A 136436-nucleotide genomic window follows, 5' to 3' on the forward strand; every position below is an offset into this window, starting at 1 on the left:
TACTTTTTATTGAGTTCCTTATATATTTTGCATATCAACCCCTTATCAGATAGTGATGAGGTTAAATAACTCATCACTAGATATATCATTTGCAAATATATTCTGAAAGAGAATATTTTTAATAGCTGGTAGAAAACAAATGGGGTGGCCTCATTGGTTAGAGACAGACTAGCCTACAGCAGAAAAATAAATGCAGCCAGAATGTGCAACTGTCTTGCCTGAAGCAGGCCCAGGAAGAGCTCTCCCAAACCCATCTGAGTGGACTTGGGGAACCACTGACCTTGACCTCATCTCCTTGTTCTCCCAAACAAGATATTTGGACAGTGTAAAACCCACCCACCCGGGAGCCAGCATCAGCCTCATCCTTTGTCAGGCAATCAAAGGCTCTTCTTCCTGTGGAAACGAAAAGAGCTGGACAAGGGTGACCTTGTCTCCAAGCTTGGAAGTCACATGACCATCTCCTCTCCCCCCTGGGCTGTGCGTGCCTGAAACTGCAGACAGTCTCTGGGACTCTGAGAACTGGAGAGCTTTTGTTCCTTTGTGGCGGGGTCAGGTCCCTGTGGGGGATTGTTTTTGCTTGGCTGAAAGGGACACTTTGGGGATAGAATATTTCAACCTCAAGAAGCAGCAACATTTGCTTGTAGCTGGAAGTCTTCGTTTCTGGTCTCCAGCTGTTGTCTGGAGCCACTAGGCCCCTGCTGAATGGGACTACACCCGGCAACTGGGAGCAGGCCGCACTGGCTGGGCTGGCCGTACACCAGCTTGTGTGCATGAGGCCTGTCTCCAGGACAGCCTGGCAGCAAAGACGCCCCCCAACCTTCCTTATGGTGGTCACTGCGCTCCGGAATGAACCTGCTCGCTGTGGATAACTGGGCTGGGGAACCGGGCTCCACAGAGAAGGACTTTAGAGGGAAAATAGATCCAAGTTTGAGGTCCAGGCTCACTCCTCAGGGGAAAAACAGAAAGGTCTGAAACAGCCAAGGCTTTTGCAACGGAGAAGTTTCAGATTTCACTTCTTTCACTCTTAGGAACGTTTACCATGGTCCCTGTTCAAATGAGGCAGCTGAACTTTTCAAAGCTTAATTGGGGGCTTGCTGTTTTGCACATTGATCGTGTGAATGAATATGTTTAATGAACTTGCCTTCGTTGCCAGTACCAAAGATAAATCAGATGAAGAGCACTCAAAGGGCATTCAATCCTCATATTTAGTTGAAGATGGGGCAGCTTTTCATGGGCCCCGGGGTGAGTGAGGAAAGAGCTTCCCAATGTTCAAGGAAGGTAATGATAGTACTAATAGTAACAATAATAACAGCAGCGACCATTTCTGCCTCATTACAAGGGGTTTGGCTGTGGGAGGGGCACACAAGGGCCCTATATGTACCAGACACTGTGCTAAGCACTCAACAGACATGACTGAATTCATCCTTGGGACCCAGCTTGGGAGGCTCAGAGAAGGGGCCCAGCCAGTGGGGGGCAAGCCCTGGATTCAGCCCTTGTCGTCAGCTGGCTCCAGAAGCTAGGGCTCCTTATTCCACTTGCACTGCAGGCCCCTCCCACCTGGGCAGGTGGGTGGGCTCTGAGCAAGGCCTCGAGGCCCCCAAATATCTCACCATCACAAATGTTGCCTCCAGAGAGCCCAGGAAAGTACAGATCAATTTGCCTGGAGTAAAGAAGGCATCAAACCTACACTTCTTTATGTATTTGACAACACAAACCCCTTTGAGAATCAAAAGAAACTTATCAAGCCCCTCCCCCCAAAAGACTCCACCTACAAAAATCTGCATAGAAATTCTGGAGCTTTAGAGACCCCCCTAAAACCTTTCCATGAACTTCCAGGTTTAAAATCTCTCCACTAAGCCAAGGATCGGTGTCTGAAAGTTAAAAATAAACCAAACGTGGACAATGACAAGCGTATTAATAATAATAATAACTGTGGATACATTTTCCTAATCACTTATTAAGTGTCAGGCATTTATTCCAGAGGTTGGCAAACCTTTTCTTCATAGGGCTAAATAGTAACAGTTTTACCCTTTGTGGATCATACAGTCTCTGATCTCTGTCATAACGACCCAACTCTGTCCACAGTGGTTGGCGATGCCAGCCACTGGAACCACCGCACATCCACTGGGACCCTCAAGGATCCCATCCCTGCAAGTTCTGGAGCCATCCGGGTGACTCCATGAGGGGAGGGGTGTGGGGACAGAGTCCCAGAGAGCAGTTTCCAGGCTCTCGGCTTCACGTGGAAAGGTGCTGGCTCAGGTAGTAGATGGCTGTCAGCTGTAACTAGTTGACCATCATCTGTAACCAGTGAGCCATTGGCCACTGATATAACTACCGTGGCTGAGCTAGCAAGCGCGGATTGCAGCTAGCAAATAGGGTTGTTGGTTGGCAGAGAAGCGGACGGTGGATTGCAGCTAGGAAGTGCGGTTAGCAAGTGGATTGCGGCTAGCGAGTGGGGTTAGCAAGCGTGGATGGCGGATCGTGCGTCTGTGGCTCCTGCTTCCTGTGTCTCCAACCCAGCCGCCAGTGAGACTGGTGGTATGAACCCCTTATCCATGGCTCCGTGGGTGTTCCTTTTTGGCCTCGCCATGTCCTGCGTTCTTATGCAGGGAGCGGGACCGGAGACCCCGCATGACAAGGGGTTTGGCTGTGGGAGGGGGACACCAGGGCCCATAAGTAAGCAGCCACAGAGAATATGTAAACAACTGGCAGGTTGTGTTCTGATCACAATTTGTGGACACTGAAACTTGAATTTGATATCACTTCCATATGTCTCCAAATCCTCTTCTCTTGATTCCCACCCCCCCAACAATTAAGATCTGTACAAACCATTCGTAGCTCGTGGGCCATACAAAAAGAGGTGGCAGGCCACAGTTGGCCAGCCTTGCCCTGTGCCCACCACTTTCACGCCGTCTTACTTAACACTCACAACACCCGGATGGATTAAGCATTGTTATTATCTCCATTTGTCAGATGAGGCTGTGGAGACTTAAAGGGGTTAAATAACTGACCCAAGAAGCACAGGAATCAGGACTTGCACCACCCCCACGCCTGTTTGCTTTCCTGAGTGACAAGCCCTGTGAGATTAAATTGTGGAGAAAAGGAAGGGAAAGGTGCTGGTAGAGCAGAAAGGGGGACCCTAACACATGGCAGCCCACTGGGCCCTGGGAGCATAAGGGAAGGCTGGGGAGAGGCTCTTTGTTTGAAAGGACTGCACTGCAGGGGAGGGTGGCTGGTTTTCTGAGCTGTTCCTTCAGACCAGGGCGGAGATCCAGGACAGCTGGTGGCCCTGACATTGTTTTGCATCTCCCAGGTTCTCTTAATTATAACCAATTTGCCACCCTCAGCAATTCCTTGTTCTCCTTTGCTAATACCCATGAGTTGGAACCATGAGCCAGACTCCCAGCCAAACGTTCAGCTCAAATCACTTCCCTTTCCTGTGTAGGGAGTCCCAGTCTCTTAGAAACTTACCTTTCTTCTCAGTCCTGTGTGGGAGGTTAGGCCAGCCCTTTCGCACGCTGCCTTGCTTGGCTGAGATTTGCCATCCATCTCTTAGCAAAGGGGGAGACAGAATCTGCTCAACTTTCTCCAAGTCCTTGCCTTCCTGGCTGACTTCTCAGGCTCAGAGAGACGGCCAAGAATGATCTTTCTTCTTGGTGCACTCTGCCATTTCTCCATTCCTTCCTTAGTTATTTGCAACTTGGGCCCAAGGCTTTGGAACGAACTCTGTACGCAGGAAACACACTCCAGGCTGTACCTGTGTATTGTTTGGGGAGACAGGGCCTGGACGCTGGGGCTGAAAAAGGTGGCAGCACCTTGGAATTTGATAAATGGGGTTCTCAATCCCAAAGACAGGGCATATCCGAGGTCCCCCAGGCTCTTGGTGGCTCCTGTGAGGTCTGGTTTGAGAACCGTGTGATTCAGCTCCTATTTGCAGAGTCAGAATTATGGGGTGGGAAAAGGAGGTCTGGATGTCACACCCTGTGGACCGCCAACCCATCTGGCTTCACCTCAGCCATCTGATTCCTCATCAGAAGAGCATTGAGACTACGAGCTCTGGGCTCATAAGGATCTGGGTTCAGTGCGGGCTCTGCCATCTCTAGTCCCCAGACTTCAAGTCATTTATTTTACCTTTCTAACCTCAGCTTACTCATCTATAAAATAGGTATAACAGTTTCTCATAGGGTTGTTGTGAAGATTAAATAATATAATAAAGGTAAAGAGTTTAGCTCTGTCATTGGCATTTTAATGATTTTTATCAGTAAACCAAGGGTGGTGGTAATACTCCTAACTACAAAGGTCTGGAAAGGATTCAACGTATCATGGGCTTTGCCCATAGTCCTGTCTCTGCAAATGAAAGCTGAATCACACGGTTCTCAAACCAGACCTCACAGGAACCACCAAGAGTCTGAGGGACCTCGGATATGCCCTTTGGGATTAAGAACCCCATTTATCAAATTCTAAGCACACAGTGCACAAAATAAGGGCAGTTCCCTCCTTGGAAAATAATTCATGACTCGGTTCCTTTAAGTAGCTTAAATATTCAATACGTGGCCTTATTTCATAAAAGTATCTACTGACCTTCACCTTCTCAGGGACATATCGATTGGGTGAAAATACCGTTCTCTGCTGTCCTCCTGGCTGCAGCAGATTTCTTTATCTGTTGCTTCAGGTCAGGAACAAATAGAGAATTTGGATGTCCTCATATTTCCCTCCTAACCCCAAGTGGGCAAATAGGCAGGCTAAGCCCCCAGGGTGCAAAGGGAAGGCTCCAAGGGGCTGCCTGCCAGCCAGGCTTCCCCTCAGCACAACCCCACACCCAGCTTCCTGCACCCTGGGTTTCCCTGCAGGAGCCCTCCGGGTGCTGCCTTGCTCACCAGCGCCGCCCAGTGGTAAGAACAGAGAGCGGTGGAAGAAGGTTAGCCCGGAACCACTGATCCCACACCACCCTCCAAGCCCTGAGCCTGGTCATAACTCTCACTCTCCCCATGACACCTAGAAGCCCTCTGATTTGCTAACTCTCTGCCAGAAGGTCAGTCCTCTGGGTTCTAACCCCACAGGACCCAACAATAGGAAGATCTTTATTTCAGAGCATCCTGTTTTCTGCTTATAAAAGGAACTTAATCCATCAGGGAGGAGTGAAGCTGCCCCACCCCACCCTCAGTCACCCCCAGAGACACCTGTTGCTGCACGGAGTCCCCCAGAAGCTTCTCCCTTGGGCCAGCAGGACACTTAGTTCCCAACCAAAAGGTTCTTCTCTTTGTTAACTACAAAATAAACATCTCCGGGCCCCCTGGGCTACTTGCAGTACAAATGTTTGTGCCTTTGGAAAGAGAAAAAAGAAAGACTCTTGCAAATTCTCCCCCAGTAGTTGGGCACCAAGTCAGTAATTAATCCTCAGCAATCAGGGTGTCTGATCTTCCGCCAACAGGTCTGCAGTAGGTTGGTGGGGTGGCTTGTATGGGCTTATGCTCTAACTACGAGTTTGTTGGGACTTGGAGTGCTCTCTAGAAAAGATGCCTGCTACATCTTTAAAATTCTGACAGGCACTAGGGGCCCACCCCCAGAAAGACTCCTACTCCGTAACACCCACAACAGGTAAAGGGTTGTGAGCAGCCACAGCATTCAAACCACTCTGGGTGAGACCCCTGGTGATGGGTGTGCATACAGAGCGGGAGGAGCAAGCTCCTCCAGGGACTAACATTTGCTGAAGAGCAGGTACTTGGCCACATCAGTGGTGCACATATATTAAATGCCTAAGGACCAGGCTCCCTGCTAAACCCTACACACTGTGTATTATTTCATTCCATCCTCCAACAACCCCACGGGGTGGACGTGGTTATGTTCACATTTTACAGATGAGGAAATCGAGTCTCAGAGAAAAAAAGTCTGCTGCTGACATCTTTTAATCCCAGCTCAGTCGATTCTGTTCTTCATAGAGAATGTGTCCCTTGCCCGAGGTCATCAAGCTGGGGAGTGGTGGCAAAGCTAGCACTGAAACCCCAGGCTTTACACCTTCAAAGTCACATCCTCCCCTCCCTGTCCATTTGTGTTCACAAACACAGATGACAGTTATCACCTTTCAGACTTCCAGAGGCAATGGAAGCTGACCTGTGGGAGCTCAGTACAAAGATTATGATCAGTCTCCCCTTAGGTGCAGCCAGAGGGAGTGAGAGGGGCCAGTGTCTGCTGCTGCCGGGCTCAGAATCCCAACACGAGAGGCTGGGGGATCTGAAAGGATCAGCCTCCTCCATCTCTCTGATGGGGAAACTGAGGCCCAGAGAGCAGAATTTATGCCCAAGGTCCTACCATGATTTTTCCTCCACAGTCAGTATACTTTCAAAACAAATTTTTTGAAGCAGCTGGCAAGAACCAGGCTGGGAAAACAGGGAGAAAGCTGATCTTCCTGGAGTGTCCCCTGGGCCCTTTGTCTAGGAAGAGAGCATCTTGTAGTTTCTAAGGGTGTTTTGTTGCTTATGTAAAGATGGACTTCTTCCATTTTTTAGCTCCAACATCTTGTGGATTCAAGGCACCATTAGTGTCAAAAACAGGCAGGGCGCTTATGGAGTGTTGGCAGCGGTTCTCCAAGAGATATTAAGGGTGAGGCCTAAGAGTGTAGTCCTGCACCATGCTTCACTTTCTCCTACAGCCCATTGGCCATAACCAGTCACACGGGCTCACCTGGCTGCAAGGAAATGCAGTCTTCTTGTAGGCAAGGCAGTGTGGGCAGTGAAATTGGTGAATCTACAGCATTCTCTCTGCCACACTATTCAAAACCTCATAGTCAAGTCATGCCAGGGCCTGAAATGCCTCAAGATCAGAGGGAAGTCTAGCGTGTGTGTTTCTCAGCACGTGGGAGGAGCAACAGAGGGTGAGGCTGGAGAAGTGGGCTGGCCCAGTGTGAGAAACACCAGCGAAAAGGTAGGGGAAGAGGGTACTGATTTGCAGTCAACCCTCACATGGCCCAAGTCCCTGACCGATATCAACCCAGCCACGGCAGGAGAGAGACAAGATGGTGTCAAGGGGCAGAATCTTCCAGATGAATGTCAAAGGATACCCAACAGCCCTGCAGATGCCAAGGGCAGGCCACGCCAGCCAGGATTTCTAGCTGGCTGTCCAGAAAAGAGGATACAAAAGGTAGCTGGGAAATGAACATAAAGACCACAGGAGAGTGGTCTTAGACCACCCCAGTGTCTCGTTCTAAACACGAGACACGGGTATTCTAAAACCACAGGGTCTGGTGCCAGCAGGGCTTGCTTCACACATGTGCCACCTCTGCAGTCACACACGACTCCATGTTCAGGGCCCCATGCTCAGCTCTGCTGTCACCATCTTGAAATTCTTAATGATTTTTGAAGAAAGGGGCCCACATTTTCATTTTGCTTTGGGCCCCACAAATCGTGTAGCCAGCTCTATGTCCAGAGATAGCAGTGGTTCCAGATGACCCTGCCTCCAGGACTTGGGGTGCTGCGGACAGAAGCTACTTTCCTGCCTGATGGGACAGCAAGGCAACAGGAAATGGATCTAGAGGGGTGAATCGGGGTGGTCAGCTCAGGAGTGTCTTGCTCCTTTGTGTTCTCAGGTTTAAATATTTAGGAGGGACTGGTTTCAGATTCCACTCGCTCAGGGAGACAGATTGGGAGGAAACAGGTACTTAACTGGTGGGAGATTTTTAAACAATAGAGAATGATGAGCTGTGAAAGAAGTGTCATGTGGAGGATGACAGATGAGTAGGTGAAGCCCAGGAGCCTAGATTAGGAAACGGGGGCATCAGATTAAAGTGAGAAGGAGTGGGATTAGACTAGTCTCCTCCTAACCTTAAAGTCTCTACTTCCATATACAGAGACGTTCAAGGAGGCCTGTACATTCTGTAAAACAGTCCTGATGGAGACATCACACAAACAGGAAATAGGTTAACTAGCCCAAAAGGGAAATGGCTGTGGACGTGGTGGTGGGGATCGTCTTCAAGTCAAAGAGGGGACATCGTTATCACCCCTCCTCGGGCAGAAACGGTGGGCTCAGCACAGCCCATCACCACTGTCTGACTCACTTGAAGCAGGTCACAACTTTCATCCCTCATCTAGGACCCCCAGGGGTGAGTCCCACTTTGTTCTCTCATCAAAACAGCACACAGCAAGCCACAAACACCAGGGCAGCAACGGGGACTTGCCACAGGAATTCAGCCCTAGTTGCAATGTGTTTTCTCCTCTGGAAGAGCGCACAAAGCTTTGTGTGGCTTGCTCAGGATCAATGGTCAGTCATTTGATCCCATAGGGAGACTTGTTACCTGGTGATGTTAAAGGGCCCCAGACCCAGTACAAGCTTTTCTGAGTGTCTCAGAGCCAAGCTGCCTGTTGATTTCCTTGTGCACGTATCTCACCCGGGGACCTCACGGGAAGCAGGATGTGGGCATTTCCCCGAGCTCCCAGCTGAACAACAGCCCAGAGAGCGAGAGTCTCATGAAGACTTGAACCGTACGCCTTTAGCACTAGTGGGCGGCCTGGGCACCCAGAAGAACACAAGGATGGTGGGTGATGCCAGGTGGATAGGTACGTGGGCCCGCGTGTGCACGTGAGAGCGCCTCACGAACTGCCGACAGCACGTTGAGACTCTGAGGAATGCTGGCTACCCCATGTGTAGACCAGGCCGACCTAAGTTACCTCTGGTTACAGATGTCTTCCTAAGGGCCAGGGTCACGTAACTGAAAGCCACAATCCAGAGTCTGCCTGTCAGAGCTGGAAGGCCCCCTCCATCCCAGGGCAGGCACCCCTACAGCATCCTGGGCAGGAGGCCCTCTCCCCCTGCTTGCACCTTCCCATGTGAGGAAGCTCACCCCTCTGCAAGCCATTACTCCTGCACTCAACAGGTGTGACCTTTCTCCATCCAGTTCTTGGACTTTGTGGGCCAGACACGTAGGCCTCGTCCTGACCACTTTCTCAATCCCATCCTTTGCCCTTTATCTCCGTAGCGCCACTGAGGTCAAGCCACAGCCACCCTTTGGCAGCTTTGGATGACGATGGCAGCCGTGTCCTAAATGGTCTTCCCCCTCCTGTCCCTTCTCCACCCTCCCACGGGGGACTCTTCCTAACCTCGGGCTGACAAGCTCCTTTCTGACTAAACCCTTCCACGATCTGGCCTCAACTGACCTCTCCAACCTCATTAATAATAATAATAACAATAATAATAATAATGACTACGACGATGATGATTGCCAACACTTATATAGCACCTACCAAACTCCAGACACGGCTTAAATGCCCCAAATGCATTGACTCACTTCATCCTCTCAACAGCTACAAAGACAGGGGTCTTCCAGCATCCCCCATCCCCCACCTTACACCCAGCTTCAATCTTTGTACAGCCCACACTCTCTCCTCTGGACGCTCACACACACTCTTCCCTTGGCCCAGAACACACCTCCACCTCCTCTCTGCCAGGCTAAGGTCATGCCTCCCTCAGTTCCCAGTCCGGACATCCCATCTTCTGAGCAGCTTTTGAGGAACCGGCCTCCCAAGTCTGTGCAGGTGCTGTGCTGGCTCCAGTCCACTTGTCCCCACCTAGCTCTGCTTCCTCCTGTGCCACATAGAGCTAAACCCAACAGGAGGCTGACTGAGAGTGATCAGAGGCACCACCATGGGGCCAGCGGCTGAGCCCGCCACGGTGGGACAGGTCCTGTAGGGCTCCAACTCTGCCTGGGCTCCTGTGACACTTCTCCCTTCCAGGTCTGGGGACTCCAAGTCCCGGGATGCTTCTCCATCCCTATTGGGTCCCCAGGACTGGCTACATAATCGGATGAGAATGAGGGCCCCTTAAGTCAAAAATTATGAAGCATTTCAACACAGCGACAACAGAGCATTAAGCCAAGAACACAGCCCTTCTGGGCATAGGGCTCTGTGGCTGCAGGTTGCATGCCTGTGACACCCACTCTGTGGGCCCCTTCACCCTGCTATGCTTTGCTAATGGCCCTCTTTTGAGAGTCTGGTCCTGAATGATAAACATGTGTCCTATCTACCTACCAAGGTCTCCCGGCTCCTGGTCTGAGTGCAAATCCTGCCTCCCCAAGGTACCTGCTGAGATCCTTTCTAATCTGGTTGTGGGGGGGGCCTCCCTACGGATAAGCCTTGTCCCCTTGTACCTGGAGCTCTCATTTACTTGTTCACACACATTTCCTGACACTCCCTGTGGGCCAAACCTGGGATGGGGTGGGCGTCCCAGCAGGTAAAAGCCTAGGAAGTGTGACTGCAAGGCAGAGAGGGGACCTCCAACCAGTCCAGGGTAGGCTTCCCAAAAGAGCTAGTGTCCGAGGAGGTTCGGGAATTATCCCAAACGCAGGGGAGGGGAAAAGAGAGCCAGGGACAGAACATGCCGAAGTCCACAGGCCAGAGATGGAGACGAGTTTGAGGAGCTAAAGGATGTTCGTCTGATCAGAGGTTGGGGTGCGACTGGCGATATGGCAAGAAGTGGGGCTGGAGGGTTCTGTGGGGTCAGCGCATGCTGACTGGAAGCAACCCACAGGCCACGCTGGACATTTGCTCCAGGAGCAGGGGGGAGCTGTGATGTGGTCAGATTTTCATTGCATATATTCCTGGGGACTGTGGCCGAAGGAGGATTGGGTGGGATGAGGCTGAGGGCTAAGAGACCAGCAAGGAAGCTTTTCAACCATTGAGAAGAGAGGTGGTAGGAACTCGGAGCAAGGTGGAGTTGGGGGGAGAAGGGCTCAGTTCAAGAGGCGTTTTTGAAGGAACATTGATGAGATTTGCGATGGACTGGCTGGAGAGGCAGGTGGTATGTGAAGGGGAACAAGGGTTTGGGCAGCTGGATGGGATGGCTTGAATGGGGGTGGGAGGACATAGGGTGGGGTGGATAGAAGCTCACAAGTTTGTGTACATCTGGAGATCATGAGGCCTGCAATACAGAGAGACGGAGGCATGGTTTGCACTCAGCCCTCTCTGCTGCAGAGCCAAGGTCTTCCCACTACCATCCACTCTACCCTGGACAGCAGGTACACCGACCTGGTGTGGGGCCATGGCCTGCACTCCCCTTGTGCGATGACCTGGCCCAGCTTCCCTGGGTGTCAAACAGGGAAGTCTGCTGAAGAAGAACTCCCAGGCCCATTCCATGTCCACAGCCCAGAGCAGCCCTTCATGCTCAAAACCCCTTTATGCTCTTATGATTACTGAAGACTGCAAAGAGCTTTTGTGTGTTATAGCTATCGATTGGTGGCCCTACTTAATAGGCTAAATAATGCCCCTCAAGGGTGGCTGGTTAGCTCAGTTGGTTAGAGCGTGGTGCTAATAACACCAAGGTTGCCGGTTCAATCCGCACATGGGTCACTGTAAGCTGCGCCCTTCTTAAAAAATAAAAATAGATGGACACTTGTCTCATTAGGGAGACCGCTTCAGGGATGATGTAGATGCCTGATCATTGTGCTGTACACCTGAAGCTGAAGCTGAACAATAATGAATGTCAACTATAATTTTAAATATATATATATACATATACATATACATATATATATATATATATACATATATATGTATGGCTACAAGAAGTAGAGTACAGCATAAGGAATACAGTGGAAATGTAACAGCTGTATGTGATGTCAGAGGGGTAGTAGATTGGGGGAGGGGGTTATCACTTTGTGAGGGGTATAAATGTCTAACTACTACATTGGTTTGTACACCTGAAACTAATAATAATTTAAGAAAAGAAAAACATTAAGAAAAACAAAAATAAAATAATGTCCCTCAAAAGAGGGCCATCCTCATCCCTGGAATCTGTGAATATGTTACTTACATGGCAGAGGGATTTGCAGGTGTGATTAAGTTAAGGACCTGGAGATGGGGAGATGATCCTCGGGTATCCCTATGGGTCCAATGTCGTTTCTAGGGTCTCTATAAGAGGGAGGCAGGAGGTTCAGAGTGAGAGAGGTGATGTGATGATGGAAGCAGAGAGAGATGGGACAATAGAAGCTGAGGTCAGAGCAACGTGGTCACAAACTAAGGAATGCGGGCAGCCTCCAGGAGCTGGAAATAGCAAGGAACAGCTTCTCCTTTAGAGCACCCAGAAGGAACACAGCTCTCCGACACCTTGATATGAACCCCTGTGAATGTTCCCTTGTATAGCAGAGTGACTTGCAGGTGTGATCAAGGATCTTGACGTGGGGAGATTGTCCTGGATTATCCCAATGTCATCACAAGGGCCCTTAGAAGAGGGAGGCCAGAGGGTCAGAGTCAGAAGAAGGTGATGTGATGATGGAAGCAGGGGGAGAAAAGGCAATGGGGTGTGGGGCCGTGAGTCAAGAAATGGGCAGTTTTAGGAAGCTGGAAAAGACAAGACATGGATCATCCTCTCAAGATTCCAGAAAGAAACAGCCCTGTTGACACCTTGGTTTTGGTTCATTGAGACCATTTCAGACTCCTGACCCTCAGAACAGTAAGAGAATCAATTTTTGTTGTTTTAAGCCATTAAGTTTGTGGTAATTTGTTACAGCAGCAATGGGAAACTAATACATCACAGTAGAAATCAAAAACTTTTAAAAAAAATCTGTTTAAAAATAACAATAAGTGTATTTCTTGTTAACATAACAATATTTTGTATTTAAAATAACTATATATTTAAAAACATTAGTGGGGCTGGCCCAGTGGCTCAGGCGGTTAGAGCTCCATGCTCCTAACTCCGAAGGCTGCTGGTTCGATTCCCACATGGGCCAGTGGGCTCTCAACCACAAGGTTGCCAGTTCAATTCCTCTAGTCCCACAAGGGATGGTGGGCTCTGCCCCCTGCAACTAGCAACGGCAACTGGACCTGGAGCTGAGCTGCGCCCTCCACAACTAAGACTGAAAGGACAACAACTTGAAGCTGAACTGCACCCTCCACAACTAAGATTGAAAGGACAACAACTTGAATTGGAAAAAAGTCCTGGAAGTACACACTGTTCCCCAATAAAGTCCTGCTCTCCTTCTCCAATAAAAATCTTAAAAAAAAAAAAAATAGTGAAAAGAATGGTTTCCTTCCTTCCTTTTTAGATTTTTGTGAATCTTTTTATGTCTGACGTCACAGAACACAGCTCAATTTTCATATCTGTTTCTGCATTCTGATTTGTTGTTTTGGTTGAAGTATATAAAGAAAATTTGGCCTCACACAGCTATGTAGGTGGGAAAAGGAGGAGCATTTTAATAGCTTTTTCAGATAATAATGGATATTCTTCTGTGATATAAGTAGTGTCTCAAAGGTTAGTTGCAATTGGAACTTGAAACCATGTCAATGACCTTGTCAGACTCTTTGTTGCACTGAAATCCATCGGCCTTCACTTTGAATGGATCTTTCACCCACGTCTGATTCTAGCCTTCCTAACCCTTTGCTGCCCAGAGGACATGGCAGTCCATTTACTGGGGGCCCTGGAATGTGCTGAGGTAAACTTGGCCCTAGTGGGAGCTGGGCCAGGCAGAGGGCAGAGGTGACAATAGGATGGGGGTGGCAGAGCAGTTCAGGACAGCAGCTTTGGGCACAGCCAGCTGAGATCTTTAGATGGCTGTTGATGACAAGCTGGCATTGCCTCATCCCCTCCCCATAGCCAATTACAACATAATTAAAATAGCTTTTCCACCCCTGGCAACTGCCTGGCTTCCTGTGGGGACAGGAAATAGTTGGGGTTTGTGGTAGCCAGCTTCAAAGATGGCGCCCAATGATTCTCATCTCTTGGTATTCGCCTTGTGCATTCCCCTCCTACACTGAGCAGAGCTGACCTGTGTAACCAACAGGATGTTGTGGAAATGATAGAGCGTGGCTTCCAAGAAATGGCTATAAAAAACATTGCAGCATTTACTTTCCTCTCTCTTGGATCACTTGCTCTGGAGAAAGCTAGCCACCATACTGTGAGCATAGACACAGCTTCAAGGGGAGATCAATGTGATGAGGACCTGAGGCCTCCAGCCAATAGCCATGTGAACCAGCCATCTTGGAAGTGGACCTTTCAGCCCCAGTCAAGTCTTCGGATGACACTAGTCTCAGTCAACATCTTGACTTCAGTTTCACGAGAGACCCTGAGCCAGAACTGCCCAGCAAAGCGGTGCCTGAATTCCTGGCTCACAGGCACTGTGTGGATTAATCAGTATTTATTAATGTTTTGGGGTGATTTATTATGCAGCAATAGATAACTAATACAGAGTTTCTCAGAATTTAGAGGATCTAGGTATGGAAGAAACAGGTTCTGCCCCAAACTTTGCTGGTGATAGATTCTTCTGCCCCCAGATTCTTGGCCTGTAACCCCTTGGCCCAGCCAAGAGCAAAAAAGATCTGTTCCCAGCACTGCACACTGGCTGAGGTTACAGCTGGGCCATCTGCCTCAGTGGACAAAAAGGGCTTGTATGTATGTAGTGTGGCAAGGGGATGAAGGGTGGTATATTAATTTGCTAGAGCTACCGTAACCAAATACCACAAACTGAGTGGCTTAAACAGAAATTTATTTTCTCACAGTTCTGAAGGTTGGAAGTCCAGATCAGGGTACCAGTAGGTTTGGTTTCTCCTGAGGTGTTTTTCTTTGGCTTGCAGATGGTCACCCTCTTAACATGGTTGTCTTTGTGTTGACACATGTGCCTGGTGTCTCTTTGTGTGTCCAAATTTCCTGTTCTCATAAGGACACCAGCCATACCGGATTAGGCTCCACCCTAATGGCCTCATTTAACTCAATCACCTCTTTAAAGGTCTGATCTCCAAATATCGTCACCTTTGGAGGTACTTGGGGTTAGGATGTCAACATACGGATTTGGAAGCAGGCACAGTTCAGCCTGTAATAGGTCATGACAGCTTATTTGTGCCTGAGCCAAGGGGTTGCAGGTGGTGGGGAAGAGTATGAAGGAGACAGAACTGGGTGTGGGAACAGGACCCATGATCAGAGAAGGAGAGTAAGACTCAGGGTAGGCTGCCTGCCATCTTTCTGGGAATAGGAGAGCCAGGACGCAAACATACAGTGCCTGAACCCCCCTGAGTGGGCACATAATCCAGTGTGGGTCTCTCTGTAGCCAGAACTTCATTGGTCAGCCCAGTCACCATATCAAATCGTGGAGCCTTCAGGAGGGTGGAAATTGGACTTTGGGCACCAGCCCAGCCCAGCAGAGGGGACCTGTAATGGGGGCAACCAGAAAGGCCACAATGTAGACAGGCCCAGGGCCAAGATGACATTGAACCTGCACCTCCCTCCTGGACCTCTTCATGCCAGAGCCAGATGTTTGCCCATCCTACATGGCCTCAGCCTTCACTGTGGCTGAGAAATATTTCTGCAGCTTCTGTAACAGCCCCCAAACTTTTTTTCACTGACTGGACCAGTTTATGGTTTCTCAACATGCTTTTCAACCTAACTGATATTTATACATCTCCCTACCTAATGACAGCAGAATGCACGTTCTTTCCAAGTGCACATGGAACATTTACTAAGACCATTCTCAGGGCCACAAAAGAAACCTCAATTAATTTAAAAGGATTGAAGTGCGTTTCCACCTTAAGAAACTAGAAGAAGGAGGAGGAGGAGGAGGAGATTGGTGAGACCCAAAGTAAGACGAAGAAAGGCATAAAAATCAGAGTGGAACTCAAATAAATGAAAAGCAGAAAAACAATAGAGAGACTTCTAGTGTGAAAGGATCAGAGAACAGTCTCTTTTCAGTTCTTTGGAAGAAGGTGGATAAAAAGAAACTTCTTTAAAAATGGCAATGGTATCAGAATTCCTCAAGCAGGCCTGGTTTATTGACAATGAAGAGCAGGAATACATTAACACTGTGAAAGGATCCAAAGGTGGTCCCGGGTCAGCAGTGAGCCCCTATCCTGGCTTCAATCCATCCTCGGATGTTGCTGCCTTGCATAAGGCAATAATGGTTAAAGGTGTGGATGAAGCAACCATCATTGACATTCTCACCAAGAGAAACAATGCACAGCGTCAGCAGATCAAAGCAGCATATCTCCAGGAAAAAGGAAAGCCCCTGGATGAAACTCTGAGGAAAGCCCTTACAGGTCACCTTGAGGAAGTTGCTTTGGCTCTATTAAAAACTCCAGCCCAATTTGATGCTGATGAACTCCGTGCTGCCATGAAGGGCCTTGGAACTGATGAAGACACTCTGAATGAAATTTTGGCATCAAGAACTAACAGAGAAATCAGAGAAATTAACAGAGTCTATAGAGAAGAATTGAAGAGAGACCTGGCTAAAGACATCACCTCAGACACATCTGGAGATTACCAGAAGGCTTTGCTTTCTCTTATTAAGGGTGACCGATCTGAGGATTTTAGCCAAAGTGAAGATTTGGCTGACTCAGACGCCAGGGCATTATATGAAGCAGGGGAAAGGAGAAAAGGGACAGATGTGAATGTGTTCAATACCATTCTTACCACCAGAAGCTATTCCCATCTTCGCAGAGTGTTTCAGAAATACGCCAAGTACAGTAAGCACGACATGAACAAAGTTCTGGACCTGGAGATGAAAGGTGACATCGAGAAATGCTTCACAACAATTGTGAAGTGTGCCACAAACAAGCCAATGTTCTTTGCTGAGAAGCTTCATCAGGCCATGAAGGGTGCTGGAACTCGTCATAAGACATTGATCAGAATTATGGTTTCTCGTTCTGAAGTCGACATGAATGATATCAAAGCATGCTATCAGAAGTTGTATGGTATCTCTCTCTGCCAAGCTATCCTGGATGAAACCAAAGGAGATTATGAGAAAATCCTGGTGGCGCTCTGTGGAGGACAATAAACATTCCTTTGATGGTCTCAAGCTTTTTTTGATCAGAAAATTTTTTAATCATATCTTTTCATTCCATATTATAGACTTAAATAGGAAAGTTTCTTCAGTAGTATTAGTCCAGCTAACTGCCTTCTGAAACTGTAGCCTATAAATCATTTTTTGTATCACAACTCTGTATAATAGAAAAAAGTTTTTGAAAAATATATTTACCCCGACTATAAAACCCCATAAATAGGTTCTAGTAACATTACCTGAGAAAGATGTCTATGTAACAGAAAATAAAATGATTTTACAGGACAAAAAAAAAAAAAAAAGAAAAACAATAGAGAAAAATCACCCAATGAAATCAAAGCTGGTTCTTTGAGATCAATGAAACTGATTAACTTCTAGCCAGAGTGACCAGTAAAAAAGAAGACACTACAGAAGTGACTTCACTATAGAGTCTATGGATAGTTAAAGAATAAAAAGGGAATATTTTGAACAGCCTTATGCTAATAAAATTGACAATTTAGATGAAATGGACAAATTCCTTGAAAAACATGATTTACTAAAGCTCATTCAAGAACCAAGAGATAACAAGAATATCTATCTAGTAAAGACTTCGAATTTGTAGTTAAATACCTTCCTACAAACAAAATTTCAGGCCTAAATGGCTTCACTAGACCTGGGAATTCTAGCAAACATTTAAAGAAGAAATGATATACCAATTCTATGCAAACTTCCAGAAAATTGAACAAGAAGAAATATATCCCAATTCATTTTATGAAGCCATTATTTCACTGATACCAAAATTAGACAACAGTATTATAAGAGTTAAAAAGCTATAATCCAATATCATTTATGAACATAGAAACAAAAATTCTTAACAGAATTTTGGCAAATTGAATCCAATAACATATAAAAAACTGTCTCAATTTTTGTTTATCTGGGAATGTCTTTATTTCACTTTCAGTTTTTTTGTAAAGATTTTTATTAAAATATACCTAACATAAAATATTTTATTTGTTTCAGGTGTACACCATAGTTATTCAACAGTACCCACCTGGCACTATACATAGTTAATAACATATTTCTGATTGTATTCCTTATGCTAGAGAACTGATCACCATGATAAGTTCCAGGAACCATCAGACACTGTACCACACTATCACAGTATTATTGACTGTATTTCCTATACTGTACATTACATCCTCAAGACTTATTTGTTTTATACGTGGAACTTTGAATCTCTTATTCCCCTTCACCTTTCCCCCCTTTTTAATTTTTCAATGACAGTTGACATTCAATATTATTTTATATTAATTTCAGTTGTACAGCATAGTGGTTAGACATTTGTATAATTTATGAAGTGATTCCCCCTGACTAGTACCCACCTAGCACAATACATAGTTATTACCATATTATTGACTATTATCCTTATGCGATACCTTATAGCCCCATGACTACTGTAACAACCAATTGGTACTTCTTGATCCTTTCCCCTTTTTCACCCACCCCAAACCCTCTCCCACCTGGTAACCATCAAAATGTTCTCTGTATCTATGAGTTTGTTTCTATTCCATTTATTTGTTAATTTTGTTTTTTAGATTCCACTCATAAGTGAAATCATATGACATTTGTCTTTTGCTGTCTGACTTACTACACTCAGCACAGTATCCTCTAGATCTATCCATGGTGTCGCAGATGGCAAGATTTCATTCTTTTTCATGGCTGCGTAATATTCCATTGTATATATGCACCACCTCCTCTTTATCCATTCTTCCACCAATGGACACCCAGGTTGCCGCCACATCTTGTCCATTGTAAACAATGTTGCAATGAACACATGGTTGAGCATGTCCCCTTGAAGTAGCATTTTAGATTTCTTCAAATACCCTGAAGTGGGATTACTAGGTCCTTCTTTGTCTCTTGTTATATTCTTTGTTTTAAAGTCTATTTTGTCTGATCTAAGTTTTTCTACCCCAGCTGTTTGTTTGTTTGTTTGTTTGTTTGTTTTTGTTTTCCTTTTCATGAAATGTCTTTTTGCATCCCTTTCAGTCTGTGTGTGTCTTTCGATCTGAAGTGAGTCTCTTGTAGGTGGCATTTGTAAGGGTCTTGTTTTTTTAGCCATTCAGCCCCCCTATCTTTTGATAAGCGCATTTAATCCATTCAAATTGAAAGTAATTCTTGATAGGTATGAAGTTATTGCCATTTTATTCATATTTTTTATTTTATTTTTTGTCTTGAAGAAGTACCTCTAAGATTCCTGGTAATGCTTGTAATGTAAGTTTAGTGGTGATGAACTCCTATAACTTTTTCTTGTCTGGGAAGCTATTTATCTCTTCTACAATTCTAAATGATAGTATTGCTGGGTAGAATAATCTTTGTTGTAGGTCCTTGCTTTTCATAACTCTGAATATTTCCTGCCAATCCCTTCTGGCCTGCAAAGTTTCTGTTGAAAAATCAGCTGATAGTCTTATGGGAGCTCCCTTGTAGGTAACTGCTTTTCTCTTGCTGCTTTTAAGATTCTCTCTTTGTGTTTAACCTTTAGCATTTTAATTATGATGTGTCTTGGTGTGGGCTTCTTTGTGTTCATCTTGTTTGGGACTCTGTGCACTTCCTGGGCTTGTATATCTATTTCCTTCACCAGGTTGGGGAGGTTTTCCATCATTATTTCTTCAAATAGGTTTTCAATTCCTTGCTTTCGCTCTCCTCCTTCTGGTACCCAATAATGTAAATGTTGATACACTTGATGTTGTTCCAGAGGCCCCTGAAACTCTGCTCATTTTGGAGGGGATTCTTTTTTCTTTTTGCTATTCTGATTGGTTGTTTTCTGCTATCTTATCTTCTATGTCACTGGTTTGATTCTCTGCTTCATTTAATCTACTATTGATTCCTTGTAATATATTCTTCATTTTCATTATTGTATTCTTTATTTCTGACTGGTTCTTTTTCATGGTTTCTATCTCCATTTTTACGTTTCCTATCTCTTTATTGAAGTTCTCCCTGAGATCACTGAGCATCCTTATAACCAGTGTTTGAAACTCTGCATATGGTAGATTAATTGTCTCCATTTTGTTAAGATTTTTTTCTCGAACTTTGTTGTGTATTTTCATTTAGGAGATGTTTCTTTGTCTCCCCATTTTGGCTGCCTCTCTTTGTTTATTTCTATGTATTAGGTAGGGTTGCTATGTCTCCCAGTCTTAGTAGAGTGGACTTACATAGTAGGTGTGCTGTGGGGCTCAGTGGCTCAGTCTTCCTGGTCACCTGAGTCATGCACTCTAGGTGTCCCTTGTGTGAATTGTGTGTGCCCCCCCTGTTTTAGTTGAGCCTTGATTGCTATTTGCACATCAATAGAAGGGATTGACCCTCAGGCTCATGGGTTTTGAGGACTGGCTATGACAGTGGAGGAGTTGTGGTACAGGGGCTAACCCTACAAAGAAGGGCCTGCCTCAGCAGTGCCTTCCCAATCTGCGCCTTTGGTGTGTCATCCTTGGAGGCAGCTAGGTGATCCTGCAAATCATTTTGAAGCTGGCCACTGAGGGCACAAGCCCCAAGACCACCTGGGAGGGAACCTGCTGCAGGTCAAGTTCAGCTTCAGCCCATGCCCCCACCCAGAGTCACCGGGCAGGAGTCACAAAACAATCCACAGATGGCTGCCACCCATGCCATGATTGGAAGTGCCTTGAGAGGTCAAGCCATGAACCAAGGCTGGCTACTGCTAGAGCCCGGTTTAGGGCTGTTCAGCCAGAGATATGGAATACACTCAAGCTACATGCTGCTTCTCTGAGTTCTGTGAACCTTTGAGAGACCCTAGGAAAATCTGCAGCATGAACAAAGGCAGGCAATGTGTATGAAAAAGCCACTGGAAGTGACTTGGGTGTACCGGAAAGTTGGGCAAGGTGGGGTCTCAGATCACCATGGAATGTGAACAAATGGTGTCAGCCAGCTTGATGGATCTCAGATATGGCGGCTGCCTGCGTCAGCACGCAGGGAAAGGAAGATCTCAACAGAGAAACAATGGCTTCTGCCAGCTCCTACATCTGGGAGAAAGCTGCCCCTCCAGTTCTTGTCCTGAAGCCACAAAACTCAGTCCTCCCCTATGTCACTTCTCCAGCTGCTACCCTAGCACTGGAGCTCAGAGCCAGTAATTCCGTTGCCAAGTAAGTCCACACATGGTCCCTTTAAGAGGAGCACCTGGAACTCCAGCCATCTTCCATCTCACTCAACCACAATCTCCACTGGTTTTCACAACCAGAAATTATGGGGAAATCACTCCTCCAGGGAGGACCTCTGCAACTGAGCTATCTCTCCTAATTTTTAATGGTCACACATGGGTGTGGGACCAGCACTTTCCACGTCTCTGTCCCTCCTGACAGTCTCAATGTGGCTTCTTCTTCACGTCCTTAGTTGTAGGGCTTCAGTTCAGCAAGATTTCAGGTGATTCTCAATGATGGTTGTTTTATAGTTTAGTTGTAACTTTGATGTGGTCACGAGAGAAGGTAAGCACAGCGTTTACCTACTGCACCATCTTGACTGGAACTCTCACCTTCTGTTTTGAAAGAGATTTTGCGGAATATAAGATTCTTGGTTGACTTATTTTCCTTTTCAGTACTTTGCCTTCTAGCCTCCATTGTTTCTGATATAGTCTTACTGAGGTTCTCATATGTGATGGCTCACTTTTCTCTTGCTGCTTTCAATAATATCTCTTTGTCTTTGAACTGTTTTACTATGATGTGTGTGGGTGTAGATCTGTTCACTTTTTTCATACTTGGAGTCCCGTAAGCGTCTTAGATATATAGATTAACATTTTCATCAAATTTGGGAAGTTTTCCACCATTATTTCTTCAAATGGTTTTTCTTCTCCTTTCTCTCCTCTCCTCTGGTGCTCCTTTATGCAAGTGCTGGTGTGATTAATGGTGTCTCACATCTCTCTAAGGCTGTATTCACTTTTCTACATTCTTTTATCTCTCTGTTCTTCATATTGCATAATCTCCATCAGTCTCTCCTCAAGTTTGCTGATTCTTTCTGAGCTGAGGTGAGTGGGAGAGGGAGAGGATGGGCATGGCTCTAATGTCATTGACTTTTTTTTTTTTAAGTTTCAGGTGTACAAAACAATGTAATGTTAGACATTTCACCCCTCACAAAGTGATAACCTCCCTCCCCCAATTTATTGCCTCTCAGAAATTGTATATATCTATTACACTTCCATTGACTCTATTCCCTATGCTGTACTCCATATCCTGTGAATATATATATATATATATATATATATATATATATATATAATTATAGTTGACATACAATATTATTCAGCTTCAGGTGTACAGTGCAGTGGTCAGGCATCTACACCGTCCATAAAGTGGTCTCCCTAATAAGACATGTGCCCATCTGACATCCTACAAAATCTTTACATTATGGATTGTATTCCCCAAACTGTCTTTCATATCCTGTGGCAAAATTGTTACTAATTTGTGCTTTCTAATTCCCTCCTTTTCTCCCTTATCCACACCCCACTCCCATCTAGTAACCATCAAGTTTTCCTCTAAATCTATGAGACTATTTCTAATTACTTTGCTCATATATTCAGTTCTTTAGATTCCACATATAACTGAGATCATATGGTATTTGTCTTTCTCCGATTATTTCACTTAGCATAATGTGCCATTGACTCTTGATGTTCTGAGATATAGTAGATTTTCTTGAATGTTTCTTTGCGATATGCCCTTAGGGAAATTTCCAGAGACTTTAAGTTCTTTTTTTTTCCAAATAATTTTTACCAATTATAGTTTTTTTCTCTGGGGAGAAGGGCCATAGAGTTCCTCACACCACTTTCCAGAAGCCATCTCTGAATATATAATATATAAAAAGAGTAATACATCACAATCAAGTGCGATTTCTCTGAAGAATACGAAGTTGCTATAACATTGGAAAATCAATCAGTGTGATTCACCATATTAACAGACTTAAAAACCATAAGATTATCTCAATAAATGCAGAAAAACATTCATTCCAAAAAAAAAAAAAACATCTTTAAGCAAAATAGGAATAGAAGGGAATTACCTTGCCTAATAAAGGACATTTACCCCCAAAAAACTTTTAAGGTTATACAGCTAACATCATCTTTAATGGGAAAAGACTGAATTCTCATGAACAAGACAGGCCTATCTAGTAGTGGTTCTAGTAGAACCACTTCTACTCAGCATTGTACTTGCAGTTCTAGCTAATATGATCAGACAAGAAAAAGAAATAAAAGGCATTCATATTTGAGAAGGAAAAAAACCACCTTTATTTGCAAATAACATTTATATCTATGCTGAAAATCTGAATAAATTTACAAAAAGCTACTAGAACTAATAAATAAGTATAATAAGAATGTAAAATACAAGATCACTATAAAAAATCAATAGTACTACTAGCAACAAAAATTGAAAATTAAAAAATTTTAAATACTACTTACAATAGCATAAAATATGAAATACTTAGGGATAGATACAATAGAAAGCATGAAACACTGTATATAACATTGCTGTGAGAAATTTTAAGTCTAATTAAGTGGATCATGATACCATGACCATGGATTGAAAGACTCAATGTTGTCAAGATGTCAATTCTCCCTTAATCAAGCAATAGATTCAATATAATCCTACTCAAAATTCCAGCAGGCATTGTTTTATAGAAATTGACAAGTTGATTCTAAAATTTGTATGTAAATGTATATGGTCAATTGATTTTCAACAAAAGTGCAAGGGCAATTTCATAGAAAGAGGATAATATTTTCAACAAATGTGCTGAATGGCGCCCACTCCCCACCCCCAAAAAAGATATATCCACATCCTAATTCCTGGAACCTGGGGATGTTACCTTATTTGTAAGAATGGTCTTTTCAGGTGTTATTAACGATCTTGAAAGAAGGTCATCCTGGATTACCTGGGTGGCCCCTAAATTCAATGACAAGTAAAAGAGACACACAGAGGAGAGACACACAAGGAGAAGGTGTTATGAAATCAGAGGCAGAGATGAGAGTGATGTGATCACAAACCAAGAAATGCTACGTAAGCTGCTCAGAGCTAGAAGACATGAGGAATAGATTTTGCCATAGAGCCCCCAGAGGGAGCAAGGCCCTGCCAACACCTTGACTTCAGATTCCCTACCTCCAGAACTGTGACAGAATTAATTTCTGTTGTTTTAAGCCCCCAAGTATGTGGTAATTTGTTATGGCATCCTCAGGAAACTAATAGAAACATCTACATGAAATATTTTTTAAAAAAGATTTTTGACCCACACCTTACACTATATACAAAAATTAACTTAAAAATAGATTATAAACCTAAATGCAAAACATAAAACTATAAAACTTCTAGACAAAAACAGAGAGAGAAAAATCTTTATAGTCTTGGGTTAGCAAAGATTTTTTAGATATGACACCAAAAGCACGATCCACAAACCAAATATCAGTACACTGGACTTCACCAAAATTAAGAACATCTGCTCTTTGCAAAACAATGTTAAGAGCATGAAAAGACAAGTCACAGGTTAAAAGAAAATATTTATAAATCACATATGTAATGAAAGACTTGTATCCACAATATACGAGTATAAAGAACACTCAAAACTCAACAATACAAAACAACTCAATTTTCAAAACAACATGTATGGATGGCAAGTAAGTACTTGAAAAGAAGTTCAGTATCATCAGTCTTTAGGGAAATGCAAATTAAAACCACAGTGTGACCACTGCACACATATTAGAATGGCTAAAACTAATGACTGGTAATACCAAGTGATGGTGAGGATGAGGACCAATTGGAGCTCTCATAAACTGTTTTACAGCCACTTTGGAAAACAGTTTAACAGTTTCTTTCTTTTTTTAATTTTTTTTGGGGGGAACGGTGTGTTTCTCTAGGGCCCATCAGCTCCAAGTCGTTGTCCTTCAATCTAGTTGTGGAGGGCACAGCTCACTGGCCAATGTGGGAATTGAACCGGCAACCCTGTTGTTCAGAGCTCGAGCTCTAGCCAACTGAGCCATCCGGCCACCCTAGCAGTTTCTTTAAAAGTTCACATGCACCTACCTTATGACTCAGAAATTCCACTCCTTGGTCTCTACCCAGGAGAAATGAAAACGTATATCCACATAAAAACTTGTATCCAAATTTTCATAGCAGCTTTATTTATATAGCCCCAAACTGGAAACCACCACCTGTATCATCAACAGGTGAATGGATAAACGACTGGTAGAACATACTTATCAATAAAAGGGAATGAACTTTAACACCAAAAATACAAGCAATCCAATTGAAAAAACAGGCAGATGACCTGAATAGATATTTCTCCAAGAGTATATACAGATGGCCAATAGGCATATAAAAAAATGCTCAACATCACTAATCATCAGGGAAATGCAAATCAAAACCACAATGAGATATCCCCTCACACCTGTCAGAATGACTTTCACTAAAAAAATCAATAAATGAGTTCTGGCACGGATGTGGCGAAAAGGGAACCCTCATGCACTGTTGTTAGGACTGCAAATTGGTGCAACCACTATGGAAAACAGTTTGGAGATTTCTCAAAAACTTAAAAATAGAGCTGCCATACAACCCAGCAATTCCACTTCTTGGTATTTGTTCAAAGAAAACAAAAACACTAATTAAAAAAAACTATGTTCACTGAAGCATTATTTACAATAGCCAAGATATGGAAGCCACCTAGGTGTCCAATGAGAGATAAATGGATAAAGAAGATGTGAGACACACACAAACACAGACACGTATACAAGGGTGCCAAAAAAATGTACACACATTTTAAGAAAGGAAAACTGTATTAAAATTGTCATACTCAATATATACCGATAACAAAGATGAATACAAGTCACGTTTGACTTCTGCAATGACAAGAGGTACTCACAGTGGTTCCCATCAGCGTCCAGACACTTCTGATTATGGCAAAGTACTGCTTGAGCAGCGCTGACCAAAGTGTCCACTTATATACATTTTTTTCGATATATAAATATATTATATATATAATGGAATATTGATCAGCAATAAAAACGAATGAAATCTTGCCATCTGTGACAACATGGATGGACTTAGAGGGTATTATGCTAAGTGAAGTCAGTGAAAGACAAATACCATATGATTTCACTTATATGTGGAATCTAAAAAAAAACAAAACAAATGAATAAACAAAACAAAACAGAAACAGACCCACAGATACAAAGAACAAGCTGATAGTTGCCAACGGGGAAGAGAGTGAGGGGATGAGTAAAATTTTTAAATTAATTAATTCATTCATTCAGTAATTCATTATTTTTTGAAAAGAAAGATCTGGGCTCTCATAAATATATAACAAATAAAATTGAATATTGGTATACACAACAATGGATGAATCTTAAAATAATTATGTACAGTAAAAGAAGCCAGGCCAAAAAAGAGTACAGATGGTTTGATTCCACTTACATAAAATTCTAGAAACTGCAAATAATCTACAGTGACAGGAAACAGATCAGTTGTTGCCTGGGGAGGGAGGGACAGGAAGAAGGTATTATGAAGGGCACATGGAAACTTTGGGGCAGGGGGAGGTGGATAGGTTTATTATCTTAATTATGGAGATGATTTCCCAGGTGTAGACATATGTCAAATCTGATCAAATTGAACACTCGAAGTGTGTACAGTTTATTGTATGTCAATTATACCTCATTAAAACTAGTAAAATAATGTCATATGATATATTGCATAATATAAATTTTAAAATAAAAAAGCTGCTATGCTGGGAATTGGAGGCCTTCTCTCCTGTCTTTAAAGGGAAATCAGGGGGCAAAACCAGGTCATCTGACCCAGAGCCTATGCCTGTAACTGTCTCCCACCTCCCAGTTTAAACCAAGGATGGTCTTCTTTGGGGTCTTAATTAAGTTCATATTCCCCTGGGCATAACACAGCATCCAGAGCACATAAGCCCATATGAAGCATTTACGATGCTTCACTGTCATCTGACTATTATGATAATGATCATTTTTCTTTTCTTGTTCCATGTGTCTCAGTCACTGTATGCTCCTTAAAAACAACTCCTACCGTGTTTCCCCAAAAATAAGACCTAGCCAGACAATCAGCTCTAATGCGTCTTTTGGAGCAAAAATTAATATAAGACCCGGTCTTATTTTACTATAATATAAGATCGGGTATTTAATATAATCTAATGTAATGTAATATAATATAATATAATATAATACAATATAAGACCGGGTCTTATATTAGTTTTTGCTCCAAAAGACACATTAGAGCTGATTATCCGGCTAGGTTTTATTTTCGGGGAAACACAGTAGCTCCTATAACAGTATATTCTTACCTCAGGGCCTTTGCACAGGGTGCTTTTCTCACCCAGAACCACCAGTCTCTTTACTCTTCACCAGTTAATTCCCCTCATCTTTCAGCTTTCAGCTTACAAAGATTTTCTTTGACCTGCAGCACCCCTGTCCCCACCAAGCCCTGCCATCTAAATTAGGTCCTTGTTATTCTCTTTCATATACCCTGCCTATTCCGTCCCATCATTTCCTTATTACGATATGCAATTACGGTTATATCTGACTGTGGATTTATCTGTGGTCTGTCTTCACAGCTGCCCGAGCCTGCTCCTGCATTTCCAACACTAAACCTGAGCTCAATGGATGCTCAGCAAACTTGTGTGGGACCAGTGAAGACGTGCTCTGTACAGTGTCTGGTATGCTAGGGCCACAGAGCCGGCATTGAATCTCCTGGGGATTCAAGTTCACCACGTTCCACCCAGCAGGCAAAATTCAGAGCTGACATTAATTCAGACCCCACATACATGATTCTTTCTGAATAAGGCATAAGACAATCTCGCCCTTTGTCAGAACTGTGGGAGTCTTACTTACGCGTAGAGAGAAGCCAGTCTAAAATCAGTTGCTTTTTGAAACCATCAACTCAAGAAATTAAGGATTCTGTCAGCGTGCCCTGAATTTCTTGGCCTAGCAATTAATTCCTTCTAGATTAAAGGATTGTTGTGTTTCTGATACATTATTATGCGAAGTGGGCTTGCTGTGAATTTTAAAACTTTAACCAGGATCCTCATTAACTGGGACCTTTTATCTGTGTGCAACTTCTAGAAGAGGCCAGCGGCTAGAAAGTGAGCTGACACATCCAAAAAACAAAAAAACAAAGCAAAACAAAACAAAACATTCCAGGGGGTGTCCTGATGTACTTTCAGTCCAGGCAGCTGTCCTTCCTGCTAAGGGTAACAGGGCCATTTACTCATAATCCACCAGACACAGGCTAAACGTTGCAGATCACTGAATCCTCGCCCGCCCTATTAGGCAGCCACAGTTACTATTATCTCTAGTTTACAGGTGAGAAAACTATGGCTGGTGAAGGGAGGAGAAGACTGCTCAGGCCATTGGGTGGCCCACACCTACCTGACCTCCAAGCCCCATGTTTTGCCTCACCTTCTCCCTAGACAAAAGAATATCCCCATGAGAACGATGATCCCAAGGCCTTCTGAGTCCACCATCCGTCTAAGAATCATTCCACCTCGGAGTTGTGTCTAGTCCATGTGCATGCTGGGACTGAGGTTCTGCTGGGCCCTGAGAAGTCAGGAGGCCAGAAGGAGCAGTGGAAGCCCAGCCACATGTGATGCACGAGCCAGGGCTCCATCCTACATGTTGGAACCTCAGGGTTCTTCCAGGCAGGTTCCAGCCTGGGAGGCTGCACTTCTGGCAGAACCTGAACTCAAATGTAATCCTGGAGGAGAGATTTCCAGGATCCCTGTCAGACATTGGCTGAGCCACCCCAAATTAGCCTGGGTCCCCCCAGCATTTTAGTCACTCCCCCTTTTTAGTTCACACAGGTTTATGCACACAGCCATTTCCTCACCCCTCCCAGCCCTGGGCAGGCTGGAACCAGAGCCCCCCAGCTCAGATCCCTAGAATGCTGGGATCTCCTGAAAATTTTAGAAACTCATAAGGAAATCGGCTAGGAGCTTCAGCACCTCTAAGAAAATGTCCCCTCCAACTCCCCAGACAGGGAGGCAGGTGGCCCTGACAGCAGACACGGTGCAGGGCTTCCTTCCCCCAGGGTCACCACGGCCACCTGTCCCTCAGCCTCATAAGCAGAAGGGCTGCTCAGTACCTCCACCCAAGGTGTCTGGGAGCTCTCCACAGCACAAGCAGCTAATACATTTTTCATTTAAAAAAAAAAAACAAACTCTAAGGGAAATTCTCTGGTACATGCTTCAACATGGATGACCCTCGAGGACATTATGCTAAGTGAAACAAGCCAGTCACAAAAGGACAAATATTGCATGATTCCACTCGTATGAGGTAACTAGAGTGGTCATATTCATGACAGAACATTCATGACAGAAAGTGGAATGGTGGTTGCCAGGTGGTGGGAGGAGGGGGGAAGGGGAGTTAGTGTTAAATGGGGACAAAGTTTCCGTTTTGCAAGAAAAAAAGAGTCCTGGAGATGGATGGCGGTGATGGTTCACAACAATATGAATGTGATTAATTGCCACTGAACAGCACACTTAAAAATGGTTAAAATGGTAAATTTAATGTTACGTATATTTTACCACAATTTTTTTAAAAGAGTGAAGAAAAGATGTACAGTTTCCCTTCATCAAGCTTCGTGCTATTGGCGTTATCCCATTGAATCCTGGTAGCAGCAACATTTGGAGGTAAACTGGACTATTGTCCTCACTTTATGGGTGAGAAAAGCAAGACAAGGGAGGTGACATGAGCAGCCTGAGGTCACGCAGCACTAAGTGACCAGGCCAGGAACTGACTTCAGGACCTGCTCTCTCCCTACTCTGGGCCCTGGTCACAAAGCGAGCCAACCTCTCCCTGACCACTTTCCACAATTCTGCTCAGATTTCCCTGCCAGGGGACAGCAAACAGGATCCAGATGGCTCCCCCACTGACCAGGATGGGACCCAACTTGAAACCCCTCTGCCAGGATTTCCAAATGCATCCCAGACTTCTGTCCTGGAAGTGTCTGGTGCCCTCCTGCTGGGGCAGTGGGGGGTGGGGTAGGGGTGGGGGACACAGGCAGAGAGGAGGCCAAGCCAGGCCACAGGCCTGGCCAGTGACTGTTGGGGGGCAGGAGGTTGGTACCAGCCCCCCGGTATTCCCTCAGGCCCTGCAATGCTCAGTTTCCTCACACATCGAGACTCATCTGATTCCTGCCCATATGAGTGCCATAACAAAGTACCAGAAACCGGGCAGCTTAAACAACAGAAATTTACTGTCTCACAGTTCTGGAGGCTGGAGGTCTGAAATCAAGGTGTCGGCTGAGCCGGTTGCTTCTGAAGGTGGTGAGGGAGAATCGGTTGCATTGCTCTCTCCTAGGGCCCCAGCTGTCCCTTCTCCCTGTGTCTTCACATCGTCTTCCCTCTCTGTGTCACATGCATCTCTCTGTGTCCAAACTTCCCCTTTTATAAGAACACAGTCGTATTGGATTAGAGCCCACCCTCACGAGCTCATTTTCACTTGATCGTCTGCAAAGACTATTTCAGGTTAGGTCATACTCACAGGTACCCAGGATTAAGACTTCAACACCTTTTGGGGGGGACATAATTCCACCCGTAACCCCATCCCATGGTGCTGTTTTTCCTTTCAGCCTCCCAGGAGGCCAGGGAGGAAGGTTCTGAGGGTCAGGGAAGCATTTGCAAAGTGAAATGGATTACACGTACAATCTGTTTATGAATTTATAGCCATTGTTGTCATGTATGAATGCTGGCTGTGTGCCAGGCACTGGGCATGCATACTCCCCAATCCTTAGTGCAGGGTAGCTGTTATCACCCCATTTTGTAGGTGACTGACACAGCTCTCAGTTGGAGGAATGAGGCTCAAATTACTGCAGTTGGAGTAAAAACCAATGCCTGGGAATTCAGGCAAGATAGGAGGTATGTGGGAGGAGGTTTATTTCTACCTCCTAAAAATTTCTAGACTCTAGTGACTTATCTCCATCCCCACGGTGACCCCCTGTATTAGTGTCCTGGGGCTGCCGTAACAACGTACCACCAGCTGGCGGCTTAAAACAACAGAAATTGATTCTCCCACCCTTCTGGAGGCCAGAAATCTGAAGTCAAGACGCTGCTCCCTCTGAAGGCTTTAGAGGAGGATCAAGCCTTCCTTACCTCTTGTAGCTGCTGGTGGCTGCAGGTATTCCCTGCCTGTGGCTGCATCACTCCAATCTCTGCCTCTGTCTTCACGTGACCTTCTCTTCTCTGTCTCCCCAACAGGTGTCTTTTATAGAGACATCTGTTGTTGGATTTAGGCCCACCCAGGGATGATCTCATTTCAAGATCCTTAATTTAATTACATCTATAAAGACTCTTTCTCCAAATAAGGACACGTTTATAGATTCTAGGACATGGGCACGTCTTTTGAGGGGTTACCGTTTGACTCCTCCTTACAGTCTCAGTCACCATTGTCCAAGCTGGGCCACTGCAATGATCCGTGTCTCCTGGCCTGCAGCCGTTGCTGCCAGAGGGATCTTTCAAAAGCAGAGACCAGACCCATGTCCCCCCTTACTTAAAATCTCGCAGTGGCTCCTACAGTCTCGGGAAGCACCTCAGACTTGGCCCCCAGAGGCTCTGCTGACCTCTCAGGCATGGGGTCTCCATGCTCCCCTCTCCTCACCCTGGTCCCACACACTGACCTATGCCCTGATTGCTGCGGGGTCCAAGCCTGCTCTTACCTTCAGGCGTCCCCCACACTGTTCCTGCTGTTCCCTCTACCTGGGACTCTTCCCCTGGGTTTCACCTGGATGACCTTTGCTCATCTGCCAAGTCACAGTTAGAGGCCCCTTTCCTCCCCTTCTCTTGGCAACCCGAGCTGAAGTAGGGACCTGGGCCCCCACAGTGGATTATAACGTAGGCTCACCTGTCCTTGCTCTGTGGACTGGGAGCTCTGCCAAGACAGGGCCCACGTGCATCTTGTTCACCACAGAACAGCCACCACCCACTGCAGGGCACAGCTGGTGTCTTGCAGTGTGTCTGGGATGGGAGGGCAGGGGGGCATGAAAGTCAGACAGATGTGGCTGAATCTTTCTGTCTATCTTCCACTCCTACCCATCTTCCTTCCGCAGAGTCTTAGAGAACACTTTTCTCATGTATAAAATCTTAATTTCTGCTTGAATGTGTGTGCATTTTATATATAGGACTTTTATTGAGATATAATTTGCATACTGTACAATTCACCCATTTAAATTGTACAAGTCAGTGGTTTTTAGTATATTTAGAGTTGTGCGATCATCACTGCAATCAACTTTAGAACATTTGCATCATTCCAAAAGAAATCCTATACATAATAGTAGTCATTTCCAATTTCCCTCCAACTTTGTCTTCTCCCAGCCCTAGGCAACCAATAATGTTTGTGTCTTTATAGAGCTCCCTATTCTGGACATTTCATATCAATGGATTCATACAATATGTGGGCTTTTGTGATTGGCTTCTTTCACTTACCGTGTTTCCCCAAAAATAATACCGGGTCTTATATTAATTTTTGCTCCAAAAGACTCATGAGGGCTTATGTTCAGGGGATGTTATCCTGAAAAATCATGCTAGGGCTTATTTTCCGGTTAGGTCTTATTTTCAGGGAAACACGGTAACATAATGTTTTTAAAGTTCATCCCCATAGTAATATCTGTGAGTACTTCATTCCTTTTTATGGATAAATAACATTCCATTGTATGGATAGAGTTCATTTTATTTATCCATTCATCTGTTAATGATCATTTGGGTGTTTCTACTTTTTGGTTACAATGAATAGTACTGCGGTGAACACTTACCTGCAAGGTTTTGTGTCAATATATGTTTTCACTTCTCCTGGGTATATGTCTTGGAGTGGTGAATGTGTTGTTTTAATTAAAGATAAGTTAGATTTTAAGTTACAAACGTGATACATTAGAGATCACCAAAGTGACAAATTAAAAACAAAAAAATATAGACTCACCCATAATCCCCACAGAGATATCTAGTATCTGGCCCTGCAGACGCCCCTTTGCTCACGTTTACTTATATGGAGCGTGAACGGGCAGCAGTGTGTGTGGAAACTGTGACAACTGCCTACCCTTGCAGAAGACAGCCTGTGTCTGCCTCCCTCTGATCCCTTGTGTGACTATCCATAAAGAACCATTCAGTGAAGATTAGAAATGAAACTGTCTTTGACTTCAAAGGACAAACAGCTAAGAGTAAGAGAAAGAAGGAGGATTTTCAGCTGCCTGGAGGTGGGGAAAGATTTTCAAGGGGCTGGAGCCTCTCTTTTTTGGAAAACAAACCAAAACAAACAATCACTAAAAAGAAAGGAGTCAAAAACCTGGGGAATCATATCAAGGTTAATGGATTACAAGCAATTTCTTTCCTTAAGAAAAAATGTACGGGCAGCCAGATGGCTCAGGTGGTTAGAGTGTGAGCTCTCAACAACAAGGTTGCTGGTTCAATTCCCACATGGGATGATGGGCTGCGCCCTCTGCAACTAAAGATTGGAAACGGTGACCGACCAGACTTGGAGCTGGGCTACGCCCTCTACAACTAGATTGAGGAAAACGACTTGGAGCTGATGGGCCCTGGAGAAACACAGTGTTCCCCAATACTCCCCAATAAAATTTATTTTTTTTTAAATGTAGCTATAAGATTAAAATTTTTAAAAAATTTAATGATATTATAATATTATTATAATGTCTTGCCACTAAAAAGATTCTAAGAGGCCTTTGAGGGATTACTGATGAAAAAGAATGATTTTATAAAACTCAGCAATTTCTTAAGAAGACTACTGCCAAAAAGGCTTTCTTGCTCCTTTATAGTTTCTTCCAAGAACTGGCTCACTGAGACAGAGGCCAAGCAAGAAGACAGTTACAGACCTGAGCAAAGCTGCGAACATCTCAACTCCGAGAACAAGAGTTGTTTATGAGCACACAGGAAAAAGCAGGTAAGAAAAGGTATTAACGGTTTCTCTTTTTAAAACTATTGTGGAAAAAAATAAAAATTCTTAACCAGTCATGACTCGAAGTAAGAAAGGCTGAACTTTGTGTTTGCTTTCTTAAGTATCTTGGGCCTCTCCATTCCCAAAGTATATGTTTTTTATTACAAAAATAATTCTTGGGTGGCTGATGGCTCAGTTGGTTAGAGCAGGAGCCCTCAAGAACAAGGTTGCAGGTTCAGTTCCCACATGGGATGGAGGGCTGTTCTCCTGCAACTAAAGATTGAAAACAGAGAGTAGACTTGGAGCTGAGCTGCGCCCTCCACAACTAGATTGAAGGACAACAACTTGGAGCTGATGGGCCCTGGAGAAACACACTGTTACCCAATATTCCCCAATAATAATAATAATAATAATAATAATAATAATAACAATAATGATTCTTATAAGCATTCCTTCTTAAACAGTAATTAGTAATTCTAATCTTTATGCTCAAGTGTTTTTAAAACAGTCCCACTTATTCTAAAAAGTACTATTGAATAGAAACACATACTTGTCTACTCAGAAGCGCAGTCTCGAGATGGCTGGATGATTGGCTCAGAAGCTGCTACTTTCTACTCATTCACCCTGGGCAGACACTGCTAACTGATCACAGCACTCGTTTCCACCAATCTAAGGACTGTCTCTGTAACCCTGTCTATTCTTCTCAAAAGACAGGTTCTAGGTGTGGAACAAAGCGTACCAAAAAAAACCCAAAAAAACAAAAACCTCATTTCTTTGCCGGTGCAAACCCAAGACGCCACCTAGTGGCAAAGCTTCCTAATTGCAGGCAGAGTACTTAGAAAGAGGACCGGTTCCCTGAGCCAGCAAAGCCAGACAAAATGACAGTAGGTGAACGATTCTGCCTAGTCTTGCATAAATACAATAGCACTGTTAGGAAAGAGCTTTGAATTATAACGTGGGTTTTTCTTGCTTTATCGCAAGAGATTGGCCAACAGAAGCATTTCAGGGAAAAATTAGTAGTAGCAAAGGGCCTTTAGGAACCCCCAGAGCCTTCCCCAATTTTCTATTTACCAAAGACCAAGCCTTTGGTCTGTCCCAAGCCTCAGATCCCCAGGCTGCCCAGATCTCCCATTCTGCCAACTACATGTAACATGCTTTGGAATCACCATGGTTTTTTTCCTGAGCGGTATGTGCCAGGCACTGAGCAATGATCCTCATAGCAACCTGCCCTGAGACAAGTGCTGCTATCCCCATTTTCCAGGTGAGAACACTGAGGCTCAGAGAGGGGAAGCAATTTGGCGAAGGGCACACAGTGAGGAAGACATAGGCAAGATTGAAACCTCTCCTAGCTAAGTGGGGGCTACAGACCCCACAGTATTAACCCCATGTTGGGTCCCTTTCTTCTTGCCGGAGGAGTCCAAGGCAGGTCAGTTGTGCTCCTGGGACCGTCCCACTGGGCCGGGGCACAAGCAGCCCAGATGGGTCAATGGGCTCCTCTCAGGAGGGAGATGGACATAGTTCAGCGTCCCAGGTCCGATTCTGGATGTGGACTATCCTGGCCACCTGCTCCAGGGTTCTGCAGCCAGACTTTGAGTCCCATTCTGCTATTGCTAGCTGTGCGGTTTATCGATTTCCCTGGCCTCTCTTTCCTGGACAGAATACCTCTGCATGGGTGGCTGTGATAATGCATGCAGTCTGCAGTCACATAGATAAAGGCTCAGGGCTGACCCAATAGGAAGCAGGTCACTGCTGGCCCCTGGCCCCTGCCCCCACCCCATCCCTCTCCATGTTCCTGTCCTCCACCGGTCTCTTCTCTCAGCATCTCTGTCTCTGCCTTTGTGACTCTACTCTGAGCAGCTTTCTCTGTCTCAGGCCCAAGCTTCTCTGTGCTGATTTTAGGGCTCAGTTTCTCTCTTTCTGCCTCTGTTATTATCTCTGTCTTTGACATTCAATCCCCGCCCTCCAACTCTCCCTCTCTCTCTCTCTCTCTCTCTCTCTCTCTCTCTCCCTCTCCCTCTCCCTCTCTTTCTCTCTTTCTGCCCCTCCTCTTCTCTGTGTCTCTTCCCTCCCTCTCTCTTCCTCTTCCTCCCTCCCTGGGATAAGGGAGGGCAAAGCCAACTTCACCTTCTTGTGGCTTCCGCCTGCAGGCATGAGGGGCAGCCCTAGCTGTCTGCCAGCCCAACTCCTGGGGTAGGCCCTTCCCTCTGGCCAGAGCCCCCACCTCCTCATCACCTCCCTGAACAGCCTCCACTCAGGTGTACTGTGAGCAACCTGGTACCCTGGGCTAGGCCTGCTGAGGACAAGGGCACAGGTTCCTTCCTGGGAGAGCAAGGAGGGGGCTGCCTCCTAGGCTACAAGCTGGTTCAGAGGTACAGCTCCTGACCCAACCCTGACACGTGGATTCTCTGCCTGGCCAGAGGTGGAAATCTGTGGGGAAACCTCACGGCAGCACCCTCCCAGGCTGCCGGCATAGCTACCAGAGCTGGAATAGTAAGAGTTGCCATTTTATACATGCACATACACACACTTCATTCTTAAGGCTAAGGATGGCAATGGTATGTATTCTTCTTGGTATAAATTTTTTACAAACCATGCAAAATGATTCACAATGAAAACTAACACCCTCAGCCCCACAGTTCACCTTCCCAAAGGCAACCATTACTAGTTTCTTGAGAAATCTTCTAGAGACAGTGCCTGATTCAAGTATTTATGGATGTATATTCCTGCAATTTCCCCACAAAGAGCAGCACCCTTTACACACAGCAGCACTTATTTTTTTCACTTAACAACTGATGTTGGAAATTGTGCCATAACAAAACACTTAGATCTATCTCATCTTCACATATATTCCACATATCACAAAATTCATCCTTTAACACATACAGTTCGGTGGTTTTTAGTATATTCAGAGTTGTGCAACCATCACCAGTAGTTTTAGAACATTTTTATCACCCTAAGAAGAAATCCCATACCCAGTCACTCCCTATTCCTTTCCCTCAGCCCCTGGCCACCACTAATCTACACTGTGTCCCTGTGGATTTGCCTATTCTGTGCATTTCATATAAATACAACATGTGGCCTTTTATGTCCGGCTTCTTTCACTCAGCATAATATTTTCAAGGTTCATCAATGCTGTAGCATGTATCAGTACTTTGTTCTTTTTCAGGGCTGACTAATACTCCACTTTATGGGCTTGCCACCTTTTGTTTATCCCCTTGTTCTTTTTAATGACAATATAGCATTCCATTGGTGGATGTACCTTAATTTCCCAGTCTCCTGCAATGGGCATTTCGTTTTTTTCCAGTCTTTTGCTACCACAAATAGTGTTGCAGTTAATTTCCTTTCACTCTTTGCAAATATATGGGTAAAAAACTTCCTCAATGTGGAATTCCTAAGTCAAAGGAGTATACATTTTACTTTTATTACATATTACCAATTGTGTTCCAAAAAGGGCATATGTGAAGTGACATTTTCCCTCATACCCTTGCCAAGCCATTGTATCAAATATGTTAAGTTCTTCCCATCAGTTTTGGAAGGCGTAATCTAATTGTGGTTCTCACTTGCATTGCTTTTCTTTTGAGTGAAGTTGGATGCTTTTTCATTCCAAGTTGTTTGTTCATAACTTTTGTCTGTTTCTCTATTAGGCCACTGATGTTATTGATTTGTAAGAACTCTTTATATGTGAGGGAAATTAGCCTTTTTATTTTTATTGATATGTTGCAGATTTTCCCCCAGTTAATCATATTACTTCTTCTCTGGGAAGAAATTTTTTTGTATCCAAATGTATCTTTTATAGCTTGTGGTATATGTATCTTTCCTAAAACTCTTAGAAAAACTACAAAAAGGGCCCAGCATCTATGCTTATTTATGATCCATCAGGCGAACCAGACAAATCAACAGATGGCTTCAGCACAGAATGCTGTGAGTGGGGAAGCTCAGTAGACATGTGACCCAGTCTTGGGGGGTGGGGCACCTTCCTAGAGGTAGGGAGGGGGTGATGTCTGAGCTGAGACTGAAGGGTGAGTGGGCTTCGACAGGCAGAGTGGACAGGGTGCAAAAGCCCTGTGGCCAGCTGGAGAGCACAGGGTGGGTGGGCTGAGGTCCTGAGAAACGTTTGGTGTCCAGGGTCTGAGACAGAGGGAGAGGATGAGCAGGCCAGGCCATGTTCAGCTCTCAGCCTGAGAGCAGCCGGGAGACTGAAGGTTTCCCCTCACAGGGTTACTTGGCTCCATTTGCCTTTGGGAAGATCATGAAGAACTGAAGGGTCAGAAAGGAGGTGAGAGGCCACCGAGGAGACCCAGGCCACATCCCATGAGGGGTGGAGGCTGAATGGCATAGAGCCAAGGAATAGGCAGATGGAGAGGACCTAGGGTCAGCCCTACTGGACGGGCTGGATGGGAGGGCGGGGCAGGGAGAGCCTGGAGTCCAGGTGCTTGAGGAATGCACATCCCCCATTAAGCTGTTTATCCACTTAAGAGTCCCCAGGCCAAGCTCCAGGCTAGGAATCCATTTCTCCTGGGCCCAGTGGCTCCATTTGTCTAACAGGGCTGCCCTTTCATAATTTATACCCGTAGCAGGCAGCTTAGAGCCCAAGGGTCAGCCAGTACCAGGCCTGGGCAGGAGATGGAGGAAGGACTGGCTCCATATCCTTGGGCGTGTGGGGGTGCAGTTCTGAGGTGGGCCAGAGCCTGGGAAGCATGAGGTCCTTGGTGTGGTGCTGGGCTGGCGCCCTGGCCCTGCCCCTCTGCCTGGTTCCCACAGGGCCTGAGACCAACAACCTGGGTCCTCTTCCCCAAGTGCCTTCTGTCTCTGTCTGTCTGCCCGTCTCTTTTTCTATCTCTCAGTCTTTCCATCTGTCCCTTTCTACATCTCTCTGACCTGCTTGTCTCACTCTATCTCTGGCTTGCTGGCTCTCTTTCTCTCTCTTTCTGAGTATCTCTCTCTGTGTCTCTCCCTCTTTCCATCTCCTCCTCCCGTTCTCCTCTTCCCTCTCAGAAGCACTTCCTCAGAAGTGGAAACCATTCATCTTGGGGATGTCAGGTGGGGCAGACCCATGTGCTCACAGCCCAGCAGGCACCTCCTGACACTGGGGGCCTGGTCACTGGGGGCCGGGTGGGCAGCTCCAAGATCTCTGCTCTGAGTGGCTCCTCTTGCCTGCCCTTCCCATCTGCCAGATCCATCTAACCTGCAGGGACTTTTTTTTTTTTTTAATTTTGTTGGGAAAGGGGAAGAACAGGACTTTATTGGGGAACAGTGTGTACTTCCAGGACTTTTTTCCAAGTCAAGTTGTTGTCCTTTCAGTCTTAGTTGTGGAGGGCGCAGCTCAGCTCCAGGTCCAGTTGCCGTTGCTAGTTGCAGGGAGCGCAGCCCACCATCCTTTGCGGGAGTCAAAACGGCAACCTTGTGGTTGAGAGGACGCGCTCCAACCAACTGAGCCATCCGGGAGCTCAGCGGCAGCTCAGCTCAAGGTGCCGTGTTCAATCTTAGTTGCAGGAGGCACAGCCCACCATCCCTTGCGGGACTCGAAGAATTGAACTGGCAACCTTGTGGTTGAGAGCCCACTGGCCCATGTGGGAATCGAACCTGCAGCCTTCGGAGTTAGGAGCTTGGAGCTCCAACCGCATGAGCCACCGGGCCAGCCCCCTGCAGGGACTTTTGGCCGCCACTCCAGATGCATCCAGCAGGGATTTCATCTCATTGGGGTTGAGAGATGGACACCTTCGTACACAGAAGGTGCTCTCTCTTGGCCGACCTTGTTCCTAGACCTTTGGTCACCAAGCATCATCCCCTTACCAGCCTAGAAGTTCCACTACCAGTGATTTGGGGCTTAAATAAAGAAGAATCCCTGTTACTGTCCCCAACATTTAACAACATTAAACATATCAGTCATGAGCACTCTAGCATGAGAGCCAACAACTCCTCCCTCTATCCCGCAGCTAGGTGGATGCTGCCTAAGGAAACGTCATTAGTTCATTTTTGCAGGAGGGGGGGTGTGGAAAGAGAAGCAGAGCAAGGCACCCCAAGAAAGGTAGGTGGGGCAGAAAACAGGGGATTTGGGGGAAGGTACCGGAGTAAGGCAAGTGGGTCAAATGTTAAGGAGCAGACCTCTCCTTTGTCCATTCTTTCACAGTCAACAAAGCACAGTCACAGAAAAGTCCCCGACTCTTGTATCGACCCATTTTCCAGATTGGGGCGAGGGGAAGCGGACTGAGGCCCAGAGAGTAGGGACTCACTCACACTGACATCCACATCTCCTAACTCCAAATGCAGGCACCCTGTCCTGCCATGCTTGCTTTTACCCTGCCCTGTCATTTTATTGTCCCCTTCCAACCCACAAAGGTACCTCTCCTCCTGAGAATTCCTGAGGAGGGCGGGAAGGCCCTCTCAGAGCCCTAATTTATGGTCTTCCGACAGCTTCCTTCCTCCCATCACTCCCTTCCAGCCCCAGTCTGAGTTCTATGAGGAAGGAATGATCTGGGTGAGAAGGGCAGCTCCATGGAGCATAAATAACTTGGCTGGCAGCTGCAGTCGCTCTGGGTCCCCCAGCACTCTCGCCCTGGCCCAGTGGGGTGCCCCCAGCTCTGGGACTGAGGGGCAGTAGGGCCAGGCCTCCAGATCAAAGGCTCAGAAAGCGGGCATTGTTCCCTAACCTGGAAGCCTGGGGAAGGCCGAGCCCTCCAGCCAGATCTTTTGTCTGGGCAGAGGCTTTGAAAGTCCCTGACATTTACACGGACCCTTCCCTTTTATGACATCCAAGGCTGCAGCCACAGTCTCTGGGTCCTTGGGGGCTGCCACCATGGACTCTGGGCAACCTTGGTCCCCTTGGACTGCATTCTCACCTATAGAATGGGCACAGATCAGGTGGAGCTCCTGAGCTCATACAAACTGGTATGTGAACAGGGCTGATATGGGCATCCGAGCTGGAGAGGCTGTTCTGTGAGATACAGGCAGAGGAAAGAAGTTCTTAGTCAGGGCCCAGTGGGAGGTCACAGGGAAGAGAGGCTGTGACCCAGGTTTGTTTGCTATGAGGAGAATAGCATTTCCTGTTTGGACTAAGCCAGGGTATATGCGTCAGTGAATCCACACCAGAAGGGCTGTTTCCCGGACCCCATGGCCTGCTCCAGAAGGGTGTGTTTTGTGTGTGTGTGTGTGTGTGTGTGTGTGTGTGTGTGTGTGTGTGTCTCCTAGCCCATGCCCCTGTGTGGTCCATGTGTTCTCTCTCACCTCATCAGCTCCCAAACCGGAGTCTAAATCTGAGCTGAGTTCTCATTTTTCCCCCCTAAAGAAGCCCCCCTGAGGGGCTCGAGCAGAGGACAGCAATGTGACCTGGTGGGTAACCATCACTCGCCAGCTATGGACGTGGGGCAAGCCCCACACCTGGGGATAATAAGGCAGCCCCCTGGATGCTGGAGAGAAGGGCAGGAGACAATGCAAGCAAAATGCTTAGCACAGCGCCTGGCACACAGTCTGCTCTGGAACGGAAGCTGCTGTCGTTACTGGCGGTTGTGGTCTGGTCTTGGCAGCCGAGAGGACCAGGCCTCCAGGGAGGAGGCCCCGCCCACAGGGATAGGCCCCAAGACCTCAAGCCAGGGGCCCCTCTCCTCCACATCTCCGCAAACACTGAAACCTCAAGTGACCAAGACCCAGTTCCCTGCAGCATTTCTTGCCCTTCGTGCTCAGGGAGGAAAGAGGACCAGAAAACACGCTGACATCCATCAGAAAAGTGCGCCCTTAAAAGGGAGCTTCAGGCTGTGCCCGTACAGAGACCTAAAGCCTTCACACTTTCCCAGAAGCATGAATTCTTAAGCCAAAGGGATCTTGAAAGGGTCCCCTGACTTTTTTCCCCCCAGACAAAGAAATAAGGCTCAGAGAGGAGAGATATCTTGTCCCAGGTCACACAGCTCCCAGTGGTTGCTCATAGAATTGACATCTAGGCCTATGAGGTGCTGCACCTATTCAGTAACCACCAGGCTACACCACCACAGGGTGTGACTGTAGTCATAAATAAATACCTGGACCAAGGGATCCCAGTCTTAACAAGGACAGAATCCCTTGATGTCAAAATGTTGATAACAGGTCTAACGGAGAGAGTCCCTTGCTGGAGAAATTCTTCATGGGCCTGAAGTTCTCATGAGTCTAATGGTAAAGCTGTATGTGTGCCATTAAATCATAGGAGCATCTTGGACATGTTGCAAACAGACCTGGTGGTGTCTCCTCATTCTGTGGCGCCCAGAGGGAGTCCCAGGCACCTCACAGGCCCTCCTAGACCCTCCCCAGGACAGATGCCAGCTCTTCTCCTTCTTAAAGAGCTGCATGCCCCTCAAAGTGCCCTTTGGGGTAAGGTTTCTGTTCCCAGCCACTTGACCAGGCTGAAGATGGGCCTCCGAGCCTCTCAGGAAAAGGCCCCTTGAGAGTAATGAGTTATCCAGGGGATTAAGTCACAGATCCAGTTGTGTCAAAACGAGGGCTAACTGGAGAAGCACAAAGCTGCATGTCTTGAGGGTAAGACAGGTGGCACGCAGTCGGTGCCCAAAAATCACATATGGAAAAGAGGGAGGCAGGCAGCTCCCTAAGGGGGCAAAGTTGGTGCCATGATGATGTCATTAGAAGAAGTAGGGAGCCTTTGAGGGACCATGTGAAGCAGGGGAAAGCGGGTGCCAGGGCATTACCATATCTCATTCCTATCTACACCCCCATAAGGCACGTGCAACTGTCCTCCTTACAAGAGAAACTGAGGCTCAGAGAAAGGCAGGACTTGCCCTAGCTAACTCAGGCAGAGGCAGCAGAGGCAAGGTTTGAATCCAGTTCTCACTACCTACCTGCCCCTGCAGGAGACAGGGGTCAGCTGCTTCTACAACAGCACACCCTCCCACATCCTGATTCAGCTGCAGGACCTGTTGCTTCCCGACCCTGGTGAGTCCAGGACAGGCAGTCTCCAGGAATCTGAGGTAGGAGCTGGCAGGTCCTTCCCACTGGAGTGTTGCTCACAATGATCCTGGATCTGGACAAGCCACAGCAAGATTCTGAGGGACAGGCCCCCAGTGCACCACCAAGCTTAGCAGGGGGCTCCTCATCCCAGGACTGCCTGCTGCAAGTTAATTCAGGCAGAAGGGGGTTAGAGACTCCTGGAGTTTTGCAGGGTTTTGGGGTCCCCTCTAATGAAAGCTGTGGTCCCTTCCCATAAACACATACTCCTATCATACACACGCCCACAGACATCACACCCACCTGCACACACACACACACACAGACACACACATACACACACATACACACACATACACACTTGCACACACCTTGGTGGTATTCACAGCCCTCTTCCCAGAAGCTCATTCATGTACCCCAGATGAAGAAACTCCACTCTAAGTAAATACTTACCTTGTTACAATTGGGGATACCTAGGCCCGGACCAATATGCTGTCTATACTCTTCCCTCATTGACTCCCTCTAAAGTCAGGAGATCTGGGTTCAAATCCTAGCTCTTCCAATCACTGGTAAATGACATCTCCTCTCTGTGCCTCAGTTCCTCCATCTGTAATATGGCAACGAGTGGACACTTGACCTTATAGGATTAACCCATGTCTTCTTCCAGGGGGACTATGAGTGCCTGGGCCTCAGTTTTCTTCTCTGTAAAATGGGGATAACTGTGCCCACCTCTTTCAGAGTGGTTTGAAGATTAGACAGACAGGATGTGAAGAGGTGGTGAGGTGCCCTGCACACTGCTCCCTGCTCAGGAAGCCTTTCTTGCATGGATGGACGGATCCCGCGTGCCTCAGGAACTGGATCTCCCAAATATGAGGGGGAGAGCCCCGGCCCTATCATTAGCTCAGGCTTGGCGGCTTCAGGTCCTGGCAGCGTCTGAGACCGTGGCCCTGGGACTCAGTTCCCCAGTCTGCAACACGTGGGAGGGCATCTCCGAACTGGCACCCCGCCCCCAAAAGGACCACGCGGCGCAGAGCGCCAGGCTCAGGTGGGCACCTGGCCGGCCTCCTGGCGGGGGCGCCCGCCCCCCCGGGGCTCCTTCCGGGTTGGCAGCAGCAGCGCAGGGGGAGGGGGCCGCGCAGAGGGGCCGGGCGAGGCCGCGAACGCGCGCCCCCGCCCCGCGCCCGCCTCCCGCCCGCCCTCCCGCTGCTGCGCTGGGAACCGGGATCTGCGCGTCCGGGGCGGCTGGCGGCGCCGGCGGGCGTGAACGACAGGCTGGGGGCGGCGACGGCGAGGGGCCGCGCGCGGAGGGCGCCGGGCGCAGCATGGGCGGCCCGCAGGCCTGGGCACTGCTCTGCCTTGGGCTCCTGCTCCCGGGAGGAAGCGCCGCGTGGAGCGTCGGAGGAGCCCAGTTCTCCGGCCGCAGGTAAGGGCTGGCCCCACCACTTCTGTGCCCTGCCAGCCCTGGGTTGGGGGCCGGGACTTTGGGCACTCCCTCCCCGTCCCCGCAATGTCTGTGCAAGCCCGGGATTGGGAGAGGGACCAGGACCCCTCCGCAGTGCCAACCTGGGTGGGGGCAGGGACCCTGGGCCGTCCCGCTATCTGGCAGAGACTCCCAGCAATGCGGGGAGTCCTCTACTCCGTGTGTCTGGAACCGGCAGCCCCGACAGCCTCCTCTACCCTCACCATTTCACCCCTAGAGCCCCGGAAGAGGGAAAAGGGGAACAACGAGGGAGAAGCTCCCCCAGGACTTCCGTCCCCCTAAGCCAACATCCCCCCTCACGCCCCCGCCCAGCACATAGGAAAACCCAGGACACCCCCAGCGCACACTTCGGGGACCCTCCTCCCTTTCCTTGCTCCTGGCTTTTTATAGTACCGGCTATTTATTTCCCTTGGAGGAGGAAGAGTTTGGGGTGGAGTTTCACTGCCATGGGTCAGTATCAGCCCCCAGGGACCTGGCATTTTGCACAGAGATGGGAGGGAGTACTCTGTCTTCATGAGGCTCTCTCAGGAGCCAGGGGCGTTCTCTCTGCTGGTGTCTGTGGAGCGTCTCCCAGTACCAGTGAGGGGGCCCTTTATATACAGTGTCCTCATTAATCCTTAAGGGACTGAATGAGTTTCAGGAGCACTTGTTTCCATTTAGCAGATGAGCAAACTGAGGCCCCAGAGAACTAATATAATCTTCTAGGCTCATGGGCCATTAATAGAAGAGCTAGGATTCAATACTGTGTCTTTCTGGCCTTGATGACACTGTTTGGACCTGCCAAGTCCTATCCTGGCTGCAGCCCCCACTCCTGCTGGGGTCCCCTCTTGAGGGCCAGCTGCCTCCGCCTCCCTTGTCTGAGGCAGACAATAAAGAGTAGCCAGGCCTCTCCAGGCCTTTTCATCACATTCGAATGTCTGCCCAGCCCTCACCCCTGTGGCCTCACTTCTTTAATTCTTTTCAGAAATTCTCCTTTCCCAGTGGTCAGGGGGCATGATGGGCTAGCAAGAGCAGGTGACATGAAGAGGGCTGGAGGGCAGAAATGGCTGTGACATCAGAGGCCAGAAGAGTAGTTGTCTGAGACAGGGATGGACAGGTGGCAGATGTCACAGCCCCCACCTACTGCATGCTGACCACTGCTGGCCTGGGCTGGGTATTTTACCTGTATCCGTTGCCTCCAGAATCTTCCTAACTGCCTTGGGAGGCATGCATTTTCATGGTCCCCATTTCATAGCGGAGGAAACTGAGGCTCAGAGAGGGGATGTGACCTGCCCAGGACGTGGATGTGAACCCCCAGGATTCCAGGTGCTAAGACAACTGAGACTCTGAATTGGAAATTCCCAGTGTCAGGCTCAGGATGATGGTTGAAAAGACTTAAGGTCCTGACTTTCCTCCATCCAGTTCAGGGCAGATTCTCCCAGCCTGGGTTCTTTGCTGACCCCCTGCCCCCCGAGCTTCCTGGTTGGGAGTGGGATGGTGGCTGTGGGCAGGTGTCTGTTCACAGTGGCCTGAGCATCCAAAGGCCCCATGGGCAAGGCTCTTGCTCCCGTGTGACAGATAAGACTGAGGCATAGAAAGGAATAAAAGCACCTCAGTCCAGGCCAGACAGTTTCCAAATCCAGTTTCCTTTTCACCCCAGCAGAGGTCATCAGCTTGCGGGTCTGGTAGGGGTTTGCAGGTCTTGGTTAGGAGTTAGGGGCTCTGGGCCTGGCTCTGTCACCCACTCAACATGTGATCTCAAGTAAGTCACTTCATAGCCCTGGGTCTCAGTTTCCTTCTCAGTTTCCTCACTGTTTCTTCCTTCCCCTCATCCCCTGCTCATGGGCCTGTTCTGAGGGTGGGCAGTCCCCCATCGGAAGGACCAGCTCAGAGCCTGACATACAGTGGTTCCTGCTATCACCAACATTAGATGGGGGAAGGGACCTCTAGCTGGAGGAATCTGGTCCTCAGCTGCCAGGACTTCCCCTTGTGGCCCCATCCCAGCATCGTTGGAGACAGCAAGGGGATGTCTCGCCGCATCAGCCCTCCCTCCGCCCCCAGCCCGGCGCCCCAGGCGCCCCTTGGCAGCCAAGGGACAAGAGGCAGAAAAGAGGCTTTGTGCCTGGGGAGGGGGAGGCCCGGGAAGGCATCCAAGGGGCCGCCCCCAGCCCCAGGAATGTGGTGAGACTTTGAGACCCCAGGAACCAGGGTGCCCGGGGGCCATGCAGAGCTGCCTTGGCTCACCCCTGCCCCTGTCCACCCCTCAGTCCCTGCTGGGGCTGCTTCCGGCCCCTCTGAGGTCCCTTCCAGCCTGAACCCCTGTTTCCTTTAACCACCCAGCTCAGCACTGTGGCTCTAGAGCTAAAGGCATTGCTAGTATCCTGGCCCAGGCTTCTTCCCCCTGCAGTACTAGCTTCCTGTGGGCAGATCCGAGGATCAAAGAGAGTGGAGCATTGTCTACCCCAGCCCCTCTCCAGGGAGCTCAAATCCCAGCTGAATGCCCAAATGGGTGACCTGGATGACTTCTCTTGGAGCCTCAGTTTCCCCCTCTGTAAAATGCAGAGCCTGCCTGACAATCCTTATCCGGCAGTTGAGGGGATGACTTCACATGGAAGGTACTGCGCTGGTGTCCCCAAGCCCAAGGGAAGGCTGTGGGACCTGTATCATAGTCCAGGAACAAGAATTCTCAATAACTGTTAGCACTGTGCTAAGTGCTTTGCTTGAAACCTCCCCTGCCAGAGAAAAAATCTGCTGTCCCCGTTTGCAGATGGACAAAGTGAGGCCCAAAGAGGGTCAGGGCCTTATCCAAAGTCACCAAGTTAGGAAGCAGCAGAGCTAGGACTGGGACTTCACCTCCAATGTGGGGTTCTGGCTCTAGTCACCCAACCCCCACCCAGTACGTCTCCTCTCTTTCCTCTCCTTTTCATAACGGCCCTTGGCCCCCAGCCCGCTTGGCTGCCTCCTGCAATTAGCCCCTATCACTGTTCCGGATCGCAGCCCTGGGCCCCGCAGAGACAAAGTCCCCTGGGCCCCTTGTGGCAGGGGGCGGAGGGCAGGTGGGGGGGCTAGTGGGGGCAGCTGGTGCCAGGCTAAGCTGGTCTGGCCTGTTTTCTCTCCCCCAGCAGCCTCTGGGGGCGCAGGAGGTGCTGAGTGGGCAGAAGTGGCAGGCCCAGGAGAGAAGGGCTGCCTCCTCCCAGGCCCTGCCCTCGCCCCATCCCACCGCAGGTGGCCCAGCCTCGCCAGGTTCTTGGGCAACTTACCTCTGACCACACTCCAGGAAAGGAGGCCCCCAGGGGCAGCACGATTGAGGCAGGGTTTCCAGGGACTGCAACCATCTCTTGGAACCATCTACTGGCTCCTCACCCAGGGCCACTCTCACTCAGTCATTCAGCAAACCTTCCTGAGTGCCCTCAGGCTGAGCTTCATCCTGGCTTGATACTGTGCCCTTCCCCCAGCACCTGCCTGGGAGGGAAACGCTCAGGGCTGCTGCAAGTGGCTAAGGGGGGGCCCCTGGAGGTGATCCCCTCCTATCTAAACTGTCTAGTTAGCTGGCCACCAGCTCCATGTCTCCTAAGCAGAGGATTCAAGTAAACCCCAACTCGTGGGAAATAAACCAGGGAGCCAGGCAGCAACCCACATGGGGGACATTTTAATTAGGGAAGAAGAAAAAATTGTTTTCTCTAGCTCCCCACTAGGAAAAGGAGGAGCAGTCACAGGCCGTCTCCGCTGGTGCATTCCAGATGCACGTGTGAGGGTGCACAGCGCTGTGTCTGCAGGTGTGGACCCAGCAGAGAGGACTGTCATTTCTGGAGCCCTGTCCTGCCGGATTCACCTTGGTCTGATTGCTTGAGTGTGTGTGTACGTGTGTGCTTCTGCGGGTCTGTGTGTGTGCACACGGGCACATGTGTGTCTGGGAGTTGTATGCACATATGCATATGTGAGTGTGTCCGTGTGCATGTGTGTTTGCAGGTGCCTTATGCTCACTGTGTGTGCATATGATGTGTGTGCAGGTGTTTGCGTGTGTGTGTCTTATGTGGCATCTGTATAGTGGCATGGGGTCTTCATTCTGTCCCCAGGGCCCCCTCTGTGCCCAGAGCATCTGACTGTCTTCTGCCCCGGTTGCTCCCTTCCTTCCTCCCTCCTTTCTCCACTCACAGAGCTCCTGGCCCAACCTGGGGGGTGTCACATAGGCTGCAGGGAGCTCCCAGCTCCCCTTGAATTTTACCCCAAATTTTACCTATTTTTCTGTAGAGGAGACACAACTCACATCACTTTCCTAAAGGGGTTTCTGTCCCACCCCCACTATAGAACTCCCAACAGATTTAAAACCAAAGCTCTGGGGACGCAGAGACTCTGAAGGGTTGGCAGCCTTTTTGAAATGTATCTTTTTAAACTTATAAAATCCCCACCTGCTTGTTAGGAAAACCCTTGCCAGCATGTGGTTAAGAGCACAAGCTCTGGGTTCAGATAGACCTGAGTTCCAGCCGTGACCATGTCACTCATCACGGGTGCCTAGGGCATTCCCAGGCCCCAGAGCCTCAGTCTTCCCATCTGTAAAGTGGTGCTCATCATCAGGCATGCGGATGGCCCTGGGCCCAGCTCCTGGCTGCAGCAAGCGTAACTGGATGCTGCCGTGAGCACAGGAGATGGAAGCGATGGAAAGCCCCTGCCTGCTTTCACAGGTGGCAATATGATGTGAGCGTGTGATTTTTCCTCACTTTATACACACATAGCTACGTATATATGTGCATACAGGTATAAATATTCTTTTGGCTTTCTCCTCCTTCCTTAGTGGAATTTAAATGCACTCCTTTTCTATTGGCCTGCACAGGCTTTCCCCCCCTTAACTAGGCACAGTGGCTTACATATGGAGACCTTGGGCTCTGTCACAGTATCTGGCTCTCCGTGTCTCGTGGTCCCGTTTAGGCTGTTCCCCATTTTGCACCATCCCCGACGGCACTGCAGCAAGAACCTGTTTCCTCTTCCATGGGATGGCAGACCCAGGGCTCTGTTGAGTGTCTGCCACATCATTGGGCCAAATAGAGCCATTCCCTCTCTCTGGTTTCCCACCTCCTTGCCTTTGGCTAAGCTATCTCCTCCTCCTGGACCGATTCTAGCGTGGCACAGACTGGTGAAGGGACTTTCCCAGGGTTCCACAGCAAGTTAGTCAACTGGTCCCAGCCAAGGTCTGTCTCCTTCAGGTGGGCCTGGGTGGGGGCAGGGCAGCAGCTGGGGGACTGGATTTCAGTGGTGGCAGGCACCTCTGTGATGGCTGGGACATTCCAGGTGCTCAGCAGCCCTCAGCCCTGCACGGGGTCACGGGCCTTGTGTTTTTTGCCAGGGCTGGGAAAGGAGGGACCGTTTCAGGTGACCCTTCTCAGCCTGAGCCCCCCGCCCCACCAGACTTTCCTTTGTGGCCTCAAGCGCAGGGTCAGCAGGTTCCCAGGCTGGGGCCTTCACAGAGCCACGGACCGTGGCTTCGGAGATGGGGAGGAGACGGGAGCTGAGGCCTCTGGGATGGAGTCAGGGGCCAGGCTAGGCCATCCACATTCCTCAGTTCAAATCCGGCTCCACCATGCACCAGCTCTGTGACATGAGCAGTTTCTTTCCTCTTCTGAGCCTCATTTACCCCTTTATAAAAATGGTGGGTGCCTTCCGGGAAGGAAGGTGCCTTCCAGGAAGATGTAAATACCCTTAGCATACAATATGTGCTTAATATGTACATTGCAATATGTTCTTTAGTTGGCATTTGTTGAAGTCAGTCCTCCATGCTTGGGACTCTGTGTAACAGCCAGGACCCAAGAATAAGTGAGACAGGGCCTTTCCTCTCAAATGCCAGGACAGGGGCAGGGCCAACATGAATCACCAGCTGAATTCCACGTGACAGGTAGACAAAGTGCTACGGGATCCAGGGCAGGGAACCATCAGTTCTGCGACAGATGGAGATGGGAGTAGGGAGGGTCAAGGGGAGAGGTGACAGCACAGCGGAGCTTTGGAGGTAGGCGGTGCTGAGTGGAGAAGTGAGGGAAGGCTACTCCGGGCAGTGGGCCCAGCATGAGCAAAAGCCTGGAGGTATGAAATCTACAGCAGACGTGGGCACAGGAGATCTCAAGGACTCAGGGTGAATGGGGTAAGCAAGGGAGGGACACAGCCAGGTTTCCGTTTTACGGTACTCCCTCTGGGGAGAGACACGGGCAAAATGGAGGAACCACTGCTGTTGTCCAGGTGGGAGGCAGGATGCAGTGGAAGCCTGGACAGGTTGTGTTGAGAAGGGAGAGGCCCCTCAAAGATGCCCTGTTCCCATCTTGCCCCCTGAAGCTCATTCCCCAAGATCTCCTGAGAGCCAGAGCTGGACCAGAGCTGAGCTGCCAGCACAGCAACCTCCTGTAGGGCTGTGGAATTAACTTCTTAGCCACTGAAGCACAGAAACTCCCACTGGGGTCCAAAGGACTCTGCGAGCTCAGGGGTCTCTGCCTGGAGACTCAGGGCTCCTGGAGGGAACACAGACCTTCTCACTTGTCCTCCCAGTGTCTTGGGCAGGGGACTGCACATGGCACCTCAGCTTCCTCTCTGGGCGTCTGTTTCAGGAACTGGTGCTCATACGTGGTGACCCGCACCATCTCGTGCCACGTGCAAAATGGCACCTATCTTCAGCGAGTGCTGCAGAATTGCCCCTGGCCCATGAGCTGCCCCGGGAGCAGGTGAGTGAGCCTGTAGTAGAGAAGCAGCTGATGGCATTCCAGGGGGAGGCACAACATGGGCAAAGGTCTGGTGGTGGTGGGAGGGCATTGGGAGTGCCCAGAAAGGCTAGGACCCCGGGGGTGGGTGGAGCAAAGGGAGCGTTGGCCCTATGCCCATTCTCAGCACCTCTCCTTGTACTCTTGGGGTACCCTGGAGGGCTTCCTGGGGGAGGGGTCCCACCATTCACCCACATGACTTCACTCAGCGAGCATTCACTGCTAGGGATAGGCTGGCCCAGCTTGCAGGGGCTTCCTGTCTAGTTGGTATCCAGATCCCCACAGCTGGAAGGTTGGGAACTAGTAAAAGGGCTGAATCCTAGAATGTAGGAGGAGAGAGGCTCCAAAGGGGCCCAGAGGTGGCAGAAGACCCTGGGGGCTTTGGGTTTGTCCCCACGGACAGTGGGAGAAACAGCAGAGGACCTTGTCTGAGCCAGGCCACCTGGGCACTCTTTCAGCTACAGAACCGTGGTGAGACCCACATACAAGGTGATGTACAAGACCGTGACTGCCCGAGAGTGGAGGTGCTGCCCCGGGCACTCGGGGGCTGGCTGCGAGGAAGGTAGGACTGCCCCAGGTGTGGGCCAGGTGCTTCCCCAAGGGCGTGTGGGAGGGAGCTGTAAACTGTCGCTTAGTCGATAGGTACCGCCGTGTACAGTGCCATGCACACTGGGGTACCCTGCATAGAGCTGCCAGCGAGGCACAGCTCGGACACAGTTGGCACCTGTTGTCTCCTGCGTGTTGACCCCCTGCCTCATGAGAGACTCTCGGACCCCTGGAGAAATGTCCTACATGCTGTGTAGCTCACCTCTTAAGTCACACCATCCCAAGCCTTTCCTCCACACCTGGGGAAAGCCGATCCAGACGTTTATATGGGATATAGTGTGAACCCGTCTGCCTGGCTTCCCCCAGGTCTTCAGGGATGGGAGGACTCAACGGGGTGTCCAATGTATGGAGTGCGTCCCAGGCAGAGGGACCCGCTTCCCCCACCCCCTTGGCAGCTGGGCGGAACCTAGTGAGAGAAACCACGGACTGTGTTCCCAAGAATGGCCCAAAGAGATGGGGCTCGGCTAGAACCAGCCCGAGAACCAGGTGTGTGAGAACCTCAACAGAAGGAGGCATTCAGGGCCCCAAAGCAGCATGTTAATGTCATCACCGCAAGACAGACTCTTATGCTAGAAACACGAGCATCTGAATCAAGGAACATGTGAAACACGGCCTCTGAAATCAAGGAAACGTGATTCTAACAGAAGTCGCCATTCCTAGGTGCTTCTTGAAAGATTTACGTGCTTCACCTCCCTGGGACCCCACAACAGCCACGGTTCACAGAGGGGGCAACAGAGGCCCAGAGAGGTGGAGTCACATGCCTAGAGTCACATGGGGTGGGGGCAGGGCTTACCAGAAACTACAGCAGGGAGAAGGCCTGACAGGTTCAGATGAGGGGTGGGGGAGTCCCCAGTGGAGCTGGGGAGGAGTGGGGTGGCCAGGGAGAAGGAAGCAGCCCAATGCCCAGCAGGGGTCCTGTACAGAGAGGCAGCCATCAAGGCCAGTGTGGGAGGCTGGGAGAGGCAGGCATGAAGGGGAGCCAGGTACAGCACCCTCCTGTCCCTGCTGGGAGGAAGAGGGGAAGGCAGGACCCTGGCGGCCAGGAGGAGAGCCAACCAGGAGGAACTGCTGCTGAGGAGGCCACAGAGGAGCTGGTGGTGGGGAGGGGGAAAATCTCAGGATGTGGGGGTCACCTGGCCTAGAGCACCTGAGCCCAGGCAGGGCGTGCTCAGACAAAGGCTACTCTGTCCCTGGCTCCTCTCCCAAGGACAGACCTTCCCGGGTCTGCAGGGCCATCATAGGGCAGGTGAAGGCAGACAGGTGGGAGCAATACCTATGCCCTGGATTCCAACATCGAGGCCATGCATCTGGGAGCCAGAGTAAGGGCTGGGAGCTCTGCCAATGGAGAGGCAGGGGTGCAAGATGGGCCAGGCCAACGCCAATGTCTGCCAGCTCCCTCTTCAGGGCCTTCAGGTTCCAGGCCAGGGACGGGGTTATCCAGGGCGTCATGGGCCAGGCCAGCTGTACCATACGCCAGCTGTGTGGCCTTGGGCCGGGGGACTTCCTGTGCATTGCGTAAGTCATGGTGCAAGGGCGCAGGGCTGGGGGCAGGGAAGCTGCAATTCAAGCAGCACTCATCTCATGCCCACTCAGAGGGAGGGAGCCTTCTCTAGAGAGCACCACGCTCCTGTGTACTCTTGCGGCAGCCTGGGGCCTGGCCCCGTCCTGAGCCTCAGTGTCCTCACCTGTGAAATGGGCAGCATAATAGAGCCTGCCTCCCAGGGATGTTGTGAGAATGAAACGAAGCAGTAAAGACCTGCAGGTGGTACGGTAGCCCATGGTGGGCACTGCATGGTGACTAATGGGACAGGAAGGGCCTCTCCCCACCCACAGGGTCAGAGCTGAGTAAAATGATGCCCTGGCCTGGATATTCTGGAAAACTGTTCTGCTGGAGCCCTGGGAATGGGGGTGGGGAAGCATGGGGACATTGCTAGCCCATCCTGGGCCCTGCCCTTCCTCTCGCAGCCAGGTTCAGGCCAGCCTCCCCCAGCTGTTTCCCCTGCTGGTGACCGCCCTCATGGTCTGCCCAGTGCTGTGACATGACCCTGGGGCCATAGAGCTGCGTCACCAGGGGCGACAGGACTCAGAGCAGCCTGTGGAGGAGAGGGAACACCCACCATTCCAAAATCCAGCCTTGGATCAGTTGCGCTCTGCTGTGTGACCTGGGGCAAGTCACTTTACCTCTCTGAACGTTATCTCTATCTGGAAGTCACCCGAGATTGAAAAGTGCCCACCTCATACCTTATTATGAGGACCAGACTTACAGCTCGCTCATAGTAGATGCTCCATAAATCTCTTCTCTCCTCTTCAGCCCCTGTGCTGGGGGTTCTGTCTTGGCTCTCAAGAACTGCCCTGCCTCCCACCTCTGAGACCCCACTTCTCAGTCAGCTGCTTAGCAAACAGGCCTTGAGTCTCCAGACCTGACCTTCGTGAGGCCATGGACTTCAAGGCTCTTAGCCCTGGTTTTCCCATCTGCATAATGAGAACGTTCACTCTGTGATGAGTGAGGATGGTCTCTGATGTTTATGACAACCCATGGCCTTAATTTTACAGATGGGGAAACTGAGGCTCAGAGAGGTGAAGGGGCTAGCCTGGGGCCACTCAGTACATGAAAGCCAGGATTGGGACCTGCCTAACCACGGGTCAATCAGGGGCTCCAGGCTTTGGGAAGTAGGGCTAGATGGCAAGGAGGGAGCCTGGCTGAGGCTCTCAACTGGCTGCCTGTTCCTCCAACCCCCAAAACAATGGGCAAGGAAGAGCCAGAGCCAAAGTGTATCATGTGGGCTGGTCCTGACCCACTGAGTGACCTGGGCTGGTGAGCTTTGCTGAGAACAGGGCTGCTGTGGCCACCATGTCACCTTGCCTGCGGGGGCTCTCTGCAGACAGGTCTCTCACCCATCAGCCCCATTGTTCAGACAATGACAGTGAGGATCAGAGAGGGTGTGGGTCTCACACAAGGTCACACTGCAAGAAGCATTATGGCCAGGATTCTCCCAGGGCTCTGACGTGAGGTCTGCGGCATCCCCTTGCCTCAGACTCTTCTGCAGGAATAATGACAAGGAGAAGAAACATTCCCTCCATCCTCCGTGCCAGGCACAGTAACTTGCACTCACCTGCATCTTGCCATCATGTCACGGTACAGAAGGTCCAGATGTGGAAACTGAGGCTGGGAGAGGGGAATGCCTTTCTTAGGGTCACAGCTGAATAAAAGGCCCATTATGATCTGGAGCCAGGGTCTTTGCTCTGCAGCAGCGCTGGCTGAGGACTTCCAGGGAGGTATGTTCCAACATTTGAGGCACCAGGAGGCTGGCAGAAGCCAATCTCAGCTCCAGCCTCTCCCAGACAGAAAGAGGAATAGGGTCTCCCTTGCCCTCCTCCTCCATGGGGCCCCCTGGGAGCCAGGCTGCTTCTGTGTCTCTCTCACTGTCCCACTGTCCTCAGCACACATGTCCCTTCCCCATCTGTGGACCCCCACAGCCTTGTCTTCCATGATGGGGAACAAGAGACCAAAAAAGTTTGCCCAAGGTCACACAGCAGAAAAGCTTAAGAACAGACTGGAGGTTCCAGCCTGGGCCCTTCTTGGGCCCTTGGTCTCCCCCGCCCCCCCCCCCAGAGCCAGGCCCTTCCCACACATGTCTTTCAAACCCTAACCACGTGCCACACCTGGGCTTTACTCTGTGGATTCAGAGTCCCGAGGGCTAAACACTGTAGGAATCGGCCTGTATCTGCTACCATCCACTCCACTCCTGTCTGGGCGGCCCCAGAGGTCCCATCTCCCACTTCCTGTTCAGTGCATCCTCCACCCCCAGCCAGGCAGCTCCCCTCTTCACCCTCCCAGATGCCCCAGCGATGTGCCCTAGCCTTGCCCTCTCCATTTTACCCCTGGCCCACACTGGCTCTTTCTCCCACCCCATCACCTGGGTAGTGGTTGCTCTCTCTGCCTGTGACCTTGGAGCTCCGACCTGACTCTGGTGACCCCTTCCCCTGCCACTGGCCATCACTACCCTTGTGTCTCCAGTACCTGGCATGGACCTGGCATAAAGTGGGTGCACAGGAAATGAAGGGGAACCTCTTTTTACCAAAGAAGAGGCCAGGCCAGTCGCAGACTGAAGTTTCCCAGAGGCCTGCTGGAGGGTTCTTGGAGCTCCCAGCCCCAGCCCTGACCCCAATCCCTGGCTCAGGCCAACAGCAGCAAATATTTACATTTGCAAAGTAAATTCCCTGAGAGAGAGACCTGGGCTGGAGCTGGAGAGGCTATACCCCTGTGGCCTGTGGTTACTGGATCCAGCTGACCTGGGGGTGGCTTGTGAACAAGGAAGCCCCTCTTCTGGGAGAAAAAGTCAGAGATGGAGCCCACAGGCACCCCCCCACCCCCCCGCAATTTCTCACATCCCTGTTCCTATCTTAGGGCAAGGTTTGAATGCCAGCTTCCCTAGTCCTACTGTGTGAACAAACAGTCTCTTCTCTGTGGGCCTCAGTGATCTCCTAAGGATCCAATGAAAAGGAGCATAGAGGTTTCTTATCTCAGTCCTGGCACTGGGCAGAGAAGGCAGCTGTTTATGGGGGCATAGGGCTAGAAACTGCAGACGGCACTGGCCTTGTGGAGGTCAAGACAGGGAGTGATAAGAGCATCAAGTGGGGGCTTTGTGCCCTGGTCTGTCCAGGAAGGCTTCCTGGAAGAGGTGACAGGGGAAGAGGTGACATGGGAGCAGCAGCTGTGGGGAGGGTCATGGGAAGGCTGGGTGTATGTGGGGGGGGTCGTGCTGGTGCTGGTGGGGACCTCCCAGGTGGTGGGAAGTGGCCTGAAGTCAGGCTCCCAGAGTGGATCTGGGGTTTGTGGTTCTGGGATCAGCTTGGAGTTCCTGGGAGGGTGTGGTTGGGGCTAGGAAGAGGCCTTTCAGGACGGACCACCAGGCCAGGGTGAGGGGGACTCTCAACCCATTGCGACCCGCTCCAGGGACCCTGGCCCGACACCAATAGGAGGGATGTGACAGTTTTGTCCTACAGGAGACCTCCCCCTCAACCCATGGCTTTTCCCCTACTGTGTGCTATAGGGCTATTTTATAACCTGGTTCATGCCTTAAAGTATTTCTGTCTATCAGAATTTGGGGGAGTTTAGGGGCTAATTTTTGTGAGTCCTGAATCCAGAGCCAGTATTTTCTGGTTTTCTTGACAGTTTTATTTCTTTAAACTTTCTTCTTTCTTTTCTTCTTTTATTTTTTAAAAATTTTAACTCACAGTCCCTTTGAACCAGTTACATCAGCGCTGCTGCTCAGGCCATGTTTTCATTAGTTTTTCTGGTCCTCTCTGGCTTCCAGTGAAATGTCCAGAAGCAAATTAGTTGAAAAAGAATATTCAACCACAAGTTCATGAATTAATAACTTGAGGACACCCTAGGGTGACATGAGAACATTTAAATTCATTTAGAAAAGAGTTATATCTGCCGTCCCATTGTTTTGTCTTTTATTTCGTATGCTTGCTTTAAATTCATGTTCAGCCAGTGATTCATGCATTCATCAACAAAAGGTTTATCCAGGCCACTGAGGCCCTACTGCACGCTGGGCCCTTTTCCAGGCCAGACACAAGAAAGAGGAGGTCCCTGCTTTGCTGGGTGCGTGTTCTAGCCAGGGGGGCAGGTGATAAGCAGGAGGCTGGAGATCTGGCACACTAAATGACATGTTAGAGGGCAGAAAGTGCCATGAAGAAAAAAAGGGAAACGATGGCAGAGTAGTAGGGAGGGCAGGCAGGGCCGGTGTTCTGCCAAAGCTTCTTCCAGAGAAAAATCCACTCTTGCAGGCTTGAAGGATTGGCTGCTTCTTTTGGTTAACTTCCTGAAAAGAATAAGAATATGGCCTTTTACTTCTTTACCTGGAAGCAAAGAGGATGAAGAGGGCTTGGCAGGGTCATTATTCTCAGAAACTAGCATTCTTGCTGGCACCAGGCCTCCCGGTGGCACCTGGAGGCTGACTCAGGTGCCAGGTGACCCAGGAGAGAGGAGGTTGGGCCCCGGAGTTAGACTAACCTGGGTTCAAATCTAGGCTCCAGCCTTCAGGTAGACGACCGAGGGCCCGTCACTTCACCTCTCTGCCTCATTTCACCCCAAGGTGAAATACTCACATTCACTCATCCATTTACCTGAGCATGGGGGACCGAGGAGTGGTAATACCAAACTGCTCTGGGCCTGTTCCCCCATGTAAAGTGGAGGTGATACTGGCACCCCCTCATAGGGTTTTGAGGGTAATGAGTTCAGACTGTACATGTGAAGTGCTTAGAATGTGCTGGGCCCAGTAGGACTGAGCTGGGCTTTGTAAAGCACTTAGCACTGGCCATGGCTCACAGTGACATACCCCCCTCCCATCCATAGAGCCCCCAACCTCTGCCCCGTCCTGTGCTGCCAACCCACCTTCCTCTGTCCTGGGAGAGATTTACCCCCTGAGCCGGGCTGAGTCACAGGTGCCTGAGGAGGGTATGCTGGGGGCAGGCCCAGCCTGCACAGGCCCATGGTGGGACCGAGAGCAGAGTCTGACAGCGTCCCTGCTGGGGGCTGGCCAGAAGGACCAGTCTGGTTTGAGTTCCCGGCGTCTCTCACTGCCTGCACCAACCCGCAGCCTGCCTCAAGCTGCCAGGCCCGCACCTTATTTGGGTCTTTTCTCCCCCCAGACAACACTTTGTGGCCTTAAAAGGCAGGCCCAGGGGGCAGAGTGGGGCAGTTGCCACTGCTGGCTCCAGAGCACCTCCAGCTGTGCCCTCTGCCCCTGGTTTATCCAGCCCATCCCTCCAGCTGTGGAGAAACCCAGGCCCCCAAAACCAGACCAGCCAGGCAGCCTGCTCCTTATAGGGGTGGTGATGGGGGTGGGCTCCCGGAACAGGCCCCCCTTGCCCTCACAGGCCGCCAGGCTCCCTCTGGTTTTCATTTAAAACCAGGGCTGGATACACTTCAGCATCTTCTTACCAAGTGGGGCAGGGAGAGGGTGGACAGAAATGTTGCAGCTGCCATTATTGAGTGCCTGCTGTGTGCAAGGCCCTATGTGTTCTCAGTGGGCCTTTTGCACACATTGCCGTCCTCAGGCCTCATACCAGCCTGGGAGATATAGTGGCCTTATGACCTCATTTTACAGATGGGAAAATAGGACCAGAGAGGACAAGTCACACAGCTCAGCAAATGGCAGGGCTGGGACCCAACCTTCACCTGTTATCTCTAAGCTCTTAACACATGCAGCTTGCTGGGGTTGTTGGGGAGGCCCCCAGCCTCACCCATGGCCCCTACCCATTGTCAGCCCCTCTCCCCAGTCCATCAGGTTTGCAGCCTTGTTCCAGCTTAGCCCAGTTTATGCTGTGTGGCCCAGGTAAACTGTCCCACCTCTCTGGTCCTCTGTCTCCCTCTGCATTAATGGGAATACCGTGTTTCCCCGAAAATATGACCTAGCCAGACCATCAGCTCTAATGCGTCTTTTGGAGCAAAAATTAATATAAGACCCGGTATTATATTATATTACCCAGTCGTATAAGACTGGGTCTTATGTTAATTTTTGCTCCAAAAGACACATTAGAGCTGATGGTCTGGCTAGGTCTTATTTCGGGGAAACACGGTAGGGATCCCTGCTGAGGCAGGAGGGACGGGGTGGGGGGTCTGACCAAACACGCAGGCCAGCAGGCTCTCATCCCCACTCTCCCTTAGTTGCAGGCTCCTCCGGCGTCGTGGAGCCTGGCTGGTCGGGCAGTGCCATGCGGCGGATGGCGCTTCGGCCCACAGCCTTCTCAGGTGGGTCCTGGGGTAGCTGCTTGGGGTCCGTCTAGGCTAAGGAAGGTCTGCAGGGGGCATGGGCAAAGTGGGGAGTGCCCTAAAAGCCATCTGAATCCAGCAGTAGAGGGTCAGGAAGAGCACCCTGCCCTTGCCCACACTGGAAAGAAAACTTTGGGGGGGGGAGAGGAAGGGCCCCAGAGGAGAGTCTGGCCTGGGCCCCAGCACCCAGAGACCCCTGACCCCCAGACTCTTGCAGATGCAGGTCCAAGCCCCCAGTTTCCTCTTTTTATTTAAACTACGCTTTTCTGAGCATCTTCAATGTGCAAGCACCATGCCAGGTGCTCTCCATTGTCAACTTGTTTAATTCTCATAGCTGTGTCCCTATCCCCCTGGAAGGCATCACTGTCCCCATTTTAAAGAGGAGGAAGCTGAGGGTCAGAGAGAGGACTTGCCCTGCCTGAGGCTCCACAGCCAGGAAGGGGCAGCGCTGGGACTCAACCCCAGGCTTTGTGCCTGTTACCAACTCATCCACCATTGCTCTGAGCTCAGTGTCCTCAGGTGTGAATGGGGGTGACGCTTGTCCTAAAACACAAGGTATTGGTAAGGACTAGGAAGTCGGGCTTGTAAAGTGCTCAGCGGTACTGGGCAGCCAGGAGGCTCCAAAACCTGCCGGAAGTGTTATGAATTACTAAGAAGTTTCGCGACGGAGGCTGGAGGCACAGGGCTGCAGGAAGGGTCAGAAGGTGGCAACTCTGAGGCCAGCTCCCTCCAGACTACAATGTGTTGGTCCCCAAAGCCAGCAAGCCCAGGCCAGACTCATCCAGGTGGGAAGCAACAGGATTTCCTGCCCTGGCTTCCCGGAAAGGAGTTATTTTGGATGCAGAGGCTGCAGGAGTTGGATCCCTGGTCCTGCGGTGGGAGAAACCCACAGGGTGTGGTCCACCCTGGATAAGCTGTTCTCTGTAGCCCCTTCCCTGCACTGGGCTATCTTGTGGGTTGGGATGATCAGATGTTTGTCCGCTCCCTCCTTCCTGCTCCCAGGTGCTTAGGGACTCCAGGGGAACCTGGGATCCCGGCCCCAGCCGCAGCCTCCTCCCTCCCACAGGTTGTCTGAATTGCAGCAAAGTGTCGGAGCTGACAGAGCGCCTGAAGGTGCTGGAGGCCAAGGTGGGTGAGCAGCTGCCTCTTTGCCCCTAGCCTCTCCGCCCCCTCCCTGCACCCCTTGCCCAACCTGCTCAGCGTTCCCACAACACCCATGGTCAGGCAGCTAACTTCCCTGCTGGGCACTCACCACCCTCCCTCCAGTTTCCATCCAGCTTTTTCGGCCTCCGCACACTGCCCCTCCCCAGGAAGCCTGCTCACAGTCAGATAGCTGGGCTGCTCTTCCAGGAGGCCCGTGAAACTCCCCCCTGCCCTTCATCCCCATCCCAGCTAAATATTCATAGAGACCCCCCAGAGCTCCTGGCTGGGTCCCTCCTTGCTCTGTCACCTTCATCTTTTATCCTTCCTCTCCCATAATACTATCTTCCTAGTTTCACAAGCAAAATATCTATTGCACTTCTCAAATTATTTCAAGCTAAAAAGTTTTTAACAATTAAACACTAAGACATTCTAAATTCAGAGACACAAGAATCTCAGAACTGTGCAAAACCTACCAGAAAACCATTCCCCGCAGTCACCTGTTCCCCCAGAGAGAGTGACTGTCAACATTTAAGCATCTTTTCTGTCAGATTTTCTAAACACACATAGAGGCATATACACTTTGTCTGCATATCCTTTGCTTCATCATTCTCTCCTCTGGAAATTTGTCTTAAGATTAGATGCAAAGATGTTTACCGAAGTGTTAAGTATTAATAGGGAACTTTGAAAACCAGACAACAGAAAGGGTGATTGTATAATTAGGGAGCATGGCTCAGTGGAATACTAGACAGCTGTGAACAACACCTCCATTTTCTAACCTGAAAAGATGCCCTTGATGTATCAACTGGCAAAACCAAGTTTCTGAACAGAATGTGTTAGAACCCCAGTTATGAGGCGTGGGAGCCCCAGGAACCCCACACTGTTCCCCAAACTCCCTCCGAGAAGAAGCCGGCATGAGGGCAGCTCAGTCCTACATCCGGGGTATGGTTCTCAGATTTTTCCGAGAGTTTCAGCTTTTCTCTGGACAGACCCACACGAATTTCCCACCCCCAGTGGGCATTCTGGCCTCTCTTTAATCCTCAGTCAGCGGCTCGGGGCGCCACCAACCTGTCAGAGTGTCCCCGACACTGCATCCAAAGTGTTTTTGTATACACCTCAGGCTATTTCATGTCAGACCCTCCCAAACTTCCCTCCAAAAATCCTTCCAGCCATCGTGCTTTAACAGTCCAAGAGAAGTTTCACATTATTTATGCAGGTACGATAGGGAAAAACCACACGGCCCGGTCACAGAACTCAACCTGAGTGGCAGTGGTGGTGGTGTGTAATGACTTTTCTACGATGAATGTGATGAATTGTGCAGTTTGAAAACCACAGTGGCTTCTGATGAAGTTCTGGGCCAAGCTGGGCTTCACTGCCTGCTGGGCCTCCTGTCCCTAACCCTGGGGCCCTTCGGCTGGCCTGTCCCTGGTGAGACCCTGGTACCCATCCCCTCTCTCTTCCTCTACCTCCACAGATGGCGGTGTTGACGGTCACCGAGCAGGCAGTGCCCCCAACCCCAGCGGTCCCCGAGGACCTCGCCCCACTCTGGGGCTCCCCAGCTTCCCAGGGCAGCCCTGGGGATGGAGGCCTCCAAGGTGAGTGGGTCAGTAGGGAGCACACGCCCTTGTGGGAATGAACTGGAGAGTGAGATGCCACTTCCCCCAACCCCCCGCTGCTGATTCCCACTTGATCCGCTTGTGGGCCGGGGTCTTCCCAGCTCACCAGTGGGCCTCAGGGAATGGTCTCCAGGGGTCCCTGAGCACTGGGGTCCTGGGACGCAGCAGCCTCAGCAGACATTGCCCGCGTCCCCCTGGTGGAGCTGGGTGCAGGGACTCTGGATGACACACATCTCTGCCTCCCCACCAACTCCAGGGCTACCGGGATCCAGAGAAAATATGAGGGCCCCCCTGCTCCCTCGAGATGGTAGGTACTGGCTGGGGGGTCAGGGCCAGGGTTGGGGTAAGAGCAAGGCCAGAGCTAATGACATTTCTCCCCCAGATCGAGTTGGTACCCGGGGGCCTCCTGGGCCCATGGGCCCCAAGGGAGATACTGGTAGCCAGGGCCCAACAGGGATGAGAGGCCCACCAGGTGAGTGCCCACAGCACTGCCCTCCCCAGCTTCCCTGGCCAGCCCCCCAGGTGGACCCACACTGGGGCCTTTCTTCCCCGGCCCTGACATAACCAGAGGTGGCCTGGGCCCTTTCTACTCACTTGTCTCAGCTCACCACCCTTCAAAGGGTGCCACACTCACACCAGGGCTCCCCCAAATCCTCTTTTACATTCACTCAGCCCATATTCCCTACGCACTTACTCCCAACAGGCTGTGAATTGGGCCTTGGGATGGGGTCAGACCAGTCCCTGCCCTCTTGGAGCTCCCAGACTGGTAGGAGGGTGGGCTTAGGCAGAAGAGAAACAGCAGTACCTACCCCATGTGACCAGGGTTCTTATGGGAGACGTTGCAGATATGGGAGCCCCAAGGAAGGAAGTCCAGACCCAGCCTGGTTGTGGTGGGGGGTGGGGAGGGCTTCCCAGTGAAGGTGACATCTTAGGTGAAGCCTAAAGAATACACCGTGCATAGCAAAGGGAGAACTGATAGAGGCAACAGCTTGTACAAAAGCCTGGAAGGGAGAGAATGTTCTAGAAATCAACCTTTGCTAAGGGCCGACTGTGTACCAAGTGTCCATTGTCCAAAGCCTCCAGAGGAGGACTATGTTCTTCCCGCCAATAGATTGTCAGGGAAGTAAGTGCCAGGATCTGCCCTCTCATACCTGCTGCCCCAGGCTGTCTTGTCCTGCCCCCTGGCTGTCACCCTGGGCCTCTCTGCTTCCTGCACACCCACAAACCCCCTGGTTCTGTTGCAGGTCCACAGGGCCCCCCAGGGAGCCCTGGCCAGGATGGAGCTGTGGGTAACCCTGGAGAGAGGGGCCCTCCGGGCTCACCAGGGCCTCCTGGCCCCCCTGGACCCCCAGCCCCTGTTGGACCACCCCATGCCCGGATCTCCCAGCATGGTGAGTCCTTCGGGGTCACAGCAGATCCAGGTAGAGGTGGGGTGAGGCTGGCATAACCATCACCACGGGGCTACTGCTGTCTACCAGGTACCTTCTGTATAGCAGGCTTGCCCTTGGTCAGCCAGTGTCCCCCAATCCTCCAGTGGGTGCTGTTTTCCTCCTGTGTTCCCTGATGAGGTAAACTAAGGGCCAGAGAGAGGAAATCACACAGCCAGGGCATTAGGGCCCGGCTTCAAACCCACGTGGCCTCCAGAGCCTGTGCTCGGAACCACCCGTCATCAGGCCCTCCCACCAAGGCTTGGAGCTGGCCAGGATCCATCCCTCAGAGCACAGGGAAGTTCAAGGCCCAGCAGCAGTGAGTGAGCCCAGAGCTCCCAAGGCCACAGGCATGCCCCTGTGCTCAGAGAGGCTCTGGCGCGCTCTGCCTAGCTGGGCCCCTGTGTGCCCTTCGTCTCTTCCCCAGCCTGACATACATGTGTACTGCCCGAGGGCAGAGCTTGGACTGCCGTGTTCAACCCCATCTGGCTCATATCTTTGGTGCATGACCAGGCAACATCCATTCATTCCCCTGTTCATTCCATCTCACTATTCATTCTCCCTCTCAGAGCCTCGGTTTCCTCATCTGTACAGTGGGGATAGTGACCATGCTAGCCTCCCAGAGCTCTGTAACATTCATGCCCAGAAGCATGGCCCAAAGTGCGTAGTCAATACATGGTAGTTTTTGTTATTATTCCCATTTGACATGTGGCATTAATAGGCTCAGTGAGGTGGAGAATCTTACTGGATGTCACCAGATAGATTACAGCAGGCTTAGAACCCTGGTCTCCTGCCACCTGGTCCTGCATGGCCAACATTTTCCTCATTCCCCACCCTTGGAGCAGGTGTCCAGTGGCCCCAGCCATGCTGCAGGCTGTTCCACAGGTCAGTCAAAGCGGGCTTGGCAGAGGTGGCAGGTGAAGACTGACCACCCCCTCTTCACTCAACCCTGCCCAGCCCAGCCTTTCCCTGCCCATTCTCCATCTTTTTTCCCCCAGGGGACCCATTTCTGTTTAACACCTTCACTGAGACCAACAGCCAATGGCCCCAGGGACCAGCTGGGCCCCCAGGTCCCCCAGGGCCCATGGGTAAGTTGAGTCCAGGTCTGGGGTAAGGGATGGGGTTGAGGGATGGCAGAGGGGTTAGGGCTGTGACTCTCAGAAGGGAGCTGATTGTGGACTTCCTGGCATTGTACTCTGTTTCTGTCCTGAGAACATCCTGTCTTTTTCCAGGTCCCCCTGGACCTCCTGGTCCCATGGGCATCCCTGGGAATCCTGGACATATGGTGAGTATTTCTGCAAGTACTCCCACTCATCTGTCCATCCATCCACCCATTATCCATTCATCCTTTCTTTCATTCATTCGAGCACGTGTGGAGCACTTAATATGCAAGCTACTTTCTATAAATCTCATTCGATCCGTGTAACAAGAACCAAGAAAGGCAGAGATTCTTGCCCTAGGGCTACGGCTAGCACATAGTAACTTCCAGAACAAGGTGGGCACTGTCTGAGTCCAGGGCCACAGCTCTGAACACCGAGCTATATGCTAGGCATTCTCGTTGTGCGCCAGGCATCGGGTATGTGGTGCAGGGCCTGGAAGACCCAGCCAAGCTGGCACTCCCTTCCCCACCCTTCTGCCCCCCAAGTCCCTGCCCATTCTACCCTGCCCAAGCATGAGGTTGAGGCCCTGTCTTGTTGCTCAGGGACCCCCAGGCCCCACTGGACCCAAAGGAATCTCCGGCTACCCAGGAGAGAAGGGCGAGAGAGTGAGTACTGAAGCGGCCACCAGGTGGGGGATTCTGGCAAGTCTTGGGAACCTGCCCCATAGCTAACTCCATTCCTTTCCTCCCTCCCACACAGGGACTTCGTGGGGAGCCCGGCCCCCAAGGCTCCATGGGGCAGCGGGTGAGTGATGCCGCCTACCCTGCAGCACCCCCTCCAAGATCCCACTGGCAGAAACCACTGCTCTGACTCCACGCCCTGGGGCCAGAGCCCTCTCTGTCTGGTCCAGGGCATGCTCCATCTCCCTCACTCTGTGTCTCTGCACCCGTTTCTCTTGCCCTCTCTTTTTCTCTATTGTCTCTAACTCTGACTCTGTACTTCTCTCTTTCCCCATCTCCCCAACTGTGATTGTACATTTGTCTATTTCTCCTTTTAGTTGGGTCAATTTTTGTTTCATTCAGGATTTTATTGTCTTCTTGGTCCTTTTATCTTTGTAAAATGAGTATCTTCCTCTATAGTAATCCTCCTTGTCTTAAATTATACAGATACTTTGTTTTATATTAAAATAGTCATGCCAGCTTTCTTATGCTGTTTGCATGGTGTATCTTTTCCAGTCCTTTTCCTTTCAGCCTGTCTGCGTTCTTCTGTTTGAAGTGCATCTCTTGTAAATAACACATATTTGAGTCTTGCTTTTTTTTAAACAGTCTGATGTTGAGTTTATATTTAATGATATGGGTAATTATTGATACGATTCCGTTTAAGTCAACCATCTTGCTATTTGTGATCTATTTACACCAATCTCTTCTTTATTTCCTTCCCCCCCTTTATTTCCTTCCTTCTTTTGGGTTGAGTACTGTTTACAATTCTGCTTTATCTCTGCTAATGACTTTTCAGCTATACCTCTTAGTGTTATTTTTTTATGGTTGCTCTAAGAATAGCAACATGTCTCCACGGCTGATCACAATGTACTTGAATTAATATTATACCATTTCATGTATAAGTAGGAACATTACAACTGTATAATTCATCTTCCTCTGTCCTTGTACTATGGCTGTCATATATTTTACTACTGCATTTGTTACAAACCCCACAGTATATTGGTGTTATTGATTTAAACAGTTGACTTTTTAAAAAGTTAAGAAAAGAAAGAAGAATAGTTTTATGTCTATTGATATATTTATCATTTCTTTATATTTTCCTCTGGTATCATTTCTCTTCAGCCTAAAGAATATCCTTTAGTCTTTCTTGTCGTGTGGGTCTGCGGACAACAAATCCTCACTACTTTTGTTTATCTAAAACTGTCTCACTTTACCTTAATTTTTTTTTGTAAATTTTATTGGGTAACAATGTGTTTTTCCAGGACCCATCAGCTCCAAGTCAAGTCGTTGTTTTCAATCTAGTTGTGAAGAGAGCATCTCACTGGCCCATGTGGGAATTGAACCAGTGACCTTGGTGTTACAAGCACTGCACTGTAACCAACTGAGCCAGCCGGACACCCACCAGCAGCTCAGCTCCAAGTTAAGCTGTTGTTTTCAAGCTCCTGTTTTTCCCCCAAAATAAGACCTAGCTGGACCATCAGCTCTACTGCATCTTTTGGCAAAAATTAATATAAGACCCAGTCTTATTTTACTATAAGACCGGGTCTTATATAATATACTATAATATAAGACTGGTCTATATAATACAATACAATACAGTACAGTACAGTACAATACAATACCGATCTTACATAATGTAAGACCAGGTCTTATATTAATTTTTGCTCCAAAAGATGCACTAGAGCTGATGGTCCGGCTAGGTCTTACTTTCGGAGAAACACAGTAGTTGTGGAGGGGACAGCTCACTGGCCCATGTGGGAATCGAACTGGTGACCTTGGTGTTATGAGCGCTGCGCTCTAACCAACTGAGCCAACCGGCCACCCTTACCTTAATTTTTGGAAGATATTTTCACTGGATATAAAATGATAGGTTGGCAGTTTCCCTTTTAGCACTTAAATGATGTTGTTCCATGATCATCTGGCTTACATAGACCATTATAATTTCTCACGAGAAGTTGACAGTCATTCTTATTGTTGTTCCCCTGTATATAATATGTCTTTTTTCTTTGGCTTTTAAGATTTTTCTCTTTACTCTTGGTTTTCAACAGATTGATGTGGTTGGATGTGATTTTCTTTATATTTATCCTGTTTTGGGTTCTCTGAGATTTCTGGATCTGTAAGGTTGCTGGCGTTTTTGTTTTTATTGGTTGTTTTGTTTCATTAATGAAAAAATTAAATTGAAAAATAAAATTAAAAATTCATTTAAAAATAATAAATTAAATGTAATTAATTTGCTGGGTTCATGGCAAAATTGAGTGGAAAGTTCAAATAATTCCCTGTCCCCACACATGCACATCATTCCCCCCCCACACACAACTATCAACGTCCCCTACCAGAGTGGTACCTTTGGTAGTTGATGAACCCACATTGACATGTCATTATCACCCACCACCCATAGTTTACATTAGGGTTCACTCTTGGTATTGTACTTTCTATGGCTGTTGACAGATGTATAATGGCATGTGTCCACCATCATACAGAATCATTTCATTGTCCTAAAAAATAATCCGTGCTCTGCCCAATCATCCCTCCCTCCCCTCCAACCCCTGACAACCACTTATCTTTTTACTGTCTCCATAGTTTTGCCTATTCCAGAATGTCCTATACTTGGGATTATACAGTATGTAGGCTTTTTAGATTGGCTTCTTTCACTTAGTAATATGCATTTCAGTTTCCTCCGCGTCTTTTCATGGCTTGATAGCTCATTTCTTTTTAGGTCCGAATAATATTTCATTGTATGTAGTACAGCTTATTTACCCATTCACCTACTGAAGGACATCTTGGTTGCTTTCAAGTTTTGGCAATTATGAATAAAGCTGCTATAAAGATCCATGTGCAGACTTTTGTGTGGACATACATTTTCAGTTTATTTAGGTAAATACCGATGAGTGCGATTGCTAGATCATATGGTAAGAGTATGTTTAGTTTTGTAAGAAACGGCCAAACTATTTTCCACAGTAACATACTGTTTTGCATTTCCGCCAGTTACAAATGAGAGTTCCTGTTATTCCACATCCTGACCAGCACACACACACACACACACACACACACACACACACACGGTGCCAAAAAAAAATGTACACACATTTTAAGAAAGGAAAACTGTATTAAAATTGTAATACTCAATATATACTGATAGCAAAAGATGAATACAAGTCACATTTGACTTCTGCAATTGCAAGACGTGCTCAAAGTGGTTACCATCAGCATAATTTTAATACAGTTTTTTCCTTTTCTTTCTAATACATTATATATATATTATATATATATATAATATATTATATATATATTATATATATATGGTGCATTTTCTTTATTCATCAATGGACGCTTAGGTTGTTTCCATCCTTGATTGTTGTAAATAATGCTGCAATAAAAATGGGAATACAGTTATCTCTTAAAGATAGTGATTTTATTTTCTTTAGATATATACCCAGAAGCGGATTGCTTGATATATGGTGGTTCTTATTTTTCATTTCTTGAGGAACCTCTCTACTGTTTTCCATAATGACTGTACCAGTTTATATTCCCACTAAGTGTAAAGGGTTCCCTTTGCTCCACATCCTCACCAGCATTTGCTATCCCTTGTCTTTTTGATAGTAGATATCCTAACAGGTGTGGTAAGGCGATTTCTCATTATGGTTTTGATTTGTATTCCCTGATGATTAGAGATGTTGAGCATCTTTTCACATACCTATAGGCCATCTGTATGTCTTCTTTGGAAAAATGTCTATTCAGGTCCTTTGCTCATTTTTAAATTGGGTATTTGGGTATATTTTTGCTATTGAGTTGTATGACTTCCTTACATATTTTAGATATTAACCCATTATTGGATATGTGGTTTGCAAGTATTTTCTCCCATTCCATAGGTTGCCTTTTCAGTTTGTTGATGGTTTTCATTGCTGTGCAAAAGCTTTTTTAAATTAGGTTGTTTTCTTATTGTTGCATTTTAAGAGGTATTTGTATATTTTGGATAATAGTTCTCTATCAGATGTGTCTTTTGCAAATATTTTCTCCCAGTCTGTGGCTTATCTTCTCATTCTGTCAGTATTGTCTTTTGCAAAGCAGAAGATTATAATTTTAATAAACTCCAGCTTATCAATGATTTCTTTCATGGATCATGCCTTTGGTGTTATATCTAAAAACACCATTGCCATACATAAAACCATCTAGGTTTCCTCCTATATTTTGTTCTAGGAGTTGTTGTTGTTTTTAATTTTTTATTTTTTTATTTTAATTTATTAGTTACAGGTGTACAAGACAAGGTAATACTTAGACGTTCATCATTTATATCCCTCACACTGTGAACCCCCTCCCCCCATCCACTATCCCTCCGACCTCACACTGAGCCATCACATTATATATATAAAATTATAGTTGGCATTCATTAATGTTTAGCTTCTGGTGTACAGTGCTATGATCAGGCATCCACAGTATCCCTGAGGTGATCTCCCAAATAGGACACATGTCCATCGGATACCCAACAAAATCTTTACAACATTATTGAATACGTTCCCCAAATTAATTTTCAAAAACTGAGGCCATCTTGTGGTTACCAACTGTTTCCTAATCCCTTCAACCTTTCCCCTTATCCCCACCTCCCCCCGCCCATCTAACAACTCTCGGTTTTTTCCTTTTTGTCCCCAAAACTGTTTCTGATTAGTTTATTCACTTATTCTTTTCTTTAGAGTTCGCATATAAGTGAGATCATATGGTACTTGTCTGTTCTAGGAGTTTTATAGTTTTGTGTTTTACATTTAGGTCTGCGATCTATTTTGAGTTAAATTTTGTAAAGGATGTAAGATCTGTGTCTAGATTCATTTTTGCATGTAGGTGTCCAGTTGTTCCGGCATCATTTGTGGAAAAGACTGTCTTTGCTTCATAGTATTGCCTTTGGTCATTTGATCAGTTGACTGTATTTATGTGGGTCTATTTCTGGACTGTCTGTTCTGTTCCGTTGATCTATTTGTTTATTCTTTTGCCAATACAACACTGTCTTGATTACTGTAGCTTTCTAGTAAGTGTTAAAGTTGAGTAATGTCAGTCTTCTGACTTTGTTTTTCTTCAATATTGAGTTTACCATTCTCGGTCTTTTGCCTCTCCATATGAACTTTACAATTAGTTTGTGAATATCCACAAAATAACTTGTTGGGATTTTGATTGGGATTGTATTGAACCTGTAGATCAAGTTGGGAAAACTGACATCTTGACAATTTGAGCCTTCCTATCCATGAACATGGAATATCTCTCCATTTGTTTGGTTCTTTTATCTCTTTCATCCAAGTTTTGTATAGATCTTGTACCTATTTTGTCAGATTTATACCTAAGTATTTCATTTTGGGGATTGCTAATATAAATGGTAATGTGTTTTTAATTTCAAATTCAAACTTCAAACTTGTTCATTGATGGTATATAGGAAAGTGATTGACTTTGTATCTTACAACCTTGTTACAGTTGTTTATTAGTTCCAAGAATTTCTTTGTCGATGCTTACAGATTTTCTATATAGATGACCATGTTACCAGCAAACAAAGACAACTTTATTTCTTTCTGTATACTTTTTGTTTCCCTTTCTTGTCTTATTGCATTAGCTAGGACTTCCAGTATGATGGTGAAAAACATTGGTGAGAGGGGACATGTTTACCTTGTCCCTAATTTTAGCAGTAAAGCTTTTAGTTTCTTATCATTAAGTATGATGTTAGGAGTATATTTTTTGTGGATGTTCTTTATCAAGTTAAGGAAGTTCCCCCTCTATTCCTATTTTACTGACTTTTTATCATGAATGGGTGTTATTGGATTTTGTCAAATACTTTTTCTGCATCTATTATTATGATCATGTGATCTTTTTTCTTTAGCCTGGTGAGGTGACTGATTACATTAGTTGATTTTCAAGTGTTGAACCAGCCTTGCATACCTGCAGTAAATTCCCCTTGGTCATGATGTATGACTCTTTTTATACATTGTTGGATTTGATTCGCTAATATTTTGTTGAAGATTTTTACATATGTGTTCATGAGAGATGTTGATCTATAGTTTTCTTTCTTTGAATGCCTTTGTCTAGTTTTGGTGTTAGGGTAATGCTGGCCTCAGAATGAGTCAGAAAGTATTCCCTCTGCTTCTATCCTCTGAAAGAGATTTTAGAGAATTGGTATAATTTTTTTCTTAAACGTTTGGTAGAATTCAACAGTGAACCCACCTTGGCCTGGTGTTCTCTGTTTTAAAAAGTTATTAATTATTGATCCAATTTCTTTAATAAGTATAGGCTTCTTCAGATTGTCTACTTCTTCTTGTGTGAGTTTTGGCAGATTGTGTCTTTCAAGGAATTGGTCTATTTCATTTAGGTTATCAAATTTGTGACCAGAGTTTTTCATAATATTCCTTTATTATTCTTTTAAGGTCCAGGGAAATCTAATGATGTGCCCTCTTTCATTTCTGATATAGTAATTTGTGTCTTTTCTCCTTTTTTCTTAATTATCCTAGCTAGGGGCTTATAAATTGTATTAATATTTTCAAAGAATTAGCTTTTGGTTTTGTTGATTTTTCTCCATTGATTTCCCGTTTACAATGTCATCGATTTCTACTCTAATTTGGATTATTTCTTTTCTTTTGCTTCCTTTGGGTTTAATTTGTTCTTTTTTTACTTGCCTAAGATGAAGCTTAGATTATTGGTTTTAGATCTTTCTTCTTTTCTAATTCTGCATCCAATGCTACATATTTATCTCTAAGCACTGTTTTCACTGCATCCCACAAATTTTGATGCTGTAGTTTTATTTTCGTTTAGTTTAAAATATTTTTAAATTTCACTTGAGATTTCTTCTTTGACCCATGTGTTATTTAGAAGTGTGTTGTTGTAATCTCCAGTGTTTGGGGATTTTCCAGTTATCATTCTGTTATTGATGTCTAGTTCAATTCCATTGTGGTCTGAGAACAAACACTGTATGATTTCTATTATTTTAAATTTGTTGAAGTGTATTTTATGGCCCCAAATGTGGTCTATCTTGATGAATGTTCCATGTGAGCTTGCAAAGAATGGTATTTGCTAATATTGGGTGAAATAGTCTATAGATGTCCATTCTATCTAGTTGATTGATGGTATGATTGAGTTCAACTATGTCCTTACTGATTTTCTGCCTGCTGAATCTGTTCCATTTCTGACAGATGGTGTTAAAGTCTGTAACTAATAGTGGATTTATCGATTTCCCCTTGCAGCTCTATCAGTTTTGATCTCATGTATTTTGATTCTCTGTTGTAAGGCACATTCATGTTAAGGATTATTATGCCTTCGTGAGTATTGATCTCTTCCTTTATCATTATATATTGTCCCTCTTTGTCCTTGGAAACTTTCCTTGCTCTGAAATCTGCTCTGTCTGAAATTAATATAGCTACTCCCACTTTCTTTTGATTAGTGTTAGAATGGTTTATCTGTTTGCTTTTAATATATGTGTCTTTATATTTAAAGTGGTTTCTTGTAGACAAGATATAGTTAGGTCTTGTGTTTTTTTTTTATCCACTCTGACAATCCATTGGTGTTTAAAGTGATTATTGATATAGTTGGATTAATATCTAACATATTTGTTATTGCTGTTTTCTATTTGTTACTCTTGTGCCTTTTTCCTCTTTTTGCCTTCCACACTTTATTTTGCCTTTTGTTGTTTTAATTGATCATTTCATATGATTCCATTTTCTCTCCTTTCATAGCATATCAATTATACGGTTTTTTCCCCACTTTTTGTGTGGTTTCCCTAGAGTTTGCAATATAAATTTACAACTAATCCAAGTCTACTTTCAAATAACACAATACTGCTTCATGAGTAGTGCAAGTACATTATAATAACAACGTGTTCCCAATTCTTCCCTTGCGTTCTTTGTATCCTTGCTGTCATTCATTTTACTCATACATAAGCACATGTAAATATATGTATATAGAGAGGGTGCCAAAAAATGTATACACGTTTTAAAAAAGAAAAACCTATTAAAATTGTAATACTCAACATATACCAATAACAAAAGATGAAAACAAGTCATGTGTATACATTTTTGTGGCACACCCAGTACATATATACATATGTATGCATATATATAAGCATACATGATCAAATACATTGTTGGTATTCTTCTTTTGAACAAACTGTTATCTGTTAGATCAATTAAGAATAAGAAAAATGAAAGTTTTTATTTTACCTTCACTTATTCCTTCTCTGATGTTCTTCCTTTCTTTATATAGATCCAAGTTTCTGACCTATATCATTCCCTTCTCTCTGAAGAACTTCTTTTAACATTTCTTGCAGGGCTGGTCTACGGGCAAAAAATGTCCTCGATTGTTGTTTGTCTGAGAAAATCTTTCTTTTCTCCTTTAATTTTATTTTTTTATTTATTTTTCTCCTTTACTTTTAAAAGATAATTTCACAGGGCACACAATTCTAGGTTGGTGGTTTTATTCTTTCAACACTTAAAATGTTTCACTCCACTCTTTTCTTGCTTGAATGGTTCCTGAGGAAAAGTTGTATGTAATTCTTATTTTTGCTCCTCTAGGTAAGGCATTTATTCCCCTCCTCTAGATTCTTTTAAGATTCTTCTTTATCTTTGATTTTCTGAAGTTTGAATATGATATGCCTACATGTTGGTGTGTGGTGAGGGGGGTGTTGTTTGTTTAGTTGGTTTTTGGGATTTATGCTGCTTGGTGTTCTCCGAGCTTCCTGGATTTGTGGTTTGGTGTCTGACGTTAATTTGGGGAAAATTCTTAGTCGTTATTGCCTTACATATCACTTCTATTCCTTTCTTTCTTCTCTGGTCTTCCCATTACATAGTATGTGATACCTTTTGTAGTCATCCCACAGTTCTTAAATATTGCATTCTTCTTTTTCAGTCTTTTTTTCTTCTTGCTTTTCAATTTTGGAAGTATCTATTGTCATATTTTCAAGCTCAAAGATTCTTTCTTCAGCTGTGACCAGTCTACTAATAAGCCGTTCAAAGGCATTTTTCATTCTGTTACAATTTTTTTGATTCCTAGTATTTTTTAAAATATACATGCAAAATATTTTTAACCTGAAAATTTTAAATAATAATATTGAATCATATGCCTCATATGCCCATGCGCCCAACACCAAGCTTAAGGCATAGAACCTATCAGTGCCTTTCTTTCTCTTTTTTAAATAAATTTTATTGGGGAATATTGGGAAACACTGTGTTTCTCCAGGGCTCCAAGTAGTTGTCCTTCAATCTAGTTGTGGAGGGTACAGCTCACTGGCCCATGTGGAAATTGAACCAGCAACCCACTTGTTAAGAGTTTGCACTCTAACCAACTGAGCCATCAGGCCACCCCCATCAGTACCTTTCAAGTTTCCATGTGCCCCTCCCCTGTCACTTCTTCTTTGAAAGATATCTTTAAGGGAATATGAAATCTTGGCCAGGAAACTGAAGAACATGTGACTGCAGGTAGTGTTTTCATTATTTTTCGCTGCTCTGGGAAGATTCAGGGAGGGGATGATCTGGGAGATAAATGGCTGAAATTCTTTTGGATTTGTGTTAGCTTCTGATACCAGAAAGAAGGGCCTTTTCTAGGTTTGGAGTATTTCTTAAGAGGCTTGGGAAGAATGATTGCCCTGAGATACCTGACCTTATGAAGAGGACTTTCAACTGAATTCTAGTGTTTATTTTTTTTAAGATTTTTTTTTGGGAGGGATGGGAACAGGACTTTATTGGGGAACAGTGTGTACTTCTAGGATTTTTTTAAAGTCAAGTTGTTCTTTCAATCGTAGTTGTGGAGGGTGCGGTTCAGCTTCAAGTTGTTGTCCTTTCAGTCTTAGTTGTGGAGGGCGCAGTTCAGCTCCAGTTGTGGTTGTTAGTTGCAGGGCCACAGCCCACCATCCCTTGCGGGAGTCGAGGAGATGAACCGGCAACCTTGTGGTTGAGAGCCCACTGGCCCATGTGGGAATCGAACTGGCAGGCTTCAGCATTAGGAGCACAGAGCTCCAACCGCCTGAGCCACTGGGCTGGTCCTTCTAGTATTTCTTTCTTATTCTGACTTCAGATTTCCATCTCTCTGCTTACATTATCTATCTGTTCTAGTGTGTTGTCTATTTTTTCTATTAAAGCCCTTAGCATGTTAATCATAGTTTGGGTGTTTTTTTTTAATTTCTTTTCTGATAATTCAAACATTCATGCTATATCTAATTCTGGTTCTTATATTTGTTCAGTCTGTTTCAACTGGATTTTTTGCCTCTTAGTATGCTTTGTAATTTTTTGTTGAAAAACGTGATGTACTGGGAGAGAGGAACAGCAGTAAAGAGGCCTATTGTAACGTAGTGGTAAGGTGTTGGGGTCAGAGGCAGCAGTCTATCGTCCTATGATTAAGTCTCAGTCTTTCGGTAGCCTGTGCCCCTGGACTGTGAACTTTGCCAGTGCTTCTTAGTTTTGTTTTGTTTTGTTTGGGACACAATGGCTAGAAGGGGCTGGAGTTGGGATATTCCCCTTCCCCCATGTGGAAAGCTACAGCAGATTAGAGTTGGGTATTTCCCTATCCGCAGGTCAATTAGGCTCTGATAAGACCCGAGCAGGATAGGATATGATAAAATATCAAGTTGGTGCAAAAGTAATTGCGGTTTTTGCAATTATTTTTAACCTGTCAAATCACAATTACCTTTGCACCAACCTAATAATTTCTCCTGAGGGCAGGCCTTGTTAAGAAGAAGAGAAAGCTCTGGCATATCTCAAGATGGCTTCTTTCCCTTTCCCCCTACAGAAAGTGCAAGGGGATTTTTCTCTGAAATTCACTGTAAGGACCTAATAGAGCTCCTAGATGTAAAACTCACAAAAGTGTGGGGGCTCATCCAACCCTGCCCACAACTGGGTCCTCCTGGAATTTTTAACTTTCAGAGTTGTCCACACTGAGCCCCAGCAATTCGTCAGTTCAGTTTAGGATTTCTTACGTGGCACTGATTCCCAGGGAGATTTCTGCTCCAGTAAATGCTGCCTGTCTGTCTCTGCCATTTGGGGGTCTGTGGCTCGCCCTGTAACCTCACTTCTTTGATGGATCTAAGAGCTGTTGATTTTTCAGTTTGTTCAGCTTTTCACTTGTTGTTAGAACACCATGGAGACTTCTCAGCTCTTTATTTGCTGGACCAGAAATTTTGTTTTGTTTTGTTTTGTTTTTAAATCAAATTGGAGGGAAAAGGTTTTGGTTAACATTTCTTCAGAAATTTCTTTTTCTGTTTCTGAGCTCTCTTCTCTCCTTCTGGGATTTCAGTTACACTCAGTACTCTCCCATGAGTCCTTGAGGCTCTGTCAATTTTTTTTTGAAAAATCTTTTCTCTGCGCTTCAGTTTGAATTAGTGCATTGACCTGTCTTCATGTTAATTGATTTCTTCTGTTACGGCCAATCTTCTGTTAATCCCAGCTAATGATTTTTTTTATTTTAAATGTTATCGTTTTCATTTCCGGAAGTTCCATATTCTTAACAATTTTCCCATCTCCTCAAATTGCCCATCTCGTTACCCGTTGTATGAATTCCACTAGATTCTTTAACATATTTATCACAGATGTTTTAAAATCCATGTCTGCTAATTTCAACATCTGGGTTGACTGTGGATCTGTTTCTACTGACTGGTTTTTCTCTTGAGTATGGGTCACATTTTCCTGTTCATTCATATGTCTAAAAATTTTTTATTGCATACTGGACAATGTAGATAAGATAGTGAAGAGAATCTGTTATATAGTGAAGGATTCTGTTATCTTCCTCTGAAGAGTATTGATTTTTGGTCTAGGATGTTGAACTCAGCTTTGTGACTTTAGGATGGACAGTTCATGGACCATCCAAGGATTAATGGGGAATAGTTATTCAGATTCACTCCCCTACCGTGGCTCTCTACTTTTCAGTAGTTCCCCTCAATTTCCTCCTTCTTTGGAAGTCTTGACTCCATCCTCTGACTCCTCAGGCCCCCCAAAAACTAAAGCTTTCTCTTTGAGCTGTTTGCTGGACTGAGGGGTCTAGGGTGCACCCTCAGAGGAAAAGCTATAAGTATATGGATTTTACCCAGTGTGCTTACCTTCTTTCAAAGGTCCAACATCCTCCAGTTTCTGGCTGCTTTTTATCACTTTCCATTGCCTTCAAACAGTTGTTTTTTGCATTTTATCTAGTGTTAGTCTATTACAAGCTACTCTCTGTCTCTTCTTCTCTCAGTCTCTCAGCTTCTCTCACTATTTCTCTGTCTCTCCCTCCTGCTCTCCCTCCCTCCATCTCTCCTTCCCTGTCTCATTGCTTCTACCTATCTCTCCTTACAGGGAGAACCTGGCCCCAAAGGAGACCGTGGTGAGAAGAGCCACTGGGTAAGCTCCAGCCCAGCACCGACCTCCCGCTGTTCCCTCCTGCCCTGGGCACTCAGGAGATTATTTTGGAGTGGGGGCACCCCAGCCAAATCCCCATTGCAACCTGGTCTCCCAGGGAGGAACCTTGATAGTTCTCAGCCATAGCCCCTTCCCCAGTCCTGTCCCTCTAAACTGGGCAGGACCAGCCTTATCAGTAGACTCCACGCTCTCTGTCTCTGTCTTTGTCCCTGTCTCCGCCTTCCCTCTGTGGCCCTTCCAGGCCAGGGCGACCCTGCCTGTTTCTCCTGGGCAGTTTGGGCTGACCCAGTCCAGACTGCATCTCCTGCATCCAGCCAGAGCTTTGGCTTCTGCTCCCCTGTCTACGGAAGAAAGAGAAACATGAAAACAATATCCACACAGAAGAATGGGACACAGGCCCTTAGGAAAGCCATGAAGTACAGGAAGGGAGGCATAGAAATGCTGAGGTGCACAGGAGTCCGTAGTAAAGGGACGGGACCTAGACACCACCATACCCACAGGAAATCCATGAAGCATGGGAAGAGAGGCCTAGAACCTGTCATACACGTAGTATACATGGTAAATGACATTAGGGGACCTAGACTCCACTATACCCAAAAGACCTATAATTAACATGAGGTCCTAGACACCATCACATCAATGAGAAGTGGAAGGAGAGACCTAGAAGTTGTTATAGGCACAGGAGAACTATGGAAGATAAGATAAGGGGATCTAGAAACCACCATACACAAAAGAAGCCCATGAAGAATGGGAAGGGGGGGCCTAGAAACTCACATACACAGGACACATAGAGTCAATGAGAAAGAGGACCTAGAAATCACATGTGGGGTCCTAGAAACCTTCACAAATATTGAAGATAGTGGCAGTGAGTGAATTTCAGGGCCTAGAAAGCTATCCACCCAAAGACACATTGGAGGAGGACCAAAAGCCCCATGATGCAGGGACGTAGAAACCATCACTGACATAGGAGACATTTGGAAAATGGACAGGATGGGGGCAAACACCCCTACAGGAGAAGCTCTTTTGGAGGCTGTTATTGTGCCTTCCTCCTCCTCCCCCCTCCCCTCTCCGTGGTGCAGTCTGGCTGGGACATCCTACTTCCTGGCAGACACTGGTTAATGAGGATGTGGGAAGCACCCAGCGCCTGCCTTGCCCTCTCTGCTCCTGATTGTGGGGTCAGTGATGGATACAGCCGTGGGAGCCCCCCCACCCTGCACGAGCCCTCCCCCATGTCTTTCCGTGACTTCTGGGGCCCTGCTACCCTTCTGGCAAGCCTCTCCCAGCTTCTCGTTGCCACTCTACTCCCTATCCCACCCCCACCCCCAGTGGCTCCAGAGACTCTTAAATATTCTGCTAGTGTGGGCATGAGCTAGGCTGGGGGACAGGTAGACCCCTATGAGCCCAGCTCTCTGCCTTGTCTCCACCCCTTCACTGGTCTCTCCCAGCACATTTTCCACCCAGATCAGAAAAGGTGGGAGAATGAGGTGAAGTCTGAATTAGGCTGGGCAGTCCCATCCCTCCAAGGGGATCCCGGCAGGAGAACAGATGCCTGAACTGTCCCAGACCAGGCCTCGAACTCAAGACTGCCTGTAGGAGGGGCCCCCAGGAGGTAGCAGGGCCCCTGCCCATCCACTTGCCTCCCCTTACCCACCTGCACTTCGGCCCCTGCTTGCTGCCTGCCTGGGAGGGGGCCTGCTGGGCTGGGAGGGTTGCATGAGGCTTTGAGGGCTGGGGGAGCAGTTCTGTCTGGGGCAGGTGGGAATGAGGTCCAGTGTGGGGAAGCGCCCTGCGGGCTCCTGTGCGCACTCTACCTACCAACTGCACTTAGCCAAGCTTTCCGATGCACTGGCCTGGCTGCGGCTCAGCAGTGACACCCAGTGGTCGTGGGCATGCACTGTACGCATTGCCCAGGAGTGATTGGGCTGAAGAACTCTATCTACGTAGACCTTATTCAGACAGGAAAAACTGTGGCCCAACTCCACAGCAAATTGTTGGTAGAGGAGGAACTGAAGCCCAGGCTTTTCAGCTCCCAGGACCAGGGCAGCCAGTTAACATTCCCCTAAGCACCTCCTTGGTGGGTGCCAGGCCCCAGGCTAGGCACTGTGGACGTAGACGAGATTTAGAAACAGTCCCCACCCTTAGGGTGGTCACAGTGGGCTGGGGCGGGAGGAGAGCAGACTAGTAACTCTAGTTACTAGAGTCAGGACGGGAAAGCTCAGCTGTGATGAAGGAGGATTTACCATCCTCCTAGGGGAGGAGACCCTTGCTGAGGCCTGAAACATGCATTAACCAGGCAAAGAGTGTTCAAGCAGAGGAACGACACATCATGTGCAAATACCTGGAGTGGCAGTGTGATAAGCAAGGGGTGAGACAGGGATCAAAGAGGATTTCAGGACTTAGGAGGCCTGAAATTTTGAGGAATTTGAACTTTGTTCTATGGGCAGTGGGAGTCATTGAAATAGTAATGAGCAGGGAAGTGATGCGGTCAGATTTTTGTTTGCAGATGATCCTTCTATTGCCATGTGGAGAATGGATGGGAGAAGTGGAAAGAGACTAGTCAGGGGGCTGTCAGGGTCATTCTGGCAAGAGACTGTGGGGCTAGAAGTGGGAGGGGGAAAGTGAGGATGGACAGGTGTCTGGAGCTAAGAGACCCGCGAGTGCTAGTTTGGCTATGAGGGAACGCGAGAAGTTAAAGGAGACACAATCGTAAAGGAAAGCCAGGAGAAGCAGGCCCGCTGAGCTCCATCCATGGAAAATGGGAGATGTCTGTAAGATGGCCAAGTGGGGTGGTCCAACAGACCCTGGACACTCAGTTCAGGCTGGGAGGGGACTGGGGCATCATCAGTGCAAACAGCAGACCACGCATCTGGGAAGGATCCAATTAGCAGAATCTTTTTTACATTTTTTCCTCAAGATTTTTATTTTGAAAATTTTCAAATACACAGAAAAGTTGGTGTAATGAATATCCTTCTACCCTTCCTCTGCACGGACCAATTAGTACTTTGCCACATTTGTTCTCTTTATATATTTACAGACCTTTTTTTTCCTAATCCATTTGAAAATAAGTTGCAAACCTGCTCGTATGGGCATGAGCTAGGCTGGGAGACAGGTAGACCCCTATGAGCCCAGCTCTCTGCCTTGCCTCCACCCCTTCACTGGTCTCTCCCAGCACGTTTTCCACCCAGATCAGGAAAGGTGGGAGAATGAGGTGAAGTCTGAATTAGGCTGGGCAGTCCCATCCTCCATGGGTTTCCTAACACATCAGTGTGTATCTAGAAAGACCATAGACACTTTGCCAAAGAGCCACAGTACCACTGTCACACCTAAGAAAGATGACATTAATTCAGTGAAATGATGCCATTTAATACATAACATATACATTTTACCAGTCATCCCCAAAATGCCTTTTATAGCTGTTTTTCTCCCCTTCCTCTCCCCCTCCCCCTACTCCAGTTCAAGCCATTGATTCTCAGTCTAGTTGTGTAGGACACAGCTCCCTGACCTATGCTGGTGTTATGAGCCTTGCGCTGCCCTGCCCCCCAAAAGCCGCTCACAGCGGCTTTTGCCAGTTGCCAGCCACTCACGCTGGCCACGGGCCACCGGCCACACCTGGCAGCACACGGTAGCCCATGACAGCACTCAGCAGCCCACAGCCAACCTCCGGCTGCTCACAGCAGCCCAGCTCCAGGGAGAGCTGTTGTTCACAATCTTAAGTTTTGGAGGGCGCAGCTCACTGGCCCATGTGGGAATTGAACCGGGAACCTCCGCGATAGCATGGTGCAACCATCTGAGCCACCGGGCCGGCCCCTTTTTTTAAACTTGTCATCAAGATTCATGCATTACATTTGGTTGTCACATCTCTAGTCTCTTTTAATGTAGAACAGGCCCCCTGCCCTTTTCTTTCTCTTGACTGTCTTTTTGTGAATGTCTCACCATCTAGATTTGTCTGTTTCCTGGTGTTGAGATGCAGGTGAAACACTCTTGGTGAGAGCACTTACGGGGGATGTGGTACCCCCTTACTGCATCTCATCAGGAGGTTCCTGATGTCAGCTCGTCCCACTGTCTATACCAGCAGTGGCTTAACATAATTTTTGAAGGTCATCCATTTTTAGATCCTCCTCTTGTGATACTTGAAGAGGGATTACTTTGCTGTACAGCCTGTGGTGACCCTGTGACCCCTAGGCTGCAATGGGGTAGCCCCACCCATGTGACGTGGATAGGACACCTGGATCATAACACAGTCACAGAAGGGCCACAGTGGGCTTACAGACATGTTGGGAGGCCTCTTGGTTGTTAGATACTTTGGGGGATAAACAGCTCCTTTAAAGGGCTGAATTGTAATTGTAGCAACATGCATAGAATACATCATTCCTTCACTTACTCCATACTGAGTAAAGGACGCTGAGAGAGACTCCCAGTTGTGTCAGGGCTGGAATCGTTCTATTTGCTGTCCTGGTGCTCTGTTGGAATTAAGACATCTACATCCCAGAAATAGCTTAAGGCTGGACTAGAAAAGAAAAAGGAATAAGGGAGTGGAGTTTGGGCAAGACCCCGGACCCTATGCTGGGGAAGGAAAGGACCGACAGATTGGGAACAAGTGCAGGTGAGTGCCAGCTGGTGGTCTCTGGCATGAGCCCCCGCCAGCAGCTGGCACTGTTTGGGAGTGGGGAGCCGCAGAGCAGGGAGGCCTGGGGTAGGTGGCTTTGTGGGCCTGCGGCTACATCCCTGGGCCTGGGCAATAGAGATGCTGCTTAGAGGGTGGGGCTGAGGGCTGGGCTCCAGGACATGCAGAATATAGACCTGAAATAGTCAGAGCCTGGGAGGGATAAGCCCAAACTGAGAAGGGCTAGAGAGGGGGTACCAGGGCCTGAGCCTCAGCTTTGCCAGCATTTTAAACACTGCTTCCCCTCAGCGATGCCACTCAGACATATCCTAGTTTTACTTATATATATTCATTTTGACATGAATGAAAAGGGTACAGCAATCGGCTTGATCCCACTGGTAGAGTTAATTGGGGTGAGACTAATGTAGTATTTAAGGCAAAAAGTGTGTCAGTTTGAAGAATATTAAGTAAACAAGAGTACAAGTGGCCCAGGGATGTGGCAGAATCACACAGGTGATGTGAAAACAACTGGTGTCTGGCAACAGAGGTGGAGGGGGGACAGTCCTCTGTGGCATCCTCCAGGCCACTTTCTGTGGCAGGTTCCATGGCAGGCTCTGGGACAGCAGCACTGCCCCTGCGGAATGGCATCCCCCCAGTGCGGCAGGATTTGCAGCCGGCTGGGATCCATCAGGGCTTACTAAGGGGGCTGCTTCCGCCTGCCTTGTCCCCCTCCCGTCCTCTCCTGGTCTTGTCCCAGCTGTCCGTGGGCCCTGAGCTGTGGCAGGTGGTGCGGGCTGCAGGTGCATGTCCAGGGTGGGGCATGGGCCACCGACAGGCTTCGCAGGGCCCCCTCCCCTGCCCCCTTCACGGCTGCATCTGTCTCTTTCCTCCGCAGGGGGAGGGGTTGCACCAACTACGCGAGGCTTTGAAGATTTTAGCTGAGAGGGTTTTAATCTTGGAAACAATGATTGGGCTCTATGGTGAGTAGAGACAGACAGACGGACAGACAGCCCATGCCCTGCCCACCAACCTTCCCCAGGCCCTCCAGGGTGGAGCTGCCTGGGCCCAGTCATGAGGCCGGAGAAGGTGCCTGGCCCAGGCAGGTAGGGACCTGAGAGGCCAAGACCACCCATGCCTCAATGTCTGGTTCCTTTTCCACAGGTAAAGGGGAGCCCAGAAACCTGGGCCCCACCTCTGTGGTCGGGCCTGCTCCTCCAGGCATTGTGGGCAATGTGGTTTCCAGGCCCGCAAGGGAACCAGAGGTGACAGATTTTGAGTTTGGAAGAAATTGTGGGCAATGAATCCAAACTCCAGGCCAGCAGGGAGTTATGGGTAACAGAGCCAGACTACAACAGTACAGGGGATTGTGCATAATTAAAATCAGAGCCCAGGCCCACCGGAGGATTATGGGTAATGGATCTAGACTTCAGTCAGGCTTCAGCTCTAGATAAGAGCCAGTCTCCAGGCCCACGGGACAATAGGTCACGGAACTAGACTCCAGAAGTGCAGGGGACTATGGGCAATATATTACGCACCAGTTCTGATCCCCCACCCACCCATAAGCCCCCAGCGGCTCCTACAGGGTGGGCCTTCCTGTCCCAAGGTATCTCCCTGACAGTTTCAGTTCTCCCTCTGGTACTCCTGCCCTGCCCTACGGGTCCCTTTAGGGACCTGAGAGAGTCAGGCCCTCACCCCAGGCACTCACCCACCAGTTCTCCACCCATCTGGTCACTTGAGGAGCCAGGCAAGCCCTGTCCCCTTTTAAAAGGGGAGACCGAGGTCTCCACAGAGACTCACACCCAGGCTTCTGCCCTGAAACCTGCTGGTGCCTAGCCCGTACACCTCACCCTTGGCTCCCCGGCCCAGCCCTCGGAGGCCGGACTCGCACCGTCTGCTCTTCTCAATCTCCCATCAGGCTCCTAGCTTACAGAGTTTCCTGCAGCAGCAGGCTCAGCTGGAGCTCCTGGCCAGACGGGTCACCCTGCTGGAAGCCATCATCTGGCCAGGTAACGGCAGGGTGGGCAGGAAGGGGTAGCCCCTTCCAGGAAGGGCCTGGGAAGGGCCTGGGGTCACAGAAGGCGACTCTTAATGCTGGACCCAGGCCAGCAGACACACATTCTTTAGTCCTTTCATCCAGCTAGCAAATGGTGCCTGGCACAGAGAAGGCTCCGGTAACTATTAGGTTGGTGCAAAAGTAATTGCGGTTTAAAGGGTTAAAAATAATTGCAAAAACCAGTTACTTTTGCATCAACCTAACAGTTCTTGAGTGAATGAGCATGTGCTCTGTGTTGGCACCTTGCTGGCACAGATTCCAACATATAAGACAGACATAGTCCTGCTGTCATGGGATTTAGGGTGTGGGGGTGCAGGAGGGAGCCCCGCAACTGCCTGTTAAATCCAAGGTAAAGAATACCATGGTGGAGTGAGGACAGGCATCCATGAAAACGGAAGTGTCCCTGACCCAGGTTGGGGGGTGTGGGAGGGCATCTCACGGAGGGCTTCCTGGAGGAGGTGTCGGCTAAGTGGAGCCCTAAAGGGCAAGGATCAGGATTGAGTGAACAGATAGAGGAACAGCCTGGGCAAAAGCCAGGAAGCCAGATAGAGCCTAGAGGGATTGTTCTGTGAAATTGCTGAGGAGTGAATGCTGAGGCTAGAGGATCTGGCAGGGCCCAATTTGAGAAGGTCCTCAAAGGCAGGTCGGGGAGGCATGGAAGGAGGTTAGATAGTGAGGGGGCAGTGCCTTTCCCTGTTCCTAGCTCGTCAAGATGGGGCTAAGAGGTCTCTCCCCATTATAGGAGCTTGTGGCTGGCCCTGGAGAGAAGCAGGGATTGGCTGCCCTCGGGGCTGAGCCCCATTCCTCACCTACCTGCTAAGAGGCCCCAACAGCCACCCTTCTCCCACCTCCAGCCTCCCCGCCCCATCTCACAATCCAATCATAGTGCACAAGTGCACACAGGTCTTGGACGTCATTTCCAACCTCACATCTGGGGGAACTGAGGGCCCCCAACAGGAAGGACCAGTCAGAAGCAAGCCTCCTTCATTCAGCAAAACTACAGGGTGCACCTACTGAATGCCAAGTCGGGTAGGCACTGAGGCAGATCCCACGGGTACCTGCCTTGGGGAGCTGCCTGTCGAGTGGCAAGGAATCCCCAGTATCTGTGGAGATGAGGGTCATGAGGTACAGGAGCATCAAAGGATGTGAGTGAGGAGCAGTCACTTCTCATTCGGGGGGTTGGGCAGGGGGTGGGGGTGGAGAAGGCTTCCAGGAAGACAGGACACTTGTGTTAGGTGATGGAAGATCCCTACGAGTGCGCCAGGAGGAGAAGGTAGGAAGGCCAACCCTCACAGGGAGTGCTACGTGGGCAATGGCCTGGAGGTCAGAAGGTGTGTATGAGGTCTGCTTCCCAAACTCCTCTTGCCATACCACATGGCTTCTCTAACGTCTAGAAACATCACTGACCTCTTTTCCTCTCACAGAGGAGGGACCAAGGATCTAATCCCAGGCTCTCAGCACCTTCTCAGGTGTCCCCCATCTCCTCTCTCAGGAAGATTGGGGCAGAAGCCAGGAAGGGACACATCGTGGTCTTGGATCTATACCTTGCCCTCCCTCAGACAGCTGTCTCCAGCAGCCCAGGGAGGACATACTAGTCACCTGGAGAGGCCCAAGCCCACTTGATGGCCATGAGCCTGGGAGAGGGGCCCCACGAGCCAGCTCTGGTTGTGGGCCTAGAAGGGGTGGTGTGGGAGGATGGTGGCAGAGAAAGAGATGGAACCTTCCCGACTGGCCATCATACACAGCAGGTACTAATGACCCCAGTGAGGCTCACAGTTAGATTATAAACAATAATGATCATAATAGTAACAGTTGTCACATATCCAGGCCATCCGGGCTGCAGGATTTACAATATCACCTGCAGTCCTTACAATAAACTGGCTAGGTGGATGATACCATGCCCATTTCACAGAGGAAGTAACAGATTCAGAGGGCTCATGTGACTCCCTCAGGGTCACAGGGACAGCAGTGGTAAGGCCAGGGGTCTACCCTAAGTCTGTCCTCTAAAGCACTGGCTCCTCTGGCTCCATCAGCAAAGGTTTGTAGACACCTCTTCTCCACTTGGCACTGGGTGAAACCCAGGGGAAACCAAGTCCCTGAATTTGGTCATGTCAGAACAGCACCTCATGACCAACCCACAGTGACCAGACCTGCAGGAGACCTGGGTCGAAAGCATACCAACCTAGTGACCATAATAATCCGGCATGTACTGTGAAAACCACTTTCCACTCCTTCTCATGTTTAAACTCTTACCATATGTGACAACAGGAGTGTTACACCCATATTCCAGACGAGACTCAAAGGTCTGTGACTTGCCCAAGGCCACATGGTACATGGTGGGGCCAGGACTTGGCCCTAGCTCATGTGGAACTTGAGTTCTGTGCCACCCTCCTCCTATGCTCCCTGATTTAGGGCAAGAAATGTCCCATGACTGTGACCAGACATGCTTACTTGCCCCAGGGGCCCCAAATCTCAGCCCAGAGGTGTATGGGAGGCTGGGGCCCATAGGGTCAGAGCACTGGACAGTTATGAGGGTATAGGCACTCTCCTGGCAGTGCCCTCAGTGAGAGGCTGGTGCTCACCGAAGGCCAGCCTTTGAACAGGGCTTTGGAGGCTTAGCCAAGCCCTCCATCCTGGGGCTCTCTTGCCTGAGTGTTGCTTACCCCCTGGAGAAAACAGCCCATCCTTCTAATCTGCCTGACCAGCTTACTTAACTTGGAGAGGGAATGAGGTGATAGTCACAGAAGGCTTCCTGGAGGAGGTAGGTCCTGCTCTGGGTTTTGAAGAACAAGTAGGAGTTTTTCAGGTGGCAAGAATGCCAGTTACTCACTTTCACTCTTGGGGGCCAGCTCATTTCCAGGCTGGGGCATATCACCATAGCCAAATTGGAACTGACTTCAATAATTATAGGAGTTGGCTGGGACCTCAGAGTGTATCTGGAATTGTCCCCCTGATTTTAGAGATGCAACAACTGAGGCCCTGACAGATGTCCGATTTGCCCAAAGCCACAGTCAGTGGTAGAACCTGGCCTTCCTAAACCCTTCCCCACCACAGGTTGCCTAATCCGAGACAGGAAGAGTCTGTTCCCTGGTCTTAGTTTACCTAGCTGCAAAATGGGGATGATTCAGGACACACCTCCATCCAAAAATGTAGAGAACAAAAGAACTATACTCTTATAGAGCATTAAGTACACTAAGCATTTCAGAAACATGGTGGGTTCATTTATCCCCACTTGACAGAAAATCAAATATTAATAGACACCCTGAGTGCTCTCATTGGTTTGGGGGCTAATAACCATTGTTGGGGTGGGGGAACACTAACCAGCTTGCAGACCCCCTTCTTTCCCACAGCTCTGCCTTCCTGGTGCCAGGGCAGAGTGCCCAGTCCCCCCATCCCCCGAGAGGGCCAAGAGGAGGTGGGTGCTTCACATAGACCTCACTAACACAGGTTCTCTCCTTCCCTCCGGCAGAACCAGAGGGGTCAGGGGCAGGCCCTGCCGGCACGGGCACCCCCAGCCTCCTGCGGGGCAAGAGGGGAGGACACGCAACCAACTACCGGATCGTGGCCCCCAGGAGCCGCAACGAGAGAGGCTGAGGGCGGTGGCGGCCCCTCGGGGTGGGCAAGGCCAGGCTTCGCCTCCCAGCCTGGACTCAGCCAGCTGCCTCCAGGGACTGCCCATCCATATTTATTAATGTCCTCAGGGTCCCTTCTGCTACCTAGACCTTAAGGGTAGGCAGGTCTAGGTCCTGGCACCCAGTGCATGTCCGCCTCCTGTGAAGCTGAGCAGGGGCTAAGGCCTGAGACGGAAAGGTGGCCCTGGCAGGAGGTGAGGCCTTTCTTGGGGCCGTAGGCCTGTTTCCCTTTATGACATGGAGTGAGGCCTGCAGGGAGGTGTTGGCAGGTTCAAGGTTTCTGTCTTCCCATCAGCTGCCCAGGCATCCAGGCCCATAGGCACTGAGGGAGCTGCTCAGCCCTCAGCACTTGCGGGGATGACGAGGGAGGACAGTCTCACCGCCCTTCCTCCCCACCAAACCTCAGAGCCCACCCATGCCCCTCATCTCCTTGTTTTCTGGTGCTGGGTTCCCAACCCTGTGTGATCTAGCTGCCTGATCTTACAGGATGTTGGGAGCCCCCAGCCCCTCCCATGTCCCAGGTGGGGAGGGTATGGAGAAGGATGGGCCGCCTGTTCCTACAAAGCTTGACAGACACCAGGAGGTAGGTGTCTACTGGCCAATAAAGGCCCCCAGCCTGATTGATTCCCCACCCGGCCTGGTCTCAGTGTGTGCTCAGACGGGGGGCTGTGGGGCAGGGCCAGAGCCTCTTACCTCTTCTCAGTGGCTTTCACTGCCCACTTGCAAAGCAAGTCTGAGCTGGCCTGTGCAGGGCTGAGGGGGCCAGAGCTGCCCTGGCCATCACCTAGGCAGCTGGAACATAGGGCTAAGTGGGCAAAGCAGCCTCGGGTCACCCCCACCCCCAGGCCAGGTGTCTAGCAATGGCTATAGCTTCTGAGAAACCAGGGAAGCCAGGAGCTGCGAGACCTCAGGGCAGCTTCTAGATCGGGTGACACACAGCTTCCCGAGCCTGTTTCCTCACGTGAGGAAATGAGACAGAAGGTGTGGACCTCAGGTTTCCCAGTCTATTTCTGGCCCCCAGCTGGTGACCAACAGCAGGCCCAGTCTCCAGATGACCAGTGTAGGCTGCTCCGGGATATGTGGCCCCCACACCACCCCTCAAAGTCCAGTTTCTCAGGTGCCTCTGCCTTACACCTATGCCCAGCCCATCCACAACCCACACCCATGCCCCACCCTTAGCCCTCTTGGCTGTGTAAACCTCCACTCCCTGGGAAGGAGCAAGGACTGGGGCGAGGAGGAAGGAGCTGCTGCTTCAAAGCTGAGGAAGTTCCCCCACAGCACCCCCACCCGTTGCTTCCTGCCCACAGGGCCCAGCAGTACACAGCCACTAGCTACCAAGCCTGCTCGGAGCCAGACCTAGGAAACCTACTGAGTTGGCCCAACCAGCAGGGACACTAAGGGCTGTGGACAGTCTTCCTGAGGAATCGGGGAAGGCTTCCTGGAGGATGGTCTGGCCTCTGTGTAGGCTGAGATCTGAGAAGGAGTAGAAATTAGCTGGGAAACAAGCAAAGAATGCTCCTTGGCAGTGGCTTCAGCCCAGCAAAGGCCCAAAGGGGAGGACACAGCTTCCTAGAGGAAGAGGCTGCAGGGAGCAGGGACATCAGGAAGCTGTTCTCCTGCAACTGGCTGTTTGTTCACTGTTCATTCATTCACCTCCCTGATATCAACAAAGAGTCAGACACAACTTCCTCCCGAGGAATCCAGTTGAAAAGTAGACTGGTTTTTATTCTAAACAGTACCGGGGCAGGATGCTGGAAGGTCCTCCCCAGCACACAGGAGGCAGCACGCTGCTAGGACTCAGACTAACCACCCATAGGCCAGGCCTCTTGTCACCTGAGGGCCTGCCTGTGCTAGGGGGGCCCAGGACCCTCAGGATGTGCGGGCCCACCCCTCCCCTGAGTCACCAGGGCTTCAGTGCCCACCTCCCCACCAACCAGCAGGGACACGGCGCCCTCAACATGGCCTGTGGCTGCCAGTGCCACCACCGCCTGCTCCGTGGGGAAGCCCATGCGCTCCAGCTGCTGCAACCTGTCGGATGGAGGGGACAGGGAGAGTGTCAGGGCCACCTCCAGCCCCCACACCAGGGTACCCCACCCCTACTCACCCTGCCTTACCGCAGAGAGGAGACAGAGGACTTCGGCAGCCATAGTGGGCTCTCGGGACCCTGGGCTGGCCCCTCCAGGAGCGAGGCCTGGATCCCCTCCTGTAGCATTTGTTCATCCAGGGATGCCCACCGTGGGGTCCCTGGGGGGAAACTGGGCTTGGTCCATGCCAGGCCCACCTCTGAGGAGCCCTTCCAGGTCGGCTGCACAGGCCCCAGGCCTGGCGGGAGCAGGGCAGAGTCTTCACTGTGGGACCAGAGTCCAGGGGTAGAAGACCTGGAGGGGCAGAAGCAGAAGAGGGCCTGACTGCCAGCCACTGCCACAGCTTCTACCACCAGGGCTGGTGTCCTCAGCTTCACCCTCACCTCACTCCAGGATGAGTGACAGGCAGCTCAGCCACGCTGCCTGGGGTGGGAAGGAGCCTGAGTGGCCAGCACCCCGCCAGGGCCCTGCATAAGACGCCCTCCTGCAGTGCCTGCAGCCGCCGCTCCGAGAGCTCCAGCCACCGGAAGGCCCCGGCTGCGTCTGTCTGCCCAGGGCAGGGCGGTTGGTCAAGGAAAACCAAAACCAGCCAGTGGTGAGCCCACACTGCATGCCAGCCCCTGTGCTAAGTGTGTGATGGGCGTTTCCTCATCTCCTCACCATGGCCCTTCGTGTCGTTACCCGTCAGCTGTGGAAGTTCGGAGAGGAAAAGGGACCTGCCGGAAGCTACCCAGCCAGTGAGAGGAGCAGCCAATGTGCCTCACCCCAAAAAGCTGTATCATCCAGTTTCAGCCACACCATACCCACTGTTTCCAGAGCCCTATCTACCTGCTCAGGTCTGTGACTCAAGGCGCAGCTTTGGGCTCAATGACACATCCCCTATTGCCCTCAGCCAGGGAAACTTGCTCCCCGTACCGGGATTCAGCCAGGCCTCAGCAGCTGGTGTCCCCAATCCTACATAACTACAGGGGGTCTGCCTGTGCCCACTGTTCTCTCAGATTGCACTGTTTTCCCCAACAGGCATTAAGCATCTGGAGCAAAAGCCTGTGTTTAATGCACATGCACCACCAGCCATAGGTGGTTCTCCCTTTCGGCGCCCAGAGAACCCCAGCTCATTCTCACCCCTGGCCTTTGTACTTTCTGTGCCCTCTGCTTGGCCCTCTCCTTTTTCGTTTCATTTTAACCCCTCATCCTGCACGCATCAGCTTAGATGCCACATCTCCTGGGGAGGTCCAGGTTAGGGGCCTCCTCGGGCCACTTCAGCACTCCAGGCTCCCCTTTAAATTGTTATTGGCACCTCCACCTGGCCATGAGCCCCCAGGCCACAGCCCAGAAGCCTGGCTGGAGGAGAACATGGAGATGCTCCTGGAACGTGTACGTGTGCACAGCTTCCCGGCATTGTTGGGTCTGACCCCCTTATGCCACTTCCTTTCCATGCACCCTGGGGGCCCAGCTTCAGAACCCACATGTCCACACAGGCCCAGAGCCCAGCCAAAGGATACAGGCCAGGCCAGCAAGGAGGCCACAAAAGAGTTGCAGGAAGGGTGGCTCGGAGCTGAGCAGGGGTGTCAGGGCGAGCAGCAGCCATGGTAACAGCCATGGTGGCAGTGCCCCATGGGGCCGTTGTGGGCGGTAACCCTGCCCTGCCAGCATGGCCAGGTGGACAGGCATATATCCGCAGCCACCAGCTGCTCCGGACACCCCGAGGCCTGCCAGGAGCACAGCCATTAGCCCGGCGGCCAGGGCGAGCAGCATGGAGGCATGCAGGAACTGCAGGGTGCCCAGGTGGCACTCTTGCTGCCAGCCCAGTGCAGGAAGGAGCAGCAGACTCAGGAGCAGGCTGGGTAGGGCCGTGTGGCCTAGAGCATGGGTCAGCAGCCGGTGTGCTGGGAGAGAAGAGGGGCTTATGTGCCAGGTTAGTGCCCCCAACCCCAAAGGCTGTCCCAGGTGTGCCAGGTTGGGAATTACCCTCTGCCAGGGCCACCCGCTAAGCCAGCCTCCCTTCCCCAGGAGCCGAAGCCTGCCCACTGCCAGCAATCACTCATAGAGGGAACCAAGGGTTTCCAAACACTGTGGCTGCTCCCAGGCCGTATTAAGCAGAACAAGGTGGACCTACCACTCGGTTTTCTCAAGAGTAACCAACTATGGATGAGTCACTTAACCTCTGTGAGCATCATTTGGGTTCCTCAGATGTAAATGGAAGCTGCTATTATTATTGGGAAACAGGTACTCAGCTGGGGTCACTCCTGAACCCTCAGCATCTCCACCCCATTCTCATGCTTAGCTGAAAGCCTTAGTTCTTATTTCAAGGGAAAGCCATCTGTCTGAAAAGAATTCCTATTCACAGGCTCTCACCCCTCTGCTGGCTCCTCCGCCCTCCTTGGCTGTGGACGAACTAGGAATACTCCCATCCAAGGCTGACCTTCCCAAGGGTACTGGTTCTATCCCTGCCTGACCACTGCAGGAGGCACACAGCTCCTGCCAACTGGTCTCAGGCCCTAAAGCAAGTCTCTTGCTTCCTCCAAGGCCCATGTGACCAGCCCTCACCCTGCCAGGGATCCAGCAGCAGCTCCGGGGCCAGGGTGAGGCTGGGGCCGGCCCCCACCAGCCACAGGCTGCTCATTAGCAGCATCAGGACTGAGGAAGCAAGAGGCAGCGCCGGGGAGAGTAGGGCAGGGGGGCCTCTGCCCCGCATAGCTTGACTGAAGGTGGTCAAGGGTGGTCCTGAGGCTGCGTGCTAGGGGTAAAGGAAAACAGTAACAACAGTTATTATTGCAGCTTTTATCTGACTTTCTTTCAACTACCCTACCAAGAGCTCCATTTTACAGAAGTAGGAACTGAGGCTAGAGAGGCAGTCTCAGCAACTTGGCCAGAGGAGCTCGGACCGTAACTATGTACTTAGCCATCTTGCCAGTCCACCTGCCTATGTGTGAGGATGGGGAGGGGCGAGGCCAAAAGAGCCCTCATGGGCCCTGAAGAGGAGCCAGGGGTGGGAGGCACAGGGCCAGGGAAGTTAATTGGTGCCCTGGACTCCCCAAGAGGTCCCCTGGGGCAAGTTCAGGGCCATCTCCAGCTTTCCTCAGGCTGCAGACCAGCCACCTTCCTCCCTACCCCCCTCTACTGTGTCCATCCAGGCTTAGAGCTCTGGATGGCCTCAGATGCCCTTGACCAAGGGGGAAGAGACCAGCCAATGGGCAGGCAGATTAGGGAGGTAGTGTGGGGCAGAAGAGCTTGAGGAGGGGCAGCATGAGTCCCACACCCTGAGAGCATACAAAGTGACACTGGACTGAGACATCCCCTTCCTTAGAACCCTGAGCACAGCCCCTCCCCTTCTCACAGGAACGTTCCAGTATCCACTTCTTCCTGTTGTGTGTCCCTGGGCAAGCTTTCCATCTTCTAAGAGGATAAGCCTCTCCTTCCTCTTCTGTAAAATGGGGATTAATAAAAGCCTTTCAGTGTAGGATGAGATAAAGGAATGGGCTAAGGCAGGGCCCAGCCCACAGCAAACTGAGAGGCAGATGTAACCACTAGCTGGCCCAACAAGAGAAGGCCTCAACATGGAGGCAGCTGCTTCAGCCTCAGTGGTTCAAGCTCTGGCCTTCGATCGTGCCCATTCCCTGCCCATTCTCCCCTGTGCTCTCCCTTCACACCCCTCCTGTCCTGCAGGCCCTGCTGGAATCCCCTCAGCCTTGGCCAGGTCTGTTTGTCTCAGGAGTCCCACTGAACTGATTTCAAAGGGCAGGAAGCAAAATCCCTGAGAGACAAGGCTGCCTCATCTGCTCCCTTGCCAAGGGCACCCTCAGCATCAAAACCCACCTGCCAGTTTCCTGCAGGAAAAATGTAGAAAGCTCCTCTGTCTGCAATGTCCTTTCCTCCATCTCTTCAACAGGCAAACTCTTTCGCACCCTTTGAAGCCCAGTTCAAATGTCCCCATCTCCATCTCTGGGCCCCCACATCATGAATCTTATCCTATCTAATGAGCACGGCTTTAGCCTTTCTCCCTGGCAGGTGGTCTGAGCTGGAGTGGGGGTGGGGGGGTTCGCTCCTCTTACTCATCCCCAAGTTCCTCAGGGTGCTGCTCCCCACATTTTGCTGGTGCTGTATATGTGTTCACTGAAAGAAAGACACTAGCTTGGCACCACGACCCGCCGAGGGATTTGAGTGAGACTGGGTTGAGTGTAGAAAGGGAGACAAGTGCCACCCTTGCCCGGAGACAAGGGACCCACCTTAGGCTTTCTCCTGCACCCTCACAACCAAGTCCCCCCTCCACCCCACCCGTCCCCCCCCCCCAGGTACCTTAGCAAGGGTGAACTCGCCCATGGACAAACAGAATTGGGATTTGAACCGCCCTGGCCTCAGTCTCTTTATCTATAAAATGGGGCTAGACACCATCAGACCCTACCTACCTTACTGGGAAACCGGCGGACAGAATGGGAAGGCAAGGACGGGGAAGATTCTTCCGGGTGATGGAGAGAGTGGGGGTCCCAGGGTGCGGGTCGGACTCAGCTTTGTGACTTTAGGAAAAGTACCCAAATTCCTTGGACCTCAGTTTCCCCCTCTGTAAAAACAACAGTATTGGCTGAAAAATGATTAAAGGGCCTTTTCAACCTCGACCGTTACTGGGGGGCTCTCGGGCCGGTCGCAACGTTCGGGGCCTCCCATACTGCCTCCAGCCCCCGCCCTCGGCGGCCTGGGCCACGTGTCCGGGGTACTCACTGCTGAGCGCGCCCCAGCCCGCGGAAGGCCGGGCACGATCGCAGGCTGGGAGTCGGTACTCAACCTTCCCGCCAAGGCCCGAGCGCCCCAAACCCATTCTGCTCGCGGTCGGGCGCGTGACCCCGGCGGACCAGCCGGCGCGCCACCCCCTCCCCCGCGGCCCGCCGATTAGTCAGCAGTTGTTCTAGGCCCAGATCCCTTCCCCCAATCCTCCCTCCGGCCTCCGTTTCCCTTCAAGGCCGACTCTTCAGAGACAGTCCCTAGAGCCAGCGGACGTAACCATCCGACAATTTGGCCTCGTGCGAAGAATCACTCCGCCTTCGTATCAAGATCCGCTCACCGGCCGCTCCAGCGCCTTCGGTGCCATTTGGACCCGCGCGTCAAGTCCGGCGCTCTTTAGAGAGGATTAGGAAAAGAGCAGAGGGTCAGGAGAACGAGAAACACTGTGGCTCATCCCTCTTTCCCACACCCCCGTGGCCTGGCCCCATGGTAGCGCCCGAGGTTGCGGGTTTCGCGCCTGCGCAGTGCGGCGCCTAGAGGGAAAGCGAGAGGGAGACGGACGTTGAGAGAACGAGAAGGAAGGAGAGAAAATGGCGTCCACGGGTGAGTGTGGTGGAAATGCGGCCGCGCCGGCGATGGCCGGGATTCCCAAATCGGGACAGCTCGTCTCGGGGGGTGGCCGGGACAACTGAGTGGAGTTTCTGAGAAGTGGGTGAGGTACCCGCCGCGGCCCGATGAACTGGAGGGCCCGCGCTCCCCTCCCCTCCCCCACTGGGGAGGCCGGCTCTGGAACCTTCCAGCGCCCCCGCCGGTCGGGGGGCTCGCGGCGGCAGGGGCGCGCGGGGCCTGCGGCGGCCTCCATTGTGTGGCGGCCGTCGGGCCCCGCGCGCCCAGCCTCCCGCCACGTGGGCGGGGCCTGCGGCCTTCGGGGCCCCGCGGCGGATGGCGCTCGAGCCGGGCGCCCCAAGAGCGGAGGTGGGGGGGCCGGCGACGGTTCCAGAAGTCGTGAGCCCGCTGCCCTTCCGACTTCCCCACCCCCATTTACAGAGAGACGGCCCACACCCGAAGGAGACTCTCTTTCACCCAAAAGCTTGGGGAGAAAGCAAAAAAAAAAAAAAAAGCCATCGCGGATTTGTGAGCCGAGGGGCGCCGACCTATGAGCAGGAGCCCCGTCATCCTTAAGGCCCGGTCTGCTGGGGCGTCCGGTGCCCCTGTCGGCGGGTTCCAGCCCCAGGCCCAATTTCTGCCCGGCTGCGCTTGCAAGGGACGTGCTCCCCCCCCCCACACACACACACGTTCAAAATCTCCCCCATCGGCTGTTCCCTGGGGCTTCTTCGTTTTCACCATTATTAATCCCACCTCCATCCCGCCCCGAAAAGCAATTAAGTGGCTTCTCAGGGCTATTTTTCATCAAACGCCGAGAGATCCGTTGTCTAATGAGACCAGCCCGGATCGCGAGGCCAGAAATCCCCCCCGAAAGAAATCTCCAGTTTCTGGCCTAAGAGACACAAAAGGCCCGGGCCGGCATGTGTACTGTGCTTGCTTAAGCGGTCGTCTCACACTTGCGCTGCTGTAGGTGAAGCCGGTAGAGAGGGAAGGAGGCGCGGAGTGGGAGCTGGAGATGTGCTGTCTCGGGTGGGCCTCCTGCGAGGAGTATTTCAGCGTCTCCTAACCCTCAGCTGCACTTCGCAGCCGGTCCCCGCACTAACCTGGGGTTATTGGTGGGGTGGGGCATCTTCCCTCGGGGCTTATTCTTAGGCGGTCGGAGTCTCGGCTAGACGGGGCTCTTCTCCGACTGCGTGGTCAGTGAGCAGGCAGGTAAATGCTGGTGGTTGGTGCCAGGGTACACAGTGTCCCTAGAAGAACGGACTCTGAAATACCACGGGCCAAGAAGACATCCTGGTGGAAAGCGATTTCCTCGGCCCATTCCACCTTCCTCTTCTCCCTTCCCTGTTAAAGCTTGGGCAGTCAAAATGTGTGTGTGAAAATTTTTGTGGCTGGATATGCCAGTTTTTTGTCTACTGTGCTCAGACTCTGTTTATTTACTGCGAACCTCTGGGTACTATATGCTATATTAGTATTACAGCTGCGGTTTATGTAGAAGTGACCCAGCTGGGCTATGTTGGGGGAGTCACATAGCTTATCTGAACTTTGGTTTCCTTTCCTTCAAAATGAAGGAGCTAGGCTACACCTCTTAAGAGCTTTTGAAGCTCTTAACTTTTGACCTTACAGCAAAGCATTTTTGGCTTCCACAAAATTGCCTCATACTGACTTTCACTTTTTATGTAGTCTGAAGCTCTAAATCTCCACAGTTTGTATAGTGACTGCCCTAAAGTATCTAAAAGCCCCATTACCTTGGGTACTGTTAAATGTCTTTCCTCATCTGCATCTATATAGAAAAGTACCTAAAGTAAGGGGCATGTCCATTTTAACAAATTAAAATGCAAACCCCGGAGTAACTGCATTCAGACATTGCCAGCACTCTAAAGGCCCACCTGGATCACAGCCCTCGCCCCCAATCTGTCCATTTTCAGTAAAGTCTTCAACTGCACATTTGGGGGTTAAAAGCAAAACAATGATCGCTGAATAATCTGACCAGTGTGTGGCAAGAGCATTTTTGAGGCCATATAATTGGGTGCTGTAAGTAGATAACATAAGTTCTCCTAAAACAAATTGGCTACCTTCCATAGCCCACCAATGTAGGGCTAAAGCATCTGGTTTCATGTTGACTGAGAACATTGGTGGTTCCATATCAGCTTGGCCACTTTTATGTTTTACATAATTGTTCTTGTATGAAAGTGCTCTTGCAAACATTGACATTAACATTAGTCTTAGATATCATGATTTAGAATCATTTCTCAAGCAGAAACCTCAAAATGTAGGTTAAACTATCAATTTTCAATGCTTGTTGTATTTTGTGAATAACACATGAGTAAGTGATTTGCATTTAGTTTTTATTTGCCACATAAAGAGAGCATGGTTTGTAGTGCCATTGAAAATGCCTTAACGTTTAACTTTAAAATGCTATAAGGTTGTCTTTGAACGAATCGATTCATAGCCTTTGGCCAGTTGATTTAATAATGTTGATTCAGACTTCTGAACTAAGGGTGTACAGAGGAAAGAAAGTCAAGTCAAGTGTGGGGACAGAAAGATGAGCCAACTGCAAGGGATGAGGTCAGGCAGGCCTTTGATGGGGGGTGGGTGGAAACCCCTCCATGAAGAGCTGAGAAGTCAAACTGTTGCTTTCAGATGAAGGTCTACTTTCTAAATGGAATAGAAAGGACACTTTTGTTTGGCCCTAATGGAGGTATTGTCTTCTGACAAATACATATTCTTGTGGAGAGCAAAGAATTGGACAGAATTTTTAAAATAATTATATATGTATACCCGTACGTTTAATTCGTTAGTGCTGTGAGAACTTCTTAACCATTTTGTTTTCTGTTTTCACTACTTGTAGACACCTCACTGGACCAGAATTTTTAGTCCCTTTTGCCACGTGTTGCAAATTTCTTAGGAAAATTATAGAAAGTTTTACTTAGAAAAAGAAGGGGAAGAAAAATTGTAGCATTTTTTTTAAAAATTGAAATCATTTTAAGTTTTAAAAAAATGGTGTTGCCAGAAAACAAATTCTTCCCAAAAAGATTAAGTGCTTTCTCTGCCAATTAATTAGGGATTCTGCCTTAACTCTGCTTCACTGGGAGTTACAGCTTTCTAATTTTTGAGTTATCGTACAGATGTAGCACTGATAGCTGTGAGCAAACCCTTTAAAACACTGGATTGAGATGACTTCCTCTGGTTTTCTGCCATTCCATTTCATAGTCCTAGTGCACTAAGGTTGGTGTAACTTACTAAAGTGAGGGAGCAATAGAAAAACTAGCTTTTGATGAGATGTAGCTACTGATGTAACCAGCCTGATTTTAAACATTGTTGAATTGATGTTTCAACCTACGTTTTGTAATGTTGCTTGCCTCCTTTTTATGTGAAGCTAAAACTTCTGATCTTGTTGGTTTGTCTTGTTCTCTGTTAGTCTTAGAATGATGATCATGTATTTGAAATGACAGCCTGTGGTTAGGGCGGGGGGGGGGGGTTCGTGGTCATGGGAACATGCAAAGTATCTCTGCCAAATCGGCTGGTCTTGAACTCATTAGCTGGCACTTTTCTGAGTTTAACTGGCTTAGACTGATTTTTTGGTTTGGTGTTGAGAAATAAGAGGTACTCATTTGGACCTGTGTTGACCGGTAGGTCCTTTCTAAATAGTTTAAAGAATTTACCTTCCTGCCATCTGAATTCCTCCCCCCTTCTTTCCCTCGTCTTTGCTGACTTCACACTATTTTTTCTCCTTGTCTCCTCTAGATTACAGCACCTACAGCCAAGCTGCAGCCCAGCAGGGGTAAGTCAGTCTCTTCCAACAGTGTTTTGTGTGTCACTGATTAATGTCAGTACAGAGCCTGCTCTAGTTGTAGAGGATTTAGTAGTGGAACCTGAATGTTCCATATTCAGTTCTTGCATTTAATTTCTCTTACAGCTACAGTGCCTACACCGCCCAGCCCACTCAAGGATATGCACAGACCACCCAGGTAATCTTGATAATCATATGCAGCTTCATCCCCAAGTAAAATGCTTCTATCAGCCATTAAAACAATGAGTACTTCTCAGAAATTAGGTGATAGAAAAGTGTAATGTGCTGTAATCATAAAATAACCAGTCGCTTAAAATTTTCACAATGGGAATGCCATTATAAATGATACCATCCCCACATTGGGAGTTGTTAGCTCTCTATACCTTTTAGTATCATTTCTCAAGATAGGTGCCTTGCTCCATGCTTGGTCCTTCTGTGTATTTTATTGTTTAAATTTATTTAAGTTAATCATACAGCAGTTCTGCAGAGGAAGGTGATACTATGACATTTTGCAAATGGGGGGGGGGGATGCAATGACGATATTGAGGCATTTGCCAGTGGCCAAAACAGTAAGTTCTAATGGCTACCCAGCTAAGGAACTTCCGAAGGCTCCAGTCCATGAGTCTGTTTAAAAGCCTAGGCCAACAGATTCTAGAAATCAGCCTGCTAGTGTTCTCAAGATCACCTCAAATTCAGAATATGATGTCTTTGGCAGATCTTCCGTAACTGGTCAGATCTAGGATATGATTATGCTAATATCTGAAAGAACACCTCATTCCTTGCCCGGTTTTATGTATTGCTGATGTCCAAGTTCAAAAGATAGTGCTGTTGATGTGCTAACCTTGAGACGTGCGGTGTTCTAGTTCATTTTTGATAAGTTTTTTAAAATCTTTGACGTGCTGAAAATTTGGTTTTCAAAATCGTCTGACAGGTTTCAGCCCCATTTTTCTTTTCTTTTTTTTTTGTTCTTGTTTTCCTAACATTTGTTTCTAGTAAAACTGCTACTTACGCTCAGTGCTGGCAATTATACACCTGTTCCCTTACTGTTCATCCCTTGAGACTGTCTTGTTAATCTGTATAATTAACTGTGATTTTGCCCAGTTATCTCAGGAACTTTTTTGTAGTTAAGTTTACAAAAATGTGAGTGAATTAGATATGGAAAAACAAATATTCACAATACTATGATTACTTGTCCGCTTTTTAAAATCTTTTTACATGATGCAACGGCAGGGATGGACCTAGAGGGTATTATGCTAAGTGAAATAAGTGAGACAGAAAGACTGTCTGATCTCGTGTGGAATCTAAACAACAACATAAATGAACAAACAAAACAGAAGCATAGATCTAGAGAACAAACTGATGGTTGCCAGATGGGGAGGGGTTTTGGGGGTTGGGGTGAAAAGGACCAAGGGATTAAGAAGTAAAAATTGATAGTTACAAAATAGTCACAGGAATGTAAAGTACAGCATAGGCAATATAGTCAGTAATGTTGTAATTACTGAGTATAGTGCCAGGTGGGTACTAGACCAGTCGGGGGGCTTACTTTGTAAATTACATGAATATCTAACCACTATTCTGTAACCTGAAACTAATATAAAATGTTGAATATCAACTCATTGGAAAAAATTGAAAGCAGTGGCTTTGATTTTCCAATTTAGAAGTCAGTTGGTCTTTTTTTGCTAACTACAAGGTTCATATGTGAAGTTCTTGCATCCATTTTCTTTGAGCAGGCATATGGGCAACAAAGTTATGGAACCTATGGACAGCCCGCTGACGTCAGCTATTCCCAGGCTCAGACCACTGCGACCTATGGGCAGACGGCCTATGCAACTTCTTATGGACAGCCTCCCACAGGTAAGGCCTGCCTTGGAGATACTTTTGGGTCACGTCAACTAGGGCGTTTGCTAAGAAGCTTGTTACTTGTGCTCTTTGGTGTATATTCTGGTCCGTTATCTTGGCATCCTTTATTCTTAGAAGGAGCTTTTTTTTTCCCTTTTCCTTCCTTTCCCTTTTCTTTATATTCTCCTTGAGGGATTGCTAAGAGAATGTGGGTGGAATAAATTCCAAGGGAGAAAAGAACTTTTCCTTTTTAACTATTTTATACAGTGTATTGAATAATCTCACGACAAAATAGAGAATATATAAAAGATTATGCTAATGCTGGTAAGAATGAGCCTTCTTAAACCGAGCTGCTTACAAATCAAACTGATTTTCACATGTTTGCTTCATCTGATAGTGTACCCTCTACTTTTTGTTTTGTGCTTTCCACAGTAGAAGGGACCAGTACAGGTTTGACTATACTGCTCATTCTTGCATGGGAAATGCTTTCCATCTTGTTTAACCCTGTAATGTTAACCCTTTAGGTGTTTTCATTCGTTTAACCCTCGAATTTTCCAACATCACACACAAGGTGCTAATGGAAAACTGCTTCAGGTGCCATTTGCAGATCCATGTCTTTTTCTTTATGTGATTTTGGGAAAGGTTTTTCTTTTATTTTACATTATCTTGTGTCAAGCCTTAATAACAGTTGTTAACCTTCCCAAAGATATTTCGGATGACTACACCCCAGCTGATTTCCCCATATTCCCTGAAGGATAGATTGCATGATTAGATTTATTTAGAGGAGCAGACTGCCACCCTGCATGTTAATTATGTTTGTCTGTCTGTTGGTTTCCAGTCCAGACATTTTATTTTCTGTTTAAGCGTTAATGAATTATTTTAATCCATAGTATGTCTTATATGTATGACAGCATTCCCGGCAGCTAAAAAATAAATAGTAAGCTATTCTAAGATTAGAATAAATTGTATCCTGGGGTACAATTGTATCCTGTGTACTGGGGTTGAGAGTGGAACCTGTGTAACATTTTAGGATCCTTACCTTCTCCCCACTCTCATCTTTATTATCACTAAAGAATATTTAATACAAAAGTCTCACAGATGTAAAAACTCTTTCTTTTCAAACTATTTTCAGTTTCCCAAAGTTATATATAGTCTTATCAGTCTTTAGTAGGGGGTAACCTATTTGTAGTGACAATGTCCTGGATTTTTGATGGGAAGTACTTCCTAATCTATCTAACACATGTCTTGAATAGGTTGAGAAATGTTTAAACTTTCTGTTGGTGACAGTTACAACTTTAGGAAAAGCTGGAACTAAGACTATGCAGTTTGGATTTTTAGTATGGGGTATTGAAATTGTGGGTTGAACTTTATGTAGTCAAGCTACTACATTTTTTGTTTAGATACAATTAACATATAACAGTTTCAAGTGTACAACATAATGACTTGCTATTTGTATATACGGTATTGTGAAATGACCGCCACAGTAAGGCTAGTTAATCTATCATCACACAGTTACAAATTGTTTTGTGTGATGAGAACTTTTAAGGTCTCTGCTCTTAGCATCTTTCAAATACATACGCGGTTCTACTCCATTTTATGTAAAGGACTGGAGCATCCTTGGATTTTGGTACCCTCGGGGTCCCGGGACCAGTCCCCCACAGATAACTTAGGGACGACTATATACAATGTTATTGACTGGTTGCTATGCTGTATGTTACATCCCCATGGCTTATTTATTTTATAACTGGAATTTTTAAAAACAAGCATCATTTGAAAATAAATAATACCACTTAGATCTAGGCTTTAGAGTCCCTAGATCATTTTATAGGGACATGATAAAGTGAGTTATAGGAAATGCAGTGGTCTTCCGGGCTCTCTAGAGCCATGTATTCACATTGTCATTGATTGAAAAAGTCCTGTTATGACTGGACACCAAAAGTATAGGACATTCTAGTAACAGAAATTAGTAGCTTTGATGAGCAAGAGATTGCACTTAATAAGGAATGATTGTATAGACTTTATGGAGGACGCTTCATACCTCCCTTAATTCTCCCATGAACCTTTAAAGCAGGGGTGTCCAAATTTTTTTCAATGTTTTTTACCAAGGGCCATATGCGGTAAAATACACAAACAGCCGGGCCACTCACTCGAGGTGAAGTAAGTATTGCCTCACCTGGTTTATTTAAGTAAACTAAATATATTTTTGGAATTTGTTGTGCGGGCCAATAAAAAATGGATTGCGGGCCGCAGTTTGGACACCCCTGGTTTAGGGCATGGGAACCAAAATTAAACCTGGTGAGCAAACTGGGGCTGAACCAAACTTAATAGGTAGTAAATAGGTTTGAGCACAGATACTACTTTTATCCTTGTCTCATGTTGCCTTTACATGTAAACATCATTGGATAATTATTGGAAGGAATGTATTAAAACACATTCTTCTCTTGTAGAATTTTTAAAAATTAAGTTTCACGAGAAATGGGCTATATAAACCTCAATTCATTAATTGGAACGGAAATCTTAAAGTTTACTGTTCAAACTGAACAAATATTTTGGTTGATGTGTGTAATGTTTTTTAGTACCTTTTTCTTAAAGTTGTCAGCACATCGATGTGTTGTCTTTTTGCTGTTTGCCTTTGTTTATTGTCATTAAATTACTTTGCTCTGTTAATTTTTGCTCATTTTGCTTGGCTGCTTGTGTAGGTACTACAGGTTAATTAAAAGATTATTAATTAACCCAGTGTCTATAAATGTAATCTGTAGCACTATAAGGCTCTAACTGTTGCTACCTAGTTTTGTGACATGAATTATTTCCCTGATCAGCTTTGTTTTTGTTGTGGCTTTGGTTTTTTTTTGTTTGTTTTAATTGCTCTTGTAAATCTTAAAGATGGCCTGTCATGTAGGGGGGGATCTGTGTGGGAGTAATAGGGTAGGTGGAATTAGATTCCAGTTAAATTTAAACAAATGAGCTCTTTGTATGATTGACATTAGGACTGTGCAAAGAACTTTTAAATAAGTTCAGATAAACAATACCAACTCAAAAAACTTCATGGCTTGACGCTCCCTGTTTTGTGAAATAATACTTTCACAAATACATTTTAACCCAACAGTTTTGAGAAGGAAGTGAACTGTCTTTGTGTATAATTAATTTCAGAATTTCCCCAAAATGGGATGGAGAATAAAGTTATTGTACTCTGTGCTACAAAGGGAAGTTGGTATTTATTTTTAGCTAGTAAGTTGTTTGTATAGTGAGGACACTTTATTCTAACTGAAGTTTAAGGTCCTAAACCTTAACTAAACTGAGCAATCTTAATTCAAGATTTGTTTTTAGTGCTCAAACTTTTTTACATTAGGGAGATTTGGATCTTTCTTTGATGGGTATAAATGCTGACAGCCAGACCCAGCTTTTTAAAGCATGGCTTACTTGTGCTTGTTGCCCATGAGAAGTTGGAGGAAGGAGAGCCCTGCACCAGAAAAGGTTGTAATCTCTCTCAGAGGAAGGGACTCAAGTAAGGAGCTGCAGATTGGGGGGGGGGGGGGAGCAAGGGGGTTGTCACACTTCAAGCCCAAGATCCAGATGAAAGTGCGTGAGATCTGGCAGAGGCAGGAACTAGAGAGAGAACCTATCTTGGTCTGTGAGAGCGGGTCTGTGTGACACTTGGTTAGGGAAATAGGAGGCCCTAGGTAAGTAGGAAAATGACCTTTTTGCTTTTGGTGGGTAAATAAGAGAGGAAGGGAGGTGGTTCATTGGATGACCAGCCTAGACACTCAGTTTTATTACACGTTTACCTTTTAAAGGTCTATTTTTGGAGTATTGAGTTTAATTTTAAATGATTTACCAAAAACAAGGTAAATACAGGATTTCCTTTGTTGGCTATACTTAAACAAATATAATTTGTAGTGTATCTTTATAACTCATAACGCTATTTCAAATCTTAGTGTGGTAACAAGCGGTTTTTTAGTTTTACCTGAAACAAAATTAGCAGTTCTTAGAAGTGTTCATTCGTTAACATCTCCCACTAAAAATTAAACATGTGTTCTCTGGAATTTCCGGTTTTCTTTAAATGTGAACTGCCTGTGATACAGTGCTTGGGACTGAAAGCAAGTAATTCCAAATTACAGATTTTAATGCTAAAACTAGCATCTGGATCTTTATTTCGTAGCTATCTTAAGATGCTATGTCATTTGCCTTTTACTTTCTAGGACATTTTATTCCTGCTTGAGAGGTTTTTGGGGTACTTAAGTAGTTAGTTGAGTAACTTGTTAAGCGGTATGCTAGCAAAACCAGTGTAGAATTAGCAAGAACAGACTTTTCTTCTATTGAATCCTTGCCAAGAAGCAGGAGTGCAGAGGAACCCTGTTTTGTGTACCAACACTTTTCTGTAGTATACTTTGTCCCCTCCTTTCTGTTTGGTGTGGTTTTAAAGCAGAAGAGACAGTACTTTACTGAAGACTCAGTACATTCAGAGAACTTAGGTTTTAAATACTGGTTTATTGTTACTCTTACTGCAGGGGAACTAGTTAAAGGGATTAAATGTGATGGTGGCAAGTAGGTGGTTTACAAATTGTTCTGGTGATGAGTGTCTAGGCAGATCTCTGAGGAGCCAGAAATCTGACGTTGCTCTCCTTTGTTCCAGGTTATACTACTCCAGCTGCCCCCCAGGCATACAGTCAGCCTGTCCAGGGGTACGGCACTGGTGCTTACGACACCACCACTGCCACGGTCACTACCACCCAGGCCTCCTATGCAGCTCAGTCTGCGTATGGCACTCAGCCTGCTTACCCAGCGTATGGTCAACAGCCGGCAGCCACTGCACCTGCAAGGTAAGGCCATACTCACCCACTCCTAGCTCGACAGTGCATCAGCCTCAGGAAGGAGAACAACTGTGCACACTTAGGGAATCCATGATTGAGTTTCTTTTCACTGGTTGCTCTCACCATCAAATACTCTCAGGTGTTGACCATGTTCTTATAGTCGTTACAGTAATACAGTAGAGCACGCCACACGTTATTCTCCATTTAGTAGAGGAATGGTGCCGTCCAGGGGTCAAAATAAGGAGTGTCATTGAATGGGTTGTCTAGTTGCGGAAGAGTGACTGTGGGGGCTAGGAGGAGGCTATTATATTTACTTTTCTAAACCCACAAGAACATTGAGTGTGTGGTTTCCCTCACAACAGAATAACTGATAGAACTGTACTTTTGATGCTTTTATCTTTGGTTCCATTGGCCCTATAAATGGGTGGCAGCCTTCTGTTCGGGAAAAACAGTAGTTCGCAGTGTGGGGGGTGGGGTGAGGTGGGGTATAGCATCACGTGATTCAAGAAATAGTCATGTAATCCATTTGTCAATAAAAGATACGTCCCTATCTGGAAGTGAAACATTGGTGTCTCAGCTTAAGGCATTGACGTTATTTTTTTTTCTCTGTATTATGTAGTGGCTTGGTAATCTCAATGTGACAGCAAGTATAAATTCTTAACTGAGTACCCTGCTATGGGGTGACTATTTGGGCAAAGTTTATACTCCACGAGACTTGTTAGCAGGTAAACAGTATTAATTATTACTTAACAGAAGATTTCAGGTCTTTGCTTTAGGCAATGCACTTAGGTGGCTTCTGCATACAGTCTTGAAGGAACATTGAAATTCTGATTTGAAAGAAGACTTTTTAGGGAATAAACAAGAGATCAACTTGTAACCTAGACTTTTTGTCTGCTGTAGAGGTAAGAAATTAGCTCTGGAAAACACTCATGAAATTACTTCTAAAATGCACAGTGAGTAATCAGAGCTACTTGATAGTTTAAATTTGCTAGACAGCCTGTGTGGTAGTTAGGTAAACTAATTACTGTAGGACCCCATTTCAATTGACCTGGGCATTTCAGAGTGTTGGCACATGTTTGAAGTCCCATTTGGTGCTCCATTGCAACAAGATATCCAAGCCATAGCTGGAGGGTTTTATATATTAATTGGTTTTTTAATAAGTCATCCTTTTTGGTTCCCTTTTTTAAAATTTTCGGTGCTTACCACTTTAAAATGCTGTCTTGTGATCAGTGACAACCACTCCCTTTTCCACTGGAAGGGGGGCAGTTTGTGACCCATTTCAGCTCTTTATAGAAACCAGTACTTCCCCATCTTTTCTGGTCTGCCTACTGATTCTTGGGGCTTTGCTTAAAACAGCTCAAGCTCACTTTGCTACAGCCCTGTTGCAAACTGTTAGGACAAAGAGGTAATAATACCACTGTGTTTTTTTTTTCCTTGGGATTGATTTTCATCACTTAAGGATATTTCCCAGTTCATCTGAGCGGTCTGTCTGCCCTGCAGTGGTAGTCTCTATTGTGGAGACTTGGAGGCAAGGTTAGATTAAGCTTATCGCAGTCCAAGTTAGGAAATGTTTTCTTAGATCTGCTCTAATAATAAGTGAGAAAAAATAAACCCACATGTGGTCCAAATTTATAAATGCCATGGACTTAACATAAATGTTACTCTAAACTAAAACTTGTATATTATTCAAGTTTGTCTGTCTTCAGTCCTTTCTGAGAAATTGCATTTTCTTCCCTAACAACCACCTCCCCTCTCAGATCATTTAAATTGGTGACACAAAATATTGTAACTGCCTTTTATAGCTGTTAGTATGGAACAAAAGGAGCATGTTGTCTCTTCTGTGGATGTGATTAGTTCACCCCCTTCCTTAGTGCTTTCTTCCAGTAAATACAGTGGCCCGACACTGGGTATGATGTAGTTCATTTCTCAATTGTATTTATTTCCTAGCTCAATCCTACCATTGCATATAGCTCATAGGTTATAAAGTTCTTACCCAAGAGTTTGTGGTTGAGAATAAAGTCTCACTTTTTTATTTCTCCTTTTAGACCACAGGATGCTAACAAACCCGCTGAAACTAGTCAACCTCAATCTAGCACAGGGGGTTACAACCAGCCCAGCCTGGGCTACGGACAGAGTAACTACAGCTATCCCCAAGTCCCCGGGAGCTACGCCATGCAGCCAGTCACGGCACCGCCATCCTACCCTCCCACCAGGTCAGTCTCTTTGTTCGGGGTGGCTGAGCTAGTAGAATAACAAAACACTCTTTTTCAGGCCATTGACCGGCTTGCTTCTGCTTCCTCCGGTAAAATATGTCATCTGACTCCCAGTATAAGCCTGACCACATATTGTTACATTAGAACCTCAGTCCTAGGTTCCCATAGCAGTGCCTAGCAGCCAATAACTCTTCTCTCTAAATACAAACAAAAACAATTTTTTCCACTCTGGGTTCTTTAATTTTGCACTCTCAGTTCATTCAGATGAATGAGAAACAAAAGTATGTGAAAGCAAGTCAAGTGCAGGGCATTATTTTTTTTTAAACTTTATTTTAAGCATTTTGTATTTAACTTAATTCAGAGGTCCATTCATACACTGGTCTTTTAGTAGTTGCGCCAGGGCCTTTTCTTTTGACTAGGATTTTTTTGTTCTGCATTCTTTCTTAAAGTTAACCACACCAGCAGCTGCATAGTCCAGTTTAAAGTATGGGAAGAACTACAAGTTATTTCATTCACATTTAATTTGAAGCTAGTTTTCAAATGAATTGTTCTAAAATGTTAACAGCTCCCTTTTTTGCACTCATTTCATTGGTTTACGCATTCAAGTGCAACACATAAACAAGTTCAGGAGCAAATACAGCTAGCTGACTTGGGTGGGTGTCTCTCTGCAGCCTGGAGCAGCAGTGGGTAGGACTTCACTTCCTCCACAGAGCCCGGCCATACCTGTAGGGCCATACCTGTTACTATGCTCAGAGCAACTAATGGGGCGGGGGGTTGAATAGTAAGTGCACTTGGTGAAGAGAGGCTGTTGAATCCATACAGCTGTGGTGAGGGGTATGGTGATAGAATCTTAGTTTAATTGTACTTTAAAATACGTTATCTTTGTTTTTCAATTATGGTTCATCTGGAGTTTAACACCGGTTCTTTAAAGCTTTATTTCTATGTAAGAATGTCTTTGTTTAGTTTCCCTGCCATGTAATTGACATTGAAAGATGACTATCAAACTAATATTCATCTTTCATACAGTGCCTTGACTGTGAAGTTTTCTTACACATCTTTTCTTTGTTAATGTCCAGATTTCTTAGCTGATTGATTGGCATGTCTGAAAGTTTGAAACTATAATATACATAGCGAAGTAATTTGAAACTTAGACAAATCTTCAGGAGAAAATTGCCATTGGTACAAGTGGCCTGGTACCATTGGAGGTAGACTTAGAACTGAATGGCACACTTAATTTTGCCTCCTTTTTCTCAATGCATTTTTCATTGGGATAGCCTTCTCTGAATGCACATATGCATATTCTTAATACAGGAACTCCCAAATTTGCCTTGAATTTAATTGAAAATAACTTGTTTTAATGAGGTAGGAGGTAAAAGGGGAGGTTCTCTAAGGGTTGCACATTGTACAGATTGGTTGTTTTTAATAATTACCTCCTCCCTCCCATTTAAAGCTCTATTGTTCTGAATATAAAAACATCTGCTTGTTTTAAATTCAAACTGTTAATAATGTAGAAAGTAACTGCATTTTTAAGGGTGTCTATCACATGCTACGAATATCTCTTGTATCTAGGGGGGTTTCAAGAAATAAGCCTCTCCTTCCTAAAAAGCTTTTTTTCTTTTTCTTTCAGCTATTCCTCTACACAGCCGACTAGTTATGATCAGAGCAGTTACTCTCAGCAGAACACCTATGGGCAGCCGAGCAGCTATGGACAGCAGAGTAGCTATGGTCAACAAAGCAGCTATGGGCAGCAGCCGCCCACTAGTTACCCCCCCCAAACTGGATCCTACAGCCAGGCTCCAAGTCAATATAGCCAACAGAGCAGCAGCTACGGGCAGCAGAGTGAGTTGCTAAGAGAGAAAACCAAATAAGAATGGTTATGTTTGGAGTTTCTGAACAGGGGGAGATGCTCGTTACCATTGTTTACCTTGGGACTCCAGGATGCATCTTTAGGGCACAGCATCCTAGCTAATAGCGAGGATGTCCCAATAAAGCCTTCAGTGTTTTTCTCCAATTTAATTGTTCATAGTGCACCTTGCAAAAAGAAAGTTTGTAACTGACTAGAGAAAATGTTTTGCACTGCCATCCCCCGCTCTATTTGGGAAGGTTTTATGCGCTGAGTGAGGCCGGCATTCCTTATGGCCTGCCCACACCAACTCGCTGAGAGAGAGCAAGTAGTTATTAAAGACTACTGCAATTTTGATAGTCAAGTAAAAGCTATGTTTTGATTCTGTTTGTTTATATCCATAAAGAAAAAAAAATCCCTACAGAATAGTTTTATTTACGTGGAGAAGTAATCAAAAACTGTCTTCACAGTTTAATCTCTACACAGATTGTTGTTTCTTAATTAAATTCCATTCATGGGCATATTTCGTTACGACTGAAGTGAGGAGTGCTACTTGATAGAGCCCAACCCGTAGCAACTTGCTAAGCCCTAAGCACCCTGGCTCTGTTTTTGTTTGTACAGTGTAGTTTAAAGCAGCAGCTTTTAGAGACATCTTAGAATACAGAACCCTGTAAACTGGGAGCCATAGGGATGTTTGTTTGGGAGTGGTTTATTCTAAACTAACTAACTAAGGTTACTTCAGCCTTGACGAACCAGCAGTTTTTGTTGAGCTTAAAAGAGCCTGCTGATGAGGGGTGCTTTATCAAGTATAAAGAAGATGATGCCTTGGCTAGTGCCTTGCAGTTGAGAATTGTGATTCCAGGAGCAAGTACAACAGGCAGTGGTATAAATGCTCGTCCATGGCTTACAGATGTGACTCTTTCCTCAGGTTCATTCCGACAGGACCACCCCAGTAGCATGGGTGTTTATGGGCAGGAGTCTGGAGGATTTTCCGGACCAGGAGAGAACCGGAGCATGAGTGGCCCTGATAACCGGGGCAGGGGAAGAGGGGGATTTGATCGTGGAGGCATGAGCAGAGGTGGGCGGGGAGGAGGACGCGGTGGAATGGGGTAAGAGCAAACCTTTTCTCCTTTTACCTAATTTTGTTTCATCCGTAGGATTTTCAATGGAAAAAAGGGACTGAAAGACATAAGAAATTTATTTCTGCATTTCCATGGACAATCTGTTGAGCCCAAGCCACTTCTAAAACATGGAAATGTCGTCTTTATGGCACATATTAAGTGGCAGTTTGCTTTTTTCCCTGCCAATCTACTTGGTTGGGTTGGGGAGAACAAAGAATGGTTTTGAAACTAGAGCTTTCAGTTCCCTTCATGGTTTCCAGAGGTCAAAAGCCTCTGTGGGGTAATAGATTTGGGATGGAACACACACAACCCATCTAACAATCCTAGGTTTTTAACTAATTGCCTCTAAATGGTTGTCTTGAAATACCTGGTGTATATACTGCAGAAAAAGAATGCAGCTGTTTTCCACAATGTTTGTCCCCAACTTCTGTTTGTACTTGGAACTGTTGAACGTTATGTTGAAGATCTTGGTCCCATAACCCTTGAACTATGTGACCTGAGGTATACCTCGTACAAGAAAAATCCAATAGCTTTTTGCAGAGAAATGTATATAATTATAGGATTACTCCTTATTGGAGATTTTGAGAAGTCTAAATCGGTTTGACCATTTTGATTGATGGCACAATCTGGTTTAGAAAATTTTGTTTAGATTAATAACATAACCTTGCTATCTGTACCTGCCCTTCCCCTCCCTTCTCCCATCCTCTCTTTCCTTTCTGGTATTTGTACTTTGATGAAGGTGAGGGATAATGTTGGTGGTTAACATGATCAGAAGGCTTAGTTCTGTGTGTGTTCTGTCCCGATATAAACTAGTAAAAAGTTATGCAGAATGTTAGATTAAATGTGAATTATATTTGGTGCCACTGTTGATTCAAGGAAAAATTGAATTAAGATTTCTTTTTTTATAGAGGTGGACTTCAAAATTAGATTTAAAAAAATTATTCTTTTATATTAGCAAATCTATTTACTGTTGAAAAATACTGATTGAAAATACTGTTTTGCATATTCTGCATAACTTAGAAGTCTTCAGTGAAATCTTTATTGGAAGAAACTCATTTTACAACATGCAAAAATTTGTAAATAATTTGGTATAGAGTAAAATCAGTTCGCTAATTTGGAGAATGTCATTCCATTATAAAGGTTTCACTTCTTTATGGATGTTTTAAAATAGACATAGACACTTGAAATTACTATCATCACGTCTCCAATCACCTAGAAGTCTTAGTATTTTTCAATCACAGAACCTATTTCAAATTTTTTCATTTGATACTCCAGAAGTAATAATTCTTGATTTTGCTAGACGTTGCTAGTAGAGGGGGGTCCCCTCTTTCTGGATGAGAAGTCTCTCCTGGAGCCGTAGGAAAAAAATCATGGCTTTCCCCATAGGTTTTTCAACAGACTGTGAAGCAGTCAGTTGGATCCTTTGGGGATAGGACAGGGGCGTTCCCCCTTCCTCTTTTTTATTGTGGTGTGGTGATGGTTTTCAGTGTCTTCTGCAGGTAAGGCACTCAATGTTATTAACATGCCCTTTTTCATTGCCTCAGTATTTTGATATTTTCATTGGCTGTTAAACGTGGAAACTTTTTAACATGCTTTGTCGCATTTATATGCTACAGGTTACAAAGTGAGAGCCTTGTATACACTTCAATACTTAAAAAGTACCCGTACTCAGTACTCAGCCCAGTACTCAGCCGGCAGCATAATGAAAAGTGGGACTAGACACGTGTCCATATGGAGAGGAAAAATATACATAGAATATTTTTAACAAAATGTATTCATTGTATAAATGGAATCCTTCTGTAACTTTGGTAACTGCATACTTGTTGTTTGGTAATAAATCAGAGGAGGTATAATAATACTCTAGAATTGTGTAACATTAAAGTGTAAACTTTTGTGTTTAAAGAAAGAGAACATTTTATGGTGTGTACTTTTAAAAAGGAAACAAAGCTGCATGCAACAGCTTGAAATTGTATATTCAGGTATTAAAGTGCAATACTGGTTAGAAGAAGTTTAGGGCCTCCCACTGAGGAGCTGCCTTTGTTTAATTTTAACGAAGAAGAAAACAAAAAGACCCAATTCATATTCCCTCCCCCTTTAAAATATATAAGGCAGTAATTTTATACTGCCAATGTCATTCTCAACTGATATGTCTATAAAGTTGCACCCCCAGTCCATTGAGCCTTGGTATTGGTTGTAAATTCTCCTTTCACAGCGATTGTTACATTCATCAGTGCCTTGAAATGTATGGCTTTATGCTGAAGATTGGCTGGATGCGTCCTCTGATGTGTGTTGTAGGCATTTAATGTGGTTGTCTCCTGCTTTATTATACTGTGCCTTGTTAGGAAGCCCAGGGCCTCACTGGTCTCTCCCCTGGGAGAAGTTGAGGGTGCACCTTTATGAACATGGAAAGGCTCGTCACAGCAGTTGCCCAGCTTGTTACTCCTCTACACCAAGCTCTCTTTGTTTTTCAGCTGATGGGATGGGTGTTTGGGATCTATTTTTCCCCCACATTTGCCAAGTATTGCACTATTAATACCAGCCCCCGAAATGAAAGGAACCAACCATACTGGTGTGTACGATCAGACAAGCAAGGTTGTATATAAAGGAAATTTGAGCAAGCTGCCCTGAAGAAAGGCATAGTGACAAGATGAGAGAGATGCATTGTTTGGAGATGTGTTTAGCCAGTGCCCTTCTTCCCCACGAGCCCCCCCAAGGCTCAGAGCGGTACTGGCTTTTAAAGGGAAAGGCCTTCATTTCTTCGTTTATCCCCCCAGCAGCGCTGGAGAGCGAGGTGGCTTCAATAAGCCTGGTGGTAAGTTTTTGAGTATTACCATGGATAGTGTTTAAAAAAATACAGTCAGTTTTTAGAAAACTATAATTTGTTATTAGTTTCATAAGCGGTTTAAAAATGATCTATACAAAAGAGACTAATGGGTACTGCCGGCATTGTCTTAGGGGTAATAAGGTTAACCTACGGTTACAAAACAAAGGGTAACGAAGTATTGAGCAACTGCTTCTGTAATATGGGGGAGAGTACATTTTTTAAATTTGGTTTATATGGAGGAAAAATTTTGACTTAAATTTAACACTATAATCTGGCACATAAGCATTGAGAGTGAATTTGGTTAATGGTTTAAAAGTAAACCAGCAAAGAAAAAGCAAACCCTAGCAAACTTTTCACAAATGCTAAAGGGGCACTGCTCCATTTTAGCAGTGCAGGTCATTTTGAATTTAATGAAGCCCCATCAAATGGTGGTGTAGTAGATAGTTATGTGTGTTTGTAAGGTTTGTAGCTTGCAAGACGTGCACTAATAATATTTTATATGCTCTTTTCCTGGTTGGCAGGACCCATGGACGAAGGACCAGATCTTGATCTAGGTAATTTTGAATTCTTGCATTTTACCATGTGTTTTATAAACGAGTAGCACAGAAATGAGTGTGTGCTAGAGTTCAGCAGCCTGACAGATGAGTGTGATACGCTTGCTATCGAGGGCAGTCTGGGGCTTCCTTGAAGAGCATCTACTTACAATAGCCTTAAACCAAGGAAACCAGAAGTCGTCTGGCATTCTTCTTACAGTCATTCTCGGCTTTGTGATGAAGCCCACTGGGCAGTAAGGACCAGCTGATTAATACGTCCCTATAGATTCATAACTCCCTTCTGTCGTCTTTTCTCTGGAAGGCCCACCTGTTGATCCAGATGAAGACTCTGACAATAGTGCGATTTACGTGCAAGGATTAAATGACAATGTGACTCTGGATGATCTGGCAGACTTCTTTAAGCAGTGTGGAGTGGTTAAGGTAAGACAAGCAAACCATGCAGTCTGACAGATCTTCTGACCGCACGGCATTTTCAAGAGACTAAATTGATGTTGAAAGTAGTTTCTGGGGGCCGGCCCAGTGGCTCAGGCTGTTGGAGCTCCGTGCTCCTAATGCCAAAGGCTGCTGGTTCGACTCCCACATGGGCCAGTAGGCTCTCAACCACAAGGTTGCGCCCCCTGCAACTAACATCAGCAACTGGACCTGGAGCTGGGCTGCGCCCTCCACAACTAAGATTGAAAGGACAACTTGACTTGGAAAAAGTCCTGGAAGTACACACTGTTCCCCAATAAAGTCCTGTTCCCCTTCCCCTTCCTTAAAAAAAAAAAAAAAAGAAAAAAAAGAAAGTAGTTTCTGAAGTTGCCTGACTTTTCATTCTGGATGTATTGTGGTTTGCTCCTTAGAATACCAAAACAAAAACAAAAAAAAACACCACACACTTTTAATAAAAGTGCTAAATGTGGTTTAAGCGTACTTGATAACTCAGTCATTTTTATAATTATCAGTTAATTAATTATAAGAACACTTGGACCTACTTATTGTGAAATACAGAATATAACTTAAAGAGTTTTTTAAGTAATGAACATTAATGTATCCACTTCCCAGCATAAGAAGGGGGGTTTTATGAGTACCTCTGAAATACCTGGTGTAGTTCTCTTCCCAGTTTTATCCCTTCTCCCCACTCCCATCCTGAATTTTATTCCCTTTCTTCTCTTTATAATATCCCCAATAATATTTTGTTTTCACATAATTTTGAAGAATGTTTATTAAACACTACTATAAGGCAGTACTATTCTGGGAATATACCAGAAACAAATAGGTAAGAACCCGTGGAATCTACACATAGCAGGGAGCATATAGTTAAAAAGGACTATAGTGTATTTAATGGTGATAAGTGTTATGGAGAAAAACAAATACAGCATAAGGGCAGGGTTAAAATGAGGAATGGGCCCATACACATCGGAGTGGCCAGGATATTTCAGAATAATGGAGAGAATAGCAAGGCAGAGGTCCTTGAGCAGGAGTTTGCCTGGCAAACTCAAGGAAGCTGATGTGACTAGAAAGTTGTGGTCTGAGCTACTGGAATGGTGGTAGCGTTGTTAGTTAGCTGGGGAGTTGGGGGGGGGGTCCCTAGGTCAGATGCTCAAAAGTTTGGGAATTCTGTATTTCATTTGTAAATACATCACTCATTACTCATTCATTCTCTTACAGACAGATGGGTTGTTTTTAGTAATAAGCCAGGCTGCAGTAAGCGTTCTTTTGCTCTCGTTTCTCTAATATGTATAGTTGATTCTTGTTATTCACGGTAGTTAGGTTCTATCAGGTCACTACAAACACTGAATTAGTGAACGCTGAACCGCTTCTCCTAGGGGAAGTGTGTATGCATATATACACACATATCTCGTAGATTCTAATCATAAATGCTAAAAACAACTCATCAGGTAGATTCTTTTTATTTTACAAAGAGAAAAGGGAGTTCAGAAGTGTTCACTGCCTGGGGTGGTATTCAGATTTACCCAACTAGCCGCCTCTGGTCATCTCTAGAGAGAGCGGGAACGAGAGGGCAGTGTCATCTTGTGTGACCTCAGCTGGGTAAACGTGTGCCTTAGGCAACGTAAAGTTTTTTGCTGCTCTGTGTGTCTGCAAATAACCACAAAAGTACCACTAGTGTTGATTTTGGAATTACAAATAAATTTCATCAAGTAGGTAAATTTGCAAATGTTGAATCCACGAATAATGAATCAGTTCAACCCTGGCATAAAATTGCTGTTTTTTTTGTTTTGTTTTTTTTTTTTCAAATTGCTGGTTCTTGAGGTGTGTGTATGTTTAACTTCACAAGGTAATGGTGTGGCTGACCACTTAGCCGCCCATCAGTCTTACTGACAGCACCACATTCACCACGTCCTTGCCACACCTGGGAATCGTGGCTTTCTAACTTGCTAATCTGATAGAAGAAACGAGAAATGTGACTTTTACATTTGCTTTTCCCTGGTTGCTACGTATGTTATAATTGCCCACCGTTGTCTGTGAAATGCCTGTTTGTGTCTTGTACTCATTTTTCATTGGGTTGTTTGTCCTTTGTTCATTTGCATGTAATTCTTTTATGTTACTTGAATGCTGATCCTTGGTTAGTTTGTGTGATCCTGTATTAATAGCACAGTTAATTACTGTGTCTTTATGCTAAGTCTTGATACCTAGTAAGGCACATTCTTCTGTTTCACTCTTTAAGAATGTGTTGCTGTTTATTCCTGCTCTTCTGTATACATTTTAGAATGAGTTTATGAGGTTGCTTACAAACCCAAATTGGGTATTGGCTGACTCTGTAAGACAATTTGGGAATTCACATTTTCCTAACATTGGTCTTTTTTCTATGAACATTGTATGTCTCCATTTATTTAAGTCTTATAAAAGTGATTTTTAAAATACATATCCCATCCTTCATACCACTGTTTTGCCATATTTCCTTTCAGTCTTTATATGTCCCTTATATAAAAACATATAGGTATCAATACATAAATATTATAACCATTGTTTTTTTTAAAGCCCTATAATCACATGCTCTCAAATATCACTGGATATGTAAACAAATATGTATAGATTAGACTTTGATCTAATCTATATGTACATTTAATGCAAAACACACATGGGAGACAGCCGGTTAGCTCAGTTGTTAGAGCGCAGTGCTCTTAACAAAGTTGCCAGTTCGAACCCCACATGGGCCACTGAGCTGCGCCCTCCACAACTAGATTGAAACAACTACGTACTTGACTTGGAGCTGATAGGTCCTGGAAAAACACACACACACACACACACACACACACACACACCACCCCCATCCCCCATATTCTTGAGCAATATGGCTCCTGAATTCAGCTGCATCTGGTGTTCAGCTGAAAAACTAGTGATCTGTTCTAGTTTTGGAGGAAGAATTGGCTGTGGTAGACTGCTTCAGGAGTCCTTGGTAGCACGCTCACAGCCCTGTGTACTGTACTTAAGGACTTGAGGGTAATTTTTACTCGATGGAAATGTCTTACGTGATGACATCAAAGCCTGACTGCCTTCTAAGAGGTGGGTGCTCCCACTCGGCGCCTATAGTGTGGCATAGAAACTGCTGGGACAGGTACCAGGACACCAGGAGGAAATGGCTAGGGAAGGAGGGGGGCCTATTTTGGTTCTTAGGATAAAATGCATCTAAGAGGGAAAAAAGCATCTATACATATTTTTTGTAGCAGTTTAGGAAATGATTCACCCATAATTCCACTACTCAGATAAATTAATACCTTACTGAATGTGTCTGAAAAAATAGTGCTATTGACAGTTTGAGGGACTTCTCTGAATTTCACGTGGACTTTTTGTTCCCCAAAACTAGTATATTCTGCTCAATGCCTAACCGTGCAATTTTACACCTAGATGAACAAGCGAACCGGACAACCCCTGATCCATATCTACTTGGACAAGGAGACAGGAAAGCCCAAAGGTGATGCGACAGTGTCCTATGAAGATCCGCCGACTGCCAAGGCTGCGGTGGAGTGGTTTGACGGTAGGCGCCTGGAGTAACGGGGTGCGCACGGGCGTTCTTACCTGGCTGCTGGGGGCCGGGGGCCTGGTCGAGAGAGTGCACGTGTCAGCTTGTGGTAAAGAGGATCTTGCTGGTGTGTTGAACTGTTAGAATGTCATACTCTGTAGTGGTTCTAGGGACAAGGGACAGATACACTCTCCTGTGCGTGAGTAACTAGCGGGGATGGCAGGAAGGAGCTCCTTGAAAGCTATAGGAGCCGGAAGACAGTTGGTCTGTTCCTGGGGGAGCACTGATGGCTGTTGGGATGCTGCTTGCCTGGCTCCCGTCAGCCACGTGAGGCCCAGTCACAGTCTGGATTAGGAGATCCCTTAGTTTCAGTCATCATTATTACAGATGACGTTGCTTAAAGTTGTAAAAATGCTTCTGAGCACAAATATCAGAAGGTACCCAAAACCCACCAGCAGCTTCTCCAGTATACATTTGAGTTTATGTGTATATGGCCTTGACAAAACGGACTCGAAAGTGTCAGAGGACAAGTGTGGGCTCTTGTCTCTTGGCCATTTCATGTTCTTCCTGTCCCTGCTTCTCACCGTACACTGGACAGGGTGCCCGTGCACACTGCGCCTCCCCCCAGCTTACTTCCTCTTTAGGATGGAGAGGTCTTTAGTGTCTTCTGAAGGCTTTTTCTGGCCTTGCCGGTAACGCTCTGAAGAGAAGACGGGCGGGCACACTAATGTAGCTGGAGCCGTGGGATTGGTGACGAGGGCGTGGGCTAGCCTTGCCTAGGAGGCTGGAAGTAACTGGTATTTTGTTGTCTTTTTCCAGGGAAAGATTTTCAAGGGAGCAAACTTAAAGTTTCTCTTGCTCGGAAGAAGCCACCGATGAACAGCATGCGGGGGGGGATGGCGCCCCGCGAGGGCAGGGGGATGCCGCCGCCGCTCCGTGGAGGTAGTCCCTGGACACCTGCTCTCACATACTTCTGTGCTGTTTCGAACGTTGTTTTACTACACTTGTCTTTGAGAAGCTTGATTCCAGGGTGAAGCCAGCCCATTAGAAACACTAAAGAGGGATGTAGAGTCAATACGAGACCGCTGAATGCTTGGCGGTCAAAGTTTGTGGGAGTAAAAGGAAGCGAAGAACAGAGCTTGATTGGTCAGGGAGGCTGGAATCCCTGTGGAGCACTGTGCCTGGCGTCAGCTGTTTTCTGCTTTGGTCCCTTCGTCTACGTGGGAACACCTGCCCTTGTACTGTGGGAGCTAACTGATAATATACTTGACCCTTAAACAACACAGGGGTTAGGGGGGCCAGCACCCCTTGCAGGCGAAAATCTGCATATAACTTAAGGTGGCCCTCCACATACATGGATTCCCAACCATGGAGTTCAAACCCATGTTGTTCCAGGGGCAGCTGTACGTGAGAAGCACAGAGCTAGGTTCTGGGCCTGTGGAAATGTAGGGCAGGTGATGGGACAATGACAGCTATGAGCTCTATATGAATTCCCTTAGTGGTATATACAGAGGGTGCCAAAAAAAATGTACACTTATTTTAAGAAAGGAAAAAACTATTGTAAGGCTATCTACCAGTAACAAAAGAGGAGTACAGGTCGTGTGTATACATTTTTTTGGCACCCCCAGTATTTCCCAGTAGCAAATCGGGTGCTATAAAGAGGTGATTGCTCTTTCTTATTGCAGGTCCAGGGGGCCCAGGAGGTCCTGGGGGACCCATGGGTCGCATGGGAGGCCGTGGAGGAGACAGAGGAGGCTTCCCCCCCAGAGGCCCCCGGGGTTCCCGAGGGAACCCCTCCGGAGGAGGAAACGTCCAGCACCGAGCTGGAGACTGGCAGTGCCCCAATCCGTATGTACTTTTGGCAAATTGATAGCCTTCTAATGAAGTCACCCTACATCCCATTCTGGAGAGAAGTGCTAGATTCTCTCTGTTTAGATGAGCTGTTGGGGGGAGGCGGCGGGGGGTTAATCAGTCATTCACCAGCGTCCTCAGAACCTTCTAAAGAAGGTCCCCTGGACTCGGGTCCACATACACGTGGTTGTACAGACGTTTTGCTGGATTAAACACTGGTCCAATGGGTGCGTTTTCTGCCTTAAGCTGTGGCTCTGAAGCCATTTTGTGTGGACAGATCCTCTTAATGTTGAACCAGGACCCAGTGTTTGTGGTGATGGAGTGAGTGTGTGCCTGCTCCTATGTCCCTTGGCTTGTTCAGCTTCCTTCCTTGGTGATTTCTGTTGTGATGTAATTTTGTGCAGGGGTTGTGGGAACCAGAACTTCGCCTGGAGGACAGAATGCAACCAGTGTAAGGCCCCGAAGCCTGAAGGCTTCCTCCCGCCGCCTTTCCCACCCCCGGGTACGTACAGGTTTTGTGAGCATCTCTTCAGCTTCTTGGTACTAAACCTCTTACTAACTTGGCGGGCTTGGTAACTACAGCTGCCAACCGCTGAGAAGCAGGTCAGCGGTTTCCCAGGTCAGCCCCGCACTGCGGCTCTTTAAGCCCCATCACCACTTCTAAATGGTGACCCAGCTGTCCGGACCAAGTGAAGGACCTGCTGTGTTTCTGCTCTAGGAGGTCAGGCCGTGAGGCCTGTCCACAGAGCCTTTGCGTCCACCCATTCTGTCTGGCCACTGACCTGGCCTCTCCTGTCCTTCCCCTTAGGTGGTGACCGAGGCAGAGGTGGCCCTGGCGGCATGCGGGGAGGAAGAGGTGGCCTCATGGACCGGGGTGGTCCCGGTGGAATGTTCAGAGGTGGCCGTGGAGGAGACAGAGGTGGCTTCCGTGGCGGCCGGGGCATGGACCGAGGTGGCTTTGGAGGAGGAAGACGAGGTGGCCCTGGAGGTCCCCCTGGACCTTTGATGGAACAGATGGGAGGAAGAAGAGGCGGGCGTGGAGGCCCTGGAAAAATGGATAAGTACGTGGTGGTGAAGAGCGGCTGTGGGCTGCTGGGCACCAGGGCTCAGGCCTGTGGGAGGGCTCCCTGCTGGCCTTTCCCCATTTAACTCCGCACCCCTCTTTCCTTTCGCCTCAGCAGAGGCGAGCACCGGCAGGAGCGCAGAGACCGGCCCTACTAGACGCAGAGACCCCGCGGAGCTGCATTGACTACCAGATTTATTTTTTAAACCAGAAAATGTTTTAAATTTATAATTCCATATTTATAATGTTGGCCACAGCATTATGATTATTCCTTGTCTGTACTTTAGTATTTTTCACCATTTGTGAAGAAACATTAAAACAAGTTAAATGGTAGTGTGCTGAGTTTTTTTTCCTTCTTTTAAAGATGGTTGTTTAACTAAGACTAAACAATGGGAACCCCTTGTGAGCATGCTCAGTATAATTGTGGAGAACCAAGAGGGCCTCTAACTGTAACAATGTTCATGGTTGTGATGTTTTTTTTTTTTTTAAAATAAAATTCCAAATGTTTATAAACAGTCATCCTTCTCGGCCTCTGTTCCGCAGTCGCTGCCTGTCTACTTGGAGCAGGTCCCTGACCCACCAGGGAGTGGGGTGCCATCCGGATAAACAGCTCATTCACGTGTCACATGAGGGAAACTCTGAAATGGTCGTGACACGAAAACCAAGCAAGACAGCACAGTGTTGGTCATGGGGTTGCCTCAAGGAAAAGGGTTGGGGTGTCACTCTGACCCTGAAGCGTATTTCCAGGGGACATTGCCTCGCAGTCTCTGGTTTGCAGTGAGGACTGCTGTGTTTGAGGACATGTCATAGTTTGGAACCTTCCAAACCCCTTTGCTTCTCGGGGACCTCTAAGTGCCACTCCGATGGCAGTGTGGCTTCGTGGGAGTTCTGAGTCAGGCTGCACACATGCGCGAGGTCTGCCTGGGCAGAGCTCAGAAGGGAGCCATTTGTATCTTCCTGCTTACACACTGAAGCTGCAGGGTGAGTTTCAAAATCTGGTAAACAGCCCAATACTAAAATAGGTCACTTAAGTCTCCCTAGTTGCCTTGTGCAGGGTCATCGGTCAAGGCTTTTTCCAGTGGGTATGTTTCTGAAATTGGGGACAACATGAGCCCCAGACCCTTCATCTATTGGCCTTTTTGATCAGCTTTGTCTCTGGGCTTGGATAAAGATAAGTACTTAGGTGGGGGCAGGAGGTTGAAGTTTGGCCCACCTGAGTGGGTGTGACTCGTTATTCAAAGATTGAGGCACTGACATGCCTACCTGGGAAAAGGTTTTCCAAGCAAGCAGTAGTAACTAATAAAGTCAGTTTTATCACCAGACAAGATGTTTTAAGAAAAACTCAGGCCTTAACACACTACCAGTCAAAAAAGACCAAGTGTCCAAAGGTTCAAGGAGACATTGTCACCTTTAGCCGGGGGAGGGAACCAGAATTTGGAACGCTACTTCCCGCCCGTCCCCTGCCCCCAATGGGAGCAGGGGCACCACTCACTGCTAGCCTGTGCTCAGGTGGACGGGGGTGGGTCCTCTGCCCTCTGCACAGCCCTCCCAGGACCTTATTACCAGGTCATTACCCTGGTGAATACCATTGCTCTCCCACATTTGATAACCATCATCATCCTCCAGCCACCAAACCATTTTTCGGTTCCCTTTGTGTCCCCGTTTCCAGAACCTTCTAAGCATTCTGGCCTCTCCTGAAACAGCTCTCAGATTCACCACTGACCACCACTTTGCCAAAATGTTCCTTCTCAGTCGTCCCATCACTTTGCTGCCTCCCCTCTTCCTGAATTCTAAACAGGGGGATCCCCAGGCTGGTGTTAGTGCTTCCCTGACGCCCTGGCTGCCTGGTTGACCTCCCGCCATGCATACTGCTGACCTTGCACCTTTCAAGTGCTAGCTCCTCCTGGGCGTCTGCTGGGCTTAACGCAGGGCTGCATCCTGCCCTGCTCCTCCCTACACCTTATCCCAACAAACAGAAGCACCCTGTTCCAAACCTAGGAGTCCTTGGCTCGTTTTATACCTGCCCCAGCCCCCACCTAACCCATAAGGCCATCTTCAAAGTACAGTACATCCCCAATCTCCTACACCTCCCGCCACGCAGTCCAGGCCACAAGCCTCTGCCTGGGCCGGCCGGCCGAGACCTCTCCCTCATCCCTCTAGCCCTTCCCCCCTAGAGACCAGAGTGATTTCTGGACACCGTAAGTCACTGCAATTGTGGAAACACTGGGTGCTCTGACCCATAGGCCCTGTAAGATGTGGTCCCCGCAGGTCGCTATGGCCTCGGCTGCCCCACTCTGTCTTGTCCACTGCAGTCCAGCCACATGGGCCAGTGATGTTTCTCCAAGAGACCAGACACTCCCACCTCAGCCGTGGCAGGTGTTGGAAGTAGCAAAGCCAGGTGCACACCTGCGGCTCAAACGTCACCGTATCCCTGGGCTCCTGCAGCGTGCTAGCACTGCCTCAACAGGTTTTATTCCTAATCACCCTTTGAGGTAGGAAGTATGCTGTTCCCATTTCTCAGATGAGGAATGGGGCCTGCCATGTGGGGTCTCAGCTGCTGCTGCCCCCCGAAGAACGCAGGACATGGTGAGAACAAAGAGGAACAACAGAGCCGTAGGTAGGGGAGTCATACCACTATATTCTCCATGGCGGCTGGTCGGGACACAAAAGCGAACATCAGCCAGTATCCCAACAAGCAGTCTTCCTGCACCCCAGTCTCACCTGCGGCTGGCCAAGACACAGGAAGTAGGATCCACACGATCTGCAATCCGCCATCCACACTTGCTAACCACACTTGCTAGCCGCAATCCGCTGTCTGCCTCTCTGCCTGCCAACCAACCAACCAATCAACCAACCCCCTAGCGTAGCCACGGCAGTTATATTAGAGGCTAATGGCTAACCAGCCACAGCAGATGGCCATCTGATTACAGCTGATGGCCATCTAATAACCGAGCCAGCACCTTGCCACGTGAGGCCAAGAGCCTGGAAACTGTTCTCTGGGACTCTGTCCCCACAGGGCCAAAGTGAGAGTTGAGCGCAGTCTCCCTCCAGAGCCTGTGCTCTCACCCTCTTGCCTCCCCCCACACAGATTTCCTGTTTCTGAAAGGCTGGGTGCTCTGGCAGCAATGGGCATGGACCAGCCACTTCCTGGCCTGCAGCCCACGCTGAGAGATGACACGCAGTCTTCACTGAAAGGTGCTGCACAGACAACCACCACATGTGAAAGGCATTGCCGGCCTCCTATCTAGAGCTTGAGGCTGTCCCGGGAGTAGCCTCCTGTCCCTGCCCGGAGAGGGGTATCTCATTAGCACTAAACAGCCCTGTGAGAGGTGTTTATGGCCCAGGTGCCTAGGCCTAGAGTGGAGCTGTTTGTGTCACGTGGGCCACTTTCTCTCAGCAAAAGAAACGTCTGGACCACACTCAGATGCGGCCAGGCAGCATGTGAGCTATGTCTCAAAGGGCTGTACAAAGCTGGTTGGTGCTGGAGGTGGGCAATGGGCAGGGGCAGGAGAGAAGAGGAGAGGTGGAGGGAGAAGTCAGAGAAAAAGTCTTGCCTCGTTTCCACACCCTGCTCCAAATTCTCAGCTCCTGGTCAGAAGAAAAATTTCCAGCACTGCCCAGTGATCCCACGAGGCCACACCCCACAGGCCTGGGCAAAGGTTGTGAGATCAGTGGGGCGACTAATCTATGCCCCACATGTGGGCAAAGACCTCAAGGGAGCAGCTCACCTGCTCCAGGGGAAGGAACATGGGGCCCCAGCGCTACAGCCGCTGTGGGGTCCAGGACAACGCAGTGAGTGGGGCCAGTGCAACTGGGAAGCGAGCACCCAGATACCAGCCTCCGGCTGACAGCTGGCTCTCGAACCGCCCCAACCTGCCCAACTCCTGACAGCTGCCAGGCGCAGGTGAGCAGAGAGTGATGGAGGCAAGTTGGAAAGCAGGCCCTCTTGAGCTTTCTGGGGCTGCTTCTCTCTCACGGAGGGCACAAGAGGCAGCTCAGAGAAGTTTGGGGGCACTTGTCCCACAGCCAGGGCAGAAGCAGTTGTCATGATTGGACCTACATCTGGACAGAGCAGCCTGAAAACCCCTGCGGGTCACTCATACATCCTGGGCTCCGCTCACAGGGTTAGTCCAGACTGGAGAGCTTCAAGTGGACCCAACCAGCACCCGAGCTGCCCAGCACCCGAGCTGCCCAGCACCAGGGCTGCGGCCTGCCAAGTAAGGGCTTTGCTTGAACATTGCATGGCCATCCTCCGACCTCCAGCTGCAACCAAGGCTGAGCAGGCTGCTCCCTGGCCCTCAGCAGAAATCCGGCCACATGCCCACTAGCCAAGCCAGACGGAGCCTGCATTGGAGCCACAACATTTTATACACCAAGGTGGCCTCTGGGATCTGTGGGGACGGGCTCAGGATAACCATCGCCCACACCTCTTATCCCTCCCTCTAGCAGTTTCTATGGCTTCCCTTGGTCCTGCAAGGAATAAGAGAGGTTGTCACACAACAGAAGGGGTGAAAGCCAAGGACCTCGATGGCCTGGGCCAGGGGTCTGGCCACACGAGTCAGCATCACATCTGCCAGATGTCCTAGAATCAGAATGTTGGAGTCTATGGTCTGGAGTGGGCCTCTGGGGACTCAGACCACAGCTCAGGGGACTGGAGATAGGGAGGAGAGGAGCAGTGCACATCTGTATGCCCTGGCTGCACTAAGCCGAGTAAGGGTATCATTCTTCACTTTTCTATGACATGACGACTACTGCTGTCCCATTTTACAGATGGAACTTAACCATGTCACCCAATGACCACTAGCAGGGCCTGGGTTCAGTGGGATCTCTCATGTCCAGAGCCCTGCAGTGCAGTAAGATTAATATAAGCAGGAATCAAACTCCTGCACAGCTGCTGACCACACACATCCTTTGCCCACTCTGAGCCTCAGTGTCCCCAAATTATAAAATGAGAACACATAAAAGCATCATACTTCATAGGATTATTTTGAGGATTAAATTACTTAGTATCCACACACTAAGTAATTCCCCCTAAAACCCATCTTTAGCAGTCTTCTCCTCCGTAGGTATCAGCAGTCCCAACCTGGGAGGCATTCGTAACTCCATCCTCACATTCACACCGAATTCACCAGCACATCCCATCAGTTCTTCCCTCAAAATACAGCCAGACTCCAAATCTTACCACCAACCCCACTGGCACCTCCTGGTTTCCCCAGAGCTCCTGCCCTGCCTACCACAGCAGCTACAGGGATCCTAAAACCAAAGTCAGGTCACACTCCTCCCCTGCTCTACAGCCCTCCATGGCTCTCACGTGCCTGGAAAGAGGTATGGACTACAAAGCCCACACGATCTGCTTCAATCTCTCTATCCTCATCGCTTCCTCAATTTCCCTCCACTCCAGCTTTAGGGGCCTCCTCACTCTTTCTTGAACACAGGCACAAGCCCACCTCAGGGCCTTTGCACGGACTGTCTCTACCTGAAAAGCTCTCCTTTCAGATATCCACACAGCTCTCTTCCCACCTCCTTTACTGATCATTGATTCAAAATTACAGGCCCATTCCACCCCTGCACTCCAGAATACTGCTGCCTTTCACCTGGCTCCACCTCTGTCTCCTCCCCAGCACCTCACCCAAGCCCTAAGAACTAGTTCTGTTTGTTCTGTGCTGTCTGCTCTAGGTTCTCAATGCCAAAAGACTCAACATACTGTCAGCCATTACTGTTACTAGTTATGGGCCTTCCTCACTCGTGGTGGGGGGAGAGCCTGGAGGAGAGGGTAGAGCAGAACCTGCACCACCTGGGTATCCAAGGCATTGGGGTGAATGCCCACTTTTGGAGAGGTCATGAGGACCCAATGAGATGATGCATGTGAGCAGCTTGGCACGAGGAGATCTGGCACACCGTAGGTACTCAACAATGCTCCTGATCCTAAAATGAGGGTATTCCCCTAACAGACGTTCAAACCCTGGCTCCAGCTGCTCTCCTGACTAAGCCCTTATTTGGGCATAAAAGTATCTCTCATAGAGGTGACTCACCAGTTCCTTCAGGTCTAGGGCACAGAGCAGGCCTGGCACACAGTAGGAGCTTTATTAAAGCTCTAAGCCTTGGCTATTATTGGCAGTGCTTCCCCTGCCAAGCTGGCCCCACCAGACCAGCAAGGCTGCGGCTCAGGCAGTCCTGATGTCTCCGCCCAGCCGGCAGCAGCAGGGGGCAGGATTTCCCGCTGATCCCAGCCAGGTCCCTCCTCTGCAGTTTGAAAAGAAACCAGCAGGGGATTAACCCTCCCAAACCAGGCCAATCAGGCAGCCCCTTACCCTCCTCTCCCCTTAAGTCAGTGCCTGACCTAGGCGGCCAGAAGTGGTTGAGTCTGGCTCTCTCCTGCCAGGGCTGGGATCACTGGGTCAGGGGACCCTAGGCCTTAGTCACCCACCTACCCTCAGAGCCTCAGTGTCCTCATCTGAGAAACGTGTACCCCTAAACTCAGGGTTTAAAATGAGCATTCAGTGTGGAGAGGACATCCTGAGTGGGCATAATGGGGGCCATCCTCCCACTCCCTGAGGTCAGCACTGCCTGAAGAAAGCTCGCCACTCGTTTATCTGACCTAGGGAGGTCCACCCCAGCCGGAGGTGACTTTGCAGCCCCTGGCTTCTACCGCTTCCTGAGTTATCTTGGGAACAGGCCTTGGGGCCTTCTCCAGGGAGACCACTATAGCGGGGAGAGGGTGCAATTAGAAGCGCCCAAATCCCTCTCCAGAAGACCAACGAGGGTGGAAGGACTGGACTGTGGGACTAGCCTGGGTGGGGATGGGACTTCTGGGCTGGTAGAGTTGCCTGGGGGCCCTGGCCTCGGACCTTGGCCCCGGCAGGGAGGGCCAGGCACTCTCGTCACAGACCGGGTTCCTGGCCCGTCCCCCAGTCAGGAGACTCCGGCTCCTCCCCCAGTCCGCCCGGCCCGGCCGGGGAACTGAGCGGTCCCTTTAAGAGCGCGCGGCCCCACCCGCCCCTCCGGGCCTGATCCGAATTCCTGGGAGGCGGGGCGGAGACGGTGGGCGCAGTGGCAGCGGCGGCGGGACTGGGATCCGCTGTGGCTGCGGAGGCGCCTCTCTGCGGCGGCCTGGCCCGGCTCCGGCCCCAGCCGGGGCGATGCTCCCCGAGGCCGCGGGATGAGCCAGGTGAGCGCGGGGACCCCCAGCACCGCTCCGCCTTGGCGATGCGCACTGACCGGGAACCTGGCGGCGGCGGCGGCCTCTGTTCCCTGGGGCTGTGTGACCTTGGGCGGCCCTGTACCCTCTCTGGGCCAAAGTCCGGAAGGACAGGCCGGGCTGGCGGAGGCCATTCCGAGTCGTCGCCGCACACTCCGGCTTGGGCTCTAGGGAGGTTCCTCGGAGGCGGGGCCTGGCCCCGGCCCGCCGGCTGCCGATCCTGTTTGGGATAGTCAACGCGGCGGCTTCGCCCGGCTCCGCCATCCATTGGTCTCCGCGACCTTGACGGAGTTTATACCTTCTCTGCGCCTCAGTTTCCATATCTGTAAAATGGAGATAATATCACAGCGCGCTCAGCCCTGGCCAGGGTCAGTGCAGTTGGTGTTACTATTACTGCTAGGTCGTTTATTATAATGACACTTAGGGAAGGGGGCTAAGGGAGGACTCTGGACCTTCCCGCAGGAGGTGGGGTCAGCAGCATCCCTGAGCAATGGAGCTAACCCCTTTCTGAGTTTTGACCTGGGCTCCTTTCCTGTCCACTGTGAGTCCGAAGCTGTGGGCTTCATCTCTCTCTCTCTCTCTCTCTCTCTCTCTCTCTCTCTCTCTCTCTCTCTCTCTCTCTTCCCCCCCCTCTAACCCTATCACAAAGGGCAGAAAGGATGAGCTCCCTCCCAGCCTGGGAGGGAGCACTCAGCCAGGTCCCCCAGTTGTCCCCCCAAGAGTGAAACAGCAAACACTTATGGACACTAAGTCATTTATAAAAATTATTCCATTAGGTCCAAGAGGAAGTAATATTATGGGGCGCATTTTGCCAACCAAGAAACAAAGGTACAGAGAAATTTCTCACAGCTGGGGCTCAAACCCAGGCATTTGGCTTGAAATGACAGGCAGGTGCTGGTGGTCACTGACTTAGTCTGTACTGAGTGCTTTCTGGGTCCTCGCAGCAATCCCGACCTGTGTTCCTGCCCACAGTGACTCGGCTGGCCCGGGCATGGCGGACCCAGTGGCAGGCATCGCAGGCTCCGCAGCCAAGAGTGTGCGGCCATTCCGCTCCAGCGAGGCCTATGTGGAGGCCATGAAGGAGGACCTAGCAGAGTGGCTCAACGCCCTGTACGGCCTGGGGCTGCCCGGTGGTGGCGATGGCTTCCTGACGGGGCTGGCCACAGGCACCACCCTGTGCCAACATGCCAACGCTGTCACTGAGGCCGCCCGTGCTTTGGCTGCTGCCCGCCCGGCCCGCGGTGTAGCCTTCCAGGCACACAGTGTAGCACCTGGTTCCTTCATGGCCCGTGACAACGTGGCCACCTTCATCGGCTGGTGCCGCACAGAGCTCGGTGTACCCGAAGTGCTCATGTTTGAGACCGAGGATTTGGTGCTTCGGAAGAATGAGAAAAGCGTGGTGCTCTGCCTGCTGGAAGTGGCACGGCGCGGGGCCCGCCTCGGCCTGCTCGCCCCTCGCCTCGTGCAGTTCGAACAGGAGATTGAGCAGGAGCTACGTGCAGCACCCTCGGCCCCCAATGCCCCCAATGCCCCCACTGCTGAGGAGGATACTGAAGAAACTGCCGCTGCTCCGGGGGTTCCCACCCGAGGGCCCCGCATGACGCCCAGCGACCTGCGCAACCTCGACGAGCTGGTGAGTCCCTTGGCCCCTGCTATGATCTTACCCTGCTCTTTGTGCCAGGGACCAGACAGCAGAGCCAGTGCCCACCACTAGTCCCTGAACCTATCTGCAGGACAGCCTGCCCCATGGAAAGGGTGCCTGTGCTGAGCACCAAGTGTACAGCTGACCCCAAGGGGAGGAAGAGGTACACTGTGCGGTCACATGGCCCAGCTGGCATGGGATAAAATCTGGGCTCCACTGCATGACTACACCCCTTCATGTGCTAACTAGGTACCAGATAAGTGCTGTGTATTCCTTCATCCAGGGGCCACATGATGTGAGCCCCTCCTATGTTCCTTCAACCGAGTGCTAAATAGCTGTATCCACCACAGCACGGAGCTTAAGGTTGAGTGGGTGTCGGTGGTGCTTGGCCCTCGGCAAGGAGCCTGGCACACAGTAGGTACTCAGCCTAGGGAAGTTCTCAAGGGATCTGCAGGCCCCTCGCATTCCCCAGGGCCCTGGGCATATCACTTATCTAGGAAGCCAAGCCCACAGCTGCTGCTTCTGCTGCTGGAGCTGCAGACTTAGTTCTATTCTACTCTGCGCATAGGAGGTGCCAGAGCATGCCCCCAGCTTCCTCCTCCTTCTCCGAAGACCTAGGTGTCCCTGACACCCCCGCAGCTTCTTATCAAGGGATTAGACTATGATGTGTCCATCCTGGAAGGGGTAGCCGGATGGCGTGGGCAGAGACTGCCACCCCACCCCTGTCCTGGGCCAGGGTCACCCGAGGCTCCACCTGCTCATTTCCTCCAGCTCCGCTGTGGGTGTGGAGGCAGGCGGGGTTGCCCACATAGCCAGCCTGGCAGCTCTGGGCCTGGAGGCACATGGGGGCAGATGTATGCATGCCAGGCGGGTGGCTTGTGTGTGCATGTTGGTGTGTGCTGTACCCCACATTTGTGGCACCCTGTCTCGGTATGATGTGGGCCCCCTGCACTCGTGTCCTGTAACTTGCCTCCCCCCAGGACCTGGCCTCCCTGTGGGCCTCACAGCCTTCATGTCTGTGAAGTGGGTGAAGGAGAGTAAGGACAGCTCCAGGGCTCCCCCAGGTTCAGGGGCTGTGGGGAGGTGCCTCGTTGGGGTCCCAGGCCCTGGCCTGAGCACCATCTGGTTGGTTCCCTGACCCCTGATAGCCAGAGGGGAAGGCTTGCTCATGGAAGGTCAAGTGTACAGGCTGCACCCAAGTCTGGGGCAACACAGTCCATGCCCCCATTCTCTGGACTTCCTCCTGGACTTCCGGCCCTTGGGGTCACTGACGTCAGGCTCCAGGAGGAAGGACTTGACCCCTGACCTCCAACCTTTCCTTTCCTCGCTGGCCTTAGGTGAGAGAGATCCTGGGCCACTGCACCTGCCCAGACCAATTTCCCATGATCAAGGTCTCAGAGGGGAAGTACCGCGTGGGAGACTCCAGCCTGCTCATCTTTGTGCGGGTAAGAGAGAGGGGCTGCCTGGCAGGTGGCAGCCCAGGGGGTGGGCTGCCAGGCCCATGGGACAGGCTGTGAGTTGCCCTTGCTGGGCTCCCACAGGTGCTGAGAAGCCACGTGATGGTACGCGTGGGTGGCGGCTGGGACACGTTGGAGCACTACCTGGACAAGCATGACCCTTGCCGCTGCTCCTCCACAGGTCAGTGCCCACGGCAGGGGCAGGCAGGCAGCAGGCTCATCTCTGTGGCTCCACCCTTCACATACCACCTGTCTTCTCTCCCTGCAGCCCACCGCCCACCCCAGCCAAGGACCCGCACCTTCTCCCCCCAGAGGGTGTCACCCACCCCCAGCCCCCGAGCTGGTAGCCCAGTCCCAGGGGGTGAGCGCCGGGGCTCCCGGCCTGAGGTGACACCCATTAGCTTACGCAGCTCAAAGGAGGGATCTGAGACCCCACTCAGGTAAGAGGCAGGAGGACATGAGGGTGAAGGGTGTAGAGGGTGGGGGCGTCCTCCCTAGACTGGATGACGAAGGAGCTATGTTCCAGAGTGACTCACACCCTGGGAAAAGTTCCCGTGGGTGGGGACTGGCTTGGCTTCCCCTCTCCATGGCAACTCAACCAAATGAACAACACAGCTGGGGCGGGCCCTGGGCCTGGGTGGTGGCCAGTCCAACCCCGCGTCCCTCTGGCCTGCCCAGGAAACAGGCAGGCTGGGAACCAGGAGCTTAGGGCCCTGGAAGCCTGGCTTCTTCCTCTGCCTTGGGGTGGGGGTGGGGGCCCTGGCTGCAGGAAGCTACTGCAGAGTCTCTCACTTCTCCCTGGAAGTCCCCAGGACACACAGAGAACTTTGACAGCCCCCACCAACACCCCCCAAAGCACCACAGGTGTCTTCCCCACCCCCTACCAACCACAAATCTGCTTCTTCATTCCTCTCCCTGCCCTTTCTGCATGCCGGTCCTCTTTCCGTGATGCCCCATCTCTCTCTCTTGTTCCACTGCCTCAGAGCCCGAGACCAGCTTCCTCCCCATCCCCGCTCTCGACGCTATTCCGGGGACAGCGACTCCTCAGCCTCCTCAGCCCAGAGTGGCCCCCTTGGTGCCCGCAGTGACGACTCAGGCACTGGTTCCCAGAGGGAGCGGCCGAGCCGGAGGCTGACAACAGGTGCCCCGGCCTCCCTGAGGCGGCCCCCTGCCCCTCGCAGCCAGTCCCGAGACCGGCTAGATCGGGGGCGGCCCCGGGGGGCCCCAGGAGGCAGGGGAGCCCAGATGTCCGCCCCCAGCCCAGCCCGACGGGCCCGGAGCCAGAGCCGCGAGGAGCAGGGTGTGCTGCTTGTGCGGAGGGACCGAGATGGGCAGCACTCGTGGGTACCGCGGGGCAGAGGCAGTGGGGGCTCCGGCAGGAGCAGCCCCCAGACTCCCCGTGCCCGCAGCCCTGCAGCCCCCCGGCCGGCCCAGGTCTCCAGCCCCAGTCCAGAATTGGGCAGCACACCGGCCAGTGTCTTCCGCACCCCACTGCAGCTTGACCCGCAGCACGAACAGCAACTGTTCAGGCGCCTGGAAGAGGAGTTCCTAGCCAACGCCCGAGCCCTTGAGGCTGCTGCTGGTGGAGCCCCCACAGAACCAGCCCCTTCCCCAGCTCGGGCCCCAGACCCTCCAGCTCCTGACTCAGCCTACTGTTCCTCCAGCTCTTCCTCCTCGTCCCTCAGCATCCTGGTTGTCAAGTGTGGCCAACCTGGGGACTCGGGCCGGATGACCAATGGGCTACCTGGGCACCGAGGTCCAGCCCTGTCCAGTTCTTCCGATGAAGGCAGCCCCTGCCCTGGTGTTGGGGTGCTGCCAGATGCATCTGGGAGCCCCCTGGCTGGCCCTGAGTCCCCAAGGACCTGGGCACGGGGCCGGATGGACACACAGCCAGACCGAAAACCCTCACGAATCCCCACACTTAGGGGCCCCCGCCGCCCATCTGGACCCACAGAGCCCGGGGCCTGGCATGCCCTGCACTCGGTCAGCCCAAGGGCTGAGCCAGATTCCTGGATGTGATGGACCAGCCTAGCTACTACCCCCCAGGCCCTCATTCCTTCTCTTTTTCCTTTGTGGCCTTAACCCCTCTGCATCAGGGAATATCCCCCAACCCCATGCCTCTCGGGTACCAGACCTCATGGGACCAGACTCCTTGGGACCACATGGCACAATGGGACCTCTGCTGTACATTCCGATTGGGGGATGAGTGTTGCTATTTAATTTCTAATATTATTGAATGCCTTAGAGGAGGCTGGGCCAGTCCAGTGAGGACCCCTCCTGAAGTCCTATGGCCCTGAAGAGCCTGACAGTAAAGTTTTGTTCCAGCCACTTGTGTCTGCTTCTTGGGAATTCAGTTTGGGGGGCATCATACCCCTTTGAGGGCCCTCATTAAATGTTGGGGTTCTGGAGTTAACTGCCTGGCAGCTCTCATCTCCACAATTAAGACTGCCCTGCCAGTCCCAGAAATGCCAGATACACTTGAATTGTTTCCCCCTTTATTAGCTCGGGAGAGGTGTGACTTAACAATTTGTCCAATGAGGCTCCAGGAGCAGTCGGAGAGCTTCCAATCAGATTCATAGTCAAGTCTATTCCATCCAATGGGATCGTGACCCAATGAGGTCCCAGAAAAGTCTGATCTTATACAAAAAGTCTTGGGCCTGGCTGGGTCCAATGAGATTCAAAGAGAGGCCTGTCGCTCAGGAGATTGGGCAGGAGCTTTCCTTATCTAATCAGGGAGGATACTTCTGTCCAATCCAAGAGAAATTGGGCAGGCTCGTCCAATCCAGGTCCTTGGTGGTTGCAGTCAAACTGTCCAGCTCCCCCATGGGCTTCGTGATGGAATTAGGTCACATGAGGCTGCAGCGTGCGGGATGCAATGCCCCTTGCAGCCGCAGGGCTGGGTGCGCAGGGCGGGCACGCACCAGAGCGCAGCGCAGCAGCTCCCGGAAGAGACGCAGCACGTGCCAGTTGTACTTAGCAGAGCACTCAAGGTAGCCGCAGCGCCAGCCCCTGCGTACGAGGGTGGCCAGTGCGCGCCGAGGCCCGAAGCGCAGTCGCTGCCGGTCCCGCTTGTTGCCTACCACAAGGATGGGCGCCTCGGGTGCGCCTGCTGGCCTGGGGGCCAGATGGGAATGAGGGCCGTGGTGCCAGGGACCCCGCGGCCAGAGAATTCCCCCCAGTGGGCATATACACTCAGGAGCTTCCCCTTTTGCGGCCAGAGGCCCCCAGCAAACAGCAGACACGTGGCCCAAAGACCTTCCCTTGGCAAAAGGCCTACCCCGGCAGGCCTGAGACCAGGCACAAGACACAGGAAGAGCCCACCCACTCCCCTCAGGCAAAGGCCCAGTCAGGCTGGCAAACTCTCCCCCCACTGCCAGCTGCGCGCCCACCTGGTCTCCGCTATGCGCTGCCGCAGTGACTTCACGTAGTCGAAGCTGTCTGGGCTGCAGATGTCGTAAACTAGCACGAAGGCATCTGTGTCGTGCAAGCTCCAGTCCTTAGGGTCCAGCCACTCCTGGGGGCGGGAGGCTGGGGTTTGTCAGAGCCCCCTTCCCACTCCCAAGTCCTGACCTTCGCGGGGGCCTAACCCAGTAGTTCATCCTCAGGCCCTGGCCATCCCCATCCTCATCTGTGAGCCCTGGCCCCCAAGTTCCTGGGCCAGGCTGTCCTCATGGCCATCAGGGTAAACATTTCCAAACTGCCTGAAGCCGGTCAGTCACCACCAGCCCTCTTTCACTCTAGTTTTCCCCTCCTTCCTCCCCGCTTCCCACAGCTCAACAGGGGTCAATCCCTTCCCTCTAAACCCTGGCAGATTACTTCTCCTAACACTAATTCCAAAGCACTGGGTCCTCGGAGACCACTGATTGTCGGAGCCTGTAAACCCTCAGGCCTCTGGGCCTAAGCACACGTTCTTATTTCCACCTGGAATGCTTTTGCCACTTCTTTTAATCAAAACTTGACTCATCCTTACAGGTTCAGTCCAAATGCTGCCCACTCCTGGAAACCCTACTTAATCCAGTCTGCTCTTGCCTCTTCACCTCTCAGAGGCACCCAGCGCCAAGGATTCAGTCTGTTCTTGACTTAGTATAAATTACTAAACGAGACTTTGCTCCAGGTCACAGGAATGAAGGAGCAGAGAATGCCCCTCCTCCCCCCAAAGTACACCCCTGTATCTGGCCCCAACTTCTTTCACTAAAGCTCTGCTCAAGGCCCCAAACACTTAACGCTCACCCTTAAGGAGACACGACCACGCTCTGCCACCCACTGACCCAGACCCACCAGAGGAGACTGGCAAATACAGAAGCATTTACGCCAGTGAGAAAAAGCCAGTTTGCAAAATCGCCGGGCCTCAGGCCTGGCCCTGTGGGCCTCCAGGCCGGCGAGAAGGGCTGAGACGCACAAACAACCAGGACACACACATTCATCCTTCAATCCACGAACACATCTGGGCACCCTGGGGCTGTCCATGCGGACAAGCACGTGTGCACCGAGTATCCCCCCCCCACACACACACACACACGCTGTCACACGCTCCTTCGCCCCTGGAACCGCTACCTCTAGACTCCCGGGGTTGTGAGCCGGGCCAGCGGCGTCGCCGTCGCGGATGCTCAGGTCGTAGACGGCGCCGTCGAGCAGCACTGCGGGGCGGTAGAGGCGCGGTCCGTTAGTGGGCTGGTGGCGCTCGGGGTAGTCACCGAACAGAAACTGGCGGATGATGGCCGTCTTGCCCACGCCCGGGGCGCCCAGTACGGCCACCCGCAGGCTGCCCCCCATGGCCGGCGCGCCCCGCCGCGCCCCGCGCTGGAAAATCTCAGGCGCCGGCGCCGGGCCGTGCGCCCCGCGCGCCCTGCCCGGTGCGTCCCGCCGCCGCGCGCCTCATCGCTCCCGTAACACGGAGGCCCGGAGAAGCCAGGCGAGGACCGAGCAGGCAGTGGGAGGGCACATGCAGCCGAGAGGGCCGACGGCGGACGAACGAGCAGCTCCGGCGGGTGCAGAAGACGCCCGGAGAGAACAGACCCGGCGCGCCGCGCGCAGGCACCGCCTCCGCCCCGCGACGCTGCTGGAGGCGC

General features: G+C 48.8%; 6 protein-coding genes across 33 annotated transcripts; 4 read left to right on the forward strand and 2 right to left on the reverse strand.

Moving 5' to 3' along the window:
- The first annotated feature begins 15687 nt into the window (after nucleotides 1-15687).
- LOC308492543 (annexin A1) lies at nucleotides 15688-17024 on the forward strand. The gene has a single exon (XM_081037682.1). It carries the CDS (start codon nucleotides 15701-15703, stop codon nucleotides 16739-16741), a length of 1041 nt encoding a protein of 346 aa, XP_080893808.1. The 5' UTR covers nucleotides 15688-15700; the 3' UTR covers nucleotides 16742-17024.
- Nucleotides 17025-43791: 26767 nt separating this feature from the next.
- Nucleotides 43792-88419, forward strand: EMID1 (EMI domain containing 1). 6 transcript variants are annotated; one of them, XR_013992452.1, is made up of 17 exons: nucleotides 43797-43995; nucleotides 50619-50732; nucleotides 51227-51330; nucleotides 59053-59136; nucleotides 60224-60285; nucleotides 61772-61892; nucleotides 62170-62220; nucleotides 62296-62385; nucleotides 63158-63304; nucleotides 64339-64428; nucleotides 64573-64625; nucleotides 65043-65105; nucleotides 65200-65244; nucleotides 77438-77482; nucleotides 82999-83083; nucleotides 84019-84109; nucleotides 87626-88419. XR_013992452.1 is itself a non-coding variant. In XM_081036618.1 (16 exons), the coding sequence occupies exons 1-16, from the start codon at nucleotides 43895-43897 to the stop codon at nucleotides 87748-87750; spliced, it is 1386 nt and encodes a 461-aa protein (XP_080892744.1). In that variant the 5' UTR covers nucleotides 43792-43894; the 3' UTR covers nucleotides 87751-88418. The 6 variants fall into 6 exon arrangements, 5 of the variants coding, with proteins under 5 accessions (XP_080892744.1, XP_080892745.1, XP_080892743.1 ...); XM_081036618.1 differs by lacking the exon at nucleotides 82999-83083 and having other exon boundaries at nucleotides 43792-43995; nucleotides 87626-88418; XM_081036619.1 differs by lacking the exon at nucleotides 84019-84109 and having other exon boundaries at nucleotides 87626-88418.
- A 1068-nt stretch (nucleotides 88420-89487) lies between these two features.
- On the reverse strand, nucleotides 89488-96381 carry RHBDD3 (rhomboid domain containing 3). 12 transcript variants are annotated; one of them, XM_081037492.1, is made up of 10 exons: nucleotides 95310-95365; nucleotides 94929-94982; nucleotides 94279-94430; nucleotides 93689-93985; nucleotides 93210-93296; nucleotides 92420-92609; nucleotides 91375-91758; nucleotides 90256-90415; nucleotides 89903-90166; nucleotides 89488-89816 (listed from the first exon to the last, which is right to left on the reverse strand). In XM_081037492.1, the coding sequence occupies exons 6-10, from the start codon at nucleotides 92565-92567 to the stop codon at nucleotides 89639-89641; spliced, it is 1134 nt and encodes a 377-aa protein (XP_080893618.1). In that variant the 5' UTR covers nucleotides 92568-92609; nucleotides 93210-93296; nucleotides 93689-93985; nucleotides 94279-94430; nucleotides 94929-94982; nucleotides 95310-95365; the 3' UTR covers nucleotides 89488-89638. The 12 variants fall into 12 exon arrangements, with proteins under 12 accessions (XP_080893618.1, XP_080893610.1, XP_080893619.1 ...); XM_081037484.1 differs by lacking the exons at nucleotides 93689-93985; nucleotides 95310-95365 and adding an exon at nucleotides 96298-96381; XM_081037493.1 differs by lacking the exon at nucleotides 95310-95365 and having other exon boundaries at nucleotides 93689-93778; nucleotides 94929-95064.
- On the forward strand, nucleotides 94942-121589 carry EWSR1 (EWS RNA binding protein 1; the record flags this gene model as incomplete). Of its 9 annotated transcripts, none has more annotated exons than XM_081037473.1 (18): nucleotides 95079-95191; nucleotides 98942-98978; nucleotides 99114-99165; nucleotides 100718-100841; nucleotides 101259-101276; nucleotides 105460-105646; nucleotides 107683-107850; nucleotides 109478-109689; nucleotides 110622-110802; nucleotides 113589-113626; nucleotides 114160-114192; nucleotides 114494-114612; nucleotides 118042-118171; nucleotides 118976-119098; nucleotides 119842-120004; nucleotides 120412-120509; nucleotides 120816-121068; nucleotides 121186-121589. In XM_081037473.1, exons 1-18 carry the CDS (start codon nucleotides 95179-95181, stop codon nucleotides 121226-121228), a joined length of 1992 nt encoding a protein of 663 aa, XP_080893599.1. In that variant the 5' UTR covers nucleotides 95079-95178. The 9 variants fall into 9 exon arrangements, with proteins under 9 accessions (XP_080893603.1, XP_080893604.1, XP_080893605.1 ...); XM_081037475.1 differs by having other exon boundaries at nucleotides 113592-113626; XM_081037474.1 differs by having other exon boundaries at nucleotides 95080-95191; nucleotides 121189-121589.
- A 6484-nt stretch (nucleotides 121590-128073) lies between these two features.
- GAS2L1 (growth arrest specific 2 like 1) lies at nucleotides 128074-133778 on the forward strand. 4 transcript variants are annotated; one of them, XM_081037220.1, is made up of 6 exons: nucleotides 128074-128238; nucleotides 129241-129901; nucleotides 131248-131355; nucleotides 131452-131548; nucleotides 131636-131807; nucleotides 132351-133778. In XM_081037220.1, exons 2-6 carry the CDS (start codon nucleotides 129260-129262, stop codon nucleotides 133384-133386), a joined length of 2055 nt encoding a protein of 684 aa, XP_080893346.1. In that variant the 5' UTR covers nucleotides 128074-128238; nucleotides 129241-129259; the 3' UTR covers nucleotides 133387-133778. The 4 variants fall into 4 exon arrangements, 3 of the variants coding, with proteins under 3 accessions (XP_080893346.1, XP_080893345.1, XP_080893347.1); XR_013992500.1 differs by lacking the exon at nucleotides 131452-131548 and having other exon boundaries at nucleotides 128100-128238; nucleotides 132351-132508; nucleotides 133032-133694; XM_081037221.1 differs by having other exon boundaries at nucleotides 128111-128238; nucleotides 129213-129901; nucleotides 132351-133694.
- An 87-nt stretch (nucleotides 133779-133865) lies between these two features.
- On the reverse strand, nucleotides 133866-136148 carry RASL10A (RAS like family 10 member A). Its single transcript, XM_081037398.1, has 3 exons — nucleotides 135922-136148; nucleotides 134757-134881; nucleotides 133866-134481 (listed from the first exon to the last, which is right to left on the reverse strand). Exons 1-3 carry the CDS (start codon nucleotides 136138-136140, stop codon nucleotides 134214-134216), a joined length of 612 nt encoding a protein of 203 aa, XP_080893524.1. The 5' UTR covers nucleotides 136141-136148; the 3' UTR covers nucleotides 133866-134213.
- Between the last annotated feature and the right edge of the window lie 288 nt (nucleotides 136149-136436).

This window comes from Rhinolophus hipposideros (genome assembly GCF_964194185.1).
Source record: "Rhinolophus hipposideros genome assembly, chromosome: 24".
In the NCBI taxonomy this organism is placed as follows: domain Eukaryota; kingdom Metazoa; phylum Chordata; class Mammalia; order Chiroptera; family Rhinolophidae; genus Rhinolophus; species Rhinolophus hipposideros.

Coding starts and splice junctions, on each gene's coding strand:
- LOC308492543 (XM_081037682.1), top strand. CDS start 15,701: ATGGCAATGGTATCAGAATTCCTCAAGCAGGCCTGGTTTATTGACAAT.
- EMID1 (XM_081036617.1), top strand. CDS start 43,895: ATGGGCGGCCCGCAGGCCTGGGCACTGCTCTGCCTTGGGCTCCTGCTC. Junction 43,996..50,618: donor GCCCAGTTCTCCGGCCGCAG/GTAAGGGCTGGC, acceptor CGTCTGTTTCAG/GAACTGGTGCTCATACGTGG. Junction 51,331..59,052: donor GGGGGCTGGCTGCGAGGAAG/GTAGGACTGCCC, acceptor ACTCTCCCTTAG/TTGCAGGCTCCTCCGGCGTC.
- RHBDD3 (XM_081037485.1), bottom strand. CDS start 92,567: ATGCGGGGCAGAGGCCCCCCTGCCCTACTCTCCCCGGCGCTGCCTCTT. Junction 91,759..92,419: donor GCTGCTGGATCCCTGGCAGG/GTGAGGGCTGGT, acceptor CTTCTCTCCCAG/CACACCGGCTGCTGACCCAT. Junction 90,416..91,374: donor CCTCCTTGCTGGCCTGGCCT/GTATCCTTTGGC, acceptor CTGGGCAGACAG/ACGCAGCCGGGGCCTTCCGG.
- GAS2L1 (XM_081037219.1), top strand. CDS start 129,260: ATGGCGGACCCAGTGGCAGGCATCGCAGGCTCCGCAGCCAAGAGTGTG. Junction 129,902..131,247: donor TGCGCAACCTCGACGAGCTG/GTGAGTCCCTTG, acceptor CGCTGGCCTTAG/GTGAGAGAGATCCTGGGCCA. Junction 131,808..132,350: donor GGATCTGAGACCCCACTCAG/GTAAGAGGCAGG, acceptor CCACTGCCTCAG/AGCCCGAGACCAGCTTCCTC.
- RASL10A (XM_081037398.1), bottom strand. CDS start 136,140: ATGGGGGGCAGCCTGCGGGTGGCCGTACTGGGCGCCCCGGGCGTGGGC. Junction 134,882..135,921: donor ACAACCCCGGGAGTCTAGAG/GTAGCGGTTCCA, acceptor TCCCGCCCCCAG/GAGTGGCTGGACCCTAAGGA. Junction 134,482..134,756: donor CAGCGCATAGCGGAGACCAG/GTGGGCGCGCAG, acceptor TCTGGCCCCCAG/GCCAGCAGGCGCACCCGAGG.